The following is a 141,281-nucleotide window of genomic DNA, read 5'->3' as shown; positions in this document are numbered from 1 at the left end:
TCTGTGACAAAACTTCTTTGAAATTCAAAAAGTATGAAAATAAAACAGTGCCAAAGTTCTGCTTACACAGACTGTTCTGAAATGCTCCACCAGAAATTCAGGTACTAAAGGAAAGTACCAAGAGGCATCAGACCTCAGCAGTGGGAGGGTGACGCAGGAGGGGAAAAAGTTCCTTTTCAATGCCCACATTTAATAAGACAACAGGAATATCAGAGAGGATTTCTGCTCATTGAAAGGATATTGTCCCACACTGCTACAGCTGTTGTGCGGTTAACCACAATTTCCCCGGAATATGAACCACAGCAGATCTGTGTTGTAAACGCATACGTGGCAGGGAAGAACCATGCAGCTGACTCCATCTTATCAGAAGGCAAATTTATTATTCTATTCCATTCCATTCCATTCCATTCCATTCCATTCTATTCCATTCCATTCTATTCCATTCTACTAAAGAATACAGAGGGGATACTCGTTGAATACTAAAAAGATAATAATGAAAACTCCTGACTCTCTCCAGAGTCCTGACACAGCTTGGCACCAATTGTCCAAAGAGTGAAAACAACTCACAGCAGAATCCAGTGAAACAATCTCCTGTGGGTGAACAATCCCCAAACACATTCTACATGAGCACAACACAGGAGAAGCAAATGAGGTAAGAATTGTTTTCCTTTTCTCTGAGGCCTCTCTTGCTGCTTTTCAGTCTCCCAGGAGAAAAACCCTGGGTGAAGGAATCATGTTCAGAGAATGTGAATGCCACAGATCTGTAAAGGAGGAGCAGAGCAAGCACAGGGGTGACAGGACAGAGTGACACTGCAGTCAGGTCACACAGCTGGTGCAAAGGGACACTTGTCCAGGTGCTACACAGTGCCCAAAGGCTCAAACCTCAGGGCCAGGAGGGGTTTGGATGGAAAGCCACAAGGTTAAATCTGTCACAGGATCAGTGTCTGAGTGCCTGATAGCATCAGGAGAAAAGAGGAGACATGGAGGGCAGAAGTGATTCTCAAAGAGCAGCATCAGCATGTGCAGCAGTAGACGACAAACACTGTAAATATTTGTGTTGGCAACACCAGTGAGAAGAACAAACCCACAAGAAATAACTGTTAGTGCCTCTCTCCAGTCAGTCAATGCTTCTAAAACAGAAAATCAAACTGCAAAGATGTAAAGGAGGAGAAGGATCAGGCCACAAGGTGACAACAGCCAGAAGGGCACCAGTTTTGGCTGGAGCTCTAGATTAACAACTCCTGGCCTCACTGGGTCTCAGCCACACCACTCCTCTCCCCGAGATAAACCCATTAGAGAAGGTGATTCCAGAGGTGATTTCCTGTACCCTGTGCACCAGGGAATTGATCCTGCAGTAGGTGAAGCACATTGATCACACACTGGTAAGGGCTTAGCCTTGTGTTTGCCTCACAAGAGTTCAATTTAATCTCAGCTCTGATATTTCTCTCAATGTTTCCAGTAGATGTGTCCCTCACTCACATCAGAGCAAAAAGCACCAATCAGGCTCACCCAGCTCCTCTCAAGATACCTTATTTTCCCCCTCCTCTGGTCTAATGCCATCCATTTGTCCTCCAGCACACTCTGTGCCAACTTGCATTTCCTACTTTAGGCCAGAAATATTTACACATACTCCTCCCAAAAGCCATTTTGAAGGTGTGTCTATCCAACAGTCAGAGCAAAAGCGTGACATCATCACATCAGCAGGATGAGGGACACTCCAGTCTTGAACAATTGCACAGAAAATGATCTTGTACATGAGAGCAAGGCCAAGAGCCAATCACTGATTACACAGAAAGCTGAGCTGGTGGCAGCCTGCATGCCATGTAAATAAGCACTCACATATGTATAAAGGATGAAGATTTCCCAGCTCAATTCCTTAATTCACCCCTATAAACTCCAGAGGGGAGCAATTTTATAGCAGTCGTGGGAAGAAGTAATCACACAAGCATCTGAGCCAGCTGGTTTTGTTACCCAAATGTAAAACCCAAGTACAGGCTCAAACATCAGGAAATCACTCATGAAAGGTCAGATTCCCTCTGGAGTGGGTCAGCACCCTGCTGTGTCCTTCCAGGGAGACTTTATTAACACCAGCTTTCTTACTTGTAACTTGGCAGCTCTTTCTTTAGGTGGGAATGCTAAGCAATGAAGAGCAAAGATGATAAAATAGAAGCTTTTTCCTCATGTTGCAGATATCCAGTGTAGGGAGACTGGACAGGGCAAACACAACATCCCAGCTGCCCAGATTTCAGCAGCCAGGTGAGAAGAACAAGCCAAGCCCTCCCCCTGCCCTCTTCAATATCATTGCAAAAATTATTTGCACGGCAAGGAGCAGATCCGTGCAAGGCGCCCTATCAGGCACCTTCAGGGCTCTTGTGCAGATTTAGGAGGCAACAGATCTGCTGGCAAAAAGTCACACCATCCTCTGAAGAGTGTGTGAGGCTACACATCACCCTCTGTGGTGGGAAAAACAGTGAAGGCAAGAAGGCTTTCAGAAAGCTGTGAGAGCAACCCTCAGAAACAGAAAGAGCAGAGAACTGAGCTAGCTGCAGAGTCTGGAGGCAGAAAAGTTACAATGGTACAGCAAGCAAGGACATGAAACTACAGTTTGTGTTTTAGGCTTGGCTAAGATGGACCCTAAGACTGCAGGAAAATATGCCTAACAAGAGAGCAGAAGGGTTTCAGCTTAATAATCAAGTATTGTGTATTGTTCATAGAGAGCAGGCAAGCAAGCATTGTGTGAAGCAGGTGTAGGTGTGCTTTTAGTAATTGGCTAAAACAATTGTCTGTAAGCTTTACAAATGTGCTGTTGGCTAGAAAGTTTTTAAAATGCTCTGTAACAAAGAAATCTCTGGCTGCTGCTGGCTGTACGTGAGCTGTTGCCATCTTTCAATTGTCTCAGCCATGTGACGAGGCTGGTGGCACAATAAAGCTCAGGGAATGTACCCCAGCAGTCCTGTCCCAGCTGTGCAAACCCCCAACACAACCCTCCACCCCTGTGTCATCATTTGGCTAAAAAACCTAAGCAGCTTTCCTGCACAGCTGAGATTTCAGCTTGCAATAGAACTTCGCATCTTGTGGAGTCTCCCTCTGCTGCTCCATCCAGCTCTGTGAGAGCCACAGACCCTGCAACTTGTGAGCAGCTTCTTGGTGGGAAAAAAAAAGGGGAACTGCACACCCATTTTCACTGTGATCCCAGCAGTCCAAGTGACAAGAAACAGCTCTGAGGGTGAAGAACTCCCGGAAGGTCCCTTCAGAGCAGGCAGTGGAGTCACACTTGGAACATGAGTGCAGGACTGATTGGGAAGGGCAAGTGCAAGCATCTCTGCACTGCAGACCTCCCCTGCTGCCTCAGGCACCTCTCAGCTTCCTGCAGGACAGTCCCCTGGGGAAAGGGGGACATAAAGGGGATTTGCAGGCAAATATTCGCTGATGAAAAGCGCGTCTTCGCACCTGTGCACAGGATCAGGCAGTGAAGGGTAGCTGGGGTAAGAAATCTCATTTACCTCATCCAGCAGGTGCTTTAGAAGGAATATCACTGTGAGGATACACCTTAATCCTCCTTTGGATCTCCTGAGCTAAAATAGCAAACTGTTATTATGCTTTTCCTAGCAGGAAATTATACATGGGAGATCCATTTCTTGGTGTTCTACAACACACTGAGGCAATGAAATCCCCAGGTCAACCCCAGGTTCCTGAGAGATCTTCAGCCCTTTTTTAGGAACCTTACACAACCACATGCCCACACTCTCCATAAGTCATAAATAATTAGCAGAACACTGGGTCTGCCTTCTGAGAGCAGAGGCAGGGTCTGAGGGGAAAGCTCGTGGGACCAAGAACACCCACCACACTTACAAAGGGCAGCTATTATCCCAAAGAGAAGGGGAGATAATGCAAACAAGGGAAATCTGGCTTCTCTTGTGGGTGAAAACCACAAAAAACTATGTGAAGCTTCTCCTTCCTTCCTCTTCCTTTCATTCTGCCCACACACATCCTATGCAATCCAAGCATGAGAGCAATGAGCACAGCACAGCTGAGCATTAGGGGGTCCTCTCAGAGTGACATCTCTGCAAGACAGCAGACTTTAGGGCAGTTACAGGCTGGTTAGCAGGTAATTGCCAAAGTTCTGGGGGTTTGCTCACAACACATGCTCAGCTCTCCTCAGTTACTCTCCTCCAGGATCCTCTGCATCTCAGGGTTTATGCTCCATGCCAAGAAGGAGAATGGGCAGCAGGCTGGAAAACCAACTCCTCTTTTCCCCTGGAGTCCTCAGGCTGATAAAGCACATGCAAGACTGTTGGCTTGATTTTCCCCTAACATTTCCACCTGCAACCTTTGCTAATGTTTCCCTGCTCACAGCACAAAGTGCCTGCAGAGGAAAGGGAGAACCAGGACACTGTGATTAAACACCTCCCAGCAAACCAAGACCTCCCTTCCAAGCTGTGCACACATGCCACTGACCACCACAGTGCTCTCAGCTCACACAAACACCCTCGTGGCCCTGAGCCAGGACAGCTGCTCCCTCTAACCCAGCAGCCTCTTTCTAACATTGCTAAAAAGGGGTTTGCAGAGAGTATAAAAAGGTGTGTGCATAGTGCAGGACCCTGCTTTATCCATCCCAGCATGCAGAATTTGCTGACTTCCCCAGCTGAGAAATAGAAGTCAGTCACAGACCTGCTTTCCACAAATGTAACTAACCCCAGTGACCAGGTACATTGCTGGCCTCAAAAACATCCTGCAGCAATTCCCTGCACTTGGATGGGGAGTTGGCAAAACCCCCCTTCCTCTGGCTCACCTGCAGCTGAGCCATTTCACCCTGTGCCTCTGCACTCGTGTCTCACCTGTGATTGCTTGGAGCACATTTCAATTCTCTGTGAATAAGTGCACCTCTCCCCAAAACTGCCTCTTTCTCAACAAAGAAGCTTTGTGAGGTTCCCTTGCACATGAAATCTCACCACCCCAGCCGAAATCTCTGCATTTCCTACCCCTCTGCACTGCAGTTTCTCAGGCTGGAACTGCCGCCAGCATTGCAGATGTCTGGGTTTCTGTTTCACTTCAAGTTGATATTTTGTGTTTATATTAAATATGGATTTATATTTCACTTTGCTCCAAGTTCTCCCTGTTTGCTCCCAAACTGCAGTGAGGTTTTCAGCAGGATATATGATTCCAGCTCCCTTCCAGAGAGGAAAGGAGCAATTGCAATGTCAATTTTTCTGTGCCTAAATCAAGCCCTTATTCCCCACACCCACCGCTTTTCAGTGATTGGTAACAAACTTCATTTACTATATTCTCATCTCCAGCACCCGCTCTGTTAATGGACAGACTGATGCAACTGACTTTGTTGTGCAAATATTTGTGGTGTTTTGTGTTTTGTTACTCATTTCCAAGGAACATGATGGGTTAGGAAAAACCCACATTTTTGTTAGTAGATAGCAGTGGTGGTAAATACTTTAAAGAGGCTAAACCCTCACAACCTTATTTCATAACTTCACTGTTACCAAATTCCTTTTCATTCCTATTTTCAGGCAGCCTCAAGAGGAGCAAAGGGTATCAATAGCTAATGAATAAACATAATTACAATCCAAATCACATAATTACAATCCAAGTCACAGCCAAATCAGAGCTGACTGTGAAAGATTTCCACCCTGTCCTGAACTGCCAGGGTGTGCCTGGGAAAAGCTTTCCACTCTTCCCTGGGGTGTGGCACCTGTGCTCCTCTAGCCAGATCCCCAGGATTTTAAGCATCACCCTCTGAATGTCACTCCATGACAAAAAATCAGCCATGGGAGCTGCAAAGTTCCATACCCACACTCAGGAATCCCGAGGGCTCCACCAGCCCCCCAAAACCACGACAGGAAAGGCCCCAAGGTAGGGCCAGCTATCACCAGCTGGGGGCTGGGTACAAATCTCAAACAGGACAGGACTGCCAGGTGTAAGAGCCGAAATGAGGGATGCAGGACTCCAGGCAGCTCTCCAAAATGCAGTCTGTTCCATCCAAGACCTTACAGCAGCCCAGGGTGGTGGGTGACAGAGCTGTGCCCACAGCTGTCAGCTCCAGCTGCAGGCAGGCCTGGAGACCCTTTGGTTTGGTTACAATGCATTACAGACTGTTCTTTGCTGAGCATCTTCATACAGTAGAACCAATCTATGCCTTGACTATTGTCTATAGCCCATCATAACTGCTCTCATTACCATATTCATGTCACTGCTCTCCAATCACTCACAGTCAGTACATTACAGTTTAAACCAGAAGTTGTTTTTCAGTTTTCTTGCAGTGGAAAATTCTGAGACATTTTTCTCCTTGCCACATTTGCTGACTTGTTTGCCTGTGCCATCTTTCTGCTTGGTTAAAACATCTTCTTGTTTGGGGTGGGTTTATCCTTTGCTCTAAGCCATAAAAACCCCTTCTAACTAACACACCCTTTGCCTCCTTGGTTATCCAGTAAGACTGGCTCAGCAATTCTTTTCTTCTATATCAAAACTTGCTTCCATCTCTATTCCTTCTTCATATTCTACGTCCAAAAATCTTTCTGCTAAGCACACATATCTGTGAGACTTTCCTGTCAAACTTCCTTATTTCCCAACATCTAGGAACATGCCTTCAGCTGTTTTATTTTCCAGCATCAGTCTCATTACATGTGTCCTGGTTTAGGGTAAATTTGGGAGGAAACCTCCAAAAGGGGCCCCTCCAGAGAGCAAACCCACACAGCCCCTCCCCACAACAGGTTCAGGAAGGATTCCTCAGAGAGAATTGAGAAGAACCTGTTTATTTAACAGGTAAAACACCCCCAGCACACAAAATGAACAATACCAATGACAACACTCTGAGCTGTGCCTGGAAGGAGTCTCCCAGCCCAGGGATGGAAATAGCAGGGACACCACAGTCTCTGCCATAGCCCTGGCAGAAACAAGGTCTAAAAACCCTGCCCAGCAGGAGCCTCCTGGCACTCCAGCATCCTGCATTCCTCCAGCCATTCCCCTGGTGCTGTTCATGAGCTTCTGCTGTGAAGGAGGACAAGGAGCAGCATTTCAGGCACTGAGCTCACCCTCCTGCCTGCCCTGGGGTGCCTTTATCAGTGCTCACAGTTGGCATCCTTGATCAGCCCCCGTGCCACTGGGCATCCCTGCTCCTGCAGAACCAGGTGTGACACCCAGCTCACTGGTGAGGCTTCTTGCTCACAGCCAAGCCACGTGGATAAGTGTGGCATTTACATCCTCTGAATAATCCCTTCGCCCAGGATTACCCCCCTGGGAAGCTGAGAAGCCTCAGAGAAAAGGAAAACAATTCTTATCTCATTTGTTTCTCCTGTGTTGTGCTCAGGTGGAATGTGTTTGGAGATTGTTCACCCACAGGTGATTGTTTCACTGGACTTTGCTGTGAGCTGTTTTCACTCATTGGCCAGTTGGTGCCAAGCTATGTCAGACACTGAAAACAGTCAGGAGTTTTCATTATTATCTTTTTAGCATTCAGTAAGTATCCTTTCTGTATTCTTTAGTATAGTTTAGTATAGCATTCTTTAATATATTATTATAAAGCAATAAATTAGCATTCTGAGAACGTGGAGTCAGGTGCATCCTTCCTCCCTGCCATGGGGGTGCCTGCAAATACAATAGCTAAGCACTGCCTGCAGCCCTCACCACTGACTGTTTTATTTTCCTGGAGTGGAAAATAAAATAAAGCTTCCTGGAGGCTGCCTGGAGTGCTCCCAGGGCTGGAGTGGCGTGGCCAGCCTGCTGGGGTGGGGGGCAGCACCAGAGTGTGCCCCTCATTGATGCCTCAGGATTTAGCTTTTTTAGTTTTTTAGATCCTGTACTGCTTTAGTGTATAACTCTAAATCCCCATAGTCTGTTAGTTACTGTCTTCCCATTTTATTTTATTCAATTCATTTTATTCAGACAAAACAGTTCCTCTCTCTGGGCCTGAAAATCAAGGATACCCTACTGTCTCAGGCCCTGAAATGGATTAAAAAAAAGTGAGTTGGAGGGGAACAAACTGGGGGAATATGACTTCATTACCTGAAGCTGTAATTGGAGGATTAACTCCTGATATGTTAAATGGACCAAACTCATAATTGTCTGAAAAACTCGTGACCATTGCCTATCCTGGCTGTAGCCTCTGGGAGGCTTTGACTGCCTGAGGTTTGCCTATAGAAAGCCTTCAATAAATACCTATTTTACTCTCTTAATCTTGTCTAACCTCTGTTCTGGGTGGCCACTCCAAGGCATCACCAGCAGCAGCAGACAGGGACCACACAACCCTCACAGTCCTGTTGGGCTGTGCTTTTTCACCTGCCAGTGCCAGCACCTTCCTGCCAAGGTCTCTGCAAATGAAAAGTGCAATCAGGAAGACCCAGGGGGTTTTCTCACCCACACAGAAAATATCTCTGCACTGAGATGCCACAGGAAGAAATCCAAGCAGGTAACACCAGTGAGGACTCTGATGTGTCAGAGTCCAGCATTTATTTCCCCATCAGGCTTGGCAAACAGCAAAGGTCATGTGTGTGTGTTTAGGATGGGGAACAGCTCAGTGAGCAGCACAGCACTGGTGCAGTAGAACTGGTCTCCAGAGCACTGGCAAACTAAAACAACAACAAGATTACTTTCTTCCGAGGAATTGCATGTGGGAAGAGAGTGCAGTATCCAAGTTGCTTAAAAAAATAAAAAACAACCCACAAAAAAAAAAAAAACCAACCAAAAAACAAACCCATTCCCTTTCCTGCTGAATCAGTTAAGAATTAGTCAGGAAATCCTACAGAGGCAGCAACATAGTTGTCACAGTTATTTTTGGTATCAGCAAGAAAACAAGAGGGTTGCAACCGTACGGAAGAAGATTAATGTGGTGCAGAAGGAAGTTAAAGCATAAATATTTAAACAAAGGCAATAAATCTGAAGGGAGCTTCCTGCTTTAAAAAGTGATTTGGCTCATCAGCTGATTTTGATTTAAAGGTGGTGTGTGCTGGTTTTTGGCAAAGCCATCAATGCTTCCCTTGTAGTTCCTAAGATATTTCAAGATGCTGCTTCTGGCTCGGCTCTGCCTGACTTGCAGCCCCAGATGGCCTCGGGGAGCAGTAACATAATCAAGCCCAACCACAGTGGCAGCCCCAGCATTTCTGCTGGGCTGCCACAGAACAGATCACTGCAGGAATATTTGTTCTTGCCACACAGGCCTTTGAAATCCAGCCCAAAGGTCCCGAAATGCTGAGCCACACCAGCACCTCAGTGTGACTGCCCCAGTCGCAGAGGGGAAGTGCTGCCTACACAGAGCACGTGTTTGGGACAGGAAGGTTGCCTCTGAGTGATCTGCAAAAACCCAGAGCAAAACCTGAGCAAGTGGAGAACTGAGGAGTGCTGCAACCCCTGTGGGCCAGAGCCAGAAGGGTCCCAGCAGCTCCAGCATCCTTCTCAGCTCCGCAGATTTCGGGAGGCAGCCGCCTGCCTCACCCAGGCAGATGTGTCCAGCTGTGCCTGAGCCCAGCTTGAGAGGAGGAAGAGGGATAAACCAGCCTCCTGTTGTACCAAGCACCAGTCTGCCCTTCTGCCAGGGGCACAAAGGGCCCTGCAAAGGACACGAGCAGCCCTTGGCATTTGTGGATAAATACATATTGGGAAGTAAAGATCCATCTCTATGGACAGAACATTTAATTTAATTTACAAACATGGAGTTAAAAGCACAGATAAATTGAAATAGCAGGTGGAGCTGCTCCCCAGCTGGAGGCAGAGCTGTCAGGTCTCACATCCCTCAAAGGGTGCGTAAGAAAGCAGTGCATCAGTGAGGAACAGCTTTCAGGAAGCAAGCCTTTCCCACAAAACGTTCCACAGCCTGGGAAACCAGAGTTAAGCTTCCCCTACGCTGACAGGCCCTTTGTGACCTCACCAAACAAAACTGATGAATGGCAGGAATTAACTGATAAGTCATCTATTACTTGGGAAAGAAGTCAGATCTGCATTTGGAGGCCAGATCCTCTTTCCACTGTGCAACAGCCAGAATCTCTGGTGCTGCCACTCCCAGTTTGGGTGTCAGTCTGTGTGTCCCACCCTCTGCAGACCCAGGCTGGTGGAGTTCTGGATGCTGGGAATTTTAGATTTTCTCTGCTGACAGGCACTGACCCCCAGGAGAACACTGCATTGACCTGAGGCTTCCAGGAGAAGGCTTCCAAAATGGAATGACAGAACTGGGATTGTGGGGGTGGAGTTTGAGTGGAAGTGTGCACTCTCATAGGGTGGAAAACTTAGAATTTAAGGGTTTAGAATATATTAATATATTACAATAATATATATTAGTATATATATTATTATATACTATATATTAGTATAGTATATATACTATACTATATAAAGTATGCTATATAAGTATATTATATATGTTATAGAAATATAAGTATATTATATTAGTATATAGTATTAGTATATAGTATATACTAATATATTCTATATATTAGTAACATATCTAGAACAAGATGGAGGTTTTGGGGTAGAGGCTGGTCCTTCTTCTCCATGGGTTTGGGTGGTTTTGTGCAATTGGATAAAAAAGTCCACATTGCAGGCCACGGGTGGTTGGTCATTGGGTTAAAAGTGAAAATAATTGAGGTGTAATTTCTTAATTGGACAGTTTATCCTTAAAAGGCCTTGTGGAGAAAGATGGTTAGCAATTTTGTAGCTTGTTAGTGGAATACTGCAGAACTCACTGCTGTGTGACTGTAACATAGATAAGTAATAATAAATACCTGAGTCTGAACACAAAATACCACCTCGAGTGCCTTCAATCCCGACCTGGACAGAGAAAAAAAGCCAAGAACAGACATTTCTCAGTCACTGTTTTTCCCCAAGTTCACTTTGTAGGAAGGTAAACTTTCCTGTCCCTGCCTCCTAGGTCACTGAGGGTATCGGATTCGTGCTGGATTTGCTGAGCTCCCACAAAACAGTGGAGGAGTTGATCTTCTCCCAGGAGCAGACACAAAGAGGTATCAATGCAGGGCACCCCCAGGCAGGGAATAATGTGCTCTGACTCCATGATTTCAGAAGGTTGAACAAATGCTTTATTAAGCTATTTTATATTACACTAATACTATACTATATTATAACTAAAGATATACTACAGAAAAACTGTCTCCAGACAGTCACAACACAGCTTTGACCCCATTAGTCAATCAATCCAAACAACCACCACCAGTGGCCAATTAACAAATCACTTTGGGTAAACAATCTCCATAACACACTCCACACGTGCCAAACAACAGGAGCAGTAAGCAGAGATAAGAATCGTTTCCTTCTTCTTTCTCTGAGCTCTCTCACTGCTTTTGCCAGGAAAAATCCTGGGAGAGAGAATTGTGTCTGTCTCTGTTCAGAGAATGTGAATACCACAAAGAGGCACCTGAGCTCAGGGCTACAGCTCTCAGCACAAGATTTAGGTTAAAATTGCTCCCAGTGCCAAGTCAGGCTAAGATGGCTGGGAGAGGTGGCAACCCTAAAAAGTGGGAACCCTAAAAATTGTCAACCCTAAAGAGTCTTGTAGTTAGGCTCATCTACCCAAACCCTCAGTATTGATGGCCCAAAACACCTCCAGAATCAGAATTCCCCAGCTGAAGCTTGCAATTATTTCCAGATAAATACCCATGTACATGAGCAAGTGCTGACAGTCTGTTTTCTTCCTTTTCGCCAGAAAAGAAAATAGAGAAGGCTTACAGTAAATAAAGATGACAGTTTAATTGTCTGCTGATAAAGTCCAAGTTTCAGTGTATTTCTGGGTTTTATATTAAAATCACACCCAGTTCAATTTCTTTAACTGTAATAAGATAGGCCACATCATTAATACGCATCAAGCCACAAGGAATTTATTAGTGGTGCTGTTTGAGCAGAGGTTTGGTTTCATACCACGACGGTTTATCATGCTGCATTGCCAGTTTATCTGTAATTTCTCACTGTTTGACTGGCAGCCATGAAAAAAGAGCCTCTGCTTTCCTAAGTGAAACCCTGAACAATTCATATTCTGCTGCTAAAGAAAGCTTGACCTGTTTAGACTTTACTGTAGAAAAATCGACCTTTTCTGACCCAAAGACTTTCCTGCACTCCATTTTCAGGAAGTTTCAACAACAAACTCTTACTAGAAAGTCAGTCTTGGTAATTTGGATGATTTCACTGCCTGGACCAGGAAAACAACAAGCTCCAACATGTACTTTGGCTTATAAACACAGTCCTGAAACAAAAACAAACACATGTGCCATTAACCATTTCACCTTGGAGTCCAAATTTCACAGGAATTTAAACAAACAGACTGCTTCTAAAAGGGGCTATCCCAGCACCTGCTGGCTCAAAACTGTACCAAAACAGGAGAGTCTTTCTGGTGTTCCCATAAAAAGAAAAACAGCCTTAGTCAAAGTGAAATCCTAAACTCTCCAGTGGTTCTTTTAAAACCAGTGGCTTTAGGAGTAAGCTTGATATTTGGCAGTTGCTACACACAGAGAGCTGCATTTCAAAATACAAGAGCTGCTCTTGATTTCACTCACATTGAGGGGGTTTAGAATAACTCAAATGAATTAATAAGCAAAGTTACACCTCAGAAAGGAGAATGCAAGTGGGAAAAGAACAAAGCCAACAAGGAGACTTCCCCAAATGAGAATTTCTGTTTAAAAGCCATTTCTGAGCGACCCATCCAGCACTGAGTCACTGATAGGTGCCTGTAGAGCTCCAGGCAAAATACACCTCTGGTGCTAAATCCCAAAGCCAGCTCCCTGCCCTCCAGCCCTGCCCAGGTCAGCCTTTTCCAGCCCCTCCAAATAACACAGAGAGAAGCCAGGGCTGGGTAGGCACTGCTTCACACTTCTGTTAACATCAAGGGCACAGATCAGGTGTTCCCATACTGCTCCAGCAGCTTCCCCTTTGTCTTGCCTAAGCAAAGCAAGGAAATGAGGCATGCAGAGCTGCCCAGAGCTCCATTAGCAGCAAACAGAAAGATGGGGACAGCAGTCCTGCTCCAGCAGGACCCCCTGGCTCTGAGCTGAGCTCTGGGCTGTTCCCAGAGGGCAGCCACAGGGGGCTGGAAAAGGCACCCATGGGAAATAAACTCAGCAGAAAGCAGCAATGTGAGAATGAGCCCCTGCCAGGGAGTTTGGAGCAATTCTCAGAACAAACAGAATTCACATGGAAAGATGATGATTTTAAAAAAATATTTAAAAGCTGGGTTTGCTAAGGTGTAAGAGCTGAAATGAGGGATGCTGGACTCCAGGCAGCTCTCCAAAATGCAGTTTGTTCCATCCAAGACCTTACAGCAGCCCAGGGTGGTGGGTGACAGAGCTGTGCCCACAGCTGTCAGCTCCAGCTGCAGGCAGGCCTGGAGACCCTTTGGTTTGGTTACAATGCATTATAGACTTTTCTTTGCTGAGCATCTTCATACAGTAGAACCAATCTATGCCTTGACTATTGTCTATAGCCCATCATAACTGCTCTCATTACCATATTCATGTCACTGCTCTCCAATCACTCAAAGTCAGTACATCACAGTTTAAGCCAGAAGTTGTTTTTCAGTTTCTTGCAGTGGAAATTTCTGAGACCTTTTTTCTACTTGCCACATTTGCTGACTTGTTTGCCTGTGCCATCTTTCTGCTTGGTAAAAACATCTTCTTGTTTGGGGTGGGTTTATCCTTTGCTCTAAGCCATAAAATCCCCTTCTAACTAACACACCCTTTGCCTCCTTGCTTATCCAGTAAGACTGGCTCAGCAATTCTTTTCTTCTATATGAAAACTTGCTTCCAATTCTATCCCTTCTTCATATTTTACATTCAAAAATCTTTCTGCTAAGCACACATATCTGTGAGACTTTCCTGTCAAACTTTCACCCTTCCCAACACTAAGGGCCAGCCTGCTAGACACCAGCTCTGGAACAAGTACATTGGGCTGCAAGATGAGTGTCCCCAGGGATGAGTGACCAGTGCCATGACCCCACAGGGCTGCAGATGCCAGCCTGGGCTGGCAGAGCAGGGGATGCCTGCTTTGTGTAAGTGCAGTCACCACAGCAGGGACACAGCTTTGGAGTGGGGCCGGAACAACGTCAGCTCACACTGGCTGTGACTTCACACCACTCCAGTTGCACGTGGATGTCTTCTCTAGGCTCATTTCCAATGTGGAAATAACATTTCCAACATTTCCTCTGTAATAAAGACCCAGACATCTCCAGCATCATTCCTCACCATGCAGGGGACCAGGGCTGGTCACAAGTCACCTGCTGGATCCTCACACTCAGTTTGCCTTTTTCACCAGAACATAATATGGATGGTTCCTAGTCATCCTGTGAGCAGCCACTGCCCTGACATCTTCTCTTCTTCTCAGTATTTTCTAACTGATCAGGCTCCTGCTAAAGAGCAGTTTTTCATTATTAGTCACTGCTGAGTTTCACCCATTTCTTCTGGTCTCAGCATTCCTGGTATACCAGGTTCTAGCTCCTTTCCATGATGAAGCTGTTTCCTAACTTCTATCCAAGGCATATTTTAATCAGCACCAGGGCAATTAAGGAAAACAGTGGCTGAGGTTGAGCCCTAAGGAGCACCCCTCACCTCCAGCCATGCCAGCACCCCATTTTGCTGTAGCTGGTTGTCTCCCAACGGAGCAACTCCTGCTGTACCTTTTAGCAATCCCTCTCTTCTCTCCCTGGGAGCTGTTTTCCTGTTTTCCCTCATGGAATGCTGCCCAGCTGGTGAAGGTGCTGGGGAAGTCTGAGCTGGGAGCTGCATCTGCTGAAGCTGGACAGGCACAAATGCTCTTGATGCTCATTCTCATTTGGGGAATTGTCCCTCTCCTGTCAGCTTTAAATGGCTCCTAATGGGCTGAAACCATCTCACAGCCACTGCCTGACAGGAAAACCTCTGGGGGTTTGCAAACCATCAGGGCACGAGCATGTCCATGCATCAGGGGGGAGAGGCATGGCCTGCCTGTGATGCCTTGAATTTGAGCCTTCATATTTTCCAGATTCTGCACTGCATTAGTTTATAACTCTGAACTTCTTATTAAGTGTCAGCAAGCTCTCCTCACAGCTCAGTCACACAGAACAATCCTTTTCCAGCCCCAGAACCAAGGGCACCACTGCAGCTTCAGGCCCAAAAAGTGCAAACAACATCAAATTGAGGAGAGCAAACTGGGAGGGTGGGACTGCATCACCTGGAGCTGGAATTGGACTATTGACCCCAAGATGGAAATGGACCAAAACTTATAAAAGTGTGAAACTCGTGACCCAGGGTCCATCTTGGGTGTAGCCCAGGCTGGGCTCTTGTGCTGCCCAAGGTGGATCCTGTGAAGGCCTTTAATAAATCCCTACTTCTTCCTTTAATAAATCCCTGGTTTATTCCTTTAATAAATCCCTACTTTATTCCTTTCACTCTGCCCAGCCTCTGCTCCAGGGAGCCTCTCAAGGCATCACCAGCACCCAGGTGCAGTTCCCACCTGGTCAAAGATGGCCAAACACACATTTCCTGCTGCTCAGCAAATCCTGAAGTCATCCTAAAAGCAACTGCATCCCCAAATCCTGAGGGTTCCTCTGCGGACTCTACCCCAGTTTGATGGGCAAAGATTTTAATCCCAGCTTTAATTCAATCCAGGGAGCTTTCTTCCTTGTTTACCTACTCATGGATCCCTGTTCCAACCCACAGAAGGCACAACACCTCCTCCCATCAGCTGGCCAACTCACAAGGATGAATCCATCCCTGAAGATGAATCCTCTGCCTTGGCAGTGGGAAAGACGTGACATGGAGCCAAGGAAACATCTGAATGCACATTCCAGACACCCAGGCCCCATCAGCCCTCCAAATAATGCAGGAATAATGTTCCTGAAGCTGAGACAGAAGGTACAGCTTCAAAGAGACTTCTCTGGATTTGCTTCAGAATTTAGGCTGCACTTCCTTCAGTCTTTGGAAGATATTGCCAGAGGCTCCCAAAGGCAGATTTTTATAGAGATCAGTTTTCTCCTCCCAGTTTCCCACTGGGGAAAAGCTGCACAAAAGGCAGGTGGAGTTCACTGCATTTAGACCAAATTCACCCCACCCCACTGAGCAGGTTGATTGGGCTATGTCAGGCTGGTGACCATCCCTGAGGGATTTTGTTTGAACCCTGGTAACTGAGAATTTTAGACAGGCACTGACTCCCATGAGAACACTGCATTTGACCTGATACAATAGAGAAAGCTTCCAAAATTGAATGACAGAACTAAGATTATAAGTATGTAATTTAAATAAAAGTGTGTCATATCACATACTGAAAAATTTAGGGTTTAATGTTTCAGAATATAATAATATAGATAAAACAAGATAAAAGTTTTAAAACAAAGACTAGTCCTTCTTCTTCGCAAGCTGAAGTGGTATTGTGTAATTAAATTAAAAAGTCCACATTACAAACCATGTAAGTCAGTCATCAGGTTAAAAGTAAAAATAATTTTAGTATTATTTCTTAATTAGACAGTTTAGGATTTTGCATCTGTTGATGGTGAAGTGACCCACATGCCTTAGGCAGCTCCCTTCCTTTTCCATGGCCACAGTGAGGCTCAGCAACTCCTGCCCACATTTGAGACTTTCTGTGCTGACAGACTGATCCCCAGGAGAACACTGCATTTGACCTGAGGCTGTGGAGAAGGCTCCCAAACCTGATGGATAGCACTGGGATTGTGGGGGTGGAGTTTGATTAAAAGTGTGCAATATCCCATGCTGGAAAGCTTACAGTTGGAGGTTTTAGGATATAGCAATATATATGGAGCAAGATGGAGGTTTTAGGGGGGAGGTTGGTCCTTCTTCTCCATGGATTTGGGTGGTGTTTTGTAACTGGACTTTTCTGTCCGCAGTGCAGACTTCGAGGGATCAGTTATTGGGTTAAAAGTGAAAATAACTGAGGTGTAATTTCTTGATTGGATAGTTTAGCCTTAAAAGACCTTGTAGAGAAAGATAGTTAGCTATTTTGTAGCTCGTTAGCGGAATACTGCAGAACTCACTGCTGCGTGACTGTAACATAGATAAGGAATAATAAACACCTGAGTCTGAACACAAACTATCCTCTCAAATGCCTTCAATCCCGACCTCGACAGAGGAAAAAGGAAGGCAAAACCCAGCACCCAAGCCCTTGAGGTGGCAGTGGCAAGGCAAGGGCTTTCTTTCCTTCTTTTCCTTCCACTGCTTTCGGTGGTGTCTGCAGAGCCAGCAGCCGCCACAGCTCCTGTGCTTGACAGGCTATTAATAGCACCCCAAAGCCACCTGAGACTGGGACTTCTTACCTCAAATATCACCCCTCCCCAAACATATCTACAGCATCAGAACCTCTTAATGCTCTCTGTTCTGCACTGGTGCCTTCCTGGTACCTCATCAGATATCACTGCTGGGTTACACACAGAAAAGATAAAATGAAATGAGAAAAGGATGCGGGGGCCAAACAAGCAGTGTGCTGCCTGGCACTGCAGCTGGGGGCCAGGAAATCCTTAAATTCAGGCCCCAAATTCTGCCACTCATACTGTGGCCACAGCTGTGAACTTCTAGGATCTTTATCTGTCAGTGGCAGGCAAGAAAAACTGGTGGGATGGCAAAAAAATCACAGAAGAGGCACCTCCTCAGCACCTGCATGGCTGGGGGGAAGGATTCTGGATAGGATCCCCAGAGCCCACATGGCAGCAGCAAGGGCAGGGGCTGTTAGCTGGTGACAGGAAATCTCACAGGATTAATTGCCACAGGAAATCTCAATCCATCCTCCAGCATCAAGCAAACTCTGTAGTGGAGTCCTTCCCCCCCGGGCCTGCCAAAACAAAGCCTCTTGCAAGTGAGTAAGAGATAAAGGTCACAGCAAAACCAGCGAGTTTCACAAAAAACAGATAATTCTAAAAGAAAGAGAGGAAAGAGTTTTGTTCATTTCAGTGAATCTGAGTCAACTTTTCATCTGTGTTTTTTGTGAAACTCCTCTGACTTTCGGTGACCTTTCTCAGAGAGCTGCAGAGCGCTGCCAGCCTCTGATATTGGAAGTTAAATGCAATTATTGCACAACACAACAAAAGGAAATGGGCCAGGCTCTGGGAGATGGAGCTGAACGTTGCTGAGGCCAGAGGTCTCAACAACCAAATCCACAGGGATGCAAACTCTCTGCACTTCCAAATCAAATTTGCCAATAGGAGTATAGGGCACATATCCACAAGGCAAAAAAGGCAAACACAAACAGACATTTCTATTTGTAAGGGTCTCATAAAGGTTTGACCTAAGCAAAACATAAGAAAACATTGCAGGAAAACCTTAGCAAACTGAGGAGCCCAGCCCCTAGTTATGCTACAGAGATTTGGCTAATTTGCTTCATATGTCTTTTTTTTTTTACTTCCTCTTTAAAGGAGGCTGCAGAGGAATATGAACTCGATGGCAGGAGGAAAGCACCATGGAAAAACACAATTTCCTTTCTGGAAGAGCCAAAGAGACCCTTCAGTTCAAGAGGATGCTCCCAGTATTCCCTGGTTAGATTCTCATCGGTCAGGGTGGGATCAGAAGCCAGGTTTTAATGCTGACATCACCTTTTCTCCAAGCCACAGTTTTATGGGAAATCTTTCAGGATCTTTACAAAGTAGAACATTCACCTTTCTAAAAAAAGCTTTAATTGTATTCCTGTTTTCATATGAAATCTCTTCTCAGACTGAGTCTCGATTCTGGGTGACTTCAACCACCAGTTTCTATTTCTCACCCCCAGCTGCACAAATTCCTTCTGTTTGTGCCTCTCACTGACCAATTTTTGTTTCATTGTGTGCTATTTTGGAGCAGAGCTGCAATCCCCTTCTCATCTAGGGCACCCTTTTTCCTATCATCCTCCCACTACCACTCAGACACTCTGCTCATCTACTGCCCTTGCCAAAATAACATAAAATAACATTGCCAAAACAACATCCTGTCCCTCTGGCTACTGTTCAGCAGAGGCAAGAGGAACTTCCATCACTGATTCATGGGGTCAGGCCTTGCTGGAGCCTCCTCTTGATGCTTGAGCTGGCTCTGCCAACTTGCTGCTGGAAACTCAGCGGGGTGAATGTGGTATTTTTGGGGTCCCGCATCGTGGGGAGGAAAGATGAATTTGACTTTATGTTTTTAGAAGGTTAATTTATTCTTATATTATTTATATTATTGATATATTATATTATATTATATTATATTATATTATATTATATTATATTATATTATATTATATTATATTATATTATATTATATTATATTATATTATATTATATTATATTATATTATATTATATTATATTATATTATATTATATTATATTATATTATATTATATTATATTATATTATATTATATTATATTATATTATATTATTATATTGAAAGGATACTTACAGAAGGCTTAACAAGATACTAATTAAAAACTCATTACTTTCTCCAGAGTCCTGACACAGCTGGCTGTGATTGGTCATTAAGTTAAAACAATTCACATTAAACCAATCAAGCAACCACTTGTTGGATAAACAATGTCCAAACTACATTCCAAAGCAGCAAAACACAGGAGAAGCAAATGAGATAATATTGTTTTCCTTTTTCCCTGAAGCTTCCCAGGAGAAGAATCCCAGACAAAAAGAAAATAAAAAATATGATAGTGACAGGTGAAGATGCAGATAAGAGCACAAGAGTCAGACAAACTACAAGCTGTTGTGCACCAGCTCCTGTTCTTAGGTACCTTCTTCTCTAATCAGCATCTTCCTTCATCAACTTATCCACATCACATTTTCATATCAAAGTGATTATGGCACATTTTTGATAAGCACCCTGCTAAGCCTGTGTGATTCATGGTCCTTCTCTGCAGATGCACCTCGTGGTGTCCATCTCCAGTACATCAGGGCACAGCATTTCTGAGTGAGACACCCCAGGGTTTGGGCCAGCAGCAGTGTGGCAGCTCCAGACTGGAGCCAGGCTCTGACACAGCTGTGCCTGACCTGCAGATTCAGAGAAACCAGGGCTCCCGCCAGGTTTGTGCCCACTGTTTGCTTTGCCAAGTTTCAGCAGAAAAGGCACGGATGTGGAAGGGGCTAACAGTGGGCCTGTTAGTTAAAGGAGTGGGAAGAAGCTGAGAAGCAAGAAGAAGTTGATAAGGAGCTCTCTCCAAGGCTGTAACCAAGGAGACCAAAAGAAGTGAGGAATTGAAGAAAGATAAGGAGAGAACTTTGCAGCTGGACAAAGTATTTTTAGAAAGTTAGCTGAAGTCGCTGTAACTTTTCACCAATGGTGTTATGTTGATTTATTGTGGCCAAGAGTTAGGGTGGAAGAAGTATAAACAATTAGAAAGTGTATAAAAGGTCAGCCATGTTCTGTAGTAAAGAGTTGCCATCTGAGACTGCTTGTGGTCTCTGCTTTGTGTTGGGACCGCTCGACAAAGATGCTCACAGCACATCCCATGGTGCCTGGCCCCTGTCACTGCTGTGCCACAGCTGGCTTGGCAGGGTGGGACACCAGTGCCTGCCTTTTAGTCACTTAAAGCCCACAGAAAGGCCACCAGCAGAGCAAACACCTTCAAAGCTCCCTGTCACTGTGATATTTTATGAAAAATCCCTTCGCCGGGATTTTTCTCCGAGAAGCTGAGAAGCCTCAGAAAAGAAATGTAAACAAAAATTATCTGATTGCTTGGAATGTGCTCTGGAGATCGTTTACCAACAGCTACATCTTTGAATGGTTCCATGTGAATTGTTTTTAATTAATGACCAATCCCAGTCCAGCTGTGTTGGGACTCTGGTCAGTCACGGGTTTTTATTATTCATTCTTGTCTAGCCTTCTGATGTCCCCTTTCTCTTTCTTTAGTTTCAGTGTATCATTTTCTTTTAATGTAATATAATATCATAACATAACAAATCAGCCTTCTGAGAACTTGGAGTCAATTCTCATCTCTCACCTTGTCCTGGGGACCCTCACAACACCACCGCAACAACTGGTGACCACAGCTCCCATCCTGTGGCAGGTCAACACCAGAACTCTTTGAATCTGTCAAAATTCAAGCTTTGCAGCAACTTGGCAATGAAGAGGTAGGGATTTGGCAAGTGGGGAATGAGATTGGCTACCACCTGACCCTGGGGAGCTCCATCCCACCCTGGAGGGTGGCTGGAGTCCCCAGCAGCTCAGGATGTCCCTAGGGCTGTAGCAGCCACACATCCACACCTGCTGTGGGCACAGGGACCCCTCAGGTGGGACTGGGAGATGCTGAGGCTCTCAGAGTCTCCCCAGGGTATTCACACACATCATCTGAGCAGGGCTCACACCTGCCTGTGAAAGTGCGCTCACTGGTGATTCAGAAAATCAAAAGCACAGGAGGGCCACATGAGCAATGTTCCACGTAACCACAAACCACATCAGAGCCAGCCAACCAGCTCAGCTGCTGGGACAAGCTACAGCTCTCAGCTTGCCTGAGGCATGCTCAGAGGAATTTAAGCATCTTTAGCACTGAAAGAACTCTCTGAAGAGCAAGAGTGAATCCACCAGAGTGGCCAAGAAATGGCTACAGTGGTTGGTTCATGGGGGATTTCAGCTGGTTCTCCCTTGGAATTTTACAGGATGAAGTTTCCAAGCTTGCCAATTGAAAGATGTGAGAGCTGCATTCAGATGGGAGCCATCCAGACTTGCTCAGCACCACATTTCAGGAATGCCAGAGGCACTCAGTGCAGCGCACTGGGTGTGGAAGGGTTTGGCTCATTCCCCTGGCACAGTTTGGGTTTGCCCACTCTTGGCTAGCTCCAACCCTGCATCCCCAGTGCTGTGAAACAAGCCTAGGCAAGGCTGGGGGTTACCCCAGGCTCAGGGGGCAGTGACACAGCTGGGAAGGGCTCACAAGATCTGGTGAGTGCAAATCTCCCACCTCCAGCTCCTGACCTCACCTTAAACCCTGTGGAAGGATTTTCCCTTGTCATCAACATCTCTGAACAGAGCAGACTAAACACCTCAGCCACACGTGGCAGAGCAAGGCTGGGCTTACAGCAGGTCTCTGTGGTCTGGGGTGGCCTCAAGTCCTCTCCCAATACCTCCAAAAGAGAATGCCAGCCCAGCAGTGATGGGCAGACCAGAAGAACAGGTCCCACCTGGCTACAACCATGCCCAGATTTGCTTGTTGGGGACCAACAGGCAGCAGCCAAAATGACAGAACAAATACAATAAAACAGGGGGGGTACTGAGATGGAACCTCCAACCCAGAGATGGGAAATTAACCCATGAATTTGAAACCCAGCAGAAACCACAGCTGCAAACATTGCTCAAGGATTGCAGCCCAGACCCTGCTGCTGTCAAACCTGTGCCCCATCCCCATGGTACCAGCTTGCTCATTCAGGAGTTACTGAAAACCCTCCTCAGCTGGGGGTTGAGAAATGCAGCTCTGAGCACTCACAAAACGGATTTCTCTGTCCTCCTGGTGCTCTTGGCTGCCCCTGTTTCCTCTCTGGGCTCTCTCTGCTCCTTCACAAGCTGGCAGTGCAGCCAGACAAGGCACAGGGAGCACAACAGAGGCTAAGGTGCTGGGCAAAGAGGTTTCTGCAAGAAGAAAGCTCAAAAGGCAAATGGGAAAAATGAGATGGCACCTAGCAAAGGATTTCAGGTTCTGAACTCCTCTGGTGTTATGTGACGCTGCTCAGCAAGAAACAAATCACAGCTTGCCCAGCACTGGGGCACCCCCTGATTCCAGTGGTGGAAGAGGTGGGTCCTGTCCCAGAGCACCCTCAAAACCAAAGTATTTTTCTGCCTCAGCTGCCCTGAGGAGGCCTCTCCTGCTCACACAATTCTTCTGCATCCAGCTGTAATCTATTCCTGCCCCTTAGGAGACTGCAGCAAAAGGTGCCATTTTCCTGGTGCTTGGTTTGGGATACAGAAGGTATCTGAATACTGGAGGATACTGGACCACCAGTACTCCCAGAAAGCACAAACAGTGTTAGCAATGCATCTGCTTGGCTTGGGAGCAAAGCCAGGGCTTGGAGAGTTAAAAACCTGATGATTATACAGCCAAATACCTCAACCTGGAGAGCTTTAAAGTTATAAAAAACACCTCTGTGTCATAAAAAACATGTCTGTGTGGTCAGCGTGCCTGAGGATGGATACACATACCCATGCTGAGGGCACAGGATGCAAAGTTCCAGTTTGGCCCAGCCCAGCTGAACCTCAGCCCTGCCTCCACAGGCTCCATGTCACAAAGGCAAGTGCTCAAAATGTATTTCCCAGGAAAGAAATACAGTCCCTTCCCTTACACTTTCCCACAGCAGCTGGAAAGTGTATTTTCTGGATCCAAAATTAGGTGCAGCAGTGATAGGCACACAGGAGCAAGCAATGGATTATTTGGTTTCCTCAGAGGGTACATCAGAGGCTGTCCAATACCCTGATTTAAACAATTCATTTGGAAGCTATCTGTCCAAAGTTTTGAGACAATGCCTTGCTAACTGGAATTAAAACAAAAAACAAGAGAGCATCCCAGGAGACACAGGGCCTGCTCCACACTTCACAAACACTGGCCCTGACAAACCCCATTGAGCAATACCCTAATGGGGCACAGACATCTGTGGGTAGGATCTTCCTGAAAGCCATTCCCCAGCAGCCAGACAAATGAGCTTTTTGGGAAGGGCAGGAGATGGGGTCAGCTTTGTCCAGGAACCCCTTTCCTCATCTGCCCCCTGCAAGTCCCCAGCTCCTTGGGGCTCGCCCTCCAGCTGCAGCCCCTGCCCAAGCTGCCTCTCCCCGGGCTCTGCCAGCTCCAGGGAGCATGGAGCACCAGAGATCCCTGCTCAGAGGCTGCTGGTCCCCTCTCCTGCTCTGCACAGCGCAGTGCTCCAGCCCGGGCTGTGGGGGGATGGAACCGGGATGGGGGCACCAGGAACACGGGGAACAGGAGATGGGAACATCGGGAACACGGGGAACAGGAGATTGGGAGCCCCGGGAACACGGGGAACAGGAGCATCGAAACAGGGAGATAGGAGCACCGGGATGGGAGGGAGCATCGGGAACACGGGGATGGGGGCAGGATGGAGCAGAACAGGAAAAGTCTAGGTGGATGAGTGGTGGTGGCAGCGGAGCAGAGAGGGAGAAGATGGAATTTGGGAGGGATTGCTCCTGCCCCAGCCCAGGCTGCAGCACAAGGAGCTCAGCCCAGGAGGGCTCGGGGGGCAGGATCCTCCGCAGGTACGGATGTCTCCCCGCAGGGATGGCCGGGCTCGCTCACCCCCGCTCCTCCGCGGAGCGTCCCTGCCCTCTAGTGGGTCCGGAAGAATTGTGCAGGAGGATGTGAAAAACACCAATCACTTTTTATTTTAAAAGTTTAATAGTAATAAAATGGTTATAAAAATAGCGATATAGTTAGAATTTGGACAATTTTGATTAGAACCATATGAGACAATAAAAACAAAGAGTTACAGACAGTCCAGGTACCTTTTCTGGGCAAAATAAGCCCAAAAAAGGATCCACATTAACAGAGGATTAACCCTTAAAAGCAACAGCCTGTTGCATATCCATACATCCTGTGCATGATGCATCAATTCCATTCAAACACAGGATTCTGTCTGGGCAGTGTCAGCTTCTTCCTCTGAATCCTGATGGCATCCTCAGGGCTGAGCGAGGTGGGAAGAAGTTGGCTTCTTCTGATAAGAGAGAAATAAATTATTTTTCTCTGGAAGACTTAGGTGTGACTGCTACCAGCCCGAGGTGGCACTGGGAGGCATCCTGCACAGTGTGGACCATAAGCAGGCAGCTGGCCACGCCAGCCCACAGGCCCCTGAACTCCAACCCCAGCCCTTTTCCCTGGGAAGGAAAACTCACCAGCCCAGGTTCCCAATTGTTAATATATCGTGAAGGTTCTGTCATTGCAAAGGTTCCATAGGGTTGCTAGAGTTTTGTACCTCCTTGATGTTTCTCATAGGCAGCTCCTCTAAGCATTGACTCTTCTTTCTTCTCACAGTAGCCAGCTGACTCCAGCTCCCCCTCAACTACCCAATCCACTCTTTTATAACAATCTTCTTCTTATTGGCTACAGCTGAGGCCTGTTAAAGGCCTGTTTGTAGTCTTAAATAATTGGCTCAGCTGAAACCCCTTAGGGGTAAGATTGCTTTCTATACTACCTTTAATTTCTTATCCAACAATTCCCCCTTTTTTCTTTTAATTACAGAGTTGCAGCATTTCTAGAAGTACATGTTGAAATAAATTAACATTATGACACATTCATATATTTCATTTAGAACTAATAGTTATAAAAGTGTTCAGACAACACATTACAGTACAAATATATATATTTTTAAGTATTGGTTCAGTTTTGCAGCTTTTCTCAGTTTACAAAGTACTTAGCTTCAAAATCTTTTATACTGATGCTTAACAGACATTAATAGCTCCACTAATCAGAAAACACATCAAACTAAATAATAGAACTATTCTTTTTCCAGTTCTTACAGTTACTTTAGTAAATTCTCCCCTGGTCCTTTTTCCCAAATCTATGGGGTTATATAGTTTAGTATTTGAGTCCTTTTTCTCCCGAAGTCACGTCAGGGTCACCATTTGTCATCATTATATCACGAAGGTTCTATTGTCATTATATTGCAAAGGTTCCACGTTGTAGAGTTTTGTACCTCCTTGACATTTCTCATAGGCAGCTCCTCTAAGCATTGACTCTCCCTTTTTCTCGCAGTAGCCAACTGACTCCAGTTCCCCTTCAACTACCCAATCCATTCTTTTATAACACTCTTCTTCTTATTGGCTACAGCTGAGGACTGTTAAAGTCAGGCCTGTTCCTAATCTCAATAATTGGCTCAGCTGAAACTCCTTAAGGGTAAGATTGCTTTCTATACTACCTTTAATTTCTCACATTGTATCCTCCTACACCTGCTGGCAGATTGCAGGAGGCACTTGGCACTGTAAAACCAGCCCAAGTTGGCAATGGCACCATCTTACATCCGAGAGGCACCCAGCGCAATGCGGAATTCTAGCAGTCAGCTGGATATTTTTGGCTTTAGTTCCCTGAAAAAGGGTTCAGGCCTTTTCCCTGGGAAACAAAACTAACCATTCCAGGTTCCTGATGTCAGTTTACAGGAGGCACTTGGCACTGTCAAACCAGCCCAGGTTGGCAGTGGTGCCATCTTGGGTCTAGGAGGCATCCTGCGCAATGTGGAATTTCAGCAGCCAGACGGCCACTCCAGACCACAGGCCCCTGAGCACCACAGCCAGCCCTTTTCCCAAGGGAAACAAAACTCACCAGGCCAGGTTCCTGGTGTCAGTTTACAGGAGGCACTTGGCACTGTCAAACCAGCCTGGTTGGCAGTGGTGCCATCTTATGTCTGAGAGGCGCCCAGCGCAATGCGGAATTCTGACAGTCAGCCAGATATTTTTGGCTTTAGTTCCCTGAAAAAGGGTTCAGGCCTTTTCCCTGGGAAACAAAACTCACCAGTCCAGGTTCCTGATGGCAGATGGCAGTGGTGCCAGCTTGGCTCTGGGAGGCATCCTGCGCAATGCAGTATTTCAGCAGGCAGCCGGCCACTCAGTCTAAGGCTGGTTCCAAGGAAAAAGCTGTGGTGGAAGCCACGTTGTGGCAGGTTTGTGTTCCCCTTGGGGTGCCTTTTGCAGCTGCAGCGTGCCTGGAGCTCTGGGCTTTGTGGTTTTCAGTATCCTAGCAGATGACTGGCCACTCAGGGCCACAGGCCCCTGAAAAACAACACCGGCCCTTTTCCCTGGGAAACAAAACTCACCAGCCCACATTCCTGATGCCACTTTACATGTGGCAAACTCGTGGGGTGGTGAGTTTTACTGTCCTGGTTTTCCCCCCTGCAAAGCTGCCAGCATCTGACCCTAGCCACAATGACTCCACTGGTTTTAGAACTCACAGCCCTTGGACCAGCAATGTCTTACCCAATCCGCTCTGTCACCGCTCACCCCTGTCAAATGCATTCCACTGCAGTCCTGAAACTGTGTATTTCCATCAAGCATCCCCTCTGATCCTGATCCTGACCACAACAATACTCCAAAATATCCTGAAATAGCCTTTAAAAAACCCTTCCATACACTGAAAAGCCAAAATTGCCCTAGGAAACCTTGAAGAATCCCCTATATATCCTTAGAAGTTGGGGGAAAATCCTGAAAAAAACCTGCTGAGCCTCCAAGCCCCACCTGTTGCTCCCTAACCCTCAGATGTTTTCCCTACCTTTTTTGCAGTGGATCTTGTGTCCTCTCAGGGCTCTCTCATTGTCCTGGTGTGAGCCTTGCTGTCTAGTCCCACCTTGAGGCTTCCACTCTGGTCTCGCTGTCAGGGTTGCTGTGTTGGGCTGCTGTTTGGGGGAAAAGGCTGTTTTTAGGGTGGCTGCTTAGGCTGAGCTTAGGGCTGGGCTGAGGGGTGGCACCTGTACCCTAACTTGCCCCCTAAGCTGTACCCTGCAGCCCTGATCTCCTCTGGACTGTCCAGCCCAGTTCCTGCAGCTCCCAGCCTCTGCCACCCTCAAGCCCCCAGAGTGCTCTTCAAGCTGCCCCAAAGCCTCTGTCATGCTCTGAAAGGACCCTAAAAATCCTATCAATTCCCTAAAAAATACCTAGTTTTCAAAGTGCCCTAAAAACCCCATAACAAACATAAAATGGCCTCAAAATACTCTCAAAATATACTAAAAATACCCTACTTTTGGAAAACCCCTAAAAGACCCCTAAAAATCCCCAAAGCATTTTTTTAAAACCCCAAAAGTTCCTTAAAGAACTCTAAAAATACCCAAAAAATCCTTAAAATACCTTGATAAGACTCCTAAAAAATTCCTTCAAAATGCCTAGAAATACCCTAGTCCTAAAAAAAAAAGTCCTCCACATGCCCTCAAAAGTCCTAAAAAAGCCATAAAGCCCCAAGAATACCAAAAAAAAAACCCCTAAAAATTCTAATTAATTGTAAGAAAGCCCTTAAAACACCCTTAAAAAACTCATTTAAAAGTCCTGAAAAAGCTCTAAAGGTATCCTAAACATTCACAGAAAATTCCTAAAAAAAAAAAAAACAAACAAACAAACAAACAAAAAAACCAAAAAACCCAAAAAAATTCCTGCAAAAAACCCCTAAAATATCCTTTAAAAGTCTTAAAAAATAAGCCTAGAGGAAAAAAAAAAATTTATATTTTTTTAAATTATATATATATATATATATATACACCTGCTCAGCCCCACCCAACCTGTAACTCCCTAACCCTCAACCATCTTCCCTACCTTTTAAAGAGGGAAAATACCTGCAGCTGCTGGGAGGGTTGTGGGGCTGTCCCAGCATTAGGGACATTGCCTGCAGCTGCTGGGAGGGTTGCCATGTGCATCTGGAGCTTGCTATCCAGCTGCTCACAGCTGGCCAGGAAGCTGAGAAGGCCCTGAGGTGCCTGAGCAAGGAGATTGCCAATGTTTTTGCCTCGTCCCAGAATGCCACCACAATCAGCATTGACGGGGTGATCAAGGCTGTGCTGGACATTGTGACATTGTCAAGCTGCAGGTGGACACAGAGCTCAGCTCTGGGTTCAGTGGAGGCAACAAGGTGGCAGTGGTGCACCGATTTGATGGTTGTTTCTCCCAAAGTAACTGGGACTTCTCTAAGTAAACTACAGAGTGTAAGCAAGGAACTTGTTGGTTGTTGGTAAATTGTGTTCAGTGATGCTTTCAGCCTTGGTGTCCTGGAGCTGAACATTGCTGTGCCTCAGTTCAGAGTCACTCATCTGAACCTGTGTTGAAGCACTGTTGGCTTTGCTGTGAGGATCCTCCTCTGGTGGTGCATAAAGCTGGTATCACATTTGACAAGGTAACAGAATGTAAAACCATCACCTTCATCTCCCAGAATTGCTTACTTTACTTCTAACATAAGAAATAAACTGAAAATGACGATAAAGTGATGTGAGTCTAAGCACAAGCTTCTTCCTGATCCACTGGATCACAACATCAGTGTCAGCTATCTCTGGCCACTTGCAGAAGTAACAAAATTGCTTGAAAGATCTGTGACCTGTAGAGAACTTTTCAGCAAGCATTTCTTCCTTAAATGAGCCTGCCCCAAACAGTTCTGGAGGAAAAGGTAAGGTATAAAGGTTGCTTAAAGTCAGTAGTAATGTCAGTTAAATAACTCCTCAGTACCTCTTGCCGGGCTGCTTGCAGGAGTTCTCTACTCTTTTTCAAAGTTTTGCAAGTTGTAAAATTTGGATGGAAATCATAGTATGTACACGGGGATGACATTTTATCTCCTTTCCAAACAAAACTTTAGGAATATATAGGTTATTTCTCCTTTTACTAAGATTATTATTTTTGCATTGAGAGAATCTATTTATTTGTGATACTTGATATCCTAAAAAAATAACTTTTCTTCTTGTATCTGTGTATAGCTGGCTGCTTGCTATAAATTTCTAGCAAAGAACAGATTTGCAGAGCATGCTTTTAAAATGTTTTTTAGTCTCTCATGTCAAGAGTTCCTCACAACAAGTACCTGTTTCTATTGTTAAATATTTTGGGTAAAAAAAAAAAAAAGATAATAGCAGCACTTCCATTTCATTGCTACTTCATGCTCTGAGCTATTGGTCCATGTCCATTTGGTTTTATTGAGTATAAAGGAATGTGTGAAGATGCTCTCAAATTAATAGGATGTTTTCTTGTAGACGCTGAGAAATTTGGCCCATCCTTCATTCACAAGCCCTTTAAACTGTCCAGTTGAAAAAAAAAAAAAACAAATCCAAAAAAAAAAAAAAATCACTTTCAACCAGGAAAACCTGTTGAGGAGCTGGAGCTTCTGGCTTCTTTCTGCTAGGCAAGGTTGGGGGTGTTAAGTAGAATTGACCAAAATCACCTCAAGCATCTAGAAGAGCAGAATTTGGGACACAGAGCTGTGGTGGCTTAAACCAGAGGTGGATTTGTTCTAACTACTGAGAGCCAGCGATGGATAATGCTTCCTGTTTTGAGGGGTAGAAATAAAAACAGTAAGAAGACATGGAAGTGCTGTTGTTCTGGATGTTGAATAGCTCAGGAAGGAAAAGATGGCATTTACATTTTGAACATTTCACTGGACAAATGCTTTTTATTTAAAAAAAACCCAACAGTGACTTATTTTCAAATTTTTCCTCATAGCATATTTGTTTGTATACTATGTAAACTGTTTCAGTAATGATTGAAAATAAACATAATTGTTTTATAAAGCTGTTTTAAGTCTTGCCCACTGAATTTTAAGTGGTCAGACTCTCTTTTCCCCCATGTTTAAATTGCTCACTTCACCTTTGACCAACTACGGATGCCTAAAATAGAACCTTTTGCAAAATTCAGAACTTTCAAGAAACTTGAGTGGAGTGGTAGACACTGGGATGCAGATGCCTGCATTTCATAATATCAGGGCTTTTGTCTGACAGGGAACATGTCAGGAAATGGCTGTGAATTGTCTTTTACTGGGTGTTCTTGTACTAATTCCCCAGTTCTGATTTCAGCTGGAACTAATGATAAGATATGGTTCACTTGTTTCATTAGCCCAATGCAAGAGTCAGCAGCTGACAAAAGGGATGACTTCATCCTTGTTCCACTCCTAGCTGCATGTTCTGTACTTTTGGTGTACAAACCAGTGCACTGGGAACTGATTGGAGAGACAGTCTTACTGAAAAGTAACTTTAAAAAAATTTATCAGAACTGGCCACCACAAAAAAGAAGACAAAATTGCAATATGAAGACAGGAGAGTGCACACATATACAATTAAAACATATTTAATGCAGGTTATTTTCTGCTTATAAAACTTCTCTTCCTTGTTGGTATTAAAGAGCTGTATTCCTGGTTCAAGAGAAAATAGGAAGGTGTCTGGAGATTGAAGACATAATGTTGTGCTAGCCAAAGGAAAATGTTGTTGTTGTGGACTGTGGGAAAAGCCTACAAAGCTGTACTTCCAAATATGTTGTGCTGCTTAGCCTGAAAAAAAATTAAAAACAAGATTATACAGTCAATTGCCCCTCCCATAGGAGGGGGAAAGGCTCAGGATTAGAAGACTCTCCCTGCTCTTGAAGCAGCAGATCCTTTTGTAGCTGTTTGTGGCTTTGTCCTTAAAAGGCTCTCATTAAATATCCACAGGTACTTAATGCAGATCTCATTAAGCAACTCCTACTCAGACAGAGGTGAAGAGTAATGTCTGTCTGTGTTCCTCACAGGCAGCTGATTACTATCCTCCTTGTGTAATTATTTCGTTGCCTGGGGCAAACGGAGCCATTTGATGTTTTCCAAGCTGCAAAATAGTTTGGCTCCTTCTAGAGAAATCTCACTTGTGAAATTGAAGTGACCCTGACTGTCAGCAGATCAGGAAATTAGTTTGTGACCAAAAAAATGTGATTTTACAGAGCAATGACACCAGATCTGGCCTTGAGACCAAGAAGGGGATTTTCCTTCTACAGTGGCCTTTAGGAAAAAAAACTTTTGGGTAGAACATGATCTTTTGGCGGACGGCTGAAGCAGCTACACACCAAGCTGCAGACAAGATTTCCAGCACTCTGCAAACTGGACTGGAAATGGTCAAAGTGCTCCTTGGGCTGTGAGCAGATGGAGCTGCAGTTGGTGAGAGCCCCTTGCAGGTGGAAGGGGGAGTGTGGCTGTCACCCGTGGGCACCTGCAGGATGGAAATACCTTACTGCCTTCAGCAGTGGCTGTTGTGGAAGGGACCCAGAACAAAGCACTGCCCAGCTGGTGTTACCTTGTCTCTCACACCCTGCTCTGAGTCATGCTGCGCTGAGTGTGGAGCATGCTAAGCAGGTTTGGAAAAATTTCCCCCCCTCCTTTTTTTTTTTCCACATCAACAAAATCATACTCTTTCTGCAAATTAAAAAAGTTGTGCTTTCATATCCTTGTTTTTGAAAATTATATTTGTTTTGAATGAAAAGTCCAGCTCGAACTGAATGCAAAAGGTAAGGTGAGAGCTCCATTATTTGCTGTACAGGACACAGCTATATGCACCACCTGCAGCGCAATGGCCAGCATGCTGTATTTAGGGAAAAGAATCTGGTTTTGGAGGGGTGTAATGAAACATGAACAACTTGCCAGATTCTGTGTTAGGACCCTGTGGTACAGTTGGAAAACTGTGGGAAGAAATCTGAAGCGATGCCTTTATTTCATAAAAGAACGATTTTTCATGCATTGTTTCTGCTGTCAGATGGATGGCAAAGTCGTAGGGGTACAGAGCAGGGATTGGGGGGGTGTCCTGTAGTCCTCACAGCTGTCCTGTGTCCTGTTTTATTGTCGGCTCCTGACAGCTGGATTTATAATTGTGTGCCTGGAAAATCTCATTCCATGTCCAACAGGTGGAAGCACCCTTCCCCAAATTCCTCCACGGCTCTCGGGAGCCCCGTCAATCAGGGAAAGGGGGGAGGGAGTCTGGGGGCTCTCGGCTGCAGGAGCCAGCTGCCCCTTTCTAATTTTAGAAGGGGTGTGCAAGAACAGAGCAGAGTGGAAAACTTTCCAAACCTCTTTCTTGGAGCTGCATTAAGCGAGGGAGTGAAAGATGAGAATCTTCGCGTTTCCCTCGCCCAGCGTGTCCGTCCAGCGCCGGGGCAGCGCTCGCTGCCGCTCCCGGCCGCGCTCTGCCCCGTAGGGAGCTCGTCCGGCTGCGGGGGGTTCCGCTCCTCCTGTCCTCTCACCCGGGGCTCTTTGCAGGTAAACGCTTATTTATTTATTTGTTTTATTTCTGAATTTCACGAGGTGACTGCGTGTTCCACGAAAATGCCATTTTCCTTTCTCTCCTCGTGCAGGGTGTTTGCCCACCAGAGCTTTCCGCTTCACTGCAAGGGAATCTTTGAAAGTGACAAAAATTCACTTTCAAACCAATTCCGCTGTTAGGTGCAGAGAGCAAACAGGAGAAAAAACCAGAATGCAAACACTGCCTGGTAATTCCATTTAAACCAAATGATTTCCATGTTTGAGAAAAACCTAATGCGATGCCTAGTTTGCCTGGAGATGAGAAGGAGGACCGTGAAACTAGACTAACTGCTTCCAAGCAGAAAAGAGAAACTATGTTTAAAAGCATAATTAAAGAGGCAGTACGTTACGAAAGTGCTGAATAATTTAAATAGGCTGCCAGTCCAGCAATATTAAGCAGCAAATTTAAGCAAACACTATGTGATGATGGGGAATATAATAATTTCATTTGCCCTAGTCTGCAATCAGGGCTCCCATACTTTGCAGTAATATTGTTTTCGTTGATTGAAATTGCCATTATTATTATTATTACTTTCAGTCTCCTGCTTTTGGGAGCAGCAAGTTTGCTCTTTGAGGACTCAGGAGGGAATTTGGCACTACTTGCCACTCTTTCCCACTGGACCTGTGCTTGTCTTTCCACGTTCAGGCATTTTTTCCCCTCATCTGGCAAAATCCAAGTAATCATAAAATAAAGATGAATTTTAGAAGTGCCCAAGGAGCACTTTGACCATTTCCAGTCCAATTTGCAGAGTGCTGGAAGTAAAAATAATTTCCAAACGTTTAACCACTGACATCTCGAGCTTACCTCTTCTTTCAAAGGAGGTATGCTTATGCAGGAAAATGCACTCTGTAATTAGTTTGTATATGCAAAAGACCCAGATTAAGGCTAAATGAGAATCCTGTAATTGTGATGTGATTAAATTCTGCATTGCCTAAACTTCATAGCTGTAATCTCTTAGTATTTAGTGTGTTTTCCTATGATGTTCCCACACTGGAATAACTTACATGCAAAATGATGACCATTTAGTAGAGGAGAGGCTATGTACAAATAGGTTCATCCTTTCTAGTGAAGTAAAAAAAAAAAAAAAATTTAAAAAAGTGAAACAAAAAAAGTTATCATGGTAGTTACCATGATCCTTTAGTGTTTGGGGTTGACAACTCTCCACCCCCGTGCATCCCCCAAGAAATTTGGCACCAAACAATCACACTAATGACTGAAAACCAGACTGGGGAAGTTGTAGACAGGCCCTGAAGGGAACATTCCCAAAATAACTGTAGGAAGAAATTCTTTTTTCCTATTCTAATAACTTTCTTTCTTCAGTGGAAATAATTTGCTATAGCTGGATAATATCTTAGACCTATTTTTGAAGCGTGGGTGGTTTTAATGCATCTTCAGGGTGGAATCTATGCATTAGAAGTCAGTATACTAACAAATTCTTCATTCGTGTTTATAATGAGTGATAAAAGTGAAATGAAGCCCATGGAACTCGGTCGTGTCTCTGAAGTTCTGCAAATGTTTATTTAAATTTAAATTTGGGAGAGTGAAATTGGAGACTCTTTCATTTGAACAACAACAACAAAAAATAATCTTTTTCTAAAGATGAAGGCTATGAACACAAATGACTAAAAAGCGGTGCCCTAGTTTTGGCTGGAGCCGCTTCAGGAATGCCAACTGGGTTTAATTAGCATTGCCAAGTCCTGGCCTTGCACCAACACCCAGGGCTCTGCATAACAAACGCAAGGGGACTGCCCCGGCAGGTCAAGCCTGCAGAGCTGCGAGGGAAAAAGACAAGCTCGGGGGGAAATCCTGGAGAACGAGCCGAGCCGAGCCGAGCCAGGCCAGGCCCGGGCGGCCGCGCCGCACCCAAGATGGCGGCGGGCGCCGAGGGGGCCCGGCGGGCTGGCGCCATGCTGGGAAGGTCGGCGGCGGGCCGGTTCTCGCGAGAGTTCCCGATGCGCCGCCGCCGCCGCCGCTCCGTGTCAGTTGCGGGCCGGTAATGGCGGCGCTGAGCGGCCGCTGACGGGCCGCGCACCGGGCTCGGGCCGCCCTCGCTCCGCCCGCCCTCCGCGGGATGTGCCGCGACCTGCCGCCGGCGCAGCGGGCGTCCACCAGGTGAGGAGGCGGCGGGAGCGGCCCGCGCCGCCGCCCCAGGCCGCGCTCGGCCGGCGGTGCCGCCCCGCCGGGGCGTCGGGCGAGGTGGGGCCGGGGCGGGCCCGGCCCGAGGAGCTGCCGGCTGTCACTTGGCTCGGCCGCTCCGCCCGGCTCCGGCGTCTCCGCGGCATCCGCTTCACCCGTTAAGTGTCTTTCTTTTTCTAGTTTTAATTTGTTTTCCGCTGCTTGTCCTACCGCGGGGTGGCGGGTGAACGGAGAGGGTTGGGGTGCTCCGTTTCGCTGTTGTCTTTTCGCGTTGTGAGGGAAGCCGCCGATCCCGGCTGTTTCTGCGGACAAACAGAAACACAGCCCGGGGTGGCCGCGCTGCCCTCGGAGCCGCCCCGAGCACCGGGCCTGCGCTTTTAAAGTTTAAATGTGCGCTTTGCTAAATGTGTGCCTGTGCTGTGCCAGGGCGTCCTGCCCCGGCATTGCGGCAGAGCTCGGTGTCTGCCCGCTCAAAGTCCTCCTGACAGCCCCGGCTGCATCTGCCCCGAGCGCTCTCTGACTTCTTCGCTGCCATTCTCTGTGCCTGCTGGAGCCATAAAGGCTTCTATACGGGTATGGCTGGGTTGGTTTGTTGGGTTTTGTGTCATTCCTGAGGATGCAGTTTTGTGTGGTATATTGCCTGCTGTCGGTGTAGGTTTTGTGGAATAGGTTGCCCAGGAAGGTGGTGGAGTTACCATCCTCAGAGCTGCCGAGGATGTTTGATGATCTTAAAGGTCTCTTCCAACCTTGACGATTTTCCGATTCTCTGATTGTTTCTGTCTCTGGGTATAAGCTGTAGCTCAGCAGCTGAGCATCTCCTGGCATATTGTGTAAGTTTACAGGTAGAGGTTTGTCTGTCAAATAGCTTCATTGTGTAGATGAACAATCCACTGTCTTGAAATTGAAAATATCACACTTGACTGGTCGGTTCTGGAGGGAGGGGGGGTTTGTCATCTTAAGCTGCTTCAACTGTTCTGCTGATTTGAAAACTCAAAGTACAGTGACCAAAGTGTTTGTGGGACAAACGTGTGGAGCTGTAAGTGATTCACTGCTTTGCATGTAAGTTCTCAGTGTTCTGTCCGGCTGTCTGCACCGACGGGCTAAGTTTTGCTGCCTCTTTGCTATAGTTCTGGTTGCTGCAACAGTTTCATTAGGTAATGCTTGAGATAATTAGATACAACTGAGGGTGTGGCCACGTGAACACTGTAAACTGTCGAAGGCTTCAGTTTCTGAGAGTGACGCTGCTTTAAACAGAAGGTGTCCTGCTCCCACTAAGCAGAACAACTTAATTTATGGAGTAATGGAACATTTCTGCAAGGGGCCATGGTACCGTGGAAATTACCTGCATGCAAAGGAGTGTGGGCAGCATCTTGAGAGAGGTGATTGTGCCCCTCTGGTCCTCTCTTGTGAAACCTCACCTGGGTGCTGTGTACAGTTCAGATGTCCCCAGCATAAAAAGGACATGGAGCTGTTGGAGCAGGTCCAGAGGAGGCCACAAAGTTGGTAAGAGAACTGGAGCCCCTCTCCTGTGAAGACAGGCTGAGAACGTTGGGGCTGTTCAGAGAAGATTGCATGGAAACCTCTCAGCATGTTCAGTATCTGAAGGGACCTACGAGGAAACCAGAGGGGGACTCTTTGTTGGGAACTATAGAGGTAGGACGAGAAGGAATGGCTTCAAACTGAGAGACTGGGTTTAGCTTAGGCACTGGGAAGAAATTCTTCACTGTGAGGGCAGTGAGGCTCTGGCACAGAGCTCGCAGAGCTGTGGCTGCCCCTTCTCTGGAAGTGTTCAAGACTGGATTGGATGGGGCTCGGAGGAACCTGGGATAGTGGAAAGTGTCCATGGCCAGGAGTTGATCTTTTAAGTCCCTTCCATTGCAGGATTCTGTGCTGCTGATCAGCGTGGATCATCTTGCAGGCTGCCCAGGCTGGGTGTGGTGGTGACTGAGAGAAAGTGATTTTAGAATTACGAACATCTTGTCTGCGTGGGTTTGTTTTACTAAGCTTTGGTGCATAGCTCAGGTTTGAACACTGTCCTGATAAACCAGTCCCAATGTGGATCATGTCTTTTATGTCTTGAAATAACTTTATTGGCAATTTCTGTCACCACAGCAAAAGCGTCCCTCAAATGAGTAAGAATCTAATCTTGGAGTTGCTACATCTGTACTGAAGGTTTTGTTCACTTGGATGTGATGAACTTTGTGTCTCCTTTCACCCCTCTGCCAGACATACAGCTACTTTCTGCTATAAAGGTTTCCTTGTATGAAGCAGACTTGTGGATAAAGTCATTAATGGGTTTAGTCCCATTGACTTTAGAGTGCTCAGATGAGGCTGCAGTCCTATTGATGTGTTTCCAGTTAGGTTTGAAATCAGGAGTGTCAGTGCACATGGCTCAGGATCTATTCTGCATTACCATCTCTGGGAGGTGGGTGAAGCTGCACAACATAACGTGAACGGTGTGATGTGCTGCTGCTGCTTCTTTCCTCCCACTTTGACTGTCCTGGCAGCAACCTGATAAACTGAAAGAAAAGTCCCATAAAAGAAAAATTATTGATTTACTGCCAGATTAGTGAGCTGAACTGGCTTGTGATGCCATCAGGTGAGCATTGCATCTATGATGGAGTGACATGATTGCTAGAGGAGGTAGCAAAGAATATTTGGATTCCTTCATCACGGTGGAGCTGCTAAATCTGCTCAACTCCACCTTGAAAACTTCCATCAGAGAGCTACCTTTTTATCAGTACAGCAAAACTGTTTAACTCTGCTATTGATGTACTTAAACTAATTTGTGCTATTCAAATCAGTATGAGTGTTAATAGAAGATCAGGTGTAGTGATGCAGTAATGATAACAGAAGGACTTTGATAGTTGAGTGTAGAAAGAAAACTTTCCCAGTGCAGTCAATATATTAGACATGTGGCTGGATTACACCAGAAGTGTAAAATTTATCCATAGATGTAAGTGCTTGGAAGATAGATGTGTATCATTGTGCTAATGATATAATAGGCTTTAATGGACTGCTCCATTGAGAATAAAATTACTTGTATGCCTAAGTCTGAAACCTTTGTCGATATGCTAGAGAAAGAATAGAGCAAATAAATGAACTAATCAATTATACCAGGTCAATTGAAACTTAGTGAATGCTAACAGAAATTCTGGCTGGTTTAGCTTCCTAATAGCACTTCTCACTGATGGCAAAATTTCTCACTAAGTCCCATCCATGGCAATGCACCAGGTGGAGTTCTCAAACTGAAACAGAAAAACTGGTGTTATTTAAATATGAGAAAATATCTTATTGCTACATTTAGCTAGATCAAGAAAAAGTCTTTTAGCAGAGTCCTGGTATCTGCCTTTGTAATGCCAGGTCAGAAACAGAACTGGTGGTCACTGTTGAGCTTGCTGTGTGGTTTTTGTGTTTGGGATGTTTTGGCATCTTGTGTTGTTATTGAGACACTTCTTAGTCACTTCTCCTTCTGAATGCAGTTCTGAGCAGAGGGATCAAAGGTGACAAAGTGGCATTTGGAACATTTTCCCTGAAATTTTCATGCACTTTAGTCTGCTTTGAAAGAAAATAGCAATCATCCTGCAGTTGACACAACTGCAGGTGACGTGGCTTTTGTGCTCATGGTTCTGTTGAGATGTTGAAAGCTGCTGTCCTCAAAATTGACCGATCTGATTCTTGTACCTGGCTGAGGGCACTGCCTGTAAGTTCTAAGAAGGCTCCTTCGCAGTGGAGTGTTCCTTGTGAGATGAGACAGACATTGACGAATTTGAGCATATTCTGCTGAATGGATTTATTATGGGCTGCAAGAATTGAAATCTAATGTGCAGTTTCTGGTAACTGCAGGTGGAATGAGTGAACAAAGTCTTGTTTTGAAGGCTGAGGAAAGAAAATGCAGGAGTGCTTTATTGGTTCTAGGAACTGGGGTATTTTCTTCTCTGTCATAAATGCTAAGATCTTTGAAGTCAAAGAAAATACAGAACTTGTGAATGGATAGGCAAAGCCTTGTGTGCATCTCCTTAATAAATGGATGCATTCTCTGTGCCTCGGTACTCTGATTTCTTCATGAACAATGAATCAAGTTACACTAGCTGTCACAACATTCATTTCAATAGATTTCCTCAGAGTACCTCCTGGCACGTGATGCAGCAGAGGAAGACATTCAATTTCAGTGGAACCACTAGTCCCTTTTTAGGGCCAGTTTTATTTTTTTATCACTTCTTCATCAGTTGTGATGAAGCAGAGACACTTTTGCAAGTTGTCATGTCTTTTCATAGCAAAAGAATGTGGTAAGTGTCCATTCTCAGCATACAGTTGGAAAAAATCAGATCCAGAAATGTTTCATTTATAGAGAAATCTTCACTATAGTTTGGATGCAAATTTAGTAGCTGGCTAGTGCCAATGATTTAATCATAGAACTCAGGAAACATATTTGTATTTTCTACAGGGGTTTTTTTGACATTTGATGGATGTGTGTTTATATCATTTATCTTCCTGGTTAAAAGCTAGAGGTAGTGACACATGCTTTGAAATTTTTAAGTGCTCTTCTCTCTGCAAGTGTGTGGTGTATCTTGATTGCTCTTTTTTTGTACTGCCTTGGTAACCTTAAAGTTTTCTTATCTAGCTTAAGACAGATCAAATTTTATTTAATTTATTTTACTTATGAAGCTTTTGTTTTGTTTTAATTATTTTCCAAAGTAATGATATTTGGAATGTGAGTTCTTCTGGTATATATACTGCTTGTATTATAAGACAAAATATTGGATATTATCTAAAATTAGATCACTCAGAGCAGCTAACATTCAAGAGCTCCTTGGGCATTGCTGGTGTTCACTTCCTTTACATTTCATTTGAAAGCTTATTGTATAAATGAGCATTGGAAGAAGGTGGGTGGAGGACCTGCCTTATTCTGCGGTGTCAGCTGTAGATTCTGGAGATGTGGAGCTTTTTGGACAAACATGTCATGTATTTGTTTGTTGTGCTGGAATTTGTTCTCAGTTCTGAGGAAGGTCAGTACATTGCCTGCATCTGATAGTGTCGAAAGGCAAAGTTTGCTCAACATACACTCTGGCCAAAGAAAGGATATGTCACTTTTGTATCAAAAAACATTTTTAAATCCCATATACATAACCAAAACAAGTCTTAGAACAATGTATTATGGATATTTTTAACTCTCATTTAAGTGAGGTAATGCAATATGGTAAGGGCTTGGATTCCGGAAAAACGAGTAGGTTAACGTTATTTTAGACTCAAGCATATCATAATAAATTGTATTTTGTGGTTTTGAGAAGACATAGAAAGTGTTTCTGGCATCTTTAAATATAATTTCCATCACTTTCAGTGGACTGGCTCAGCAAAACAATTTGCTTCACTGGGTCTGCCTGTGCCTGTCCACCTTTGTCTGTTACTGCCAGCAGTGCAGAGTTTTAGCTGCACAGACAGGAGCTCCAGAGGGTCTTTTAAAATTCAAAAGTCACCTTTGTATTTATACATGGAAACTTAAAACGTTTTTGCAAACAGGAAAAAATAATTATTTATGTCTGTGTCCATTTCTTCCACAGACAAGTGTGCACTGTGTGAGATGTGGGTGCCCTGAGACACACTGACCAGGGTGCCCTTGACCTCCAGTGCTATCTACAGTAGGAAGAAGAAGGTGAATGGTTCTTGTTTTGCCCAGTCCCACTCTTCTCTTCGAGGCAAAGGCAAGAGCAGCTTCACACATTAGCTCCTGGGGAGCAGTAGCCAGTACAGGACTGAGACTGATCCCACTGCTCACCAGTGTTTCCATCCCTTCTCGTTCTGCTTGCAGGGAGGGTGTTACTTACAGTATGACATAGGTAAAACTAATAAAGCAAAAAAAAAAAGGCAGAATTCTTTTAGCCTGCACCAGACTCCCAGTTCACTTTGCTTTACCACATAAGCTCATTGACTTTCTGCCTGAATAAGGCAAAGAGACACCCAGGCATACAGAAAGGAAAAGATTGCTTCTTTTATTGACACTAGTGCATTATTTTTGCTTAAACTGCACAAAATGTTGTCCTTGTGCACTGTGTACCCAGTTTGTAGCAAAATCTGTCACTATGTGGATAAAACATTTGAGAATATCCCATAGAAGTCGATGTTAATAACTTGTTTCGTTCCATACCATTAGCAAACTTTCATATTTTCTTTTGTGGTATCCCTTTCATTTAGTATCCCTTGTGTTTTATAAGAAACAAAGTCTTGAGGAATACTGGTCCCTGTGCATGCTTGTGTTTTTTTCCCCCATAACCACAAAATGTTAGTGAAAATAGTAGTGGGTAATCTGTTGCTCACAGTCTTCCTTCTCTGAATCTGCACAATTCAGTTTCCTCTCTTGTTTCCTTGATTCAGTGCCATGACTTCTGAGTTTCCTTTTTCCTTTTCTTACCAAGTCTGTGCTACTAAGGAAAAAAAACCTTACCAAGGATCTTTGAAAAACTTCACAATTGGACCAATACACAAGCTTCTTTTCTTCGTTTTTGCTGCTCTCTGTGCCAGTTGTTTAGAAGTTCATTGCATTTTGCACACCTTCCTAGTTTTCTCATTCTCTTCCATTTTATATCCTTCTTTTCTCACAATTTTCTTTCTCTTTTCCCCAGTCCTGTGTTTAATCTCTTCTACATTTTTGTATATCATTGCTAACTAAGCATGTTCTGCTTTCACATCTCCCACTCTTTTCAAATGCTGTGCTCTTAACTATGTTGACCCCTTGATTTGCTGTCTGTTGCACCTTTCAGTGCCATCCTTGGTATGTTTAGTATTAAATGTGTGGGTTTCTCATGTTCCTTTTTTACATGGCAGTTGTTTTCTCTTTGTTTTCATTTCCTCCTTTCTGGTGCTTTCTCATGCATTTTCTGATCTGTCACTTCTCTTCAGTGTCTTCTTGTAGGAGCAGTGTTTGTAGAAGAGAGTGGTTGTCAGGTCCTGTATCCATCCCCCCATCCAGTTTCTTCCAGGAGTTTGGAGTATATTGTTTCCTGCTGTGTTTCCTCTTAGGTCCTCATCTGTAGCAGTTCTGCTGTGCCTTCTCTTGTGTACTTTTTTTTTTTTTTGGACATGTGAATAAAGAATGAGATGGGCACTTGATGTGGGATTGAAACATCAGAACACAATGGTGTTTGTATCTTAATCACTCACCCAAGGAGGGGCTTGGCAAGCCAGCCTTGAATGGACCTGTGTGGGATGTCTGTGTCTCCCAGGGAGCAATCCAATAACCATGAGATTAGTTCTGTTGATTCTGCAGTCTTCCACCTTTTTTCCAATAATCCTAAGATTCTCAAAGGCTTATCCAGCCTGCAGATAACCTTGTGCCATCAGTGATGTCTTCTCAGAAGTTCTTTGGCATTTCATCTTTTGAACTCAGTCTCTTTGTTTAAGGTCAATATTAGATAGAGATGGTGATTTAGTTTAGCAGAACGAGGTCTCTTTGAAGCAATCATTTCAGAATGATTTTAGTTTTTAATGTATTTTATTGAAAAGTTATTCATGGGACTTTGATGGAAAATGTATTTTAAAAATAATTTAAATTTCCGTCATATAATTTTTTCCTTAGTATTATTTTCTGATCAATATTCATTTCAATGTATTTTAGTGTTTAACTGGTCTATTTCCCTGCATGCAAGTACTATAAACAGACATGGTAACTGTCTGGATTTATTTCTTTTTTATTCCCCATCCCTTTTTGCACTCTTGGTAACATTAAAGAATCTTCTCTGTCTGGTTGAACTTTATGCAGAGGCAGGGTATTGCATTGTACAAGTATTTGGGTTTTTTTTTAATAGAGTGCTGCTTATTCGTGTCAGCTGTAGCAATAGAGAGAAGTTATTTTAGAAATACGTAGGAATTCAAAGTTTATGGGAATCAACATAATTGATTTGTATGTAGGTTTTGAAAAGCTCATCAATTTCTCCCACCATTCCAAAGGCTTGGGAGGGCAACACCTAAACCCTAAACCCTCAGAATTATGATTACATCAGGTCTGAAAATTACTGCACTGTTGCCTTCCTGAAACTGTAGACAGCTCCAGGGTGCTTGGTTCTGACGTGGCTTTTGTTTCAATCGGCAGCAGCCCGAGTTAAGCAGAACCGCTCAGTGAATCCCGGGGGCTGCTCTGAAGCCAGTGAGGCTCAAACTTTACACTTGGAGCTGGCACTGCAGGTGTGCCTTAGGATAAGTACAGCAGGATGCTTTCTGATTTCTTCCCAGCTTGGAGGAGAGCTTGAATGGCCTTTTCCTGAGGGACATTGGAGATTGAAGGAGTTGAGATAGAATTATTGACCACTGGTGATCATCAGCACACACCTGTGGGAATAACTCCGTGTCTCTTACACTGTGTATAGAGTGCACTATATAAGGTGTTCTCTAAAGTGTTTCACTGTCTGAATGAGTTCTTTTCAGTTCAGGTAAAGCACTGGCAGTTTTTAGTGTCAGGATGAAAGCTATTAACAAGCAATTTCAGATTGTTTAATCTGGTACTTTTCATATAGGTACATGGAGTGTGTTACAATTCCACATTTGCATGGCTTCCTAAAATAAACTGTATGTATTTGTACATGTAAAATAAAAAGAACAATTCTAGTCCCTGATTAACTTTTCTTATCTGTACTAATAATTCTAATGATAAGAATAAATCCCAAGCAATTACATGAAGATGGATACTTAATCCTCTAATAGATGTTTGCTTGTCCAGAAGTTATCCAATGCTAAATTTACATATTGAGTAGGTTTTGTTACATGAGTGTTTGGGCAAGAAACTGATACTGGTATGATACAGCATTTTCAGCAGTTCTCTATGGAAAATTCCCTCATTTTTATTAATATTTATTTTCTACATTTCTAGCCCAACAGCTCTTTTCCCCAGTGATGGAGAGGATCAGCTGGATGATTTCCAGGGCAGGGCAGTGCTGTGATTTACAGCATGAATGATGTGAGGCACAAAGTGCTGTTCTGCATGAATGAGCTCTTCAGCACCTGTCCTAGAAGCAGAATTTTCTAACTACACTTGGCTTAATGCCCATAACTATTGGATACTTAAAAACACACCCACCCTTCCTTTCTAGAATTTCTGGATTATTGTGAACTTGTGTTTCTGTACCTACATATATAAGCTTACATGCCTTTTCCTTACTCTTTCAAACACTTACTTGAACTCATCAAAAAAAAGTCACAACTAAAGGTCTTTTAAAGACCTGTGTTCTTATTACTGATAGCTTTTCCTGGGGCATAAGAACAGTTTTTTGGGATAACTTACTGCTATAAATACAGGATATATGACTGCATGTGAAACATTACTGCTGTCACTGTAGTATCTTTAAAACCATATATGATAAAAATCCTTGTCACAAAATATATGGGCAAAAATCTGTTTCAGGAAGTAGTAGATAGTGTTCATTTTGGTCTGCTTTTACCAGAAGATCTTTATATTTGATTGCTTTTTTATGTGGCACACAGTGTAGAGAAGTAAGGACAAAAGAAATTTTCAGTAAATAAAAAAATAAGGAAAATTACATCTGGGAGTTTGTGAAAGAAGAGAGAGGAAAATGTGCTCTTATGACTCCTTCAGTGGTCTAGAACTTCCTGTTGGAATTCTGTGGTCACCTGATTGTTTCTTTCCTTAGCAGAAGTGTTGTCAGTGTGTTATGAAGACAGCTCAGAAAGCATGTACTAGATAATTTTTTGTTACTTGGTTTGTTTGGTTTTTGCATGTTTGTTTGTTTTTTCTTTTTCTCCTTTATAAAAACTGCTTTGGTGATAGCGGCTGGGAGTTTACGCTAATTTTAGATTCACTGAGAGTCTTAACTTCAAAGTTCACAGGAGAACAATGGTGGCACCAGCCTTATATTTTTTCCTGGCTGTGGTGTCCTGCCATGCAGTTCTGCTGTGCCTTTTCCTTTTCCAGAGCTTGGTGGCACATTTATTCTGTCACTGGTGGAGTTGGGTATTTTCCCCAAGCATTTATAGGTTCAAGCCATGTGGTGCTATCTCTGTTAGGCCTGTGTGTACAGTGTTCCAGCGTGGGCTTCTTCAGACTTGCTGCAATACTTGTTACTCTGATCTAAATTGCATCGACCTCTGGGCCTCCTTTTATCAAGTTAATGTTTCTTGATGACAGAGGACAAAATCAAACCCTTCTTTATCCATGGAATTACGTGGCTTCTGCAGGAAGCTGTGACCACATCTGTGATTTCATGCTGATTATCTGACCTTGTTCATGATGAAGGTTTGAAGTCATCAGATGAGGTAGACATTCATTGTAATGATCAAGGTTATGTTCTCTTTAGACCAAGACAGATTTGCTTTTACTTTATACCTCTTTGATTCTTACAGGACTCTTTTTTTTTTCTTTTTTTTTTTTAGGTAAATTGACATGATGTGGAGCAGCAAGTCTAATGAGGTGCCTCTACAAAATCCAAGGCATAACCAAAGCAAGGATTCTACCAGAGGTGAGGGTTTTCTCTGTTCTGCTGCCTTGTTTTGGGAGATAGTTTGTCATGAGTTGTTTGAAACTTTGGGGAATTGTTCCAGAAAGCATTCTCCTGCCTCAGTTTGGGAGCTAAGAGCATGTGTTCTGTGGCTTTCTTTTTGCAGATAGCAGTTTTGTACTCTGATCTCTGGAGTATTTGCTGATCTGCATTAGCAGTTGCCAGCCTGGGATATGGTTGCCAAGATGGCACAGAGACAGATTTTTTGTAAGTGCTGTAGAGGAGGAACAGTGCAGGAGCAGAAATTGTGAACTGCTGGCTCTTGAAGGAAGTGAGGAAGAGCCTCTGACAGTTGCTCAGTTCCAGAGTGGTGAAGACACTTGAATAGCAACAGTGCATCTGTGCTAGGATGACTTTTACAGCACTTTTGTCTCCATTAGCTGGAGAACTTATTTAGCTTTTTACTGTTATGATTACTCTAATTTAGGAAAGGAGAGGGCAGAAAAATTTTTAAATGACAGTACTTCCCTGAAAATATCTTCCCTGTAAGAAAGGTTTCATCTGTAGAGCAACTGAGTCACGTGCTAAGCCTGTGGTTCGAGATGGATCATATGATCTCCAGTGTGACAAAACTGGACTCCAGAAGTTGTTTTGAAAGCAGAGAAAGATTATTATTTTATCTGTAAGAGAACATTATTGCTGAGAATTTCCTGTGACACGGCCAGTTCCTTTAAAATTGCCTACTTTTTGAAGCTGTAGTGTTCTGTGGGCAAGAAGCACCATCTCTAGAAGTCAAAGCAAAGTTGCTTCTGTGCTGCTTCCCTAACCCTTTTCCTTTGTGTTGTTGTATTTTGCCTGAAATGAAATTGGCAGGTTTTTTACTATGAGGAAGAGATTATTTCTTTCAGCTGTTACTACTACTCTCCATGGTTCTGACATAAGGATGTTTAAACCATTAGATTGTAAGAACCATTAGAAAACAAAAGAGGGGAACTGAGGAAGTAAATATTTATAGAGGAAAACTCTACTACATCCTCCTGAGCTCAATTGCTTACAGAGTAGGTGCTGTCTGTTTATATTAAAAGGCTTGGGTCAGTACCCCCTGCTTGTTCATAAACATTATTTCTCTTTTGTTTGTAGGGTGTACAGTTCAGAAAGATTACTGTTCCTAATTCTGCCATTCGAAGCTTGGGTTTTGAGTAGAGTCTTTCAGTGACCATGTGTTCATGCTTAGTTTACTGAAGAAGAAAATTGAAGGGGGAAAAAAAGGTAGTTAAACTGTAGTATAATAGAAAAATATCAAGTATTTATGTTGGGGTAGATAACCAGCTTAATTTATCTTCTAAACATCTATTATATGTGGTGGATTTGATTTCAGGTGTCATCATGCATTCAACCTAACTTAGTAAACTCAAAATATGTTACATTAAATGCTTTGTAGCTTTGCTATGATGAGCCTTGACTGATAGCAGTCTTTCATAGAGGAGATTTACAGGCGGGAACTGTTGTGAAAATAACTTGATTAGCAAGAGAATGAAAATTATTTTGGAGCAACATTTTATTTCATTGTTTTTCATGTGCTGATGAGAAATTAATGTCTTTGTTTCTGCTCTGGAAGATATAACTGCAGCATGGGCTTCTATTTCTCAGACTAAGGCTGCTGTAAGTACTTTTTTTACTCTCTTTTTTGTTCCTTTGGGACTGTTTGGTTTGGGTTTTTTTACTCATCTTCAAATCAGTTAGTGGCTACAAAAGCTTTTACCGAAATATTTTACTCAGTGATTGTCTCTTCAACAAGTTGTGAATAGCACAAAGCCATTGGAGTATGCAAATGTTGAACATTGTTTTATCATGGAAAAAGTTTTCTGCACACAAGGAGAAGTTTTTGCCACAGCAAGCTTAATACCTTTTTATTTAACAAAGTGGTGATGTCACAATTTTCTGAATACTTGGAAAAATAGCTCTCCCCTGCTTATTCAAACCAATCAGATACTAGGGCAACACCAGTGTATTTAATAATTTTCTGTTCTGAGCATTGGGGTTGCTGTATTTCTGTGGGAATTAACTTAAGTGCATAAGGTGATGTAGTAGTGTCTAAAACCTGGCTTCAGTGAGGCCAAGCAATTTGGGTTTGCACGGAATTCAGCTCTTTCCCATTGCCTTGTCCCTCTTTTTTCTCCATAGCTGAGTGTCAGTGTGGGGTTTTACATGTGGAATTTGTATCATGCTCCATTTGTAAGGGAGTATTACAGAATTTTTTCCAAGGGGAATTAATATTTCATTCAGGCCAAGCATTAAGTCTCTGAATGGCATGTTATTAATTTTTTCAAAACAGCCTATTTAAGGGAACAAAACTATGCAACAAAACCTAATTAAATAAAACTTAATAGTAGTTTCTGGCCATAAGACCATAGAGTTTTGCAATGTCAGCCTTGGGAAGTTGCTCTTGCCTGCAGTTTGATTCATTGTAAAAAAGGAAAAATTTGTCATGTTTGGGGGGAAATAAAAATATAGCTTCAAAAAGTTCTCTTATGCATTATCTTCCAATTCTAGCTACGTCATATAGAGAACAAATTGGAAATAGCTCCCACCAGCACGGCTGTGTTCGATTCAGTCATGGATGCCAAGAAGCCCTCTGCTAGTGCCAGCAGGAAGAGCAGCAGGAAGGGTATGTATTATTGAGGAGAGAACGTGTAAGGCAGTGTAAAGCCACTGCATTCTGGGAAAGCTTGGGTTCTCCCTGCCCCCAGCTGGTCTCCTGCCTGTGGTCTTTATTCCTGAAACTCTAATTGCCCAGAAAAAACTGATGTTTCCTTCCCTGAGCTTAGGAAGGAGAGTGTTCTTTCCCAGTCTCTTGGTTAGAGGGGGTGGCAGGACTTGCCCCACGCTGTGAGTGAGCAGTGATATCCCACTCTGACAGGAAATTTGCTAAATCTGATGCTTCTGTTGTCTGACTGAAGGGGAGAGCATTTGCTTATAGGAAATAAGCCCTCATTTTATACACTAAGAGCATTCTGGTAGTGCGCTGCTGAAGAACAGCCGACCTCTAGTGGCAACACTGCCAACTTCACAGATTTAATTACTTACAATTAATCTTTAAACATTATTGTCTCTCTTTAACTACAGTCATTGTTTCAAGCACTTACTGCCTTGCTCCTAGTTGTTGAAATCAGGTTGTTGAAAGAGAGAGCTGCTCAAACCCAAGAAAGACTATTCAGCCCCAAGAGCTTTCTCTTTCTGGAGAGGTAGAGACATAGAGCATTCTTTGTTTTCTGCTTCAGGTTCCCGGTCCTCCAGCCAAAATAAATCCAGCAAGGAGAAGTCCTCACGCAGCCCTCTTCGAGCAACCACTCTGGAAAGCAATGTGAAAAAATGCAGTCGTGTGGAATTTCGTGAGCCATTGGCTTCATACAGGTCAGTGCTGGGATAGCTGACTATTGAAGAAAAACATGCTAAGATTAGAGTTAAGCTAACAGTGATGTTTTTGACACCTCCTCAAAAATTGGTTTGCTTCCTCCCATCACCTACCCACGTGACAGCATGTGTTGATGGACTTCTTAGTAAAGATTACAAATTTCTTTTTTATTTAGTGAATATGAGTTTAAAGTCAACTGTTTTGAAATGGGACTGGATCATCAAGTGGCATGTCTGTGGCATTAGTGACCTGATGGGTTTGATAGGTATTTAGTTTCAGTAATAAGAAGGAAAAAGACTGTTTCCTTATGCTTTTCCAGCTGTTTCATTAGTTCTTCAGTATATGTTACCAAGACAGTATGGATTAAGAGTAGTACTAGTAGTAGCAGAGCTAGTACTAAAGTCACATTTTTGTGAATGTGAGAAAATCCTATATGAACAGCTTCTCATGGAACAGAAGTGGTACAGAACACAGAAGGGGGCCATAGAACATGATTATTAATTATCCTGACACCTAAGTTTTGGTCTCTTTTTCCATTACTTAAGACAGCTCTGAGGTGGTCCTCCTTGTTGCATGTGATAGGGGTCAATTGACCCCTGATTTGGGTCAATATTGTTAATTGAGTAGCTCATGTACTAATTATGCTTCTTGTAAGTACTATGCTTGTTATTTAAGCATGTTATTTCTCTTTTAAATTGAAGGATGACATTACTGCTTGCTGATTTTCTAGTCTTCAGCGTTATATATAGTTCTTTTCAGACAGAGACTGCAACAAATGAAATTTTGAACAGAAGTCTCTTTGTTTGATCAGGCTTGCACTATTAAATATAAGGTGGTCAGACTTTAAAAGAACTCACCTTTAAGTGGAGCAGGGTAGAGGAAGTAATTCATTTAGTTGATGAATGTGCTGATTGCTGAGTTTGAAGGTCCTACGTTTGTGTTTCTGATGGTGAATTTTTTCCCCCTTCTGTTACATCAGGGATTTATATATTTTCTCTGTCTTCTCACAGTTCTAGCCAGCTTGAGGCCAAGCAGCTGCTGTCTAGTTTGGAGCTGAGTGAAGCAGAAGGGAAGAGTGAACTCCCAGCCTGTCTGGCACACGAGCAGGATCGGCAGGGCAGAGCCTTTGACAGCCCCTTCCCTTCTGCTGCAGACGAGACCATCGTGAGGTACCTGAATGACCGACCCACAATCAACGCCTTGCACAGTAACGAGGCATTTCCTAGGCTTGCAGCACTTTCAAGACTGGAAGAAGAAAAAAACAGTGGCTCCAGGGGAGATGAAAGTAGCACTCGAGCTTCTCAGAGTATCACATCCCAGGACAGTGAACTGAAAGTGTCTTCCCCTTCTGCCGCCAGTATTTGCAGTGCTCACAGGCTGGAAATCCTCAAGCAGCGGCAGCACGATGCCAAGTTGGAGAAGCTGAAGGAGAGGATCCGAAAGCAGTGGGAGCATTCTGAGGAGCTCAGTGGCAGAGGGCAGCACTTGGGGTATGCTGAGCAACCCGTCGTGGTCACTAACGTGGAGAACACGGTGACCCCCAAGGTCAGGAAGGTGACAGCTGTGCCTGCTGCTCCATCTTACAGAGGTATGGAGGTGCAGATCCCCTTGCTGCTGGGTGTACAGGGTGAGGGAGCAGAGCTCAATCCGCTGAGCAGCATTTCAAAGCATGGAACAGGCTCATAGCTCTCTTTGGGCAATATGGTGGTGCATGGTTTGATAACAGATCACATTGTTGCTAAATTACAGAAGTGTGAATTTCTTTGAAATTTTTCCTGTCTCTTATTCGAATTACTATGAAAAGAAGCTTGCTGTATTGGTGTTTGGGTTGATTGCAATAATTTTTTTATGGTCTCAGATCTTATTGAAAAAGCCTTTCAGATTTTTAATAATCTTTTCCTCATCCATTCTGCTGTTTTTCAATTGCAAGCAAGTGGCAGACTGGTATATTGCTTTCTTCTAATTTAGCATTAGAAATTCACATAGGTACTTTTTTACTCGGCAGTTTCTCCCTTCCACTCTAACAAAGCTGTATTTACATTTTAGGGAGTTATTTTCAGCTCTTGAATCGTTTACTTTCAGGTTTCAATCCTGCTGAAACAAGGATTCGCACTCCAGATGGAAAGATCTGGCATGCAGACGAGTTTCGTATTAGTCAGGAGCTTTACAGAGATATTGCACTCCAGTTAAAAGGTGAGCCACAAGTAGAATTGATTAATCCACAAAACTTTCTCTAAAAGGCAGAGAAATATATTTTGTACAAGTCTACAAAGTCATGGGAACAAAAACTTGAAGGAATGGGTGTTGAATATATTGTAATACTCTCCATGGGAGGAATAATTTACTGAACACTAAAAGAACAACAAAATTAGTCCTTCTCCCAGTTTTCTCATTCAAATACTTCTAACAAAAAACCAGTGCTGAAAAGAATGCCAACTAATGGCATTTCTTCAAAACAGGAAAAAAGGAAAGTCTCCATTAGAATAACTTTTGTTTAATTTTATGGCTTTTTTATACATGTTTGCATGAATGAGTACAGTTTCCTGGTTGAAAGGACAAAACCAACTTTTAGTTTCTGTTTTCAAATGTACTGCTCCAAGACACACTCTTTATTCATCTTTCACTCTGAAAAACTGCAGTACCATTGGCAGCTCTTTTCTCTGGGTGAGCAGAGTAGGATGCCCAAGTGTGCTTTTTAAATTTGCTAGGCTGGTTCCAGTGAAGTGCTGTAAGCTTGAATTGCCTCTGACTGACTGAGTTAGGAGAGGGGGAAGAGATCAGGTGAACAAAATGGAAGGGAATGGAAAATAAAAACCCCAGAGAACCTCTAGTTGTGCAGTAAGAGCTTACTTATGAAGAATAACTTTTCTCTTTGCTCAAAACAGTTAAGACTGAAGGAAAATGCATTGGGATTTAAATCTGTAGGTATCTGTGTAGCAATAAACCAATTTGTCTTATTTCTTTGTGCAACTCAGTAAGTTACTGAGGACTTTTTATGGAATCACTCATAAAAAATAGTTCAAAAAGAAGAGGTACTCCTTTCCAGTAAAATTATTTTGCAAATATTTTTGTACTGTTCAGATCAGTCTGTGAAATTAATGCCAAATTTCCACAGATTTTTGATCTACACTAGCATTTTTTTTTATTTTAGCAAGCATAACAAGCTGTTTATAGAAATTCAATTTTTTTAAAAAGCTTTGTTGAAGAGATCCAATTAAAAGGCATTTGGATCATGTGTCCAGTGCCTACAAAAGGAAGGAGCTGTGTGTGTGTGTTGATCCACACTTCTGTCCTGTTGCCATGCGTAGAACAGCTGTTGTGGAACGTGTCTCCTTTCTGAGCTGAAAAGATTATACTGAATAGCTGATTGCCAGTAAACAAATGCTGGTGCTGCACATAATATGTACTGTAAATGTATTTTTAGGTTGTCAGATTATCTATCCATGTGTTACTTCTGTATTAAATTAGCACCATGTGGTGTTTTGGGTGTGTACAGTCAGTTATATCAGAACTGTTCTTTGCTCTCTAGTGCTGAAATAATCTGTTACATCTCTAATATCTACAGCAGCACTGTTCTTTCAAACAAAAAGATTGTTATCTATAAGCATAGACCATACAGGATGTCTTCATCTTTTTATAGCAGTTAGGCTTGTACAGACCCCAAGTTTCCAGTAATTTTGTCTTAAAGTTGTTCAGGATTTGCCATACTAGAACAAAATTGCCTGTACTTTCCTGGAGTCAGGAAATGGCTGTTTGTTGCTAAAAGAGGTGAGTAGGATGTTAACTTTCTGCAAATGTATTCACTGAGGCTTGTGGTACTCAGTGCATTGATTGTATTACATGCTCTTGTTGTCTGCCTTAAAGGCAGCTAGAAAATTTGTAAGGAAAGGGTGCTAAGGGTGAGAAAGACTCCAAAAATTCCATTCTTACATCTTTGTAATATGACCTCCTGTTCTGCCTCTGATGCTTCCTATGGACATCCATCAGAGAGTCGATTCACATCAAATTAGGGGCTGTAAATGTTTCCATTGGCATCTAAATAAAGCTTCAGATCTCTCCATAGAGGGGGTTGAACAAGATCTTGGTTGTTTTGGGTTATCTGATCCCGTTCTTTAAGGAGGAGGAACCAAAAACCAGTGGTAACAGTAGCCACAGAGTTCCTGATGTGCTGAATGTGCTGTCATGCTTTAATGTGGAAGCAGCAGCCCTCATGTTCAGGAACTACATGTCCTTGTGGAGCATTAGAGCAGTAAAATGTAGCATCTGTAGCAGAAGAGAACCAACAATTGTTTAACATAAACTGGCAACATTTCTTTTAGAATTGAAAACTAACTTTGTAAATATCTGTTACGGCCTTGCTGTGGCGTCACTGCCTTCCAGTTCATAGGAAAACAGGCCTTGATTCAAAATTCTGTGAGGATTTTAAAGTACTGGACTGGAAGTCATTGATCTGGGTGTATAATCTGGGAAAGTCAGTGAATTCTATTGTGTTTCTCTGAGTTCTGGTTTTTCAAATGCTGAAGCAAGCTTGTTATTCTATGTTCTCCCCTGTGGGATATCACTTAACAACTTTTGTTTGTTTTTAGAGGATTCAACAGTGAAAGGAAAATCTAGTGAGAGAAACAAAGAGAAGAAATCTACAAGACCAGTGCGGAAAGTGCAAAAACTGACACGATTGTCAAGTCCAGAGTCCAAACAAGGTGACTGTTTCTGCTGTGGAGGGAGGATTGTTAATGTCCTTCAGAGATGAGTTTTGTCTCAAGAAGGAAAAACAGAAGTGCAGTCTTTTAAAAGCCTTCTTAGATGTGCCACAGTGCTGTTGTAGTGAGTTTGTACACAATGCTGCATTGGGGGTTGTGTGTGGTTTTATTGTTGGTTGGTGGCTTTGTGCACTTTTTTTGTGGTTTATTTTAATTTTTTGCCGTTTCACTTGCTGTGTGCACCTTGAGGAAACTGCTGCAGAGTGTGAGTTTCTTGTGGGGAGAGGTATCCTCAGGTATCTGTCAGGGTAATGTAGACAAAAAGAAGCAGTAGCTCTGCTCTGGATCCTGTCTCTGTTTGGGCTGTGATGAAGCTGGTTACAGCCTGACCCATGGTTCACTCAGCAATGTTGAGACATGATATTAAAATCAGTGCCAGTGGGACTTGCTGAGTTGCTTTCCCATCAGGTGAGGAAGGGCTGCTGTCAGAGGTGTTCTCTGGGATGGTTCTCAGTGGCGAAGCAGAGAATGCTCCAGGACGCTCCTGGTTTTTTTCTGGTTGTTGTTCTTCCACATTTCAAGTTGTTGCTATTCTGCACCTTCAGTTCTGGCTTAACTCCCTCCTGGCTTTTTCAGTTGGTGAAAGAATGTAAACACACATTCCCTGAGTAGTCTTCCAAATCTTGGTATTTTTAAATAAATGTTTATTTCTTTTACCAACTGATAACTTTTTTCCCCACTGTTGTCTGACAATTCCACTGATTGTTAAATACAATTTAAATTTAATTATTTAGAGAAGATGATGCAAGCAGGTTTCTGTAGAGCAGTGCCTTGTAGAAGAAAATAAAATTAAACGCATGTGGAATTCTGACAGTGCTTCTTAGTTTTCCAGCAGTGTGAATCTTTGATATTGGCAGCAAAAGAATTAGGAAGACTTCCAGATATGCTTCATATTTGGTTTTAGTTTTCATGCAAAGTGAGTAGCTATGGCTGCAGTGACACACAGAGCAATTTCTTTTCTTTAAATATATGCAAGTTTAGGCACCTTTTGAACCCCTCTTAAGGTATTCTATTTTTGCTTATGTACAGTGACCCATAATCTGTAAACCTTTTGTAGAAATAGAAAGCAGTTCTAAAAATTACTACAAAGGATTTTTAGGGAGTGAATATGTGCTTCTGCATGCTGTAAATCCTGCTTGTGAATATTTTGTGGAAAGGAATACTAATACTTCAAGTGGTAAGCATGGATTTACTCCCTCCTATGCTGATCAATCCCTAACTAAGGAATCACACTCAGCTGTCTTACATATTTATGACAGTTCCAAGTGAGGGAGGAGCTCAGTGCACGACACAATCCCAACAATCCCACCCTGTGCCTGAGAGTGTTGTCCAAACCCTTCTTGAGCTCCATCAGTCTTGGTGCTGTGATCGGTTCCCTGGGGAGCCTGTTCAGCACCCAAACACCCTCTGAATGAAGAATCTTTTCCTAATATCCAACCTAACCCTCCCCTGACAACTTCAGGCCATTCCCTCGGGTCCTGTCACTCATTACCATGGAGAGAAGATCAGTTCCCACTCCTCTGCTTTCCCTTGTGAGGATGTTCTCTCTGCCTTCAAGGGAGTCAACAGCTCTAAGCTCCAGCCCCTCCATGTACAAAGCCACCCCCTGTTATAATGGATTAAATCCATGGAAAATGATGGCCTGAAATCCCTGGAAGACAAGAACCAGCTCTGAGTGTCATGTCCATGCTAGTCCATCCTCCTCCAGTCGTTGCAGTAGGAAACTGCTTACCATGGCCAAGGCTATTAATAGCCATGGCTCGTGTTCTGCCCCGTTGGCGTGTTGGAGTTAAACAGCTGACTGGAGATGGAAGGTGACACTTTACACTGCCTCTCTAAACACACACAGAACTAATGTGAGAACAGTGAATTCTGCAGGAGAACCCCTTTGGCTGATGCCTCTGTTTCAGAGAGACTTGTAGTGACATGTTTCAAGTGACAGCTCTTTTATAAAATACTTGGATGATTTACATGCAGGCAAGGAGTTCTGCTAGCAAAGGGTTGAGTAGAGGGCTGCAGACTTCTAGGTTAAAATAACAACAAGAAAGGGAGTTGGAAACTGAGGACTGGGATTGCCAAAACAATTATTCTGCTGTGCTAGATTTCACTTGACATTGTTGGTATCCTGTCTTCAAAGTGCTCTTGGGCCCAGTACAGTGCCTTTTTTGTTTGGCTGTGGTGAGATCATGCTGCAGTGGCTGGGTTTCTTTAGGCAAAGTACTCAGAGATAGAGCCTGAAATGGAATTGTTAAAAATCAACTGCAGATTATATATTCCAGTTAGGTGCTTTTCTGGCAATTAAATACCCCTGAAAGGTCTGATTAATTTACAGATCATTAGTTATCGGAATTACCTAATTACATTTTCTTTGTGTTTTTCTCCAAAGCACTTTTAAGGTCATTATTTAAAAAAAAATATTAGTATTGGAAGTTAGTGTGTGTGAGTTGAATAAACCTATCATTTAATCTACCCAATATGAGGTTAAGATGCCACCATAACTAGTTGCTATCATTTAATTGTATGTAGGATGATAAAATAATCCTAGAATATTTTGATTGGGTTTCTGTCACCTGCAAGGTATTTTGTCCTTGAATTAAGTATCAGCTAATAGGGTTTATTCTTAACTGTTTTCAGTGCTGGAACAGAAGTCCCAGCTAAGGGACAGTGAGTTAGCATTAGTATAAAACATCTGGTGCCTGATATTTTTTAACCTCCTCACAAGACATGTATCTCACCAAGTAATTACTTGTAAAAGCCTTTAAAGTAGTTTTGGGTTTTTTTTTTCCTAGAGTTTTAGCTAATATTATTTTGATAGGAGGCTTAAGGGGTTTTTCTAACTCACCTTTATTTTTGTTCCTCTCATTACAACAATTCAGTTGTTTTTATGTTTTTATTTCTTGTTTTCCATATTTGAGTGGTGGTGAACAGCTCTAGAAATATTACCCCTGTCCCTAGTAAGGCTTGTTTGTATATTTTAGACCTGCAGAACCTGTTCTTCTTTTTTAAATCAGTGTTTATAGGGCTTTAATGTGCTGCAGTGTGTTTTGGGAGTTACACTGGGACATCAGTGTTCTGGCTGTTTGTGTAACTGCAGCTGTACCACTAATGCAGAATTAAATGGTACAGAAATGATGAATGGCTGCAATGATACTTCTTTCTGATACCATGGCAAATCCTCTAGAGCTTGACTTTGATTTTTTTCTTTATTTTGAAGGTGGAAACTATGTGATAAGTGCATCCTCCTGGCGGGAGGGACAAAAGCTGGTAAAAAAGATCCTGGGTCCAGCTCCCAGAATAGAACAGGACAGAAGAGCTGTATCCAGTGACAGAACAGGCCGAGAGAGAGCTGCCAAGTCTGGTAAGTTGTTCTTTTATCACTGGACTTACTTCATCTTACTTTATTATATAACACTGCATGTCTGCAGACTAGAGCACACTTCTGAGATAGAAACAATTTTGATGAGAAGCTCCTATCTCAGAACATTCTATTTTTAACCTGGAATTTGAGGGAGGTGGAGGAAAATTTTGTTCACAACCATGGCTGGCTTGCATAACCTCTGTTCCTGGGTGCATTATGGACTTTTTTTTGGTGTCATGGTCCCCACACATGGGACTTGAGGGGTGGTATGTGCTGCAAGGGTGCTTGGGGTATCTGGAAAAGATGAGATATAGGCTGCAACTAAAAAAATGGACCACCTGCAATCTGTCTTTCCCTCTTGAAGCCAGTGGGGAAAGGAATGGCTAGCAGTGGTCCACAGGCCAGATGAATTTTGTAAGTGTGCTGTGCATAATCCATAAGCTGTGATTGAGCATCCCAGTTTAAAAGGAGTTGTGGTTCTTCCAGATATAGTATAATGTCATCTGTGTGCATCATAATTATTCATTGATTCCTCCACCAGCCTTTTTCAGAGTTTATCCAGAATCTCAGACAGGGCAAATAAGGCATGCTGGGAGCTGCTGTGCTTCTTATGCCTGTGAGGTGGTGAGGCTGGTGAGAGTAGAAGGGGTGTGGGCTCAGTCTGTGCAAGGCTGCCACATTCAGACTGTGATACCAGATGAAGCAAAGATATGTTTACAGCAAGATCGGCACTCCTCCCTCATCCTTCTTTTTGCAGCTGTTTCCCAAATTTGAATGTTACCTGACATATTTGACATCTCATTCTTTAGCAGGCTGCATTGGAAGGACAGGTTCTGATTCTAGATTGGATGTTACCCGTAAAAGCTCTTCAAGAAGTTCCGAAAGGTCGAGAAGTAAAGTAAGATCTGAGACCAATCTGAGAAAACTGGAAGCTGCTCTTCCAGGTGATAACCAAGGAGATCATGCCTCAGTAAACAAGGATTTCCTGCCTGTGGAGATACGTGGAATTCTGGATGACCTGCAGTTGGATTCCATGAGTACAAAGCAAGAGACAGATGTGGAAAAGCAGAATCAAAAATCTGTTTTGCCAACTCAAACTCTGAGGAGCCACAGTCCAACCAAAAGGAAACCGGACAAGGTAGCGGCCAGTGAGGAGCCTCAGGTGATCTCTAAGAAACGCCACTATGACAGTGATGAGGTTCGGCAGTACATCATCAGGCAGCAGGAGGAGAGGAAGAAGAAGCAGAATGAAGAGAAGAAAGCACAAAAGGAGGCAACAGAACAGAAGAACAAAAGGCTCCAAGAGCTCTACAGAAAGCAGAAAGAGGCTGTTACTAAAGTGAAGAATGTGCCTCCTCCTGAGCCTCCAGCAGCCAAACGGTTACAGGAAACCTATTCCAAACTCTTGCTGGAACGAACACTTTTAGAAGAGCCACCTCAGCTGCCTACAGTGCAGGAAACACAGGTACAGCTGATTCACTAACTTAAAGTCTTGCAGTTGTTTGCAGGAATTAGAGCTCAGATGTTTAGGGAGGTTGCGACTTGTGCTGTTCTGGTGGTTATCAGTTAAGAAAAAAGAACAAATCAAAATGTGTAGCTTTGCTTAAACAGAGTGATTTCAATGCACAGCCTCTTTGCTAGTGGCTGCTTTTTGGCCCAGCAAGGCCTACTAGGAAGTTGACTGAGAAATCATTTTTCTACTTTAAAGAGAAGCTGAATTCTGGATATTAGCTTTTTCAATTGTAATGAGGCAAGAGCTCCTAAACACTGACACACTTTTGAAAATGCATTTTTCTGGTTGTCTTCATCTCTAGCCCAGACCTGGTTATCAGCCATCTGGGGAATCTGACAAAGAAAACAAGGCTCAAGAGCGTCCTCCGAGCGCATCTTCCAGCAGTGACATGTCCCTTTCAGAACCACAGCTGCCGCTACTGAGGTGAGCAGATGGGGCCTTGGGGGAGAGAGGAAAGTGCTCCTGCTTTCATCTCTGAGAGGAGAAATAGCCTTGGCTCCAGAGTTCCTGTTCCAGTGAGAGTAATTGTCTTTATGTCAATTACAGCATTTGCCTTACAGTAAAGAGGAAGCTGATGCAGGAAACCATATGAAAATGTTGGCTATGGCTGATTTGCCGGTGTGTAAATGAAGTGAATAGTGGTTGCTGATAATGTTGACATCAGTGGGATATGTATTTCATATTGGGACTCTCATTTCCTCTGCCATTGCCATTGTACAAGGTCATATGAATGTATTTGTTGATTTTTCTTACTTGATTTGCTCAGTGTTGCTGTTTGATCTATTGTCTCAGATTCAGCCATTAGTTACTCTCTACGAAGTACCAAACACCTCTGCTTCTGCTTGAAACTAGCCTTTCCCTATTTCTCTTCATGCAGCTTTCCCAATTTTGAATTGTTCAGTGTATTATCAAAATTTTCTTACTGCAAGTCAAGGTGCCTGACCAAACACTTAGATGTAAGGAAGTAAAAATCCTGAAGTTTCTTGAATAGCCTTAATATCCTGTTGTGCAAGTGTCTTCATTTTTAACTACATAATTAATGTCTGCTTCTTAAATGTGTACTTACTTCAGGATCTGTACTCTTGACTTAATAAGTGCAATGACACCTGTTTCCCTTCTGGAAAAGTTCAAGGAATGTCATGTACTACCATGTGTAGAATAAAATAAACAATATGGTGAATACTGTTAATGTAACATCATAAAGAAAAATGTAATTACTACTAGTAGAGGAGAGATGAGACTCACAGGACTGCGTAAGGTATTCAGAGACCTTCATAGTCATCAGAGAAGAAATTTTTTGGGGGGACTTTAGAGGTGTTCTAGTGTTCTGGACATGGGCAGGTGATAAGGAAAAAAAATATTTTCTCCCTTTTGGAGTCAGGAGGTTTTTGGAAAAGACTGCTGACAGTGAAAAAATTCAGCTTGTCAAAACCCTGAAACAAAAAGTACACCACGCCATCAATGGCATTTCAGATTTAGGAGGTGCTGGTTGTTTGGTTTGTTGGTTTTTTTTACTGAATAACATTGTGTTTACTGTCCCATTCCCCGCCCCTCTGATTCCACCAAAAAGTGTTTTGTCCTGAAATTAAATCTGTGGCAACAGTGCTTTAACCTAAGACATCAATACTTGTGCAAATCATCAACTGAATGTTGACTTTTCATTTCAGGAGCGATCTGATGGAGCCTCCATGGGTACAGCCAGACAGGTTGAGCCCAAGAGTCCAGCTCCCCCACCCACAAGCTCTCATGGGCTCAAGTGGAGGCCCTTGTTCCCAGCACTGGAGTCTGGAGCAGATGGACCTTCTGTCAAAGGAGTGTGACGCAATGTTGGCAAGCAGGAGGAGCCATTCTGCCCCTGTGGGGTCCCTGGTGCCTCAGTTGTACATGAATTCATCTGCTGCACAGGAAAACCTCTTGGTAAAACCTTCTGCCAGCCAGTATAAGAGCAAATTAGATCGCCTTGAAGCTTTGAAAGCTACAGCTGCTTCCCTTTCTAGCAGGATTGAAACTGAAGCCAAAAAGTTGGCTGGTGCTGGCATCAACTATGGTACCACGTGGAACTCAGAGTTTATCCAAGAAAACCAGGATGAGGGACGGTGGGCAAAGGCTGTGAGTCCTCCTGTGAGGGAGGAAAATGAAAATACTTTTTCAGCCAGAATTCAGAGGATGTTGGGTGCCTGCGTGTCTCATACAACCTTTGATGACAGCCTTCCTGGGGTAGGCAATTTAAGCGAGTTTAAAAAGCTGCCTGAGACCATCAGACCTCTTAGTGATGTAATCAGCCTTGGATTGAGGTCTCCTGCTGCTAACAGGCATGAAGGGATCCTGGGACATTTATCCAAGAGGCAGATGGACTCTCCAGGGCGTGAGAACCAGGCATATCCTCTGAGCAAAGCCGTTACTCCTCACGAGTCCAGCATTGACTCCATCAGTGAAGGGCCTCTCCTGAGTGATGAAAACCTCTCAGAAGAGGAAGGAGGCCAGCACAAGCAGCTGCCACTGAGGATGTTGGAGACATTAAAAGAGAAGGATTTTTGCATTCGGGAGAGGAATGGTTTTGAGCCTATAAAGGAGTTTCAGAAAGCAGCTGAGAGGTACTCCCCGCTTTTCACTCAGACAAGTGACACACACAGCAAGGGGCCCTGGGAGGAACTGGCAAAGGGAAGTCCCCACAGTGTCATCAACATCTTTGCAAAGAACTACCAACTTCATGGAAAAGGTAAAAATGGAAGCAGTTCTCAAAGCTCTTGTGAATGGCTCTTTTCCCTGTCCTATTGCTCCATGCACTTCATACTTCATCGTTAAGGAATGTGCTTTCAGAGGTCTCAAATATGAATCTGTGTAAGGCATGATTTACAACTGTCTCATGCAGGATGTTTTGTTTTCGTTTTTTGTACAAATTTATTCCTCTTTTTATGAGTACTTTGTCTCTGCCCTGGAGGTCCTCATTCTGAAGAGGAGTGTTTTCTGAGAAGTTGATTTTTGTCTTGTGTTTTTTCTCAATTTGTTTTTACCTTCATATTTTTTTCTTTAAAGATGATTACATGAAATTTTCTACAGATGACTCTACTCTAAAGCACTGTGCTCTTAAAGAATGTTTTGGTTGGAGTACGTTAATGAAGTGAAGAATTCAGTAATTTACAAAAAGAGGAAGACTCTGCTTGTTATGTTGCGTTAAAACTGCCACTGTGTTAAAACAGCTGTGTTTGTGTTTGAAAGGAAGTCATTGTAACTCACGCTTGAGAGCATTTAAATTCCTATTACCTACTTGATGTATGTTTGTATTTATTATAATTTTTGTCCTCTCCCCTCTCTCTCCACACCTCAGTGTTTGAAGAAAGGCTGAACGGAGGCTCTGCCCTTCTGCGCCCTCTGCTCCCTGCCATGAGCCCTCCAGAGAGCGTGGCTTCTTACGAGGATGACTTTGCCTCCTCACAGGGAAGCAGCACTTTAACAGACAAAAAGATTTCACGTGACCTCAGGTAACTGTGTTAGACTTCCTAGAAAAGTAAAAATGTAGAATTCAAGGGAAAATAGTTAATACAAGATTTGGTTCATAATATGCTGGATATCTTTTCTGCTGTGCTGTACTATGCTAGTCAAAGTGATGAAGTACTTTTTTAGGACCTTGCAGTTAATAGAGCAGCCAACTGAACACTGGACTAGAGCAGTCCAGGACACTGGATTCTGGAATAGTATTCCTGTTCCAGAGTCCAGTGTTCCTGTTCCATGTCTAGTTTTTGCTGTTCTTTAGCCTGGATAGGTAGCTTTAGACAAGAATCTTATCCTTTGTAGTCTGGTGAAAATTAGTTCTCTGACTTGTGTGGCTGCAATAATGCTCTGTTGGGTAGTCCTGTAAATCAGAAAAAAGAGAAAAGCTATTTTAAGTCTGAAAATGCCTTCAATACTTCAAAACTTCATGGTAAATCTGTAATTGCTTTCAGTAAGCATTTGTCAGTGCTTACTTAGTAATGGATACATAAACTGTCTGTAAGAATTTTTAAAAGCTTTTTTCAGATATTTGAAGACTGTAGATCCTAGTCTCTCCATGTTCTACTACGTGGCTTCCTGAATTTTCCAAGACCCTCTTTTCTGTAATGAGCTATATTTATACCTTTTGGGCAGCTTGGGGGAGGCCATAAGTGTGTTTGCACCAGTGATACTTCAGAAGAAAAGAAATTAAATGGCACTTTGCACTCTGAAAATTATTCTTTCTGATTAAAACTTCTTTCTTCTGCTGGTATTATTTAGTGTATGATGCATTGGCATCTCTTTTTTGCAAGTCTTTTGTAATCCTTTATTGAAAATCGCTCTTATTTCTGGCAGCTGATATTTGTATGCCCAGAGATTATCTGAAATGCAGTCTCATTTTGAGTCATCCTTATATTGTTCAGATATGGAGTCAATTAGCTCTTAAGAGTTAAAATTGGAGAGGACAGTTGTTATCCATCTTTTAGTGTTCCATATTATTGGAAGCATGTTTCAGTATGTTCAATATCATATCAAACTTCCCAATGCCTTACCTGTCATAACTTTTAATCTCAAAACCAATGCTTTTCTAGTTGGGCTGAGTAGTGCAGTTTAGTCATGTGTCTCTAATTCAAAATGTGGTAGTTTCCTTGTGTAACATGGGAGCCCTGAGTCCTTAATCACCATCAATGGGCTTCTTTCTAGTGTTGGTGGCAGCAGTAATTCAAGCATTCAGGAAGAAATTCCCAGTAGGAAGTCTCCCCTTGAGCTTCCCCTTGGTTCTCAGCACTCACCTGGACCCCGATCTGCAGCGTCTTCCCGCTCATCTGCTTCCTCCAAAAAGAGGGGGAAGAAGGAAAGTAAGTGCAACACTTGGCTGTGGGGTATCCTTTTTTATTAAGGCTGTTCTTGATAGGAAAATTGCAGTACTACATATCTGGAAACTGTAATCTAATACTGATAGAATGATTGATTTATTCCTCCAGTGATTTCTTCTTAGATTCTTTTCGACTCTGGTTATTCTCTAACATTAAAATACAGTAATTTAAAGTTAAGTAAGCAAGAGGTTGTTAACAGCATCGAAAAGTTTCCTTTCCTAAACCAGCCTTCTGATAAATAAGTTAATTTTAATATTGTGTGGGAGCTATCCTTAGATTCTGTACTGAGAAAATGCAAGTAGGCTTCTGAGTTAGGGTTATGTTTGTGAAGGTGACAACAAATTTGCCTGAATGCCTTGTCTTTGGATCACAGTTACTTTTCATCAGTGCACAAATTAATAAATACATTGGTTTCTATGGTGACCTGTACATCACAAAGGCATGAAGAAACTTGAGGCTTGGTGCAGCCATAGTATATAAGCAATGGATAAAAAACCCCTAGATTTTAGGCCAATAGAAACATGACAAAACTAGGATTAGGCATTCTAAATTCTCTCTCTTCCTATTTTTTTCAATATTCTTTACCTTTCCCCCAAAATGCTAGGCTGTATTCTGATTAGTAGTAGTAAAGAATCAAATATATAGTTTCCTTATTTAAACTAATAGTGTGCTGAAATGAAAGCTGAGTGACAGTTTTGGCAGTGAACACAATATACAGAAGAGAATTCATTGCTAATTCTACATTTCCTGCTTGTCTGATCTATAGACTTCTAAATCAAAGGTTGCTTTTATCAGGGAAAAACTTCTCTGTTCATTGTTTTGGTGCTTGTGATGGCAAGGTATTCAAATGTAGAACCAAACAAACTTTTGACACTATTGTTGCTTCTTAGGGTTGGATGCTTTCAATGCAAGCTCTCACCACTTTTCTGTGGAAGAAGATAAAATACTGTCTGAATTAGAGAGGGGATCCCAACAGGCTAAGAAATCCCTATTGAGCAGCAGAATTTCCAATAAAGAGCATGAGCAGAACCCAGATACAGACAGCACACTGGAAAACTTGTCTGGACACTCCCTGATGAGGTAACAGGAATGTTATGAGACTTTATGCAAATATAATGATGCTTGGTAATGGCTGTGTGTTTGGATATGCAAAAAGGAAGTAACAGAAATGACCAAATGTTACTAGGATGTGCATGCAGAAAACATTTCTTCCCTGGATTTTAAATATGAAACCTGGTGTCCTGTCATGTTCAGTACCTTAAGCATTGAAATACAGTTTTTGTTTCCCTCTTCTAGAAAAGGTCAGTTAGGAATGTGTCAAGGTTTATTCAACCTGTGCAGTCACCTTTCTTTTTTCAGTAGATACACAGACAATTTTGGCTGTACTTGTGTTCAGCTAATACTCACAAAGCCTATCCAGCTCTGTGAGTCGATGCCTTTTGAGAGATGAATCCATCTTTGGAAAAGAGTGTATTAAAAAAAGAAGGCAACATGTTTTCTCTTGCAACCTCTTTTTGCATAGCTAAAAATGCAGTTTTTCTGCTAATTGTCCAATGAAGATGGTTATGAAACAATCAGTTTTCACTGCACTTTTTTCTAAAATGCATCAAACAATATGAGTGATCTCTCATTCTGTGTTGGTTTAGAGTAGTTCTGAAGTATTGGCTTCTATTGGTGACTGTTGCTGGCATCCAGGATTGGGTTTGAAAGGTCCTTTGACCTCCTAAGATGTGCCAAGTAAATCAGAATGTCTCGCCAAAGGATTTATACGGCCACTGTTAATTATCTTCAGCCTAATAAAACTGAAATAGTAAATTTAAGAAGCCTCTGTATAATTTTCTCTGTTTAAAAAAGAAATATCTTTTCTCAAAAAGTGTTACCATAGTATCTTAAGAATTGTTCAAGTCAAGTTTTGGTCTCCATTGCATCTTAGGAGAGAGATCAAGACTCAGGGCAGTGGCTTGTCACAATCAGTTGCATCCATGTGCTGATAATAAATTGTTCACTTTTTAAAATGAGCGTGCAGATGATTGCATCCTGACTTTCTCATGCCAGCTGAAACTCCTTGTCTGGTCATGTACAACATGAAGATACTGTTTTGGTTTGGTTTTTTTTTTTTTAATTTTTATATGTGTGTTTGTATATGTGCTAACTAGGCTTAATAATTGGGGAAAAATAGGGTGCTCTAGAAAAACTTAACTCTGAACTGGGATTTAGGGACAAAACCCTTCTCATGAGGCGTTTCTTGAAAATAGACTGGGCCTGTGCAGACTGAACAGGCTGCGCCCTTTGCATGGATCTGTATGTCTTGGTTTGGAAAGACAGGTGCCTGCTAAGGTAGGCAGGAGCCTCTCCTGAAATGGAGAATGCAAACCCTCCCCACCCTGAATTGCTACAAATTGTAAATTAAGGGGGTGTCAGGCAAAAAATATGGGAGCAGGAAATAACAGTTCTTTAATAGGGAAGAAAATAAAAGGATAAAATAAACAATGCAATACACTAGAACAACTCTGACAGAGTCAGAACTCAACCTGACACTCTGTTGGTCAGGGTGCTGGTGCTGGCAGCAGTCCAATTGGAATTGTGGCTGCAGCCCTCCTGGAGTGTCTGGCTTGGCTCTGCTGGAGCAGGGATCCTGCAGAAAAGGGTGCAGTCTTCATCCAAAGATCCAGTGGAAGAAGAGGCAGCTGCTGTTTCTTTGGGAAATCCAGTGGGAAGCTGTGTTGGTGTGTCAGAACATCCAGATTCTATCTGGGTAGGAATGCTTGGCTCCTCCCTCTGGCCTCACATCTCACAGTGGGATGCTGTGGTTCTTATCAGCCATGCAGTGACATTCAATAACTGTTATCAGCAGATGCTCCCTGCCGAGGGAGGAGTGGTTGTGATCACTCAGAGAGAGAGAATAAGGCAAATTGCCCACTTGACAAAAGACAACTGCCGTACAGATGGTGATGGATACCTCTTGCCTTTCGATCTGGAACAGTGTGGGAATGGAAAAACAAGGTTATTCCTTTATTTTATCAAATGGCTGGACTAGGGCATTTGTTAACTCCTTTTGGTTTTTGTTTCACTGTCAGTTTCTCAGACAAGGGAAGACCCCAGAAGACACCGACTTCTTCCCCATCTTCTGGCTCCCAAAAAATGTTGCAGTTGGATTCTGCAGGCAATACAGCAGAAAGAGTCAAGTCACCTGCTGGCTTTTCTGGAGGTTCAGCCCCAGGGCTGAAGCCAAACGTGGCCTTCCCCGATGGGGGCCTGGGAACCAGCAGGTCTGCAGCAGGAGCAGCCTCAGCGAGCGGTGAGTATTTGTAAAAACCGTGCTGGTGCCAGAGCAGCTACAGCATTTTTCCAGGAGTTTTTGGTGTGGGACCCTGAGGTGTGTGAGGGTGAGCAGTGTTTGTTGCCCTGCAGGGTGCATGCGCTTCTCCCCCGCGGGGCTGCAGCACCGTCTGTCAGCAGAGCTGAACTACCTGAGCGCTATCGAGGAGTCCGTGCGGCAGCTCTCGGACCTGGAACGGGTACGAGGCATTTCCCTTGCCCAGCAGGAGAGTGTTTCTTTGGCTCAGATTCTCAAGGTAATGGGGAAATATGTCTTTGTCTTAACCTTTCTCTTTTTTTCTTTATTTCTTGTTTGCAAAAAAAATTAATCAAGCTAGAGCAAGTTAAGCTTTTGTTAGCAGTTCAGAGAAATCATAATGGGCGTGATGAGGCACCTCTGATAATGGCCATTTTTTAGGATGAATGTCTTTTATCTTTCTTAAGTTGACACCAAGGAAAAAGCTACTCTGGAATATGTGTCATTAATATGCTCTTAGCTGGAATCACTGTTTTGGTTGTGTTTCTTGTTTTGGTTGTGTTCATCAATCCCAGTCTTCAATCAGACTGGGATTGATGTTGAGTTCCAGTGCCATGCAGTGTAGTTGTTTGGGCTGGATGATTTGTTTTATTCCACAAGAACAATATTTTTGGCTGAAGTTTCCTTATGCTGACAAGATTGTTTATCATAGTTTGTTGAATTAATTGATCTCCTAAACTCCTTTCTGCACTGTGGTGGAAGAGTATGGGGAATGTGCATTGCCTCAGAAAGGAAGAGGGTCAGTGGGTTAAAAATTCTGGTTCAGCAGAAGAGACACCCCCAGCAGAGTAGATCCAGATCTTTAAGAAGGTATTTACAACCAATGGCTGAGGCAAATCACAGCTTTATGTTTAACTTGCATGGTTAAAACTTGTTTTCCTCATCTGTAGGCACAACAGCAGCGCCATGAACGGGACTTGGCCCTTTGGAAAATCAAGGCTGAACAAGAAGCTCTGGAAAGTCAGAGACAACTGGAAGAAGCCAGGCAGAAGGCAGCTCAGGTAAGGCTGCCCTTCAAAAATATGGAGTGTGTAAGAGGCAAAATGTTGTAAGTAAATCCATGCCTACAGGTATTCTTAATTTGAACCTGTGAAGTGAACCCATGAAGTTCCAAAAGGGTTTAATACAGTTAAAAGAAACTCTCAAGGGCCTGTTTGAAACTTCTTTCTGCCAGATTTTGAGAAATAAATCTGTAGTTACTATGGCCAGACCATTTTGAAGAGCTGAACTGTCTGTGTTTTCTGCCTAGGTCCATGCAGAGTCGCTGCAGCAGCTGGTGCAGTCACGGCAGGAGGCTGGGCAGGAGCCCCCGTGCAAGGCTTCAGCCAAACAGGCAGAACCTGCTCTGCTCTCTACAGATGCAACTCTCCAGCTCCGTGAGGTGAGGCCCCAGGGAGAGAAAAAAGCTATTTTACTACTGGGAATACTTTTTTGTCTTTTAAGTTATTTTTTGTTTGGTGTCATTCTTGGTACAACTTCTTCACTTTCATAAGGTGACAGATGATAGGACTTCAAAGGAGCTGTTCTGGCATCGTTACTTAGAAGTCAACCAGCAGCCCTAAATTCCTATGCCATGTTCTTATAATCTTCCAGTTAATGAACTGTTAAGAAGTTTGTTCTTCCAGGATAGATTGATGACAGTGAACATAGCATCTTCAGTTTGTAAGAGTTGCTCTCCATCAGGAATTGATCCTATATCTGTTTCATGGGCAAATTAAATTAGAAAAGCAGAGAATTGCAATTTTGCTTACTGCTGAAGGTAGAACACGAACAAATAAAATTTTAAAGAAAAGGAGAAGGGAGAATCTTCAGCAAAAGCTCTTGACTTGGTATGGAGTTTGAAGTTTCCTTGTTTTGAATCTCTTTGTTCTTCTTGTGCTATACAGAATATTTATTAGTTTTCAGGTTTTTATCAGTTTATCAGTTTTTATACTTCTTGTTTCCAGTATGTAGCAGCTGCTTCAAACATGGATAAAGAACACAGTAACCAAGAAATGCTTTAGGTCCATCACAGTTTAGAAATCATTGTGACTGTGGGTCAGTATTATGGGATGGAGTGCAAAAGGCTGATGAGTGTGAACAGTACTGTTTCTTCACAGCTCGTGCACATGTTGGTGCTCACCAAGGCTGGTTTTATGATGAGTAATGGAATTGTAGAATAATACTAATGTACTTGTTCTGGGCTCTGCCAAATATGTGAAGTTTAAATATTTTTTGAGTAGACAAGAATGGGTTAAAGGAGCAGAAACGCTTAGACACCTCAAATAGATGTAGCGTATTGGTCATTGAGAGTAGGTACTGAAGTCTTGGATAAAGACAAGGAGCATTTGTAGTTTTTAGAGTTGTAGTGGGTAGAAACCAGTTAAGAAACCATGGAGAAGAAACAGAGAAGACAGCTTTTATTTAGTGTAGGGTTTTAATCTCTTCAAGTTTTAATTGAAGTTTGAAGTCTGAGCATAAGAGGTGCTGGTGGAGAGGCTGATGGGGATGACCTGGTCACTGATGCTGGGTCAGCAGAGAAGCTTTTCCATCTCTGTTCACAAGTGACTTCAGGTACTCCGTTGAACAGACATTTGTTTTAACTGGAATGCAGCCATGGAAACACCTGTCACCAATGTGCTGGGAATATTTTTGAATGTACACTGTAATTTATTATGTGTAAAGGAATGGAGTATGTGCATTCACAGAGCAGTATGCACCTTTACCACCAGAAGTGACGTGTTATTACAAACCATTGTAACCCCATGTCTTACAGAGTTGTTATAAATCACTAAATTGCCTGCCAGAATGATTATTCTCTCTTCCAGAAGCATTTTGATGCTGATAAGCTGACTGTATTGCCATGTTTTTGTTGTACTCAGATGACAGAGTCAGCACGGGACACTGTCAGTGCCCCAGCTGCTCCCGGCTCCACCCTGTTTGAGCACCAGCGGCAGCACCACTCAGAGTTCATGAGGCAGCTGAGGGCCAGAGCTGATACAAACAGGTTTGGCTTTTGTTTCACATCTTGGGAGTGGGGAAGTAAGATTTGTTAGGTTTTGCTTCACCTATTCTTGCAGAAAATGTTAAGATATAGTGAGTGAGCATTTAAGATGAACTTTGATTCCATCTTTATGCCCTTAATAGTGTACACCAAAGGTGACATTAACTGGTTCTGTGAAACTACATAAAAAGAGTAGAAGAAAGATTATCTTCATGTTTTGTGGGATGATTTAACCTAGTTTAAGCTTTAGAAAATCTTTTAGCAGAAATCTAGTAAACTGATGAAAACTGTATTACTCCTGTGTTTAAGACAATGCAGGTTGACCCCAAATGCTTCTCATTTCCAGGAAATGTGAATCTGGTGCCATATCACAAGGTAAAGAGACAGGTGACTCAAAGCAGACATACTCACCAATGTTTGATAGTTACTCTGAGTCCTCAAGATCAAAGGTTCATGATCAGAGGTAAGAAGCTCTTTGTGTCCTTTTCACTTACCTGATCTAGTTAGATCCCATGAAGTTTCTAACAGCCCTTCTCTGATCTTGAACTGGAAGAATGTTGTCCTCTGTAGTTCTCCTAACTTCTAAAACAGAATTTCTAACTTAGTAATTTTTCTAAAATATGAAAGAAAATTTGTTTGCATTTGTTTATCCTCACTACTCGCTGCCAGGTAAAGGATGTGCAGACCACATGGATTTTAAGCTAGAATAAAACCAACAATCAGTAGTTTCATCAAACTTGGAATTTTAAAATAGCCAAACTGCATTTTAAAACCAAACCCTCTACATGTAGTTTATTATTGTGATGTTAAACATGGTGCATACAGTAGTAATGTACCATAAGTATTTTGAAATGTGCCAAGTTTTTTTTAAAAACATAATCTCTGGATAACACAGTAGCACCAGCAGCCGCCAGGAGAGCCCTTCAGTTCCATCTTCTAAGGAGAATGAAAAAAAGCTTTCCCGTCGTGAGAAGACAGCCAGCACTATTGAGGAGCAGGCTCAGACTGCTGCAGATGATTCCTTGCCCAGTGACAGTGTTTTGTCCCTGCCAGATGAAAAAGGTTGGCTCTGCTGCTGGTGTGTGATGGGTCTGAAGGTGGTGAGGGGGGAGGGAGGGAAGGTGGTGCTGTTTCAGAATGAATTTCTGAAATAAATGCGGGAAAGTGTGTGAAGAAAGCTGAGCCCCAGGTGAATTGAAGTCTCTTAAGAGGTAACAGAGAATGGCACAGTGAGATGGGGACCCCTGAGATTCTGCTGTGTTAGCTTACGTGCTGAACCTGCAGGCACAACACCAACTGTTTCAGCAACTCCAGATGTGTTTATACCTGTGTACACAAATCTGTTAGGTCTGTCAAAGCTGGATAATAGATGTCTTCTAACTCAAAATCACTCTTTCCTAAACACCCATTTTTCTACATTAGTTATCTCCCTATCTGTCTTTCTGACCCCCCCAACAGTAGTTAGATGACTAAAATTGCATTTGTGGTGCAAAACTGAGTGGAAAGCAGCTTCCCTGATTTCTCCCTCAGATTCCGCTTCTGTTGCAACAGAGTATTCCCTGAAATTTGATGAGTCCATGACAGAGGATGAGATTGAAGAAAAATCTTTTCGGTCTTTGCTGCCCTCTGAGAGTCATCGCAGAAATAATCTGGAGAAGAAGCGGGGCACTCGTGATGATTCTGATGAGGAAGTGTCCCCAGACAAAACAGCTCTGTCGTCTATCAAGGTAGATGTTTTAAGTTAAATTAAATTAACTGAGCTGACATGGTTAAGTTGATAATCTTCAAATGAGCTGGTCTTAGCTGTGTTTGCAGGGTTGAGGGTTCTTTTCCTCCCTGTGGTTCCCTGAGCATCTCAAAACAGAGAGATGTGTGAATCATGCTGTATGTCACTTTGTACAAGTGTGATGACTTATGAAACAATCCATCCAGGCCTCTACCTTGTGGCTTAGGAGGAGTGACTTTTTGAGGTAGGTTTTAAAAGTGGATTAAGTCCTCCAACTATACTAACACTGAGCTAGGAAATACAAGAGGATGTTTCATCTCTCTGGCCAAAGTGGGAACCTCCCAAAACTATCACACAGGGCAAAAATAGCTGGTCTGCACAAAGCTCAGATTAAAAACAGGTTCCCTTCCTGCATCTATTTTTGTGTGCACTTTGTAATTGGTAAAAAAAGCCATGGCATTTCTGTGGTTTTGTGCCAACTTTATCTTTCCTTGTAGGAGCTAAGCATGCCATTCTCAGGGGGACAAGACAGTTTCTCTAAGTTTACCATGGAGATGGTAAGGCAGTACATGAAAGAGGAAGAAATGCGAGCAGCTCATCAGTCCTCACTCCTCCGGCTCCGGGAGAAGGCTCTCAAAGAGAAGACCAAGGCTGAGCTGGCATGGCTGGAACACCAGAAAAAGTAAGGCAGCTCTGAATATACATAACTGCTGATTGACCTTTTCCTTCTACTTTTCAAGGTTTTGTTTCCACCTTACTGCTCCCTTATTAAATATTAATGGTTGAACTAATCTTCTGACATCAGTATTCTGTACAGCTGTTACTGGGACTTGGGAAGAACAGGACCAAATTTATAAATGTGCTTTGGTATTTACATTGAATGGGGTTTGATTAAGAATTTCACTGAAACAGTAGAAGAGCAGATGTTTGTTGTCAGTTGGAAGAGGTAATTGCCAACCATTCCTCTACACATCTTAATTCAGGAAGGTACAAAACTGTCAAACAGTTTCATCTTTCTTTGCTTGATGTATACCTGAAGTCATTTTAGTTGACTCGGGCCACATTTCATGAATCTGGATACATGTTGTACTTAGTGATTTGTTTCCATCTAAGATATGCTTTGTCCTGAAGTCCACTTGAAGTACTCACTGGTACTTGTAAACAGCAGTGGCCAGATGTAATCAGTAATTTTCTCTGCGTGACAGTACCATTGTTCAGCAGACATTTTCTTACAATTTCTTGTTATTGTGGATTTGACAAAGGATTGTTAGGTAGTGAGCCAAGTGTCCTTCCTTTTGTGTTTCTCAAATGGTGAGTGTGCTACCTCTGCAGAGCTTCTGCCCATTCTTGTGTGATCTCCTATTACCTGCACTGGCCTTTTACTGTGCCTATCTGACCAAGCCATGCAAAATATTCCACCACAGAGCATGCCAAGGGTTAAGGTATATACCCTTCTGCAGAATAGGAAAAGTAAACTTTTTTTTTTCACTTTAAAGATTAAAAGGCCTGTTGTGCACTTTTTAAATACCACTTTATTATTATAAAGTAATCTTATTACTTTATTTATACTTCTTTCTTTCAATCTATTTGCAGGCATTTGAGAGACAAGGGAGAGGATGATAAGATGCCTCCTATTCGAAAGAGGCAGCGTGGTCTGCTGCTGAGATTACAGCAGGAAAAGGTAATGGATGCCCTCTAGGAAAGTCCTGTTGAAAGCCATGTGTACCCATTAAAGGTATCAGACACTGTAAATGTAGGAATGGAGAACCAGCAGTATTTCTCACCTGTAAGTTTTAATTTGCATTTCAGTCATATTCAGTACGTTGTTCTCAAGGGTCCTTCTCTTTCTGTAACGATAGAGACTCATGGTTGAGACTCTGATTAATTGATCTCCAGTTCTTTGCTACTGAAGTTCAGCCTAGTTCCTTCCTCACATAATTGCAGTCATGTCAGTCCCATTGCAAGGGCACTGTGGCAGCTTTGAGTGTGTTCTTGGGAGAGAGATCTGTCAGTGTTCTCATGCTGAATCTTTTACACCTAAAAGGCAGAAATTAAACGTCTCCAGGAGGCAAACAAGGCTGCTCGCAAGGAGAGGCAGCTCATCCTTAAACAGCAGGCGGAAATCGAGCGAATCCGTCAGACTACGATGAAGCTGCAGGAAAAACTGAAGTCTGCAGGAGAGAACAAGCTGGTGAGTGTTCAGCACAGAAACTGGAGCCTTCCCTCTTCACCATGCAGCTTCAGTTTTATAGGAATGCAAGGATACTAGGTTGGACATATCACTTGGAAGTTTTGTCTGCCTGAAGTGATCTCACCCCTTTATCTCAGCAATTTATGCTTAATTTCCATAGAACATCATTTAAGGAAATACCTTTGGAGAAGTTATAAAATGCTTTAAATGTGCAGTAGATGTGTTCATTCTCAAGCTGAACAAATTACTTTGGGAATGTGAGTTTTTGGATGCTTAGATCTTTCGGGCTTTGATTTTTGTTTGATTATTTGTCAGGCCCAAAGTACTAAATATAAGCACTAACCCCAAAACTTCCTGCTGTGTGTTAGGGTAATTATGCTAAGTTTCTTGCTTCTACTTTCCTTCTTACAAAATTTTGAGAGGACATAAGTTTAATAGTAATACTGTACAAAAGGTTGATTTCCTGTTTGGGTAGCTGAATTCTGATTTGTTGCTTTGGGGGGATTTTTGTTTTGGTGGTGTTTTTTTTGTTGTTGTTGTTGTTTTGGGGTGTTTTTTTGTTGTTGTTGTTGTTCTGGATACAGTTAGGGGAAAACTTAAATTATGGAGAGAAAGGGTGTGCTAAAAGCTATGTGTCAAATAAAAATGAGGTTATGAAGTTAAATCTGCAAGTGGACAGAAGCAGTATTTCATGTAATCTAGAGATTACAAGTTAAATTAACACTAACACAATTGATAAAGGATTTTGGAATAGTCTTTTAATAGTTCTTTTTTATTTTAACCCTTTAATTGCAGGAGCTTCCCAGTGAGGATGACATCAAGCAGAGCAATGGTTCCAGCCCACTTCCAACTGATGCAGAAACACGCAGCCCTTCCCCAATCTCTATCTCCAGCAGTGAGACTAGCAGCATTATGCAGAAACTTAAAAAAATGCGCAGCAGAATGGATGAAAAGTAACTATATCTTTTTATTTTTCTTTTAAAAAATACTGCTATTTCAATGGAACAAGTTGTTTTGGCCCAAATCTGCACTAAAAATGGCTATCAGAAATATTGGTGGTGTTAATATCACACGTTGATCTGAATTGCCCGAAAAACAGCTGATTGGAAGCATGAATGAAACTATATTAATCTTTGAACGTAATCATTTAAAGTTCTTGCATGATTCAAACATTATGACAGACCATGTGGTCAAGATTCTATTGAAGAAAATTTTGTTTAATATTCTTTGTACTTGATAGAGTTGGTAAAAGCACATCAGGTTAAGAGATGTCGATGTTTGTAGGTACAAGGAATATGGGACAGGTTGTGGTTTCACAGCACATCCTGTCAGTTTCTCTTGCAATGAGAGACCTGAAGTCAAATGGTCAAAATAGTGCCTGTGTTTTGTATGTCCTCTTTAACCTTAAAGAGTGAAAAAATACGGGGAGTGAGACTGTGGAATTACAGTGCAAATTTTTCCATTGAAATGTAATTTTTAACAGCAATTATCTTATGCAAAAACTAGTAACTGAGTTTCAGATCTGGCTCACAGAAAGACACTGAGGTTGTCAGGTATGTGATTTCTATCTAATTATCCAGCTGCTGAATTTTAATTCTGATTGCATTAAAATCAGCTAGGATGAAGTCTTTAAATATTTTCTTTATTAATGGAGGTGATGTGTGTATGACTGAGAATATATGTGGTTTACAGGTTGGAAGAATGTTGAAAATCTTTTTTAGGCTGTAGAGGAAATAACAAAATCTGTGTGCAGTTCCTGTGTCTGAAAACCTAAAATGAATCTCCTGATTTTGCCTATGAAGTTGTTTTAGATAATTGTTTCTGCATCCTTTTGGTATAGGAATTACTTTGTGTGCATGGAACATCCCAAACACTTTACCTACTTGTGCTCATTAGTTTGAAGCCCTAAATTCTTATTTGATACTAATTCATTGAAAGTCTGGCTTCTGCCAGTTGCCACAAGAAGTAGTCCTTGCTTAAACAATTCTTTTGAGCTTAGAACCAAGAGAGTCACTGCACTTCAGTCTGTGTGGGTGATCTTTGGAATCTCTTTTCTCTTGAGACTCCAAACACAGCTGGATAAAACATCCCAAAGCAAGCAGTGCCATGTAAAGACCAGCTTTCCTTGTCACATTTAGCAGCCTGTTTGCTTGCAATCATTTGAGAAGCACATTCCCCACCCATGCATGGATTTGAGTATGATGAAAATAAAACCCAGCAGCAGTAAGGGAGGCTTTGGTGGGAGTAGGGAAAACTCAAAACCTGTTGTAGTTTCATGGCCTTTGTGTCTAGCCTGAGTTGATTGCTGTTTTATTCTGACTCCTCTGGTGGCATCTGATAAACTGAACAGCCAAAATAAATGATAATTAAAACTTTCTGAGGTGTCCTATTTCTAAAACTAAACTCCTGGGATTCCAAATTGTATGAAAACCAGCCCACATCAACATAGTGGCAAATTCTCAAAATATCTTTTGAGACTTAAGATAGGGTCTTGAAAAGCATGTGTGTTGTAGGCCATGCTGATTTCTAGGGTTTCAAGAAAGTAATGTTTTTCTTCTGATCTTATTTTTCTGTTAAAAGAGGGTCTTTATCTTATTTTTTCCCTACAAACAAATTCAACAAATTACAAATGGCAGTAAAAAACAATTTGTAGGTTATGAATTTTGAGATACAGTATTAATACTAAAAGAGATGACAAATATACTGGTAAATTCAAGACTTCCTTTGCTATTTTTTTATCAGCTAGTGGCTTTGTCAATGTTGTTCTTGAAATCTTATTTTTTCAAAGTACATTCATTTCTAAGCCACACTTACAATTGCATAAAGACTTATATCTGCTACTATCCCTTGTAATATATCAAGTATGTTCTACTTTTAAAGATATTTTAGTCATGATTTGATTCTTATTTTATGTAGTTGGAAATATTACTCACCTGGAGAATACTTTTCAAAAGCTGGAGACCAAGATTTGAGATGGAACAATTACTTTTAGGCAGAGCAAAGTGCAAATTGTGTGTGATCTATGTGGTCATGTGGTTTTGGTTTTAAAAGTCTTGGATTGGTGTATATGTTCAAAGGGGGAAGTATCTTGTGTAAGCATAAATGATTCTCTAAAACTTGATTTCCCTCTTGTACAGTTTTTGCACACCTTTGGCAGGTGTTTTGGTAGTGATAGCAGTGCTTATTGATTGAAAAACAGTGCTGACTTGGCATCTTTTTTTTAATGCCTTGATTTGTAAAGCACATAAAAATAGCAGTAAGATGTTTGGTTTGGGGTTTAATGGTAGCAAGCTGCCATTTCAGGGGAATCAGGGTGGGAAATAGGGCTCAAGGGAAGAAGCTGGATGATAAATACAAAGGAACTTGAGGAAGGAATTGGGAAAGCCTGCTATGCTGGATTTGCTGTACTCCACAGCAAGGTGGAAATCCTTTGGCTTCCTTACTTAGGAGGCAGCTTTAATATTTGTCTTGTGCTAAAAGGGGAATGAATGAATAGTTCTGTTTTCATTTTAACTGATGAGTCTGTGTAGCCTGCATGTGAACAGGAGCATGCTCTGTCAAAGAGAATTAACCACTTTCCCCTGGCTTCCCTTGCATATGCAGCATTAATGATAATCTGTGCAATAACAAAGTAAATGCTTATTTTCATTTGCTTTTCCTTAGTGTGCTTCTTAGCTTGCATTGTAGTTGATAGAGCTAAATGGAGCATGGTATTTTTCTATAAATTTGATAATTCATTAGGAATTAGCTTAAAATGGTAATACTTTTAAGAAATACCATTTTAAGCAAAGCTGACAGATTTTAAAAAAACAATAGGTGTTATCTTTCTGCAGTTAATACTTCAAATGAAATATATGAGTATTCTGAGATCAAGTCTGTACTTTGTTGCAAAAAATCCCAGTTAGCAGCTATAATATGAATGGCAGGTATATCTGGAACTGTCCATGTTTTAAAAGTAAACTATTTAATCTCTTTTTTCTTTGCTCTTTCACTGGTGCTTACCTTACTGTAGAAATAATTTTACTGAGGTTTCGCCAGGTGAAGAAAGTGTGTTTAAAGTTTCAGACTAGGAAATTGTTGATATTGCAAAACCAGCATGCTCTTTAATACCAATAACACACTCTTTTGAGAGAATAGCACGAGAAGGGTCAGGCTGAGATATGTTAACTGGTGCCTGTGGTAATCTGCATCAAAGTAATAAAACTCCCCAAAATTTAAAGAAAAATACAGCAGTGTGAAAGTAGCTTGTCTTTCATTAACAGAAAACCAAGTGTTGCAAGTGTATGTTCTATAACCTTCTGCATAACAGTGTATAGTTTTTGTACTGCAGATGTTGGGTATTAACTATACAATGTTAAATGCAATTAATTTTAAAGTTCTTTGCCAGATGCTATCCTTTTCTCATTCTTTCTGCCTTAATTGCTATCTTAGTTTTAAACTCTTCCTCCTTATTTTGTAGACACTGCTCTCCTGTTCACTACTTCTTCTCTGTCTTTACGTCTCACCACTGGGCCTCTCTCAGTGTCTGTTTTCCCAACCTCCACCCCAAATTCCAGCTGTATATCTACAACCAATTGGTCAGGTAACTGTATATTTCTCCAGTGATAGACTCTTTGATAGAGCATGCTCTGTTCAGTCCTGGAAAGTCCAGAGGTTCTTCAGCAGTGGACATGGTTGACACTTGCCTCACTGTTTGCAGATCTTTATCAATTACACAGGCAGGGGGATCACTGCACCCTCAGCACCAGGCTGGGATTTGCTGGCAGGAAGGAGTGCCATCCACAGGGACCTCAACAAGCTTGAGGAATGGGCCAGTGTGACCCTCATGAAGGTCCACAAGGCCAAGTGCAAGGCCCTGCCCCTGGGTCAGGACAATCCCCACTATCAGTTCAGTCTGGGGAGTGACTGGATTGAGAGCAGTTCTTCAGAGAAGGACTTCTGGACCAAAAAATGGGGTGTGACTGCAGTGTGCACTTGCAGCCCAGAAAAACAACTCTGTTTTGGGCTGCCTGGAAAAACAGCAGGTGAAGGGAGGTGGTTCTACCCCTCTACTCCACTCTGGTGAGACTCCACCTTTAGTGAAGTGTCCAGCTCTGCAGTCCCCAGTGTGAGAAGGACATGAACTCGTTGGAGCAGGTCCAGAGGAATCCACAAAAAAAATTAAAGAAAGGGAACACCTTTCCTGTGAAGAAAGGCTGAGAAAGTTGGGCTTGTTCAGTCTGGAGAAGAGAAGGCTCCATGGAGACCTTATTGTGCCTCTTCAGCATTTACAGTGAGGTTATAAGAAAAATGGAGAGAGACTTACCAGGGCCTGTAGTGATAGGGCAAGGGGTAATGGTTTTAGGCAGAGAGAAGGTAGATCTAGATTAAATATAAGGAAGAAGTTCTTTGCTGTGAGGTTGGTGAAGCACTGGCACAACGACCTGTCCCACCCCTAGAAGTGTTCAGGTCAGCTGGAGCTTTGAGCAGCCTGGTCTAGCAAAAGGAGTCCCTGCCTATGGCAGAGGAGTGAAACTAGATGATCTTTAATGTCCCTTCCAACCCAAACCATCCCAGGATTCTAATTTCTTATTCCTGCTATGTTCTGAGTGGCAAACAGACAGTTCTCTCTGGTTCCACTGTCTGGTTGCTACTTCAGAATAGCTGCTGAAACCTCATCGTTTGGGCTTGTAGTCAATAAACCTTAAAATGTGCAAATACAGTTTAGAGCAGCAGGTTAATACTAATATTTGAAATGCATGGATAAAATGTGTAATGTTAGCATCAGAGAAATAGACTTTGAAGTCATGCTGCTGTAATCTGAGTGCTGCTGCTTCCTCATTGCTCCCCCACATTTCCAGCTGCATAGATGCCAGATGTGCTTTTGCAATTTTTTTTTTCTGCTTTTGAGGATAAATGTGTATGCTTGGTGTTGCAACTGGAACCCTCTAGACTGCAGTAAATATTAAGGCAATGCATCTGCTATTTTGTGGCTCTGGCCTTTAAAACCCCAGGGTTATGAAAGGGTCTGCATCTTTGGCCATGCTGCTTTGATCCTCCTCTTCTTGTGGGTTTTTTGTTGGAATCTTCTTTCTCTCCCATCACTTCTGTTGAATTATCTTTCTTATTAAGTAGTTCTTCTGTGGTAATTATTTTCATGGCAATTTCATTAATTCTCCTCCTGTTTGTGGTCTTTTGGGTTAATTCATTTGACATCTGCTTTTAAGGAGTCCTGCTCTTTTGAATCCATTTATTTCAGCCTTTCTCTGCATTTTATTTCAACTTGATGTGCCTCTCTCAGGACCCAGTAAGCTGCAAAACTTCCTGATGAAATCAAACAGTAGGTGAAGAAAGAAGAAAAAGTTGCTTTTTGCATTGAGGTCATTGTAATAATGACCTCTAAAACAAGTTCCACATGCATGATCTGCTGGACTAATTGGAACTGATGTGTGTGTGAGAGTAAGAGTGGATAGATCTGATAGTGCTGGTGAAAGACACAACATTATCATGACTGTCCCTGTCATGTTTGTAATGCAATTGCTGTTGGTAGTTTGCTCTGTTAATGATACCAGCCTGTCAGTTTTGCATAAGTGCAGATGATGTTTGATGTCTATAGAAAGTGTTGAAATTATGCACAAAATCATGGAATCTGTCAGCTTGAAAGTGGCAGATGTTCTAGAGATTCTGAGGTGCTTCTGTTTTTCACCTCCTCTTGTTTTGACCATCAGAAAGAAGATTGTGAGCGTCTCTAACTGGCTTCTGAAACTCTTCTCTTCATGTCATAACTTGCTTCCTTTGTCTGAATCTGTCTTAGAGAAGGACTTATCTGAATCTCAACTTTTCTGATCAACTGCCAGCTCACTTTTACAGGGAACAGAACAAACACTGAGTGAGCAAATGAGAAATATCCCTTAGCAGGCAAGACCTGCTCATTAGTCACTTGGCCATTCCAGACTCTGCAAATAAAAGGGGTTTTTGAAACAGTAGAGATTAAAAAGCACAAATGAGATTATTATCTGCTTTGCAGCTTAAAAACTTTGATGCTGAGTGCTTGGGATGGCTTGAAAATTATAAGGACTTTTACAGAAACAAAGTATCACAAGTCTTTGAAGTCTGCCTTCTATAGCACCACAACTTCTGTACCGCTGGCAAACTATTGGCTTCCTACAGAGTGATTCTGTAACATCTTAAAGATTTCAGTGTAGGAGATTAATAGATTGATAGACACTCTTCTGTAGACTTGGCATGCCAGAGGAAGTGTGTGCAATTGATGTTGAACTTGCTTCCAATTTACTGCCTGAAAGGTTAAGTGCTATGGTTACTTCAGTGCTCAGAAATGAGACAGGAGCTGGCAAAGAGAACAAGTGTGTGCACATACCTACCAAATCCTGTGAGAGTTTTGTCAATTCTAAGGTTTCGTGGATCACTTAAGAGCTCTTTGTCAGAAAAAAAAAATCTACGAATTTTCAGCATGAGCTTTAATTTTTATTTCTTCTTAAACTACCAGCCAGATACATTAGTAGATGGGAAGAAACATACTGGTATCATTATTCTCTTGATGCTGTCAGCTCACAATTAACATTCCAAGTGTACCAGTCCATAGAGATGATGCTTAAAGGAAGAAGGATTAAAGCTTCAGGAGGACTATTAATATAGAATCATCTTCTCTTAAAATAACATATATGGAAAAAAACCATGAGGCATCTGAGGTTGCAATTTTTCTGTCACTGGGGTTAGCAAAAAAGGAGAGTTTATTTTTCAAACGGTCACAGCTTTCTAGAAGGTTCCAGTTTAATACCACAGGTACATTTCATGTCCTGAAATTGGGAACTTTTTTCTGTTTAGTTTAGTGCATATGATTTTAATGATTTTGAAGATTTTTTGTATATAAACAGCCTCTTTACAGTGTGATGTAGAGATTACTTCCTGCAGAGAAAAGAACCCTTGTCTACTTGTGGGGTTTTTGCAGCAGCACATCAGAAGTCTGGGAGATAGCAGTTACTATGGCTATTATCCTGGAAAACAAACTGAACAACTGCAATTCTGGGAGCGATGGCAGTGGAGCATCTGGGTACTGGGAGCTCAGAGTGGGGCTGGCAGGTTTGGCATTGTCCTGTGCTCTGCCTGTCAGGTTCCTGACGAAGCGGGAGCAGAAGCTGATGCAGCGCCGGCAGCACGCGGAGGAGCTGCTGGAGTGGAAACGGCGCCTGGATGCCGAGGAGGCAGAAATCCGCAGGATGGAAAAGCAGGCTCTGGCTGCCTGGGACAAAGAGCTGCTCAAAACCAAGATAGCCAAGAAAGAGCTGGGGGATCAGAGAGCTGAGCCCAAAGGTAATGGGGACTGGGGGGAAGTAACACATATGATGAGAGTCAAGGATTGCTTAGGTTTGCAGTTGTTTCCTTTTCTGGTATTTTGGTTGCTTTCTGGACACTCTTGGAATCTCAATTTCTGCACTTTGTTGCCTGTTCTACACCATAGTTAAATGTGTATTTCTCCTTTGCTGTGTATCCTCCCAAGTGAACAGTGCAGCATAAGCCCATCAGTCACGTATATGTACAATTTTTAAACTGTATTTCTGTCTTTTAAAGCAGAAATAATGGAGTATGGCATGATTGTAGCAACATATCTGAACAACTTAGACTACAAGGTGCACCAGCCATTTCTCATGTTACTGTTCTTACCAGGATTTTCTCAGGGCTCTCTGGAATTCATCAAGGTTACTAAGACATAAACTGTGCTAAAATAAGAAAGAAGAAGCTGAGAAACCAAATTCCAAAACCACAAAAACTCGATAACGGGGGGCAGCAAAGCACCTGGACTGTAACCAATCAGATATTTTGAGAAGTGCATGCAAAACACGTGAACAAGCAAAGGCACCAATAAGAAATACATGATCAGCCTGTGCAGTAGAGTTAGAATGTATAAATAAGTGCATAATGGAGACAATAAATAGCTTCTACTTAATCATATTAGTTAGTTGTCCAGGAGTCCTGAATTTCCCACACATGATCTTTTGCTGGTAGTCTTTTGAACTTATTCTGTTAAAACCATTTTCCCCAGTGGGGAGCAAAGTGTCCCTGCTTGTTAGCTTTAGTGCTGTTGGTGAGAATGGCTCCTGTCAGGGGCTGCTTTACCATTGTCTGTTTTCAAAAAATTGAAAGAATTTTTTTCTCCCCTCAGTTGTTAATGCCACCTGTTTGAAATGTGTAGCTGTGGTAAAGTATGCTAGGATGTAATTAATATAAATTATGCTAATGTGAGAGAAAATTGAATTCCCAGATGTTGAAAGCTACAACTTTGCAGTTCTGTTTTATGTGGATCATGCTGAAGCACAGGCAACAGAATTGGAGTGAGGGAAAGTGATTTAGGGATTGTTCTAAAAACATGTCTATTTTTCTTTTTTTCCCCACTTTACTGAAAGTAGGCAGCACATCCTTTGAATGTGCAAAGGGAATTCAGAGTAATGCCCTATTACATTTGTTACTGAAAGCAGTCATGTGGATTTTAGGCACTGTAAGACATTTTAAAAAATATATGTGTTTGGGTCAGTAAGTTCCAATTAACAAAAATTCAGCACAAATGCCGAATTCTTATCAATAAGTGAGAATTGATTGTATCTACCAGTAAACATTGGAGCACAGCCCTGCTTCAGAAGGAAAAATCTTTCTCCCAGTCTTTATTCAAACACTGAATAGTTCTCCATGGCTGCCTCAGTTATGCCATGACTCCTGCAGAATTTAGTAAACAGGAATATTGACAACCCAAATTATTATTTTGTTTGTTGCCATTTGAGAGACTCATGATGAAATCATAACATTAAAATGTTTTCTGCAACTACTGTAAAGGAAGCAATCAATTCTAAATTCAAGATCTGGCCTGCAGATTATATGCTCCTCCATGACTTCTTCAGACTAATAGTGACTCTTGCTTCTGTATGGTCAACTGGAAGGACAGGTTTCCCTAATAATCTTTTTGGGGTGTGCTGTCTGGAAAATGTTACAATATCCTGAAAACCTCTTTATTTTAGATATTCAGCAATCACTAAGAATGTTGGGCAGTTCTCACAGATGCACAGAATCATTTGGATTTTAAAAAGCCGTGTGAGATCCTAAAGTCCAACCTCTTACTGATACCACCTTGTCAACTAGACCAGGGCACAGCCACATGCAGTTGTTTCTTGAACACAGAAATTATGCTATAAATCATACTTCTCTGTTAAACAGGCTTGTTCTTGCTAAATATTTCACCACCAGTTGTCTAGGTGAGTGAAATAATGCTTGTTTGACATGTACTGCTAGCAGTTACTACTTTATCTGCAGACAGCATAGAAAGTTTGCCTTTCAGCCTTATATGCCTTTCAGCCTTATATGCCTTTCAGCCTTATATGCCTTCAGCTTCTGCATGTAAGATGGTTCTGATGTGCTTTGTTTTTTCTCTCATTGAATCTCAGAAACAGCTAGTGAGGAAGAGTCTCCAGCGCCTTCTTGCTCTCATCTGAATAGTGAAAGCTCTATCCCAGAAGATCTTGGCAGTCTGGCTGCTGAGTCTGTCCCATCAGAGTCCATGGGCCATGGACAGCCAGAAAGCCCAGATCAGAGTACAATTAATGAAGAAATGGCTTATTCTGAAGATTTCAAGTCCTCTACATCACCTGGCAAACTGGTGAGTGAGCTGTTCTGCCTTATGTACTCTTAGACACTATCAGAGAAGGGGCAAGTACTGCCATCCCAGTTGTCTAAGTTGAGATTACACTATTAACTAGATCTGTTTTGTGTGTTTATGATACCATTTCACATTACTGGAATCATTGTCGTCAGACATGTGCTTTGAAGTCTTGAGGAAATACTGTTTCCGCACAGAGTTTAGATATTTTTAAAATTGTGGGTAGTCTTGCAAAACGTTTTGCGTATGTCACGTAGGTATGCAGTGCTAAGTGGTGGAATACTGACCCACTTTAGCAGTGTGAATTAGCTGTAGGCTAGCTTGTTGCCATTGTATGAATTCTTTGAGGCCATGGAAGCTATGCTCTGTTTTTCCACTTTGCCTTATTTGCAAGTAATGTATCCCAAAGTGTAGCTATAGGATAAAGAAGCAGACCTGTAACCTCATGCACAGTCCTTTGGGTTTCAGATTGTGTCTGCTTGCTGCTTAATTCTGCCTTATTGTTCTATTCCAATTGTTATTTCTAGTTGGATGATAATTTTAATGAGTTTCATCCTGATAACTTTGCCCTGTGCTCAATAAGACAGAAAATTCAGTGTCTGGGGGGTAAAAGAACTGCTTATCTAGACTTATTACAAATACTTTCTTGGCAAATTTGCTGAGGAGATAACCTCTGGCATGCATTAGACATTTTATTATTATGTCCAAGGCGTGTTAAAGGTTTGCAGGGTAATGCTGAAGCATTAAGCAGCATTTTAGAAGAAGATTTGCTCTTTGAGTTTTTGCCTGGCCTCAGAAGAATAGTGCTCTGTTGTTTCACTGATTCAGAATGTTGTCTTGCACCCTTTCCATGAAGTGGTTAATTTTATTAGTTTATTTACTAGGAGTTCCTATTGCTGCAGATGACACAAATGTATTGAACACATGTGAGTCAGAGCCATGTCAGTTCACTTAGGTGGTAGCAGAGTAGTCTAAGCAGGTTTATTGAAATCTAGGCTCAAAGTAAGCAGTCAGCTGTTGCTGCTCTTCATATTACTGTTTTATTTTCTAGCAAAGATTGAATTCTTAAGATTGTTGTGTAGGTACCACTGTTTGAGATGTCCTCTTGTCATGCTGTTCTTTCCTTTTAAGTGGCTCCTGATGACAGTGATCTTTTACTTTCAAACTGCAATTACTTATTTATCCTTTTCTTCTCTCAGTCTCCTCCCAAAAGCAGCATATCCGTATCAAAGCAAGACTCCAGCAAAGGCAGCCACAGGACTGGAGGACAGCTACATTCACCTGTGAAGTCCCACCAGACATCTCACAACTGGTCTGATGAATCTTTATCTATGACACAGTCAGGTAAGTGTAATACTCACTTGGGTTTATATTGCTTTTTCAAAACTTTTGCTTTTAATAAACTTGAAATGCAGACATAGGTGTGGAGAGGCAGACAAATTCCTGGAAATTGCCAAGGCTTTGGGTTGGTGGGTGTGTTTTCCCATTATGTAATTTGATCTCTTCAGCTGAAGAAGATCTTAATGTAAGAAGGCTTATACTTTATATCCTCTTGTAGAAAGTGGTGCAGGTTCTGCAAACACATGTGAAGAAGATTATAGTCAATAGTTAAGGTGGTCCTAGGATGTAAAAATCCTTCCTTCTGCACCCAGCTCCAGAAGCAGAACAGCTCTGTTACATGGCAATATGGGAGAGACCTTTGGGGCTGCTCTGCCATGTGCAGAATCAGTGGATGCTTCAGGACATGGGGTTTATTTGTGGAGGAGGGTTTGGTCTGTGTGCAGTAAAATAGGGCCTAAGGTGGCATTTTGAGCTATAAAACCTCCTGCATGAACTCATTGTACCCTTTATCCAGTACCCAAGCTGCCTGCCAGTAAATGCTGAGGGGAGGAATACTGGAAGTGAAGTGGTTCAGAGCAGCCCTTTCCCTGCTGTGCTCTCAGTCATGTGGAGTGCAGGGGTTCCTGAGCTCCCTCCAGTGGGTCACCATCATCCACTCTGTTCACCTGGGAAGTCTGTTTTGACTCTTTCCACACTCTTAGTCTCTAGAACATCTTGTTTTCCACAGTGCAACTGATAGAGCACCATAAAATATTTATTAGCAAATGAGATACCATTAAAAATCCCAAGAAGAAAAATGCTGAGTCTTCAAAAAAGAAGAATTAGCAGTGTGTACTGGCTGTTGTTTGTGATGGTTGGTAACTTACTGTGGGAAACACCTACGTATTTGCACTGAGTAATCTGTGTTGGGATTCTGTTTGGAGAGCAGTTTCCAACACAGGGAAGCTTTCAGCACCTTGATAAAAGTTATTTTAAAGCTCTGACTCAACAGTCATATAAGGAAGCTATTATGAAATGTAGAGCAGTCAACAGTGATCATAAAAATAAGCTTGTATAAAACAAAATATTGACAGTCTTTGATTTCAAATTCTAAAGAAAGGTATACGAGGTGGGAAGCTGATCAGGATGGTGCTGGTTTCACAATAAATCATTCCATTGTAAAGAGACAAATGTTCTGGCCTGCTGAGTAACAATGAAGTCACTGCCCTGTCAGTCTGATGCACGCGTAGACAAGGTCGTCAAAGATGAAAGCATGTGCAGCTCTTTCCCTTATGAGTTGATCAAGAAACGCTGTAATTACATAGTGGTTACTTACTGTCAGGGAGGAGCTGTTAATTACAGTGGCATCACAAAGCACTCCTGATTAGCAAGTGAGATTCCATTCTTTTTGTTTGAGTTTTGGGTTTTTCAAAATTCTTTAAATGGTTAACGACAGTTGTTAATGCAAAAAGAATACAGTAGTTTGATTGCATTTACTGGCTGTTGTTAAGAATGGAATCCTTCATTATATGTTCAGAAAGGAGATGGATTAGGGAAATGTCAGCTGTACCTGCTAGCTGACCAAAGCATATTGGTAACTGACTTTCTAAACTACCAAGTAAAGTAATGGGCATTTATGAGCATCCAGAAAACAGGACAGGTGATACTGAGCATTAGAAAAACAAACCAGCCAAAATCCTCCTCTTGGGAGCTGCAGCTGAAGAAGAGGAAGGGACACATGAGCTCAGGGAGGAGCCCTAGTAAGGCTATGTCAGGTAATACTTTGAAGAGTTTTTGATAGTTAATTGTGGTAGCAGCAATCTGGGACAAGGATCTTTTTTTGTACTCTGTTGGTATATACCTTTAAAGCAAGAAACAAATGGACATGGTCAGGTGGGTGGAAAAAAACTAATGAGAAACTGAGGCAGTCTCTCTGTAGAGTCTGAGAGACTAAGAGGAAATAAGGAAAGCTGTTACAGCAGAGTTGTTGGTAGAATTGGGTTACCATGCAGAGAATAGATCTCAGTGCCTGGTGGCAGTGACAATCTCTGCATTGTTCATATTGATTTCCCTTCCAGCTGTTGGCCAGTCAGATCTGTATTTCATAGATGTATTTAGTCTAGGTGACAGAAAATCTGCATGGGCCAGAAACTTATACTTGGTTGGAAGTCTGTTGTCCCAAGTGACATTCCCATCAATGAAGTGTTCTCTGCAACTTGAAACTCTGTATTATAATTGTAAGCCTGTGTTTCAGATATATTTTTGGTGTGCATTTCCGAGTTGTATTTTTAAATATAAAAATTAATTTCTGCAATACCCAACATGACAAGCAGCTAATGTTGAAGAGCATAAATGTGTGGTTGGTGTGAATAAACTTGGTAACAAGTTATTGTATCACAGCCCAACTATGTATTTCAAATTAAACAAGGTGCAACACCTTTTTATATCTTTCACACATAGTAGTGTTTAGAACCTGAAATCCCACCTTAGAGTCTTGCTATGTTAAATAATATGTTGGCATTGCATTCTTTGACATTTTTCTTGGACTGTATTTTGTAATTACTGACTGACTGTTTATTGCTTTGCTCAGAATCGTATTGTGAGGTGCAAGTTTGTAAAGACTAAAAATAACTTTTTCAGAAACCACCTCTGATCAAAGTGACATCGAAGGACGCATCAGGGCCCTGAAGGATGAGCTGCGGAAAAGGAAATCTGTGGTTTACCAGCTGAAAAAGGAGCAGAAAAAGAGACAGAAGGAGAGACTGAAGGCCCAGGAAGCCAGTTTGATCAAACAACTGGAGGTCAGGAAGAAAAGAAAGAAGGGCAAAGTAACAGATCGTTAGCCTTAGATAAATCTTGATAGTGTGGATGTTGTTGGCAAAATATTGTATCAATAGCTGTGAAAGACACATTGTTGTGATCAAAGTGTGACTATTACACACAATCACAGAACAGTTTGGGTTGGAAAGGACCTTGAAAATCCTTTAGTTCCAACCCCCCTGCCATGAGCAGGGACACCTTCCCTTAGACCAGGCTGCTCAAAGCCCCATCCAACCTGGCTATTTAACCATTTCCAATTATGAGCCAGAGCCTTGAGGCAAAAACACCATTCCCTTTTAAAATGTCTATCTGTAATGGGTTGCTAGCAGCGTTCTGGGGGTTATGTGTGTTTATACACATTACTGTCTTAGCTGGGATTAAATATTAGTGCTCATGTAATTTGGTTTTGGGAGTAAAGTATTGAAATTTCTAGGATTGCAGCTGTAGATTTTGGGAAAGTTAAATAGATTGGTTTATAGAGAAACTGAGTGTATTCTTTATTCACTTAGTAGGTTTTGATTGTTGAATTGTAGTTGTGGTTTAGTGTATTAACAGCTGGAATTGTTTTCCATGTACAGTCATACGATGAGTTTATCAAGAAGACTGAAGCAGAGCTGAGCCAAGATCTGGAGGCATCACCAACAGCCAAACCTCAGATCAAAACTCCATCCTCAGCTGCTGCTGAAAAACCTAAGATCAAGGCACCACCACTCCATAGGTAGCTGGGATTTCTCCTTCCTTTTTTTTTTTTTTTTTGAGATTATTTTGATTGCTGTTTTAACCCAAACCATGGATGCAAGAAAAGCTGCTGACTTCTGTGCCTTAAAGCACTTGACACTAGCAGTATCCAATTGCTGCTGTCACCAGACCCAAAACAGATAAGATTTATCATGTCTGTAATCTTATGCACCTCACTGTTCTCCTGCCCAGTCTTTCAGGCTCTATTTTCAATTTTTTTTAAAATAATAATTTTCTGTTGTGCAAGAATTCTGCCAGATACTGTGTGTGAATTATTAGCCTGAAGGCTTTTTTTTTTTTCCATTTTGGTCACTCATTATATCCGCTGCACTGTGTGAGGCAACCTGTTCATCTTTGCAACTTAAATCTGGTTTAGGTCTTAGGTTTTAAAGGGTAGAGAATTCAGCTGATCTTCTGCACTTCCCACTGTATTTTTAAGCGTTCGTTTTCTCCAGCAGATGGTGCAATTTTAGTGCATTCAAATTAAAAAAAAAAAAAAAACAAAACAGAAACAACCCAACTTTTTTCTCTCCCTTTTTTTCTTTTTTTTTTTTTTTTTTCTGGAAAGAGATAAAGTTTGATTCTTTTTAAAAAATTCGTTTCTAGGACTCTCCAGACCCTCCTCTGTCCCCATTCCCATGGGGAATGTCCCCAGTTGCCAGAGCAAACTACTTATGTTATAATTATAATGCCACATTGGTGTGGTGTTACAATTATACATGCCTGTCTTTCCATTTTTATCTATTAAAAAAACCAACCAAACATCACCCTCTGTTGTAACTGTAATTCATACAATTTGATTTTTCCAATTTAGGCCTGAGACAGCTAAAAACTGGAAATCACTGACTGAGTCAGAGAGATCCAGAGCATCTTTGGAATCTGTTTCAGAACACGCAGGTAGGTAACTGGTAGAATCTATACTGCAGATTAAGATCTTGAAGACTCACTGTTTGAAAATCCTTGAACCTTTTCCTTCTTGACTCACTAAGAGGTTTTAAGAGAGGATGGAGACTTCATAAAAGGGTGGTGATGGAGCTGTATTTTTGCAGGTTTATTTAGCAGGAGTCTGCTTTTGCAGGATACCCTGTGTACTCAGTATTTCCTTTACTCTTTCTGAGGTGTAGATGAAACCATAATTAAGTGACAACCTTTTTATTTTCTTTTGTTTCTTGTTCCTTTACCACTTGAGTTCAGACACTTTTCACTGTTTTGCAGCTGATGATTATCTCATTATCTCCCGTTCTAATCTTCATTGTATTTGTGGCTTGCAAACAAATAACTGAGTCCTTAGCTTGGGATGCTGGTTAAAGGAACAGAGGTAGATAGAAAGCTTTTCTAACCCTGGAACTGATTGGAAGTTGCTCATGTTCATAGGACAGGCAGCCAGAACTATATGTTTCCAAGGCACCAGTTTGTATCTTCTTTTTACACAGAAACCTTGATATTAATTTAGTTCCCTGTGATTGCAGTTTGCAGTAAAACAACGTGGGTTATACAGTCTACTGAAATTCAGTTTTTATTTTCCTTCAAGATGCTGTGTCATCAAGAACCGAGAGATCTGTGTCTGTGCACACCAAGAAGGTGGCTGTGACAGCTATCCATGCAGGAGAACCTTCTGGAACAGCTTCCTTGGCTTCAGTGTTACCAAAGAGTTCCAGAACAGGATCTGGCGATTCCTCGGATAGCTCTTCAGCTCATCTCAAAGATATGAAAGACATTAGCAGGAGTCTTGAGTCAGTGAACAAAGTGGTAAATGCATCCAGTGTTGGTCCTCCCATGAGCCATAAATCTGAGATTACAGAAGACCTGGAATACATAAAGTCAGAGGAATATGAGAGCGGAGGTTCCGATGTTAAGCCTGTGGAGAGTTCTGACGTCTTGCTGATGTTAGATGAAGGACAGGAGAGTTCACTGGATCACTGCTCTGAAAACAAACTCTCTCAGAAGGAACTGTTAGATGTAGCTGTGGAAGGTCTTCATGATACAGAAGAAATCTTAGAACAGAGACAGTCCAATAAAGATGCTGGAAGTGGCCCAAGCATAGAGGAGACTTCTCACAAACTCAGCAAATCCGCAGAGGAAAAAGGTGATCTGCTTTCTGAGCAGCTCTTGAGCCAAAAAGAGCCATTGTACCCTGATGATTTTGAAGGATCCTCTTCCAGAAAACAAACTTCAGCTGAAGAAACGCTGCCTGGGGACCGCTACAGAGATGACTTTGAGGGATCCCTGCTCTCTGCTAACGGGAAGTCCCTGAGGGAGCAGTCCCAGCACAGCCAGGCCAGCCGGAGCAGATCCACCAGCCTGGGCAGCGATGGCGAAATCAGCGAGTGCCTCAGTGACAGGTCTCTCTCCGGCAGCATGCACTCAGAGAGGCTGCTGGAACTTAAGTCCCCAACAGAACTTATGAAAAATGCTGAACGCAGAGACGTGGAGCAAGAACAGGCTCCTGCTTGTTCACCGCTGTGGGCCTCGGCTTCAATCACAGAAGAAGCAGATAATTTGTCCAATTTCAACATTGGAGACAGAGTACTTGTGAGTAAAGTCCAGCCTGGAACACTGCGGTTCAAAGGGCTTACTAAATTTGCCAAAGGGTTTTGGGCTGGTGTGGAGTTGGATAAACCTGAAGGGAACAACAACGGAACTTATGATGATGTTAAATATTTTGATTGCAGAGAAAAGCATGGTATTTTTGCTCCTCCTCAGAAAATCTCTCACATTACAGAAAGTATTGATAGCCACTTATACATGAATAAGGATGATGAAGATTCATTCTTTGATGATAGACTGGAGAAACAACACAAAGGTGAGCAGAAAGATAGAGAAAGTTCTAAACCTGGCAAAGAAACTGAAAGCCAGAGCAGAAATGCAACAGAAAACTATTCCCAGGATAAAGCTCCTGTGGACACAGCTGTTTCAGAAGCCTTAGCTGAGGAAAGGGTTGAAGAGGAGTTGTCATCTAAAGCAAACAGCATAAAAGAGATTTCTGTAGCTACTGGTTCATTTGCCCAAGAACAGTCAGTGGTGGATTACCTGAAGGATGCTGTAAAAGAGGAGGCTGGCCACACTCCTCTCACTTCTAGTGTTGTGGACGAGATTTCTGCTATTCAGTTGGATGACGTGTCGGATTTCCTTTCTGAAAAACTGGAGAGGCAGAAGACACTGGGAGAGGAATGTGCTGAAAGGTTAGATGATCTCTCTCCTGGTGTCGCAGAGAAGCCTGAAACTCCACTGCTGGATTTGCTGACAAAAGAAAAGAACCAGTTAGAAGCACAACTCAGCCTGCCTCTTAGAGAAGAAGAAAAGTCAAAAGACCAGCTGGAAAAGGTCAGTTTGCTGACAGACAGTCTACTAAGAGATTTTGTGAAAGACACTGTCAATCAGTTACAGCAAATAAAGAAGATCAAAAATGAGAAAATCCAGCTCAGCAACCAGGAGCTCTGTGATGTGAAGGAGGAAGCCACTACTCCAGCCCAGCAGGTGGAAAAGCAGATTCCAGACGGACTGAATAACTTCTTCCTAAGTTCTGATTTGGAAGATGACAGAGAAGAGCTTTCCTCTCCAGACATGTGCCCCAGACCAGTGAGTAGCAGACATCTTGCACTGATTTTAAGAGTTGATTGTGCCTTTGACTGGGCATGATTGAATCAGGAATGTGGTGTGGCCCAGTTTTTCTCCCAGGTTCTGTTGGATGATGTGGAGATTACCTGTATGTTCTGTATGTGTCTCCTACATTTTTGTGTATCCCAGTGCATGGCTTGTTTTGGTAGCCTTTTCTTGCCGACTACATCAGTAAAACATTTTAAAATGTAAGCTGAGGGACACAAGGGTGTGATACCACTTTGATGTTTACTCTGTGTCTCTTGATTCGCAGGAGAGTCCCGTGTTTGGTGCCAGTGGCCAGGAGGAGCTTGCCAAGAGACTGGCAGAGCTGGAGCTCAGCCGGGAGTTCCTGAGTGTGCTGGGAGATGATCAGGACTGGTTTGATGAGGACTATGGCCTGAGTTCCCGTAAGCTGCAGCAGAAGCAAGCTGAGGAAGCAGCAGTGCTGCCCCAGGCAGAGCCGCAGAAAGTGCCGACCAAGGCGAGCGAGGAGCCCCTGGCGGTCCCTCACACTGCAGTGGAGGTGGAAGGGATGGTGCATGCAGCAGCTGAGGAACTCTGGAAACTGAAAGAGCTGGGTCACGATCTTCAAAGCTGCAGCCTTAAAACAGATCTTAGTGGTACCCTCCAAGAGCAGGACACGGACACCATAAACAAGCAGGTTTATAGAAAGGTACGGTCTTCAGGCATTTTGGTCTTGCCCTCCAAAATTTTACCATGGACAAAAAAAGCCATAACCTTTACTTTTTCCTTTGTTCAGGTGGTATTTGATTTAACAAGAGAGATCTTTGGGGAAATCTTTGCTGAGGATCCTAATCTGAATCAGCCCATTTGGATGAAACCGTGTAGGATTGCATCTGCTTATTTTCGCCGAGTCAAAGATCCAAATGATCTGGATGAAATCAAGGTAGGATGAAATCTTTGTTGAGCAGGGAAAATAAGATGAAAAACACTGAACTGGCATTTACCTGAGTGTTAAAAGATCATAAGAGGTGTATCCAGCAAGAGATGAGTTGAGAAAGGAAGATTACCAACCTGAAAGAAAATTTGTCCAGAATGGTCCTTTTTTACTCAACAGATTGGCCTCCCTGTCTTTATGACCTCTGCTGGTTGTTTTTAAACCTCAGTCCTCTGTGCAGAACTGCCAGGATGACCTTGATCTTATAAAATTGGTATACTGACAGCCTGCTGCTGTAGCAGATTTCTGTATGGCTAAATTGGAATGGATCCAACAGTAGGATTGGGCCAAATGGGATGAGCTAGATTTTTCACTCAGACACACACCCCTATACCAGCCTCTCTGAGGACAGCAGGAGTCGCTCAGAGGAACCCAAAATTTGACTAGTGAGGGCATTGTCATATTTGACAAGCCAGAGGGGGCCTCCATGTTGTTGGTGGTAGTGCTCAAGGAAGGACAAAGTCACAGAGCCTGGGGGACAAATGAGAGCCTGACTGGACCTGGGTTAAACGTGCAGGGCTGACATTGGGAAAAAACCTGTCTCCCTTAAAGCCCTCCACAAAGAACCTTCCATATGGCTCATCAGGACACAAAGGAAAACTTCCACCTGCACTGTTTCTTCTGAAATTGAGGGAAGAAATTTTGATTAACCTGCTGAAGATACAGCATGTTAACTGTCTAGGAAAGCAAAGAAAAGAAAGAACTAGTATTGAAATGTCTCTCTTAGTTGAGAAGACTTTCAAAAGCATGTGCCTGGGGACAGCAGGGGACAAGGACACCAAATTCCCACCCTGCTTTTCTTGAATGTGTTCCCATAAAATAAATTGTCAGAATCCTCTGTGTAGTGTTGAAAGTGGGTTGAGACAGCAGTAGGTGTCTTGTTTTCCCCCCCACTTCTGGGTTAAATAATTGTCCTGCCAAGCTGATGTGAATTCTATAGTGTGACTTTTTTATGGGAGCTGCTTTGTGTGTACCTTTAATTTCTTAGCTCAATTGTGATAAATCTCACCTTTACTGTTCTGTAGAACTTCATTGCAGCTGAAGTACTGAAGTTGTTCAGCCTTAGGAAGGAGCCTAACCACAAAACAGACTGGCAGAAGATGATGAAATTTGGGCGGAAGAAACGAGACCGGGTGGATCACATACTGGTAAGTGGATGAAAACAAACAATCTTGTCAGGTACCTTCCCCCAGACTGAAGTGTGGCATATGAATGTATTTTCAGTATTCAGTCATGCTGTTTAAAAAATACAAAGCGTATATGAGGTGTCAGAAGTCCAGTGCCAGTGAGGGAAGGTGACTTGAGTTAGTTCTGCCTACTCATTTCATTGCAGTATAAATTCTTTCACTCCCAAAAAGTTTAAAGCATGAATTTCCAGAAGGAAACAATGAAATATTTGACTGAGAATAAACTTTTTCTTTGAGATGGAAAGATGTTTTTCCTCTTACTTTAATATAAAATGTTTTTATTTTGAAGTAATATTATTTAATTTGAGACAGTAATAAACAGAATATAATTTAACTAGTGAATGCAACTGCCACAGGGGCAGAGACAGTTCAGGGTTAAAACTGCCTGAGATGGAGCATGTCTGGCTGTGTACAGTTTTTGAAAGTTTTTTTATTGTCTTGTATTGCCAGGTTAACATCTTTATTGGCTATAATGATAGTGAAGGTTCTGCTTGGGAATATGAGTCGTCATTAACACTATGCTTCACTTAATTACACCTGGAATTGATTCCACACAAGGAGCACATATGAGTAATCTGGAGCTGTGGGTCGTGTGGTCTTTTAATTGCCCATCAGTGGAGGGTTTCCAACACAGGGGTTTAATTGTATGTAAATAGAATATTTATTTACAGATCCCAATGCATCCTGATACACTTGATTCTGGGATGTAGAGGTTGTTAAAGTGTGCACAAAGAAGTTCTCTGTTTAGATCCCCAAGGGATCTAATATTACAGCTATTATGCATCTCTACTCTACCAACTTCCTAATTTTTTTGCAACATAGCTAGAAAGAAAAATTCCTTCTAGTTGAAGGCATCCAGAGTGCTTCAGGTGAGGTTTGAAGTTCAGACAATCCAGTCTGTGATTTACATGCAGAGCCAGACATCAAAGATTAATGGAGCTTTGACAAGTTTGGCCTAATAAATAATGTGTTTAATTTTATTTTGTTCTCACAAGAATATGGTAATGAAACTTCAGCTGAAGACTGGGATGACTCTGTGAAGGTTGCAGCATGCCATGCTTTAGGAATAAGGCAGTCCCAGGGGCATTTCTTACAAATATTATAGTGTGATGTGAGGCACTATCAGAGGAACCTTTAATGTTCATAAGGAGATGTAATATAATGTAACATAAGGAGATAAGGCAAGAGAAACTGAACTCTATTTTATTAAAATCTCTGTGAAATATGAAGTACTGGACAGCTTTCTCTCTCTGTCTCCTAGTCAACCCCAGCTTAAGGTCATGAGTTCTGTGGTAACACAGATCCAAGACCAGAAGAGGATATACAGGTGCAAGAACTGCTGCTTATCCCCAGTAGCTCATGGGGTAGTCCTAAACTGAGAGATCAGGTTTAGGATTCTCCACATTTTGTTGAAAGTGTATTCAGGTAGTACAAGAGAGCAATTTCCTGAAAGAGAAAGTAAGATTGTTTTTGTAGGTTTAGGTGCTGTAGAGCCATCTTTGAAAATTACAATTCAAAATACTTAGTTCCAGTTTTTGTGAAGATGTAGCCAGCATACACCACTGCGGTGTGTAGGGGATGTCATATGAATACACACATGAGCTCATTGATTCTCCACATTCTTTTCATGCTTGTAAAGACAATGACTATTAAAATAAACCTTGTTCTCTTTAAAACAGAGATTAATATTCTTAGGCTTCTGTTACTTGCATTTAAACTTAGAGCACAGTTTCATCACAGTTTCTTTGTTTCCATTTTAAGTCTAATTAACCTTAAAATGAAAACATCCCTTCACAGTTTTCTGTTGAGACAACTGTGTATTTTAGTGATATTGAGAAAATTGAACACACCTGACTGTCCAATTCTGTCTGACCCAGGAGCTGGGCATGACTTTTATTTCTTCTGTGGGCACAGAAACAAATGCCAGGCTGTTTGACTGAACTTATTCTCTCCCTGATTTTGCCTGAATACACTTTTCTGGGTTTATCATATTGAATTTAATTCCCTGTGGGAAGGGGCACAGGAAACAGCAGGAGAAGCAGCACTGGTGATCTCTGTGCCACTGGGACGTCTAGGTTGGCCATCACACCTCCTGGGAAGAAAAGGGAGAACAGGATGGATTAATCTGTTGCCTCCTTGCTCTGCCTTGAGCTTTGCAGCTTCCTCCAATTGCTGCACTTTTAATTGCATTTTCACTTTGGTCTGTGCTTTCCCAGCGTTTACACCAATGTGTGAGTCATGTTTTAGTGCCAGTGACAAAAGAACATCTTCCTCTTCTCCTTTTTGCAGCATTCTTTTTGTCTTCAATCAGGCATCTCTGTCCTCAGACAAGAATTTATATTGGGATTCTTTAGGGATCCCTCTGATATGCTGGATATTTGCTCCAGTTACCAACATTTACAGCAAATCTTGGCTTTCAATAAACAAGTACAGGAGTTCATGTTTATGAAAAGCTACTTTGTTTAAAATCAAGTTAAAGGAATGTCTAAGTATTTGCTTTCTTCCCTTTTTGTCCCTTCATATTATTCCTTTATCACATGTGTGCTGTCAGGTCTTTGTGGAGAATGTCAAATGTACATTTTGGTACATCAGGGCTGCCAGCATCTCTCAAAACCTGTTTTTAAACTACAGCAAGAACCCTCATCTCTCCTTATTTAAGTTCAGGTGCTGACAATCAGGTTGTTTCCACTCCTTTTTTTTTTCCATTTGGGTCTTCAGCCAAAACTCACTGTGCTGATCTGTTTGCATGGGGTTAGAACAAACTCTGCCATTGCTTTCCCTGCCAGCCCCCCTTCTCTTTTATGTGGAGCTTGAGAAAGCAGAGCTCACATGATACTGCCAAACCTATGTGTTTGGTTTTCACACCTGAGGAGCCTGCCAGCAGAGTGCTGCAAAGTGCTTGATCTTCTGACCTGTTGATTTAACAGCCAAAACGTTTTTCTCTGTGCAGAAGCTCTGCAACAAAGCAGGATTGTTCCTACCAAACTGGTTTAATTGGAAAGCTTGAGGTGCCACTGTTGCAGCACCCCAGATCTAAACCCAAGGGGAGTGTACAGTAAGAAGGGAGTGAAAGGCTGTTTGTATGCTGTGTCTAAAGGTTTCCAGGCACTCTGAGAGCAAAGGGCTGTGAGAATGCACCTGCCTGCCTTCCTCCTGCTGGCCATCATCCAAGACACTGTATCTGGATGCGTATTCTTTTCACTCTCCCAAATAGTCTATTTACTCCTTAAATGTAGTTTATTTTAGAGATATTCTTGCTTTTGAACAGGAAACTTTAGAAATCAAAACATGCTAAGTCACTCTCTAAATTTCCTTCTGATTCTATTACTTTAGTGGTGCTTTTTAGGTGCTGTGACATTTAGTAGAGGGCCAGCAGGATCATGTGACCATGATATCGCTTAGTTTTTCTTTTGTGTGCATGCCCCCCTTCTTTAAATGTTTTTTTTTAAATAAAAAGTGTGCATACAAAAAAAAAAGAACACAGAGAAAAAAATACCACACAGCCTTCTACATTTCATCGCTCCTTATGTTTTTGTGTAGGGTGGAATTCAGTTTCATTAAAACCGTACTTTTCCTGACTTCACCCAAATGCAGTTTCTTTCTGGTATAGAGATCTTGCTTCCTGGTATCAAATATGTGAAGTTTCACTTTAGTCATGAGAAAGTGCAAAGCCCACTTCCATGCAAGCCATGGTAGTTGTCAGATATTAAAGAAACTGTCTCAATTACTTAGGAGCAGTTTGTGGTAACACAACAAATGGATCACACCTTTCCCAGACAAAGGAGTCACAACTGCCTTGGCTCAGATGTTGCAGCCAGGGCTGCAAAGCAGCACAGCAGTTTCCACACTTGTTCTGAATACACTACAGACAGGACTTGCCTGCAGCTGCAGATTCTCACAGTTCTCCAAAAGCATGCTCGAGGAAGTCCTCCTAATGCCAAAGGAAATTGTGCACTCTGCCTCTGAGAGAGGGGGAAATGATACCGGCAAGAGAAAATTAATCATTGATACTGTTTTTCTTTCTGGGGGCTGTTAAACATCCAGCCTTTCTCTGCCTGGATCAAGTACCTTCTCCTCTCTCATGTACTTTTACTTCTTTATCCCATGTATCTCTTTTCACTGCTTGAGCCCAGTAAAGAAATTGTCTCATCACACAGTTGCCAGGGAGACAGAATAAACAGCACCTTAGCGTGGATCTGGACATTGGGGTTTGTTCAAGGCCAGTGAGATCAGAGCTTTTAACCTGCTTGATTATTTTACTCACTAGCTTCCCCCACCCTCAGTGTTACCTTTACAAAGTCTTGAGTTCACTTTTTGGCTGTGGAGTGGCTGCTGGCCTGGGAGAGCCAGGCAGAAAATCTGTCAGTCACTGTCATGCAGCTGCTCCAGGTTACCAGCCTTGGATGTCGTCAGTCAAGGTCCCTGGGCATCCCCTGGCATTTGTCTCCACCCACCTCCTTCATCTTCAGGATCTTCCCCCATGTCCAGGATCTTTTCATGCAGCAGCCATCTTCACCCTCTCCCTTTGAGCCCCCTGTTGTTTTTTACCAAATCACTTCTGCTTTTAGGGAATACTTTTTCAGCATCATCTCTTCTTTTCATTACTCCTGTCTCTTCCTTATCCAAATAGTCTATGAAGCAGACACACAACACATGATCAGTCTGCAATTTGCTGCTTCTGTCTTATGCCTCTTTATTGATGGGAGGACTTGGGACATGCTGCTGTTTATCAGACTTTACAACCAGCACATACAGGTTGCAGGCAGCACATTTCTGTGGGAGAGTTCAGGAGTCTCTTCCAGACATTTCATCCTGACACAAACCCACACCAAATTATCCACCACTTGTTAGCCTTCCATTTAAATTATCTTTCACCTACAGCACTCCTTCAAAGTTTGATTGCAAATATTGTTGCTTCTTCCTTAGTAGTAACAAGCCTAATGAAGCCATTAATGCCTCTTCCTTGACAGCTGTGTGGGAAAGAGGCACTTGCTGTAGCACAGATTTGTAAGCAGGCAGTGTGACTCTTCCAAAGCTGTTTGCAGGATGAGATCCCTGCCCCTCTCCCCAAGCTCTCTCAAGAGAGGGAGAAAGGAGCTGTCAGCCTGAAGCCCTGTGTCTAACCAGGACCTTATGAATGGCTGCAAACCCTGCAGCAGTGCCAGTTCCCTGGGGTTCCCATAGCACTTGAGCTTCACACTCTGCTGGCGTTATTGAATCAGCATTGTGCCACAGCAGCTGTCAGCTTCAAAACACACCAGTTTCTGGGAGGTTTAGCTTCAGGCAAAAGGAAGAGAGTGTCTTTGGGCTATAGTTCATGTTCTGTCTCAGAAAACAACACTATTACATTCTGATCCTGCGTTAGTGGGGTTTTCAATATGTTTAACCTTAGTTTGGCAGCTTGTAGGTGTCTGCCTCACTTGTACACTGTAAATGTATTTTGAGTTCAGAGTGTAAGGTTTATGGGCAAAGGAGGTTTCTGCTGAAGCTGAGCAGAGACAAAGCTTTTAATAGGTTTTTGTTGTCATTTTAAATACAAGTGACATTTGCATTTGTTCCTTCTTTTCTAAAATGTTTGCGTGTGTTTAGGTTTGTCTGTAATACTGAAATGGTCCGTAAGACAAATTTTTAAGAAGTTTAATTGAAGATGTCCAGTTTGGAGAGACTCTCAATAAGACTTGATATGCTGAATGAAATTATATATTTCATTCTGATACTAAACCACCTATTTGTCAGTGAGCTGTCAAAGGGGATTTTCTTTGTCAACAGTTTAGTAATAGAAGGAAGTAAGTACTCTTTTAATGTACTGGTGCCAAATTCTATTTGTAGTAATGCTGTCAAATCCAACAAAGCATGGAGTATTCTGTGCAAATGAGTTGTAATGCTGTCTTATAACACATGCAAGCATTTTCTCTTCCTATATGCAGAAGCATTGGAAGTTAGTTGTTTCCCTAAAATTTTCTTATTGCATTATAAACTGAACTGCAATGAAATCTTTTCTTTCTCTCTTGCCCTATTCAAGGCCTTTCCATTACTTCTTACCAGTTTAAGCCACAAGGAATCAGCTTCTTGCAAAAACATAATTAGGGACTAATTAATTAATAGAGCTTCTGCTGTTGGCCAAGACTGTCCCATTAGCTGAGTCCTTTCGAGTGAAAAACTTGTGCAGGAATATGAAAGCCTTTAAAATGGATGCTACAGTGAAAAGTAGAAAACATTCATAGTGAAATAGCCTGGTTCAAACAGATCTGTGTTCGTTTTGCTATTCCAAGCGTTTCCTGTAATCTCTTACTAAGACAGATATGTTGTTGACAGACAGACTCTGCTTTGGACTCTTTCTGGAACTTTGCAGGCAATATTATTTTAAAGCAACAGAATTGTAATGTTTCTATTGCCTTTCTCCCCTCCAAGGTGCAGGAACTCCACGAGGAAGAAGCGCAGTGGGTGAACTACGACGAGGATGAGCTGTGTGTCAAGATGCAGTTGGCAGATGGGATCTTCGAGGCCTTAATCAGAGACACTGTTGATGTACTGAACCAGATAAACGAGAAACAGAGGAGGCTGCTGCTTGTCTGACAGTGCTGAAGTGAGCTCACACTGCCAACCATGGAGTCACAGGCCTCTCTGACTCCTGACCTGCTCTCCTCCCTGCACATGCCGCGGCTGGACTTCCACGCGTGGGGTTCCCAGGCAGTTCAGATGGGATGAAAAGAACCTGAACTGGCTGCCAAGACCTCACACCAGATTTATTGTTTGGAACAAGCTGATCCCTCACTTGAGGCTGCTTTGAGGAGTGCTCAAGACTGTTCATGTGCCAATGCAGTTATGTCACATAACTGTCAGCAGCTGCCCGGGGCCCCGGCCTGGGGCTTTGATATGTTTGGCTTGTTCCCTGAAAGGGTTGGGTTAAGTTGGGATATCGGCTGTTTTGCTGGAATGGTGGTCAGCCATCAGTACTCAGCTTGTCTTTAGAAATGTGAGCAATTTGGAGAAGCAACAGTTTGGTCAGGTTTTGGTCATAAACAGACTTACCTTACTGAACAGTGTTATAATCTTAACACGTCTTCTCCTGCAGTCCTAACAATGTGCATCAGTTCCTTCTGCTTCAGAGCCTATTTAATTCACTTCTCCGTGAAGCTGTTTTCATCTTTCTTCTGTGATGTGGTACCAAGCATGGTGCCAGCCCAGTCCAGGGAAATTACATGATGTTTCTTCCTGCCTACAAGTAAAGAATTCTTGCTGCTTTGCTCTGAGGCAGAGCAAGATAAAGCCTGCCTAATGTCAAGCACGAAAGACGAGCCCGTGGACAACTTTTCTCCTACCGTGTAGCACTTCTCTTCCTGGAGCACCAGCTGCTCCCAGATAATGGATACTCAGGATTTTCTCAGGCACGAGACATGCAGGAGTGGAAAATATTTCCTCACAAAAATTTGGCCTTCAATCCCTCAGCTTTCTCCCTTACTGTCACCTACTGGAGAAGCTGTTACTTGAACAATTTAGAGAACAGAGTGTATTCACCAAAGAAAGCGGTGTCTGGTGCTTGACTGTCTGCATGTTTTGTGCTTGTGGGTTTTTTATTTATTTTCAGATAATTTATTAAGTGAATTACAAGAGAGTGTCCTGTGCAGTTGGCTGCACTGTCTTGTGTTTTGAGACAGACAAACTTGAGAGAGCATCTGGTTTGGAAATTTCCAGAGCCCCATATTCTTCACACAAAACCTCCAGCTTCATGAAGCAGATACGAGGGGGTGAAGGTAGGAACAACCGAACCTCAGTGACCAAGGGTGGGACACAAAGACAGGTCTAGGAGTGGAGCTTGAAAACCGAAGCGCCTGGTTCAGAGACAATGGAGAGTTGAGGGGGCTGAGCTGAAAAATTGTGTGAAAATTCCCAGCTCTTTCTATTCCCTTCCTTTCCCAGAACTTCTGCACCATATTATGTGGTTGATTTTGGTTGATTTGGCAGGATTCATCTGCAGTGTCATTCTGCTGAGTGCTGGTTCCTGACCTGTTCTTCCTGTTCTTGTGTTTTTCTTGGAGGAACACAGACAATCTAGGGTCAAACGTTGATGCCTTAATAGTGGATGTCCCTGTTTGCTACCCTGGGACAAGACCCAGAGGGAAGTCAGATTCTCCAGGCACTGGAGTGTAGACAGACACTTTGAAGCCCTCAGAGGTGCCCCAAAGATGCTGCAGCCCACAACAGGCATGGCAGGGGCATCTCAACTGTTTCATTCATCTGCTTGGTTCTTGGGCTTCCTGCTGTGCATACCTCTGATCCAGTTTGGTTTCTCTTTTCCACCTTTTTTTTTTTTTGGTTGGGTTGTTTATTGTTTGGGCTTTTTTGAAAGCTATCATTGGAATATTTGCATTTTGCACAATGACACACAGCTGGTAATTCTTCAGGGACAGCACTGGGAAATGTTGGATTTGCCAGAGGTCCATACAGATTCTCAGATGTAGTGTTGCCAGCACCTCACTTGTGAGTTAGTGGTGAGCCATATCCATGGGAGCTCTGTGAGTGCAAGAACAAGGAGGAGGTAATGGTGGACAGGGACACCTCCAGTGGGCATATGTATGTCTGTCCCTCAGTAGTGGGCCTTTTGGCTGGCTGCAAGTCAAATGGTCTTGGTGGAGCATTGCTCAGCTTTTTTTCTCAAGTGATTCATTTGCTCATGTAAAATGTCATGATGCTGAACCAGGAAACGCTTGGATGCTCAAGACAGAAGCAAACTAAAGCTGCTAGATTTAACCAGCATGGTGTCACTGATTGGGTCACCACCTCAGATTCCCTTTCCTGGGTGTATCTCTTTCAATAGCAAGGATTGCTATTTTTATAGGTGGCAATTATGGAAAGAGGACAGAAACCTGCAGAGTCGGTTTGTACCTGGAGCATCAGGTCAGGTTCTGTTCTGTACATTCTGTGGCCAGTGTTGAGAAAGTTGTCCTGCATCCCCAGGGCTTTCTCCTCTTCTGAGGGGCTCATGGGGTGTTTCTGGTCTGTCCAGCAGGAGTGGGGAGGTTGTGCAGCCAGGCCTGACAGGGCGTGGGGGCCTGTTGGAGATCATGTGCCTGTTGTCTTTTGGCTGTAATACCCTCCACAGAAGCACTAACTGTTTTTAACAGGTATTGGACAGAAGGGAGCTGTGTCTAAATAATTGCTTTGTTCCTTTGCAGACATCACTGATTTATTTATGGTAGCAATCCTTGCTAGGAGCAACCCTAAAATGACTTGAACGTACGTGAATTACCTTCTCAGTACCTCGTGTGTTGAGTTGCTTTGAGTCGAGTGTATGTTCAAAACCTCAAGTGGGTTGAGTACTTGTGGACTGATGATTACTGCGATGAAGCAAGGGTCAGGCTGGGTCAGGCTGCTAGTGAGGAGATATGGGGAAGCCTGGGGTCCCACAAACAGGCTGAATTCTCTGCTTCTCTCCCAACTTTCCCTTTGTAAGAACAAGATGATATTTCTGCATCCTGGTTATCTCGGTGTAACCACATAAGAAGATCCAAGGCTGGGACATTTTGCTGAGACCTGTGAGCTGTTTGGGGCAGCAGCAGCAGCTGTCATCACTGGGAACATGCTGCTCCATCTTTGGAAGGATCTCAGAGCCAGGTGGGAAAGCCCAGGCTTGTGGGAACACAGAGTGTGGGTACCTCTGTAACAGCAGGATGCTCTGTGAGCCGAGCCCTGGAATATCAATGCTTCTGCCTTTCAGAGAAGGCTTGTTGCTCACAAGGTGGAATGAGGGATTGAAAAATCCCATCTTGTTCCTTTTCCTTTCTTGAAAAAGTGGCCTTAGCTTTTTGCAATACTTGAATAAGTGTGTACCTGCAGAAGTAGCACAGTGACAGAGACCTTTTAAGTGACTATTCTGCGAGGAACTGTGTGCAGTTCCAACTTTCATATCTCTTTGCTACCTTAAGAATATTAGGAAAACAAAGTACTTTTCAGCAGACAAACAGTTGAATCTTACAAGGTATTTAGTGCATCTGAAGTGTTTACAAACCAACTAAAATGGAGAAAAGCAAACTATTGAACTTATTTGTAATTTAAGTGTTAAATGCAAAATTATATACAGATGAAAAAGGAATACTGTAATTAACCTGCATATACTAGGGGTTTTTTTTCCTTGATTTTGCAGAGCCTTTTGATACACATTTGCAAAGCCACCTTTTGGGAGGCTTGGTCTCCCCCATGTACTGTGTTGTGGAGATGCTGAAAAGAAACCCATTTACTGTGTATGTGTAAATAACCTGGTAACTTGGGGTTTGGGCCAGTTTCAGCTCATGTTCACATCCACAGCAGCTTTGCACAGTAGACAGATCCTAGGATGTGGAGGGGTTGGGAAGATTTTTTTGTAATTAAGAACTGTAAAATAACCAGGATGGTCCCTGTGTACACCAGTGTAAATATCTTTGGTAACTGAAATGTACTTTAAGAGAACAAAATCTGTAAATAAACTGATTTATAAATTAATCTTGTTTCCTGGATTTTATAAAATGGAGCTTCCTAATTACCCAAGCAGTTGCTAATTCTGACAGTGTCCTGGAGATTTGTCCCTTGTACATTCCCCTTTCTGTCTGATTCTGTACTTGGGATGCCAATCACAGTCTACAAAATCCCATTAGAGTTGCCCTAATTATAATCGTAACTTTTTTAGAATTTCCTTATTGTTAAAGCTGACTGTTGATAACACCAGAAAATAGCATTGAGCAATCATTGCAGGAGTTCACAGTAGGAGAAAAACTACTCCTTGCACATATTTATTTAAAATATGTTTTAAAAACTCATGGTTTAAAACATTTTAATGTTAAAAAGCAGTTTTGGAATTAAATCAGAACCTCAGTCTTGTTTTCTATTCCTGAATTGGTACATCTCTGTAGAGCTGCTGTTTGCAGCACCAATCCCTTCCTCACCAAGGGGCAAATATTGCTCCCTGGAAACTTTATGTGTTGGTGGAACTTTTCTAAATCTTTGCTCTTTTCTTTCCAGGACAAGAAAAAAACCAAGTCACTTTTAATACATGAAAGGTCCTGGAGCTCTATAAGCGGGCAGCCAGGCACTTGCAGTGCCAAACCGCAGGTGTGGGCATGTGGTGATGGAGTGGCAGCATGAAGGTGTGAGCCAGGGAGCACAGGTGTTTATTGAGCCTCCTCAGTGCCTGTGGCCACCCCTGCTCCGGTACCTCTGCTGAGTTTTGGTGCCTTTTATTGATGTACAGCCCAACAAAGGCTTTGCTTTCCATCTACTGCAGACCCTGTACAAAACCCAGCGCTGGTCTTTCCAGCTTGGAGTACACTGTGTGACCATCAGCTCCTCACCTGCCTGGGAGGGCTGTTTGCATTAAATGGGAGGGGACCCATATGAGCTAAACCATTGCAATTATTTCTTCTTTGCTTTTCTTTAGCAGAGGTACCTCATCCTGGAGGAGGATTTGCTGCATTCAGGCTTCTATTGTGGAAGCAGCTTTGCTGCAGTCCTGCAATGCCAGTGTGCCGTAGGGCTGGTCCTCAGTGGAGCATGCTGGGGACACAGCCCTCAGACAGGACAACATCACAGCCCTCAGACAGGAGGATGTCACAGCCCTCTGAGCTCAGTGGCTGAACTGGCCAAACGCTCCTGGGATGTCCAAAGGTCTGAGGCCAAGTGGTGCTGCAGCCTCTGTGTCCTCACTATTGAGCAGCAGGAGAGCACCTGTGCTGTGCCTTTCCTCACCCCACAAGTCATGTATTTTTGGACAATTTTCTGTTTGCATCCATCCCTGGAAGGGGCTCAGAGTGCATTTAATGTTGGAAAAAAAGCTGATCTGTGCTTCTCTTGCTGAGGTTTCCTTTAAGAACAGCTCAAGCTGTGGGAGTGCTGCCAAGGTGCTCTGGCGGGTGACGCAGCAAACTGCTGCATTGCTCCTGCTATCCTTGCCCAGGATGCCCAGCAATCAGCATGATGAAGGCTCTCATTTCCTCATTTGCAAGTCTACGTTACTTCACATTGTCACTGACTTTCTACCCGTGGTGTTTATGCAACTCCTCCCAGAACCCTTGGAGCATGGTTACCTTTAACAGCTGTTTCACCTGTGGACCTGGTGAAACTCCTGGGTTGGGCAATGGCCAGCAGCCACCTTCCTGAAGGCACTGTGGGACTGTTTGGTGCCTCCCTTCTCAGGTACAGCCCACTCCCAGGTGCCTCCCTGGGGACGTGGTGCCAGCTGCAGCCATCCCACGTGCTACAATGCCTGGCAGTGCACTGGAGCACTTGAAATGTTGACTCTGCTCCAGACGTGCTGTGCCCTGCCTAGCACAAGGGCTTCTGCAATGTCCAGGCTCTCATTAACACAGACCTGAGAAGAAAAGGAGTTGGTGGGGAGCTGCTGAACACCAGCAGCTCTTCAGACTGGAGGAAGGAGAGGAGGGGGAGTGCCCAGCGGCTGGCACCCAGCCCAGAGCATGGGCCATTGCCTGGCAGGAATGTAGATGAGATGTAATGGAGTTTGAAAGTGTAGGGCACTCCGGGATGCCGGTCCTGTGGAGGAGGGGAAAGGCACCCTGTGAGACCTGGAAACTGGAGCAAACAAAACCCCTAGCCCCAGCTCTGTACCTTCCTGCCTCCTCATGAATAAGGTCCTGCAGAGATTTGGGGAAAAGAATAGAGTAGCTCTGCTCAGGAGGGTGATGGTTGGGCAGGTTAAGGGGCATAGAGGAGTACAGGTACCTTCTTTTGCCTGCCAAGAGTGCTGATGGCCTGGAGCAGGTGGTTAGTTCCTGCTCTGAATGTTTCTCTTGGCCCCAGTTTTCCAGCCCTTTGCTCCACCTGTACAAGACCTGCTGTGTCCCTTGGGCTGTGTTCCCTCCCTGATATGGGTTTCCAGTGGCTTCCTCTTGCATGAAGTCTAGACTGATTCAAACTCAGATTTTGTCTGAGAATTTGCTGGAGGTGGAAATAACACCACTTCTGGGGGATGTCACAGCTACGATTTGATTTTATTCCAGCAAAATAAAGGAGGCTGCAGGGGATCTCACTGCTCACGTGGCTTGGCTTGGGGAGCTCAGCAAGGAGTCTGCTCCAATGTCTGTGTCTGCTGCATTGCTCCAAAGGCTAATGGAGCCAGCACTGCTCAGTGAACCTGTGATTTGGCACAGCAGTCCTTGGAAGGTGAGACCTTGCTTACGTTGCAGGACTACTGTCAGAGCAAAAGAGGAGTGCTCCGTTGTCATCCCTGTGGTATTCTCAGTTTCATGCACTGCAATTAAACCACCTGCCAAATAATGATGTGGCAAATCTGGGCGGTGTGGCCTCCTCCAATCTGCTCCTTAAAGCTGGGAACGTGAGCTGGACTGGAAAACATGTGCTCTGTGCAGCCTGGCTCATGGTAATCATTTATGACTGTTAGTAGATCTGAAATTTGCAGGTAAAACGTTTCCTACCCAGACATACCAATGACAGTGCCAGTTCCTCCTGGTCTCCCTGGGTTCTTCTGAAAAGAGCAAGGCCAGCATGGCTGCTGTCCTTTGGAGCAGGGATGAATCAGCAGAGGGTGAATAGCAGGAGGCTGGTACTGCTGTATTCTCTCTGCAGATGCAAACTACGTGAACACATTCATCACATCCTGAGAATGCACCCCAGATTTGCTTTTGTGCCTCTTGTTATTACAGGCTGCTTGGGCTTGAAAGGTAAAAATCAACGATTTCTGACCAAGCCTGTCTCGTGGAGTCAGCAATTTTCAGCTGCCAGTGGGGACTTTGAGGGGCCATCCTGGTCTTCACAGGTGTCAGCCTGGCAGAGCCAATGCAGAGTGTGGGAAGCAGTCAGGATTCAAATCTCCTCCAGGAATCTCAGCAAAGCTGGCATGTTTGCGGCACAGGTGCTGCCAAAGGTCTTGTCTGAAGCCATGTCTCAGCTGAGGTGTGACTTGTGCCACCAAGGAAGAAGTACCACCTGGACTGGAATATCAGGAAAGTGGCAGGTGGCACAATTTCCTTTGCTCTTTAAGGGAAGTGAGGCTTTTTCTTTTTATTCACAGAAGGACTACACTTTAAGCAGTGCTGTGCTACAGATCAAAGAGGACTTCCTTGAGTTCATCATCTTGTGAAGTCTGGAGAAAGGAAAACTGCTGAGCTTCCTCTGCAGCTGGTATTTCCAAGGTACTTGCAGGGGTGTTGGATGCAAACCTCTCAGAGCAGGCTCCAAAATGCCAGTGACGGGGTTGCCGTGATTGTATCATGAGTCTTGCATTGGTTGCGTGTTTTCCTTGGAGTCAGTTCCTGGAATCACACAATTAGGTAGGAACGTGTTCTATAATTTTCAAGGAAGAAAGTCCATTTCAGGATCTCCCTGTGGCCCTGAACCTTCACAACTAAAGGAGAATGAGGAGGTTCTGGGTCTGCTCACCTGGCCATTCGGAACATTTTACAGACAGATTCATGCTTTTAAAAACAGACAATCAAAGCCTTTCTCCATCTTCTGAAATGTAGTCTTTTCTATCACTTCAAGGGCTGAACACATAAAATCCAACCACTCATTCCTTGTCTCCTCTCTAACCCAGCACAGAGGTGATCTGAGTAGTTTTCTGTCTGAAAATGATCCATTTTAGGTGCACAAAACAAGTTCTGCAGGGCTTAAATTATTTTGGTGAGATTGTGGCCGCCTTTTGAGGTTCTCAGCCTGTTGATGTTGCCCACGCCTCACTGACTTCAAGGAGATTCCTGCTGGGTGTTAGTCTGGGAAATGAGATTTCAGAGCTTAATGAACTAAAGCCACTGCTCAGCTGCTGCACAGAGATTGTGCAGCACAGGAATCTCTGTGGCCATCCCATGGCCTTGCTACAGAGTGAAGCACAACTCTCCCCAAAGTTAAGGATGCTGAGGTAGGCGCTGAAGGCTTTGCTGTGAAAACCAAGCACATTCCTAAATGTGCAGTGGGAGCCTAAAGCTGACCTTTTTGGGCTGGCTGGGGCTCAGCAGGTGGGCATCCAGCATCACCCACCACCTGTGTCCTGGTTTTGCTACCTGCAGGTTCCATTGGCAGCCAGGGAGGACAAAAAGGCAGAGAGCACTGGGAGGGCGTTTCTAAAACTGCCCCAGAGTTCTGCTGGTTCTTGACTGCTATTATTTCATCTTAGTTGCTTTCAAATTCAATTCTGCTTCATCTTTGGCTTCCCATGTCCTGTGTCAGGGTGCTCTGCAATGAAAATATGTCTCTTCCCAGTCTGAGGTGCAAGAAAAGCCTCATCTCTTACTTTGCAACAGCATTCAAAGGGGAAAAAAGGATTTTTGGGCAAGTCTGTGCCTGGAAAACTCCACACCCTGCTGCTGAAGGAGGCTGTTACCTGGGGAGCCTTGGGGATGGGACGTGCCAGCTGGGCAGTAGGGTCGTGGGGAGCAGCCCAGCTGTTCCTGGGGCAGCAGGAAGCAGGAGCATCCCCACCCCAGGGCTCCGGGGGATGAGCAATGGCATGGCTCACCTCCAAAGGAGCCGGAGCCCCGGGCTGGGCTGTGGGCTCTTGCCCCTCCGCCTTGCTTTTGCATCTAAAAAAAGGATTCAAGGAATTTGGGCTGCCTGGGAGGAAGGGGTGAGCTGGATGGGGAGGATGCTGGCAATTACGCTGGCACTAAGCACCTCTCCTTTGCCTTGATAACCTAATCAAGATGATGAGCCCTTAAAATAAGGCTTTAACCTAGGGGGAAGATAACGGTGGTGATCTCCCTGAACATGGGGATTTTTGCATTTTAATCACCAGCTGCATGAGGACAAGTCTTGGCAAAGTCTCTGTCAGTAGTGGAGTACCACCTTTCAGAGCAGCCCTGCACAGGCTAGGCTGTCTCTCTGCCTCCTGCTTAGACAATGAGGCATGATAATCCCTTAAGGACTTAATTACAGCTGCCAGGGCTGGAGCACACCATCTTCAGCCCCATTCCCATCAGCCTGGACCCACAGAAGATGGGTTGGAGCAATCCCCTGGGTTGTGTCTACCACGGTCTGTTCCCCCAGGCCAGGCAGTGTCAGGGAGCCCTGTGGCTTCCTGGAGCTGTGCCCCGTGTGGAGCCCCTGCCCTCCACTGCCTCGGCGAGCCTGGGCTCTGGCAGGCTTGTTTTTCTAGCATGGCAAGTCCGCCTGAAATGCCTAGGTGGGGCCCGGCATGGATAATGGCCTTCCTGGGGACAGAGCCAGCAACGAGCCCTCAGCAGTCACGGGCACCCCTATTGCATTGCCAGAGGTTCCCTGGCCTCAGGGGCTGGGGAAGGAGCCGAGGGCTGGATTTCGGGGCTGTGTCCACCCTGGCAGTGCCTGGCTCTGCCCCGGGGCACTGAGCAACGGGCACCTTCCGTCTGGGGCTGGGTGCCAGTGACGTGTGTGCGTGCGTGAGCGAGGGCACGGCTTGGCCTGGCCGGGAGCAGGGAATCACAGAACCCTGGAATGGCCTGGGTTGGAAAGGAACTTAAAGAACATCTAGCTCCGGGATCCTGCCAACCCTTCCACTACCGCAGGTTCCTCCAAGTTCCATCCAGCCTGGCCCTGAACACTTCCAGGGATGGGGCATCCACAGCTTCTCTGGGCAACCTGTGCCAGGGCCTCACTGCCCTCAAGGGAAGGTTTTTTTTTTCCTAATATCTAATCTAATTCTCAGTTTGAAGACATTCCATTGAAGGGGCTACTGGGGGCAGAAGGCTGCTTTTTTTAGATGTAGAGCTGGATTTTGTGGGCGTCACTGGATATCCTTGGTGAGTCTTGCTGGTAGGTTTGGGGAGAGAGCAGGGATGTCTGCAGGCTGCCCATTCCACAGGGTGTCCAGGTGGTGCCCAGTGACGCTGGCTGATGTCAGGGCATCCGACCAGGCCGCCGCCCTCGGGGTGCTCCTGTTGGTGACAAAATGCATTTTGGGGCTGAATCAGCTGCCTTCGCCACTGCAGCATCACAGATTCATTTAGGTTGGAAAAGACCTAAATCACCGAGTCCAGCCTGTGCCTCAACACCACCCTGCCAACCAAACCTTGGCACTCAGGGCCACATCCGCTCTTTCCTTAAACACCTCCAGGGACCCTGACTCCGCCACCTCCCTGCGCAGTCCTCACTTTATCAGAATCGTGCCATTTCGTGCCACTTGTCCCCTCACGGAAGGGTAACACCGCAGCACAGGGCGGGGGTGCGGAGGGCAGTACCGGGCTCGCCCCGGTGACATGAGGGCGCCGAAGGGTAACACCGCAGCACAGGGCGGGGGTGAGGAGGGCAGTACCGGGCTCCTCCCGGTGACATGAGGGCGCCGACCGGGGGCTGCGGGCCTACCGCGGGCCGCTGACGGGGCCGCGGCTGTGGGGCTTCCCCGCGCCGGCCCCGCCCCGGCCCGGCCCAGGCCGCGGCCCCGCCCCGGGGGCGGCGCTACGGGCGGCTCCGGGCGCTAAAGGCGGCTCCGGGCGGTGCCGGCCGGCCTGGCGGGCGATGTGGCGGCGGCGGGCGCGGGCCGGGGGCCGCGGGGGGCCGGCGGCTCTCCCGCCGCTCCTGCTGCTTTTCCTGCTGCTCCGGGTGCCCGCGGCGCGGCCCGGCCGCCTCTACTCGGCCTCTGACCCCCTGGAGCTGCTGGGGCCGGGGGCGGAGGGGCGGCTGCTGGGCTCCAGCAGCGCCTGGGCCGTCGAGTTCTTCGCCTCCTGGTGCGGGCACTGCATCCACTTCGCGCCCACATGGCGGGCCCTGGCCCACGACATCCGCGGTGAGTCCCCGGCCGCGCTGGCCCCCCTTGCCCTCATCCCCGCCTGCCTGCCCCGTCGGCTCCGCGATCCCTCGCGTGCCCTTGACCTTGTTACCCCCCTCCCCTTATCCCTGTCTCTGTCCTCTTCCGTCAGCACCCGGTGTCTCTGCCCCTGCACTCTCAAATTCCCCCGGCACCTCTGTTCATCTCAGCACCCCTAAATCCTCCTCTCTGTGTCCCTGCGCAGGGGGTCCCGCTTCCCCCAAGACCGGGAGCATCCTACAATCCCTCCTGCGTCCTTGCCCCGTTGTCCTCCTCCTCTCCGCCCGCACTCTTAAATCCTCCCTGCATCCTGGGCTCTGCATCCTCGTTCCCGTGAGCATCCCTACATCCCGTGTCCTTCCCACCGCCGTCCCCCAGTCCGCTCTGCCCTACCCTCTGTCAGCTCCCCAAGATCCCCCTGCGGCCCAGCTCCGGCCTCCCTGGCACGTCAGCCGGGTGGGAAGGCCCTGCGCCCTCTCGGTGTCCAGGTCTCCCCCCCACGATGCCCAGGTCTGGCTTAGCAGCACCCCCTTTGGCAGGGAAAAGCTCAGGGGCTGAGCCTGCCCGCTCATGGGAGGTCCCGCTGCCCCCCAGACTTTCCCTGAGCCCCGGTGCCTTCAGAGGTAGGGACGTCAGGTTGCTGGGCGCTGATCCCGGCTGGTTTGTTCCCGGCTTTGACCTTGATGCCCGGCCTGGCCGGTGCCAGCCCCGCCTGGGGACCCGCACACCCCGCTGCTGGGCCCCTCGTCCTGCCGGGACTCATCCTGCCTCTCCCGGCATCCCGGGGTGCGCGCGGCTTCTCCCTGTTATTGCACTAATTGATACAGCGCGCTGGCTGCCGCATGAGTCAGGGGCCGGCCGGGCATCCCGTCCCTCCGAGGGGATGCCGTCCCTCCCTGGGGATGCCGTCAGAGCTCCCCAACGGGCAGGATGTGAGGAATGGGGTGCGTGCCCGGGCCCCGCGGGGCAATGCCGGCTCTCCTGGCCCCTCTCCAAAAGAGGGCTCCCCCAGGGCTCCCTGCTCTGGAGGCCGAGCTCGGATGGTGTGCCCATGGAGGCGGGGCGGGGAAGCCACCCCCGTGCTGCTCAGCATCGTCGCTGCCATTCCCACGGGTGGATTTTCGTAGGAGTGGGCTGGACGGGGAGGATGCTAGGGTGACCTGTGGACACCACGTGCAGATGAGTATAGGAACATGCCTGGCTCCCTGCAGCAGGGCTCGTCACCAGCTCTCCTGTGCCATGAGTGCAAGGGCAGTGGGAAGCAGCTCACCTGTCCCGTCACCTGTGACACGGGACAGTGTTTCCCTGTGTATGCCTCCAGCATGCTCCTGCCTAGGGCAGCATGGGCTCCATCTGCGTGCCAGCGCCATGTCCCTCCCTGTCCTACTCTAAGGATGAGGCAGGGCATTCTCCAGCTTGTGTCCTTTACACTGAAAATAAGCCATTTTAGAGCTTTTTTCTCTGTTTTCCTGCTGGTTTTCAGAGGCTGCTGCTTAAAATACCTCCATGCCCCTTTTTGTTCATGTGTTTTACTCCAGGGGCATGCTGGTCCTCACTGGGGAGTCACAAATGGGGAGTAGATGCAGAGAACCTGGGCAGGCTCTGCTGCAGTGCCCTGGCCTGGCTGCTGGTTTAGGGTTGTTCCCTCTTGGTTATCGGTTGTGCCCTTGGTCTGGGGTGAGACAAACTGGAGCCTGTGTTCCTTGCTCTCCCCAAGCTGTGGCTAGCCATCCCTCCCCTTCTCCTGGTGTCCTCTTCTCGGGAGCTGGGGCAGAGGCTGGACAGGCAGAACCAGCTGGGCAGGCAGTGTTGGGTAGAGCTGCCTGTGCTCCGACACTGGCAGAGCAGGGTGTGCAAAGCCAGCTCCCGCCTCACACGGCTTTCCCTGTGTTCCTGCTGCCTAGAAAGTAGGGCACCACACACCAGTACAGAGCACAGCCCTGGTGTTTGGGCTTGGAAACCATCAGTCACTGTCCTGTGAGGGGCAAGCAGTGGTTTTGGGACAGGAGGATCCCTCCTGCTGGAGATCCCTTCTGCATCTGCAAGCACTCATGAGAAGGAGGGCGGTTTTTGGGGCTGTGGGGGTGCTGAGCTGTGCTGACCTCATCCTCTGTCCCCGCAGAGTGGAGGCCTGCAGTGATCCTGGCAGCCATCGACTGTGCCGACGAGGACAACCAGCAAGTGTGCTCCGATTTCGGGATAACCGGCTTCCCCACCATGAAGGTGAGGCTGTGTGTGCCGGCTACTGGCTGGGCTTCGCTGTGCTTTGCCTTCTGGCCTGTCCCTGTCTTGCTCAATCGGATTGACAGGGGTATTGCACCAAAATGCTCCCCTTGGGGCTTTGCAGGCTGAAGCTGTTTCACCCTTCCCCAAAGCAATGCTGTGTCCTGGCTGCAGCCGGTGCAACTGCTGAGCGATGGAGCAACAAAGTGGGGGGGGAAAGCCAAAACAGTGTTTTGTGGTGAAACACAGGGGCTGGATCTCTGTTAGGATGAGGGGGACTCTGAATCCTGAGTTGGAAACACTTAAGAAAGGCTGCTTGAGGGCACAGTGAGGTTGCAAGCACGGGTTTTGGAGGAGGGCACAGGGATGCTGCAGGAGGAACTCCTGGGAGCCTCCTGTGCTGGCTGGCAAGGAGCCAGCCCTCCTCCTGGGCCTGTGCCCAGCCCTTTAGCTGTGTCAATACAGCTTCTGCAGAGCTTCCCGCTGCAAACAGAGCCTTGCTCCAACACAAGCAGTGAAGCCAAAGCACTCCAGGTTCCACAACCAGCAGTTAAAACCAGGATTACCTTGAGATGGAAAGGGCAGGGGATGAGGGTTCTATCAGACATGCCCTCAGTCCCAGTTTACAGGCCTAGCTCCAGGTGGGGTCAGATTTGGGGTTTTTCAGGCAGGTTGGCTTGGCCCCAGTCCTGCTCTGGGGTCTCACCGAGTGCCCCCTGCCCTGGGACACTGATGGAAACGTCTCCTGGGGCAGGGACATTGTGCTGATGTGGCCGTGCCAAGATGTCACTTGCTTCACATCCTGTGTCCCTGCTGAGCACCTTTTGCAAACAGTCCCGGCTCCCAGCCCAGCCTGCAAAGCAAACACCTGGCTGATGCAACCTGGTGTTGCTGTTCTGGCTCTGCCCTGGGTACTGCAGCCACTGTGGGAGGCCAGGAGTGGGACAACCCTCTTTTTCCTACTTTGTCAGAGCTCTGGAGCAAGGAGATGGGTTTGCAGGACCAGGAAGGTTCCAGCTGCCTCCCTGGGACCCATGGAGACACCTGTTCCACTGCCTGCCGTTGCTCAGCCCTTGGCTGGATATGGCTCCTAGCCAGCCCATGCCTGCACCCCTCCTCTCTGGGGGGATGCCCTAAAAGAGGGGGACGTGGCTGGGAGCTCCCTCTGTGCTGGCTGATGTCAGTTAGCATGCTGTGGGGAAACTGGGGCAGAGCTGGTCTACAGGGAGCCTCAGCCTGCTGGGTTGCACTGCCTCCTGTCCCACTCCAAACACGCACTCCAGTTTCCCCTTGTGTTTTTTTTTTCCCTTTCAGTTCTTCAGAGCTTTTAGCAAGAAGCCAGAGGATGGGATAAGGATTACCAGTGAGTATTCAGAGCCATGGGGTTTTCTACCCTGGGTGTGAATGGCCCTGCTGCCCACACCTCCCATACACGGCAATATCAGGGAGATCTGGGGGGCAGCTCCAGGCAGTTTTCCTTGGCTCAGCCCCTGGGACTGGCTGACCCCTTGGTGTCCTCTCCCCCTGCAGATCCCAGTGCCACTGTCGAGGACCTGCGCCATGCCATCATCACCAACCTTGAGCAGAGCCAGGATGCCTGGCCACCCGCCTGTCCTCCGCTGGAGCCAGCAAGGTAGGAGCAGCAGGGGGCCAGAATGGCCTCTGTCCCATGGGGAACAGGTTTCTGGGGAAATCCTGAACCCAGAATGAGCAAGGAGCAGCTACTGCATCACCCACGTCCCAGGGAGATGACCTGGCCAGTGTAGAGGTGTTTCCATGGCTCAGATGAGATGGGCTATGTTGTCACATCTCCTAACAAACCTGCTCATCAGCCTTACTTAGAGCAAGCAATTCTTGGGCCCCAAATTCTTTGGGACATGGCAGTGTCATACCATGCTGAGTGAGGCTGTGTTGGAAGCTTTTTCCTGTCCTGAAAAGGGATTATGTTGGTATCTGGGTTGTCCTTGCTGGATGCAGGCAGTTGCTGCATTGTCCCGAGAAGGAGCCTTTGGATTTCCCAGAGCAATGGTCGAGCCAGGCACCTGCCTCAGGTACTCTGGTGGCTCTGAATTTGAGACAAAAAAAACAAACAGCCCTGGTTCAAGTTCATTGCTGGTTTTTTTCCCCTGGGTGAGCTTGCAGCTCCCTCCTGCCCTGCCCGGGCTTTGTTTTTTACCTCCTTGGCCAAGCCCACTGGGTTTTCTCAAAGCCTGTGAACCAGAGCAGAAAACTAGGCTGGAAACTTCAGCAGGAGGAGCTGCCTGCTTAGTGGGGCTGATCCTGCAGCAGCATTCCCTGCCAAATCCCAGTGAGCAAGGCTGGAGCTCCTTGTGAGGGGGAGGGCAGAGCATCCTGCTGATGCTGAGGCACCTGCTGCCGCCCTCCCGTCTCTTGCAGCGCCGAGGAGGTTCGCACTTTCTTCCAGAGGAACAAGGACCAGTACTTGGCACTCATCTTTGAGAAGAGCAACTCCTTTGTGGGCAGAGAGGTGGGTACAGCTCCATTTATCCCCCACTTCTCTTGGGGCCTGTGTGCCTGCTGCCTGATAACTCCTGGGTGCCTGTGGCATGACAGCTCTCACCAGGAAGCCTCCCTGCCCAGCTTGCACACAGCTTAGCCAGGGCCAAATGTTACACAGGGCACTGAACAGCTCTGCTGCCTCCCTGGTGGGGCTGGGGAATCCCTCTGCCCCCCCATCTGACCCTGGGGCTTGCAGGTGGCCCTGGACATGCTGCAGTATGAGAACATTGCGGTGAGGAGGGTGCTGAGCAGCGAGGAGGAGCTCGTGCAGAAGTTTGGTGTCACCTCCTTCCCCTCTGGATACCTGCTCCTCCGCAACGGCTCCTTCTCCCGCCTGCCTGTGTGAGTGTGGGGCACAACGGGGTGGCTCTGGGGGTGCTGGTGGGGTGCCAGCCTTGTGCCCCCTCTCTTTGTGCTCCTTTGTACTTGTGGGAAGGTGCATTAGGAATGAGACTGGCTGAGTAGGGGAGGCTGGTGGGAGGTTGCTGGTGGGCACTGAACTGCACTGCCAGCCTTGGCTGGAGCTGAAACAACGGAACATCCTTGAGGTGTCATGATATGGCTACCTGGGGCTCAGCTCTGCTCAAGGATGTGTGTAAGTCTGCCCACTGCTGGGGCAGGTGGAGAGTATGGAGCACACCACGCTCCCTCCCCAGGCTTGAACTGTCCAAATGGCAAAACCTTTGTCTCCTTGGCTTTCTTCACTGGGTGGGCAGGTTTTTGGGAGGGACGAGGGACTTAGGGCTTCTCCTTCCTGGCAGGCACATAGAGGCGCGCTCCTTCTACACCTACTACCTGCGCACGCTCACGGGCATCACCCGTGGCTCCTACAAGCTGAACGCCACGGCCAGCACCCTCAACGACAGCGACCGCGTGTCCCATCCTCTGCGGGCAGACCGGTCAGACCCCTCCCCCTGCTGGGCAAACCGGGCCGGGCGGGCGAGGGGCTGGGACCTGGAAAAGCCCCGGGGTGAGGATTAGCTCCGTGGCTGATGGAGCCTCGTGTTGCTCTGCCCTCCGCAGCTCCAAGCTGTACATGGCCGACCTGGAGTCCGCGCTGCACTACTCGCTGCGGGTGGAGGCTGCCCGTCCCTCCTCGCTGTCAGGAGCACAGCTGGCTGCCTTCAAGTGCTACGTGGCCACGCTGGTGAAGGTGAGGAGCTCTGGGTGTTGGGAGGGGAGCGGCCTGTGCCTCCATTTGTCTGTTTATGAAATGCAAACAGCACGGGCCACCGTGTCCCAGCACTCACGGGTAGTGAAGCGTGGCAGTCTGATGTGGGCTCTGTGTCCTGGTGCTCAGTGTATCCCATGGCAGTCCTCATCCATGTGGATCTCCAAACTCAGCCCAGAGTCCCAGTGGGAGCTCAGAGGGGGTGCTGGAGTGTTTCAAACAAGCTGTCTGTTGCCAGCTTTGGTGGCAGTGGGATCATCACTTGTAGGAGGTGTTGAGGCAGGAGGTCTTTTCAGAAGAGAGGCTGTCACCTGCTGGGGGGTCAGAGATGGTCACAGGGGTTTGTCGCTCTGATCTGGATGCTCAGCTCAAGGAGCCAGTCTCTGCAGGCTCCTTTGATAATAGTCCAGGAAAGGAACTCCCACTCTGAGTCAGGCTCCAGACAAGTCTAATTTAAGGTCTCCTTTTTTCTTCTATGTTGGGCCTGGCACAGCTGAAGTGACTGAGAGCTTTGAGCCAGCACAAGCAGGGCAGTTTAATTTCCTGCTGTGATGGAGTCCTGCTGCATTTGGCTGGTTCCTCCACTGGGCCTGCAGGAGCCCTGTCCCCATCCCATTCTCTGTCACAGCTCAGGCTGCTTGGCAGGCTGGGGCTATGCCCTCCTTCTTTGCTCCCTCCTTTGTCACCCAAGGTCTTACTCTCAGTTTGGACTTTGCATGGCCCTCACTGATGTGCAAGACACCCCCTGGTCCCACCCCCATCTGCTCTCCCCCAGGAAAGAGCTCCAGGCACGTGCTTTAAGTCCTCAGACCTTCATGTGGCTCCCCTGCCTGTGTCCAGCCATTGCCCTCACTCTTTTTCCTTTCAATGTGAACTACAGAAATAGGGAAATAAATCCCCGTGACACCAGCTTCCTGCCCATGGGTGTAAGTGTGCTGGAGTGGTGAGGAGCAGCAATGGTTTTATTTGACCCATTTTTAATTCTTCCAGTAAAGCTTCCCCTCAATGAGCTTGGCAGTGGGTGGTGGGTGCTGGTGCTTCCCCGGGGACGCTGAGCCAGCACTGCCATTGCCCTGCTCATCCACAGGACGGAGCAGCATCCCCAGGATTGCAGCCCAGGGCTCAGCCTGGGGGAGCTCAGCCAGCAGGTCCCAGCCTTAACTCTTGCACTCCCAAGAGGTATTAAAGGAAAGGAGAAGGGAAGTAGTCCTCATGGGGGGAAAAGTCATTCCCGAAGGCAGGGAATCACACAGCAAAGCCTTCTGTCCAAGGAGTCAGGGGCCACTGTTTGCAGCAAAACTGTCAGGTCACAGATAATTCCCCTGCAAATTTGGGTCTTTTCATGTGATTCCCCATGAGCCTAGGAGGAAGAACAACTCAAACTCAGCAAACTCCTCCTTCTTTTCACTTCTCCATGACTTCTCCTGTGTGCTGATGTCCCCTCTTCCCCACAGGTCAGTCTGTCTGTTGGTGGCACAGGCTGCCAGGCTGCTCCTCTCCCATGAGTGGTTTTAAAGTGCAGCTGCTAATCGGCTTTGCCAGACTTATGGACAGAGTGGCTTTTTGCCTCCCTCAGTTGGGGCTGGGGCTTGGAGCCTGAACATGCACACAGGGGACTTGCCATCTGGGGTGGGGGGACAAGCTGCAGACCCCAGCCCCTCAGAGATAGGCACCAAAACCTTGCCAGGACCATGCTGCTCTCCAGCAGAGAGGATGCTAGTGCTTCCCAGCCCCTGTGGGCTTCCCCGTTGCTCCCAGGATGAAATCTGTGTTTTCTCAGCCCTCTCCCCACTCTGCAGTACTTCCCAGGGCGCCCCTGCGTGCAGACCTACCTGCAGACTCTGGATGCCTGGCTGAAGAACTGGACAGAGCCCGAGCTGCCCCGCACAGTTTTGAAGGAGGCCATGAAGAATAACAGAGATGTAAGATGCCCATGGGGACCCCCAGCCCCTGCTCTCCTTACCCCTGCCCCCACTGCCTGCCAGCCCCATCACACCATGTCCATCTGTCCACCAGGCCTCCCACCCCTCGGTGCTCCCCACCAACGTGACCTGGGTGGGCTGCCAGGGCAGTGAACGCCACTTCCGTGGCTACCCCTGTGGGCTCTGGACCATCTTCCACCTGCTGACTGTCCAGGCTGCCCAGAACGGCCCTGACAAAGGTACTGCTGTCCCTGGGGGCATCAGGGGCTCGGAGAGGGAGTGTCCAGCTGAGCTCTGGCATGGGTAGGGATGCTGCATGTGGACAAAGGCTTGTTCCCCCTCCCTTCTTCATCTCAGCCAGCAGCAGTTTCCATGGGGGGACAAGAGACAGAGTTGGGGCGTGGGGTTGCTTCCTCAGCTGTGGGACTGTGGTGGTGGCACGGGGGGGTCCAGACTCACCCCCCTGCTCTGCCTCTCAGAGTTACCCCTGGAGGTGCTGAGCACCATGCGCTGCTACGTCCGGCACTTCTTCGGCTGCCAGGAGTGCGCCGAGCACTTCGAGGCCATGGCGGCCAAGTCCATGGACAAGGTGGCCAGCAGGGAGGAGGCCATCCTCTGGCTCTGGTCCCACCACAACGAGGTCAACGCTCGCCTGGCGGGTAAGGGCGGGCTGCCACCAGGGGCGCTGAGGTGGAGGAACATCCCTCCTCCTGGATGGGTCTGGCAAATGGCTGCAGGGTGAGCAGTGGGGACATCCTGGTGTTATTGTCCCCCATCGCAGGGGACAGCAGCTGGTCATGCAACATCAGACTGCCCTGGAGATAGAGTTGGATCTTACATTCTCCTTACAGGGAGCTTCCCAAAGCTGCTGTTTGCCCTTGGAGGACCCCTCCTCACGAGGAGGCTCCTCCAAATGTCCCCATCCCCAGCTGCTGGATCCTCTGGGAGGGGCAGGGTGCATCACATGTCCCCTCTAACCCCCTCGCTGGCTCCGGTCCCTGCAGGAGGTGACACGGAGGACCCCAAGTTCCCCAAGCTGCAGTGGCCTCCGCCAGACTTGTGTCCCCAGTGCCACAAGGAGGAGCGGGGGGTCCATGCCTGGGAGGAGCCGGCCGTGGTCACGTTCCTCAAGGCACACTTCTCCCCGGCCAACATCTACATGGACCATGCCGAGCCCGACCCCATCCCCGTGGCCAGGGAGGGGATCGGCGCCAGGCTGGGCACGGAGGTCCCACGAGAGGAGAGGGGGAGAGGAGAAGAGGAGGAAAAGGAGACGGAGGGAGAGGCGAGAGTGCTGGGGCGCCCGGGCTCCCCCGAGCCGCGGCGCCCCAGCATCGTGCGGCTGAACCCCAAGCTGCGCGAGGGGAGCGACGACATCGTGGACCTGGATTCCTTCAGCGAGCAGCACTTCAAGAGCCAGGCGCTGCGGGCGGCCGCGGGCCGGCGCCGCCGCATCAGCAAGCGGGACACCATCGCCCTGCCCCGCGGTGCCGCGACGGGCAGGGAGCGCCGGCGGGCCCCCGGCGTCCTGCTCCGGGATGAGGAGGAGGCTGGGGAGGGCCTGCGGAGGAGCCCCTGGCTGCGGGTGCTTGGATTGGGCTTCTCCCGCCTGGACATCAGCCTGTGCGTGGCCCTCTACTTCCTCTCCTCCATGTGCCTCCTGGGCATGTACACCTTCTTCCGCCTCCGCACCCGCGCCCGGAAAGGCCGCCCTGGCTTCCCCATGGCCTGAGAGGGGCTGGGGGACCCGGGGGGCTTCCTGGGGGGGGGTGAGCTGCTGAGGCAGGACACCCCTGGGACAGCGTTTTGTCTCACAGTGGGCAGGGGTCTGGCACGTTCCCCTCAGGAGCTGTCCTCCTCAAGGCAGTTGCCTCACCCGGGGTAGGGGTGGAAGGCTCTTTGGGAGGAAGGAGGTGTCAGAGCATGCCCCTTTCAAGTCATAGTGCCATGTTTTTGGGCGTGTGGGAGCTGGGACACGAACAGTGGTTTGTGTTTTGGCACCCAGCTGCCCTCAGACGCTCTCTGGCACTGGGCTGGTTTCACACTGGGAAGCCCAGTCCTGTGCTGCAGAGCAGCCCATTGGGGTCCAACCACTAGTGGGGCCAGGAGGGTGCAGCCCCCCAAAAAGGGGACACTGCTGGGTGGGGGCAGCAGTCATGGGTTCAGATGCAATTTGTGTCCCCTCTCTTTGAGATGTGGCCCGGGGCCTCCCCATCTTTGCTCGCCCCCTCCCCACGCTGTTGTTCGTTCTCTGCTTGTCTTAGTGGAATAAATTATTTTTGCCGATGCCTGCCCTGCCCTGCTGTGTCGGCTGGTCCCTGCCACGTGGGCATGCTGGACTACCCCGCCCCATTCCTGATGTCCCTGTTCCTGCCTCCACCCCGCCCCGGGAAGCGCCCTTGGTTTAAAAATCCTTTCAATGTTTTTAATTACTATTAAATGTTTCCTCTTGCCTTTTGCTTGGGGATGATGCTCCTCCGGGCAGCTGCCCCCTGTACATCCCCAAGGCTGGGATAGCTCCTGATTTGTCCTCAAGCAGGGGCAGGCAGAGGAAGTATGTGAACGCCAGGAAGCTGCTGGAAAAAAAGTTGGCAGGAGCTGTGGAGCTGCAGTTCAGTGCTGACCATGCTCGTGGTCCGGAGCAGGGAGACACACGGCAGCATCCCTGGGGCCCAGGACTTCCGTGGGTGTGGGCCCTCTGTGCCTGTCCCCGATTCTCTGCCCTTTTATCCTTGTTAGGAATCATTAAGGAAAATGGTTGTTTTCCAGAGCCGGGGCCGGGGCCATCTGCTCTCCCAGCGCTGTCTAAATCCCCCTGTAACAAATTCATTGGGATTACGCTGCCCTCCCCTAATCCTGGCCCATCCCCCTGCATGGGGGATTTAAAAGGATTAGAGCCCGGCCGATAATAAACTTTATTAAGGGGGAGGGGGGGTGTCAATCCGATTTGGAGCCTTTTTCTTGATATCTTTACTTTGCCCAGGTGGGAGGCGAGGGCTGGCGGGATGGGGAGGAGGGTGCCCGGCTCTGCCGCTGCCCTGGCTCCGGGAGCTCTGGCTCCTCCAGCCCTTCCTCCCTCACCTGCCCGTGAAATAAATTGTCTCTCTCCATCTTTCCTTTAGTCTTGGTGCGTGGTCACGCCTCCAGGCGTTGTGGGGCTGCTCCCCCTGTTCTGCCAGCTCTGCCCCACTCGGCCTTGGCCGTGTCCCTTGAGCCGAGCTCAGCGGGCTGGTCCCGGCCCGGAGCGGGGCTGGCTCCCCCGAGCCGGGTGCCGGCCCTGCCCACCGCCGGGTGATGGATGGGCAAGGTCTCAGCGCTGCAGCCCGGCTGCCTCTTTCTCCTTGATTTCCCTGGGGCGTTCACCCCCAGCGTCAATATCCCCCCCCCCGCCAGCTGCTCCCCTGTGCGGGACCGAGGGGTTGCGGTGTGGGGCTGCCCGTGGTCACCTCAGCCCCCAAATAACCCTGTGGGGTGGGCAGGGGCTGCAGCAGGTGCAGGGAGTCGGGGATTAGGGCCGGGGAGGTGGGCGCTGCCGGAAGGGGGTTAGCGGGATGCCCAGATTAGCATCCCCGCCAGGCCCGCAGCCTAAAGCTGCTGTGCACGCAGGAAAAAGAGAGTCTAGTAAATAGACTTTCCGTAATCCTGTTTGGTGAAGTCCCAATCCTCCCGGCCCCGGCTCTCCCGACCTGTGGCACCGGAGTGTCCCCCTCCAACACCGGGGAGCCCCGGTGCAGGGCACAAAGGGGCTGCTGCAGGGCTCGGAGTGTCCCGCGCACTGTGTCCCCTCTCGGGATGAATTGGGGACGGTCCCCCCTCAGCCCTGCACGGCGGGAGCTGCTATGGCCACACTCACAGGTGGCACGGGCTGTCCTGGAGAGCCCAGCCCGAGCCCCCGAGGTGCCCTCCCTGGTGGGGTCACCCCTTCCCGGCACTGCCACGAGCCCGGGGGTCCCCGGGGCTAATTACCCAAATGGCCGCGGGCTGCCGCGGGGCGGCCGCTGTTCCCTAATAGAATTTACCCTCAAGTGCAATTTAATTTTCCGCGAGGCCGGTGGCCAGCCCCCCGCACACCCAGGCACCTTCCCACCCCTTCAGCGCTCGCTCCCTCCAGCCTTGCCCGTCTTCCCTCTCCCTCCTCGGCACAGGGAAGAGCCTTTCTCCGCCGGCATCCCCTCTCCACCCGCGCTGCAGCCATAAAACCACCGGGGGTTCTCTGAGCGCCGATTAATTTTCAATTACAATTAGCAACGCCCCTGCCTGCGAGGGAAGAGGCTTTCCCTGGCTGCTGGTGAGTACCCGGCTCTCGGTGTGCTTGTCCCGCAGCAGGGATGGAAGTGGGAGCGGGGAATTCTTGGGGTAATTCAGACGTGGGGGGCGATGGGGCTCGGGGTGCTACGGCCAATGCTGCCCAGAGGGGAGGTGGCTTCATGCCAAGAGGTGGCTGTGGCAGCTTTGGACTTGCAAGGATGTCTCCACCTTCTTCTGGAGGAGCTGGTTTTGTCACACGAGGGGACTCTGGGAGCCGGGCTGCCACCTGGGAAACTCGCTGCCTGAGTGGCACAAAGCTCAGCTCCCTGGCACCTCCAAACCCGTTTGGGGTTTGCTGACTCAGACAGAGCCGCACTGTCAGGACCTTATCATTTCCAGATTTCCTTATATTGCCTTCTATTCCTTTACATCTCCCCCAGTTGTGCCTAGAAACCCCCTTGTTGCACCAGGGGACGATGCACCCATGTCCCCCTCGGTGCCACAGTGTCCAAGCCAACCCTAATTCCAATGTGCCCAGCGCTGGGGCACACAAGGGGAGGCTGGCTCTGTCTCTTGTCACAGGCTCTGGGATTTACCTGCATTGTATTAACGATGAACCCCAGCAGGGAAGGTGTGGGAGCAGCATCATCCTCGTGCTGCTCGTGTCTTCCTCGGGCTGCCGGGCCACAGGGCTCCAGGCAACGCCAAGGAAGGAGCAGGGCATCTGTGCGGGGCCAGAGCCCCCCAAAAGTGCCCCAGAAATGCACCCTGATGAAAATCACCCTTCTGCAGGCTCGTCACCATCGAGCCTTAGCTCTGATTTAGCTCTGGGAGGTGGAGAAAGCCCGGAGGGGGAATATTTCACACCCACCACATATAACCCCCCCCCTCCGTGGGCACCCCCAGGACCCAGCAGCATTTTGGGTGGCACAGAGAGGATTTGCTGGGCAAGCACCTCATGCCCATCTCAACCACCCTCTCCTTCCTGGGAAATGGGGAAAACAAATTCAAAAGAGACCAAAAAAGCCCAAAGTGATCTAAAAAATCCCTAAAGAGACCAAAAGATCCCCACCAACATAAGGAACAGATGGACAGCAGGAAGGATGGAGGGGAACAAAGCCGTGCTACCAGGAGAGGAAGGGATGAAGGCTCTGCTGGGAAGATGTGTGAGCCAGCAGTAGGAAGATGCTGGTAGGGTGGTTTTTTGGTGGTGGCAGCCCCCCGACTCCCTCCCTCCCCCCCAGCAGCACGATGCTTCCCCAAGGTGAAGGCTCGGTGCTGTGCGGCTCCCTTTGCCCGCTCACCACTTCCAGGAGTGATCCAGAGCAGGGGAGAGGGGGCCGGATCAATCTGGCGAAGCAGAAAAATGAATGAAAATTGAATTCCCCGAGGAGAAGGGGGTGGAGGGAGCTCTTATCCCGGCTGAGAGATAAATCAGAGCGTGCCAGAGAGCTGGGAGACCGCGGTGACTCCCGGCAGCGGTGGAATAATTAGGGAAATAGGCTGGAAAAGCAAAGCAGCAGGACCAGGGCCGCGATGGGGCAGTGTCCGTCTGTCCGTCTGTCCGCGAGTCCGGCTAAGCTTCTCCCGTCAATCTGCCTGAGGGACCTGCCTTTCTGCGTGTTGGCAGCCACGCTCTGGCTGGCCGGGCACTGGGGGGACCCGGTGGCCCCTGCCCCGGGGGGCTGCGGAGCGCAGGTGGCCGGGGACGGCCGGGGTCTGGCGGCGCTTAATGCACTTAGGAGCTGCAGCGTGATTTAGGGGATGGGACGGGAGGGGCTGGGATCCACCTCCCTGGGGTGGGAAGCAGATTTTGGCGTTCGGTGAACGGCAGGGTTGAGTGCACACCGGTGTGCACAGTGCTGGTAAAAATGGAACTTTGAGGGGGTCAAACCCCAGCATCTCATAGAAAAACTTCAAATTTTTCCCAAGGAACCATCAGGCTTAATACATTCCTTAGGTTTTATTACTTTTATTTTTAAACTTTTTTTTTTCCCCAGTTGCTGGCTTGTTTCATCCGCACATTTCTTGACAGGGCGGGGTTTCAGGTTTTTTCAGGTGGGAAAATCCTCTTCCTAAAGGTGTGGAAACGAATGCTTGGCATGGGCACACCTGAGCTGAGGGTGGCCGTGCCCTGGGCTGGGTGAGCATCCTCCCTCACTTGCCAGAAGCTGCCGTGTGCCGCCTCTCTGAGCAGAGCGGGATAGCCCAGCACATTTGACACCATTGTCCCCGAGCCGGTGACACGGCGAGCATCGGGAAGGGTGATGCTGGGGCCACCCACCCTAACTCCAGCTCCATTTCGGTGACTTTCCTCGCTCAGCCCTTGGCTGCCAGGTACCGCCGCATCCGTGGCGGGGGCTGCGTCGTCTCAGGGTTCTCCCTCAGTCCCACGGGGATCCTCACGGAAGCCGCAGCCACACCGAGCCCTCCGGCACTGCCACCCTAGTGCCACCACGGCCGGCGGGCTGCCAGGCTGGGCACGCTGCGGCGCCGAGCTGGGCCGCCTCTGTCCATGCCCAGCGTGTCCCCTGGGGAGGCACCATCGGCATGGCCCCAGGGCTGTGTCACAGCGCCCTGTGGAAGCAGAGCTGGCCATGGCGGGGTGACAGCCGCTGGGCAACAGCTCACGGTGCCGCGGGACGTGCCGCCGTCCGCCGGGGCCACGGAAGAGCCCCTTGGCCGAGCCTCCATTCCCAGCGGCAGGAGGGACAGGGCTGGGGCTGTGCCCGAGGCGGGGACTCGCCGACGCCTTCCACGGAGCGGGAGCAGGTCCTGGAGCCCCGGGAGCGGAGCCCGCCCGCGGCCTTGGGCTCGTCCCTCTCTGTCCCTCTCTGTCCCCAAAGGCACCGCCGGCCCCGCCCCGCCCCTTCCCCGCAGGCCCCGCCCCCGCCGCACAAGCCCCGCCTCCCCGCCCCAGGTCCCGCCCCCGGCGGCGCGGAGCGGGCGCTGATTGGCTGCGGGGGGCCCGTCCCGCCCCCGCCCCCCTGCGGGCGGTGACGTCAGGCGCGCTCCCCGCAGGGGAATGAATGGGAGGCGGGCGGCACCGGCGGGCACCGGCACCGGGACACGGCACCGGGACACGGCACCGGGACGCGGCACCTCCCGCCGCCGGGCTCCGCCGGCCCGGCCCGCGGCTCTCCCGCCCCTCTTCTCTCCCCTCCGCCGCCCCCCGGGCCAATAAAATGATGCAAAGCTCTGCGCTCGCTGCCGAAGGGGCTGTCAAGGGGCTTCCCGAGATCCTCGGTGTGCCGGTGCAACGTAAGGACGCTTTTCTCTTCTCCCTCCTTCGCTCCCTGCCGCAAAGGCGGCCCCGGGCCGGCGGGGCAGCGCCCTGCGGGCGGGCAGGTGCCTCGGCTCCCAGTCGCTCCCGGTTCTGCACTTTCCGTTCATTTTCCCCAGCGCCTAGCGCCGTTCACGGACGCGAAAATGCGGAGGGTGCGGGAGGGAGAGCGGTGCCCGGGGCGGGCGGGCAGCGGAGCGATGCGGGCCCGGCCCCGACGGGGAGGACGGCGCGGCTCCGGCTGTGCGTGTGTGAGCCTGAATTCGAGTGTGAGTGTGAGTGTGAGTGTGAGCGTGCGTGAGTGTGAGTGTGTGTGTGTGTGTGCGCGGCCCCGGCCCCCGCCCGCTCCCGCTCATCGCCGACACACCGCGCACGACACCCCGCTGATATCGTTTATCGCGACAGGCGGCGGTGGGAAGGGACCGAGGGCCGTTCGTGCGCGGTACCGGGATGGTACCGGGATGGTACCGGGAGGGCGAGCCCGGCTGGGCGCCGCGGGGCCCCCGGAGCGATACCGCCGCACCCGCGTCTGTCCAAAAATCACCCGCGTGTCTCTGTGGGTGCCTGCAGCCCTGCAGCCACAGGCAGCGCGTCCGTGGGGTGCGCACAGGCACGCGTGGGGCGCACGCACGGCCGATGGAGCCCGGTGGGGACGGTGCACCCCGAGGGGGGATGCTGAGCCGAGCTGTGGTGAGCCACGGGGGCTGTCAGCCCTGTCGCCCTTACAGGGCCGAGCCCCGCGCGGGGGCATCCCGCGGGCACTGTGGATGCCCCGCTGCGGATCCCGGTGGGGTTCGGCCGTGCCCCGGTGCGCCCTGGGGCTGCGGGCCGGGGGGACCTCCGCGGGCGGCCACCTGCGCGGGTATTGCTGCTGTTGTTGTTATTGTGATTTTTGTTATTATTATTATTATTTCTCCCCGTTCGCAAACCGTTCCGAGAGGGGGGCGTCGCCGCGCTCCCGGAGTGGGGGGACCCCGCCGGGGCGATGCTCGGCCCCCCCACAGCGGCGCCGAGAAAGTTGAGGGGAGGGACCGGGGGCGGCGGTGGAGGAGAAACGGGACGGGCCCGAGGCGCGGGGCAGCCCGGCCGGGATCCGGGAGCCCGGGGGCACGGGGGGCACGGGGGTGCCCGCTCCGGGACAGCTCCCCCGCCTTCGGCCGCTCCCCGCGGAGCCCCCGCGCCGCTCCCTGCCCCGCACCGGGCCCGACCCCCCCGGGTGGCTGGAATTCGTTTCCGTGGGTTTTTCGGGGCTGCCTCTTGCCGTGGCTCTTCGGGGGACCTGTCGCCGTTGTGCCCCGGTTCGGTTCGGTCCCTTTGCCGAGCTGCGGGAGGGTTAAACAGGAGGGCCCGTTTAACCAATTTCACCGCAGCAGAGGGGAAGAAAAATCGCGGTCAGGAGCACAGAGATGGTGCAGGGATAGGGACAGGGACACGCAGGGTCTGTCCCACCACCGTATCCCGAGTCAGGCCGGTTCCGAGTAGCTGGGTCACTTTTATGGCCTCGCAATCCCTTGATTTAAAAGAAAAATGAGGTGCCCAAACCACCGTGGAGATGCATTGCCCCAGAATAGCTCCCAGATCTGGCCCTTCCCGGAGCCACCAAACTCCCTTGCCCATGACATTGTCATTCCTGTACTGACAAATGGATATAAAGAATTAGCAGAAAATAATACAACGATATATTATTATTATTATTATTATTATTATTATTATTATTATTATTATTATTATTATTATTATTATTATTATTATTATTATTATTATTATTCAAATGTTGCTATTTGTATCTCTAGTAATGCCCTTATTAACAATAATTATAATTAATATTATACTTATTTATGCGGGGAAAAAAATGGCAGAAAGGAAATGGATGAGGCTGGGCTGCTGGAAATCATCCTCCTGTGGTTTTCCCGCTGCCCCAGCTTGAGCCCTGCGGCCGCTGCCAGCTCCCAGCCACCTGCTTTCATGTCGTGACAGATTTGGGGCCTGATCCTGCCTCAGTGACACAGTGGCCCCCTCCGAGCCAAAGGAAATTGTCCCTGGTCAGGGAACCCCTTCCCAAGAGGCCGCCAGCAGCACCTCGATATTTCATGGCGTGTGAGAGGAAAATCCGTGACATTTTCATTTTTAATCGCTATTAAATCACGGTTTTTCCCCTCTCCTTAGCCACCAGTTTCTTTATTTTCTTTATTCTTTATTTTAGCATCTCTTTCTGCGGGATTTTGGGGAGCCGAGCAGCCTCTCCCCCCACCACCCCCCACCCCCCCCCGACAGGCCTCGCTTAGCCTTGCAGACGGGATTGTTAAAAATAAAATTCCCAATATTATTTATGAATATTGTTTTGCAAATCTCACCGGAGTCAAAACCTGTGCCAGAGGCTGCGGGAACAGTGCCCGGCTGCCGGCAGGCTCCGGCCAAGGGGCTGGAGCGGGGGAGTGATTAATCGCCGCCGAGAAAGTCGTTTGCCCGCAGCAGAGAAATGAATTGGAAGGTTTTTGCATGTGAAGGAATGATGTTTCCTCCCTTCAGAAAGACTTTTGAAGGAATCCCCGGACCGGCGCTTTCCTTGGGCTCCCTGCGGGCTCCGGTACCGGCGGCCCGGGCCCCTTTGGGCTCCGCTTTCCCCCCGCGCTCCCGGCCACCCATTCCGCAGCATCCGTGGGTTCCGTCCCTTCCCCCGAGCGGAGATTGCTGCCCCAGAGCCGGGATTTGTTAGTCCGGAGCAGGAGGCTGCCCCAGAGCCGGGATTTGTTAGTCCGGAGCAGGAGGCTGCCCCAGAGCCGGGATTTGTTAGTCCGGAGCAGGAGGCTGCCCCAGAGCCGGGATTTGTTAGCCCGGAGCAGGAGGCTGCCCCAGAGCCGGGATTTGTTAGTCCGGGGCAGGAGGCTGCCCCAGAGCCGGGATTTGTTAGTCCGGGGCAGGAGGCTGCCCCAGAGCCGGGGTTTGTTAGTCCGGAGCAGGAGGCTGCCCCAGAGCCGGGGTTTGTTAGTCCGGAGCAGGAGGCTGCCCCAGGGCCGGGGTTTGTTAGTCCGGGGCAGGAGGCTGCCCCAGAGCCGGGGTTTGTTAGTCCGGGGCAGGAGGCTGCCCCAGAGCCGGGGTTTGTTAGTCCGGAGCAGGGCGCTGCCCCAGAGCCGGGATTTGTTAGTCCGGGGCAGGAGGTTGCCCCAGAGTCGGGATTTGTTAGTCCGGGGCAGGAGGTTGCCCCAGAGCCGGGGTTTGTTAGTCCGGGGCAGGAGGCTGCCCCAGAGCCGGGATTTGTTAGTTCGGAGCAGGAGGCTGCCCCAGGGCCGATCGCGGTGCCCGGCGGGGAGCGCATCCCCCCGCGCTGCCCCCGCGTCTCCCCCGCTCCCTTCCGGAGGGGCTCCTGCGCTCTGGGGGATTACTGCGGCCACCGGCCGGTTTGTTTCGTTTCGATCGATATTTCTCTAATTTTTCCCGTCGGGGAGAGGGGCGGGGAGGGGGCAATGGGAAGACGGACCCGGCGCTAATAAATCACGGCGGCGGAGGGGCCAGGCCGTGGCTCGGGTGCCCGTGCGTGGGAGGGAACGCGGGGAGGAGGCGGGGGATTGCGGATCTGCCCACGGGCTTCCGTGGGATACGGCCAAATCCTGGCGGGATGCACGTGTGCTGTCCCCTCCCGGGGCAGAGGGGACCCCCAGATTTCCCCCCTCCCCCGGGAGAGGTTGGCACCGCTGCTGCTGCATCGCCCGGGGACCCCGCGGCCGTGTCCCTTCCCCCCCGAGGAGCATCCAAACCCCCCTGGGTGCCCAAACAGGGAATGCCGGTGGGCAAAGACAGCCTGGGAGAGCCTCGTTCCTGACGTACCAACTGTACCCATTAACTTTATTCCTGTTCTATAAAATAATCCAGGTAAAACGAGCGCAATAAACGCGAGGTAGGGAGGCAGCTGCCTCTGTGGCAAAGCACAAAGCAGGGTGCAGGGCTTGAATTTGAGATATTTTCTCTCTGCAAAGCGGAGGGACATCTCCTGGTTCCCCTGGCGGTTCCCCCTTTTGTTATTGTTGATATTACTATTATTATTATTATTATCATCATCATCATCCCGTGTGTGCACACAGGCATCATTGCACACAGAGGCACCTGTGCGTGGGGATGGTGCCCTGCATCTACAGCGAAATTGGAAGGAAAATCGTTCTCCTCTTAAAATAAATTAGTTTTCTTTGGAAATTTGAAGGGAGATATCCTATTCTCGGCTGCAGTTGTTTGCGTGTTGAAACTGAGCTGCGTCGCTGCTTTTAGGAAGGGAAAATCTCTTTGTTGGCTTGTGAGAGTGTGGGACGGGTGCACGCAAACGCACCCGTGTTTACACAAATAACCATTTAGACACCAAGCGTGTTTCCCGGAGATGCTCACGCCTTTAGGAAACGACCCAGAAGGATTTCCCGGGGCCGGTGCTGCGCTGGTGCCGGTGCCAGAGGAAAATCCCAAATGGGTTTCACAAAGCCAGCCTGGAAATCGTGGCTGGTGCTGGAGGGAGGGCAGCGAGGCGTCCCGGTGCTCCCAAACCGAGAAGGGAAAGAGGCACCTCTAGAAGCCGTAGAATCATTCATTTTTTGATTTATGGCGCGGTTACTGCGGCAGAAGCAGCAGCCGTGGTCTGAGGGGCGCTGGGGGTGTCACAGTCCAGCCTGGGCAGCGATGGGATCGGCTGCCCCCACGTGAGGTACGTGGCAGGACCCCAAAGGATTTTGAAATAATGTTGTTCGAGGCTGTAACAAGATGAGATTTTTCCTGTGCTCTTTTCCTCCTTCCCCCCCGCCTTTATTTCCTCCTTTGCCCGTTCCGTCCTCTTCCCCCCGCTCTTCTTTTCTTTTCCCCCTTTTTTTTTCTTCCTTTTCTTCCTCTTTTTTCCCCCTTTTTCTTTCCCATTCCCCTTTCTCTCCCTGCCCCCCCTTTTCCTTTTTTTCTTTTCCTCCCTTGTACCATTCCTTTCCTCTCTTCCCTCACGTTTTTTGTTTCCCCTCTTTTTGCTTTTTTTTTGTTTCTGCTTAATTTTCTCCTTTTTCCTGTTTCCTTTTTGAATCTTTCCTGCCTTTTCCTTTTTTAAAAAACATTTTTCCTTCTTGTGAATTTTTTTCCTTCTTAAATATTTTTCCCTTTTAAAAAATCTTTTCTTTTTATCTTCCTCTCTTTTTCTCTTTTTCTTATTTTTTTCCTTTCAAAAAACCTTTTTCATTCTATACCTCTTTTTTAAAAAAATCCTTTTTTCATATTTTTCTTTTTTTGTATTTCTCAATATATTTTTTCCTTTTAAAAATCTTTCTTCCTTTTAAAAATGTTCCTTTTTAAATTTTTTTTTTTGCTTCGTGGTTTTTTTTGCTTGTTTGTTTGTTTTAATATTGTTTTTCTTTTAAAACCTTTTTCTTTTTGCCTTTTTTACCCCCGAATCCATCCGCTTCCATGTGTGTGAGTCAGAGAGGGGCAACAAGCGGTGTCCCTGCTTGGTGCTTGTGCCATTCCAGAGGGAGGGGAGAGGCAGGCAGGGAAAACGCGGGGCAGAGAGCAGGACACGGCCTGAAAAACGGGAAGGGAAAGCACCGCGCGTGTGTCTGTGTGTCTGTCCGACCCGGCCGGGGCAAAGGTTTGCAGAGGGGGATGCGCCGCGACCCCGGGGATTTGAGGGGTGGCATCTCCAAAAACCCCAGGATGCGCCCGGGCAGGATTTTGGGAGCCCCGAGGGGTTGCGGTGGCTGACGCTGCTCTTCTCTCCATCCTCTCCGGGCAGAGATCCCCCAGTGCGCCGGCTGCAACCAGCACATCCTGGACAAGTTCATCCTCAAGGTCCTGGACCGCCACTGGCACAGCTCCTGCCTCAAGTGCGCCGACTGCCACATGCAGCTGGCCGAGCGCTGCTTCTCGCGGGCCGGCAGCGTCTACTGCAAGGAGGATTTCTTCAAGTGAGTAATTCCCCCCAAAGGCAGCGCCTCCCTGCCCGCCGAGCGAGAGAACAGCTGGATTTCGAGCGTCATTTCTCCCAAATCTTCCCGCAGCTGGTTGTGGTTGTGGCAGTAAAGGGGATGTCGGTGCTTTGCAGCCGCTGCCCGGTGGATGCTGCTTGTTGGGATGTAACCACGGGAAAGCCCCAAATCTCCCCGCGGCTCCTGTCCCTCCCCCGTGCTGCTGTTCATGCCCCCGGGGGTGACATCCTGCCCTGGTTCCGCTGGCCCCGGCTCCGCTCGGAGCTAGAGGGCAGGAGAAACCCGCGCAAGGCGCCCACAGCGCTGCCTCTTCCTCCCGAGTGCCTCCCTCGCCTCCTCGGGATTTGCTGATGCTGTTTCTCTCCCTTCACCTTTTACCCCTTTCTTTCTTTTTTTTTTTTTTTTTTTTTTTTTTTTTAATCCTTTCTTTGCTCCCATTAGCGTGAAAACCTCATTTGATTCCTTGGCAGCCGCCTCTGAGCTGCGCGATGCCCCACCCTTGGCATTTTCCCGATCCTACGAGACAGGACAACCCGTTCCCCATTAAAAATGGACTTTGCCTTTAGGATGCTCTGGTCTCTGGCTGCCGGTGAAATTTGGGGATTTCCCCGAGGGATAGAGAAGGTTTTTTGCTGGGGGTTGGATCCTGGCCGGAGGGTGCCTGTCACTGCTTGGATGCAGCAGCTGCTGCCCCTCGGGGACTAAAGCCACCTCCTGGTGCCATCATCTCCGCACGGGCTGTCCCCACCACCCCTGACCGCAATCCTAAAGCCATCAGGGTTAGTCCCTAGACGGGACTTCCCTGCCTTCCCGTCCCCAGGCTCTCCCAGATCCTCATCAGGCACCAGGACCAAAGATGCAGCTCGGATTTCTCCTTCCCGGAGGCGGTCAAAGCGGCCGCTCCAGCCTGGGTAATAACACTTCACTTCTGATGTTTTCCAGCCTATTAATCTCCGAGTCGTTTAAATAGTCGCCCAAAAGGTGCGGGTAATCAATGTTAATTGGAGTTGAAAGATCAGCGACTTTCTCAGATGAGGTCCTGCCTGGATTATTTGGTGCCAATCAATAGCAGCTCGGCGCTCGCACCTCACCTTTCCTTAACCGCTCATTGATCTCGGGGTAGGGAACCTGCAGGGGACGTGAGGGTTGCAGCCCAACTTCAGAGGCACTTGGCAATGCAGGAGCTGCTTTGGAAAGGATCAGATCGATTTTTGATCTTTTTTTTGTCTTTTTTTTTTTTCCTTCCCCCGAATTGCAGCTCTTGATCCTTGGCTCTGTCCTGGATCCTGTGTCCCCAGATGATGTGGAAGCACCCCGGGGTGTGGGGACAGTTGTTAAAATGGCTTTCACAGTGTTCTGTGAGAGGGGGTGAATGGGCAGGCGATGGGGGCTGCAGAGTGGGCACCAGCTCAGCCTTGGGAGCAGAAAAGCATCCTCTGTCCATTCCATCCCTCTCCCTCCTGCTTTCCTCCTCCCCCTCCTCCCTCCTTCCTCCTCCCCTCCATTCCCACCCTCCCTCCCTTTATCCTCCATTCTATCCTTTCCCACCTTTCCCTCCCTCTCTCTTGTCCATCTCCTCTCCACCCCTCTCCCTCTTTCCCCCTTCCCCTCCCACCTTCCCTCCCCTCTGACTCCAGGAGAGCTGAGGCGTCCCCAGCAGATGTCCAGGGACTCTCCCTTTAGGATACAAGTCCAGAAAATGGATACAAACCAGGTTTACCCTTCTCACTTTCTGCTTCCAGCACCCCAAAATCCCGCTGGCCCCACTCATGCCCAGTACCTGCCACCCATCCCTGGGTGACACCTGCGTGGCTCAGGGACAGTCTCAGAGACCCAGCTTTGGTGGCCTGGCCCTGGATTTCTGGAGGGGATGAGCAGTCACGGGGCTTGAGGGTGATTTTTGAGGCTGTTCAGGCCTCAGGGGACAGCCAGAGGTGCCTGGAGTGGCTGCGCTCCCCCGGCACCCAAATGCCACCCCTGTCCCTGCAGCCTCGGGCTGGGCCCAGAGGGATTGGGCGTTCCTGTTCCTGTTCCCGCTCCTTCACAGCAGACGGGGCAGATTTATCCCGACAGCTTTGTCACCTGGGCTGCTGCAGCACCAGGCCGGCTCTGCGGTGCTCTGTGGTGTTTAGGGCTGCTCTGGGGAGCAGGGGAGAGCTCGCAGAGCCCTGTGGAGCCAGTGGGAGGTGGGGATCTGCCCCAGCTGAGTGCCACAACATCTGTTCCCAAAATCACCAGTGGAACATCCGCTGCCTTTTGGTTTCCTGCTCACGGCACGAGTCACCCTTCGTTCAGTGAATTCTCCTCCTGCACACTTTCTGCTCCATTCCTGCACACTGCGTGAACCTTCCCCACTCCCTGCAGCCTCCCTGTACCATCCTCGCGCGTTTCTTCCGCGCTGCTCCCACACTCCTTGCGCCGTGCTCCTTCCACACTTCTTTTCCCACTCTCACCCCCGCCTTGCACGCCGCTGCCACACTTCTCCCGCGTCCCTTGCACGCTCCCTGCAGCCGCGCTGGCAGCTTTGCCGGTGCCCCACCCCACCCCACGCCCCTGTCAGGCCATCCTTACGGTGTAAGAGCCCCATCATTCTGCATTAATCTGGGATTCATCATGCCAGCGGGGCGGCGTAATTAATTTATTTGGTATTAATGTGGATGAAATATGTACTGTCCTTGCAGGGGAAAAATCAGGCAGCCTATAAGCATTAGTTAAAAGAATCATTAAAATCAAACCTTCCTCGGCTCCATTAGGCCGGTCTCTCACTCTGAGGAAGATAAACCCCCGCCGTGTGAAGTGTCATGCATAATAAGGTTGATCGCCGGTTTAAACTCTGCCCCGTCTCCCGCTCCCCATCCCGGCAAAGCCCACCTCGCCGGGGGGCTCAGGGTCGCCCGCTTCTCCCCGCAGGCGTTTCGGGACCAAATGCACGGCGTGCCAGCAGGGCATCCCCCCGACCCAGGTGGTCCGCAAAGCCCAGGACTTCGTGTACCACCTGCACTGCTTCGCCTGCATCATCTGCAGCCGGCAGCTGGCCACGGGCGACGAGTTCTACCTGATGGAGGACGGGCGGCTGGTCTGCAAGGAGGACTACGAGACGGCCAAGCAGAACGGTAGGCGCCCCGAAAGGGCTGCGAGGGTCCCGGCACGCTCGGGGGCGGCCGTGGCTCGGTACCCGCCGGGCTACCCGCGGGAAGCGGCGCTGCGGGCTCCGGGGCAGCGGCTTTTGGGGGGATGCTGCCCAGGGTGTGCTGCTGCTCGGGGCTGGTACCGGCTCCTTGGCTCGCAGATGACTCCGAGGCGGGCGCGAAGCGGCCCCGGACCACGATCACGGCCAAGCAGCTGGAAACGCTGAAGAACGCCTACAAAAACTCCCCCAAGCCCGCCCGCCACGTGCGGGAGCAGCTCTCCTCCGAGACGGGGCTGGACATGAGGGTCGTGCAGGTGAGGCCGCGGGCGCCCCTCTCACCCTGCCCCGACACGAGGGCGGTGCAGCCTCTGGGGGCTGCGTTTAGGGGATGCCGGGGTCGCGGGGGCATTGGGCTGCAGGGATGATGGGCTGCTGGCTCGCATGGGGGTGCGGGAGCGGGAGAGCAGGAGTGTTGGCGTGCAGGTTTGCAGGGATGCTGGCTTGCACGGGGGTGTAGGCGTTGGCGTAGCAGGGTGTTGGTGTGCCGGGGTGCTGGCACGCTGGCATGTAGGGGCGCTGGGGTGCATGTAGGGGTGCCGGCGTGTAAGGGGTGCCAGGATGCCGGAGCGCTGGGTTGCAGGCGTGCTGCCACGCAGGACTGCCAGGGCGGCGGGGTGCCGCGGTGCCACCGATGTCCCCGTTGCCCGCTCCAGGTGTGGTTCCAGAACCGACGGGCCAAGGAGAAGCGGCTGAAGAAGGACGCGGGGCGGCATCGCTGGGGGCAGTTCTACAAGAGCGTGAAGCGGAGCCGCGGGGGAGGGAAGCTGGAGAAGGAGAGCTCGGCCGAGGACTGCGGCGTCAGCGACAGCGAGCTCAGCTTCCGCGGTGAGCGCGGCGGCCGAGCGGGGCCGGGGGGCCGCGGGGCCGCCCCCGGCGCTGACCCCCCGCCTCCGCTCTCCCTCCTGTCCCCGGCAGACGACCAGATCCTCTCCGAGCTCGGCCACAACAACAGGGTTTACGGCTCCGTGGGGGACGCGGCGGGCGGACAGTTGCTGAACGGCGGCTTCTCCATGGAGGGCACGGGACAGACGTACCAGGACTTGCGGGACGGCAGCCCCTACGGCCTCCCGCAGTCGCCGTCCTCCATCTCGTCCCTGCCGGCCCACCCGCCCTTGCTCAACGGGCTGGACTACGCCATGGACGGCAGCCTGGGGCTGGTGGCCCACGGGGCGCAGGGGGTGAGTCAGACGCTGCGGGCCATGGCCGGGGGGGGCCCCACCTCCGACATCTCCACGGGGAGCAGCGTTGGGTACCCAGACTTTCCCACCAGCCCGGCCTCCTGGCTGGACGACATGGATCACCCCCCCTTCTAAGCGCTGCTCGCCCCCGCCCCGGCCCCCCGCGCTCCCCCCGGCCCGCAAGCGCAGCACTGAGGGCACCCGCCGGCGGCTGACCTTTCCAGGAGATCCCGTGGGAATCGGCCCTGGAGGGCTGCAGGGAGGGGGGACAGCGCCGGCCATGGCTGGGGTGGCCGCGCTCGGGCGGGGGGCACGGATGCCTTTGGGTGTAAGCACAAGAGAGGCGGCGGCGCACGGCGGGGACCCGGCCGCGGCGGGGCCGGCGGGAGGGGAAGAAGAACAATCGGGGGTGGCAGAGCCCATCCCGGCACCCGCGCCGGCCCCGCACCCCTGCCGAGCACCGCTGCTATTCTCAAGAGTTATTTTTCCATATGGTGTTGAAACGCAGCTCGGCGCTGCCCGGAGCCTCCGCAGAAAGAGAAGTCTATATTGTAGAAGGGTTTATTTTGCCGGGGCCGTTGCCCCGCTGCCCAGGGGCCATCCTGCCTGCTCCCGGCCTGGCGGCCGTGATTTATCCCCGGGCACGCAGGAGCGTCGCTGCTTTGTACCATGGTCACGCGAGGGGAAGGAATAAAATAAAAATTGCCTCCAGCCCGGGATGCCCGCTGGCCGAGCTGTGCCACGGCAGGGCCAGCCGGGATGCCAGGATGCAGAGCGGCCACTGGAGGGGTGGGTGAGAGAGGTGGGCAACGTTTGCTCTGAGAGCACTGCAAAAAAATTCCTCCCACGCAGGGGAACAGGAATTTCGTCAGCTGCAGCAGCACCTGCGTGGTGGTGGGAAGGGGAGGCGATTGGGCTGTGAGATGCTCCTGGTATGGGTCACCCTCCTCCTTTGGTGCCGTGGGTCTGGTGGCACCGAAGGGTGAGTGCAGGCAGCCAGGAGGGATCCCGGCGGCTTTGGCACATCCCACCAGCCCCACGGGGTCTGCTCCTGGCCAGGCTCACTCAGCACCAGCCCTTGCTCAAAAGCCACATGCCCATCTCCCCCAGCACAGCCACATCCCCTACCCTCAGACATTCAGCCCCAGGGATGAGATCCAGCCCCACACTCTCTGCCCAGGGTACCCAGCTCAACCCCAGCCCCACAGGGATGCCCCTGTCATGGGGTGCCTGCCACCCTCTCTGTCTCTGGGGTGATGCTGATGATCCCAGGCTGCCCTTTAGGGAGGGCTGGGGGTGGATCCAGTTAATCCAGGCTCCTTCCAGAGGTGTGGAGGCTCCAGAAGCAGAGGGGGAAAAAAGAATTAAAAAAAAAAAAAAAAAAAAAAAAGGAAAAAAAAAAAAAAAGAAAAGCCACACAAGAAAGCACATCACTGGTCTGTCCTTGTCCTTCCTTGCCCCCCCAACTGGGTGCCTTGGTGCTGCAGGAGCTGCCCCAGCTGCATCCATGTGCCTCCCCCTCCTCAGCCTTGGGTGCTGCTTCGTGCCAAGCTCCCGGCCTTGCCAGCCCTGGTGGAGAGGGGGACGGGGCAGAGCTGTGCCTGCTGCTCCCATCCCCCTTCAACAAGGCCAAAAGCCTCCTCCCCTCGCTGTGTAAATTTTGTACAGTTCCAGAAAGTGAGAGTCTTGTTTCCTGGGGGAATAAAAAGGAAAAAAAAATAAAACCCAACAAAAAGAAGAATAATAAAAAATTTTAAAGAATAAAACCTTATTTATTGCCATGTCTTGGGGGAGAAATGATGCCCCCAAATTGCCCCCGGATTCGGGCCCAGGGCGTTGCTTTTGTACCCTGCCTCTAGTGTGTTGGCATGAGATGTGTACAGTCACCCCCTCGCCGTGAGGGAAAGCGATGGCAAATAAACTCGGGATGCTTTTTAGCAGCTGCTGTCTTTGGGATTTTCTGTCTTTGGGATTTTCTTCCTCAGTGGGAGGGCAATGCTCACCACCGGCATCGCCTGCTCCGGCACCGCCGGCTCTTTGGGGTCAGGACTGCCAGGGTCGTGTCTGGATGGTGGCACTGACATCCCTGGGGGATGGAACAAGTGGCACTGGTCATTGTGAACTGGTTTTTGCTGGCACTGAGAGGTTTGGGGTGGGAGTGGCCCAGCCTTCCTGCCCCCTGGCAGCAGTGGCAGTGGGTGCCTGGCTGTGCCTCCAGGTGAGACGGAAGGGCCGTGCCAGGCAGGAGGGGCAGAGGGCTCCAAGCTCCTCCATGGGCACCGGTGTGTTGGCTTTCTATATTTTAATCATTTTAACATTTAATGCTCCTCAATTAAAGTGATTTCCTGGAGTAGATGCCAAGCTTAGGGTGAATGCACATTAACCACTTTCTGTATCGGTAGTTAAAGGCACCAAGGGATTTAACAGCAATCCGCAAGGCTGCTGGGGGAAAGGTTTGGCTGAATAAAGCAGATTATAAACAATAATATATGTCTTTCTCTCCTCCCCCCCACCCCCATCCCTGCTTTCTTTTTTTTTTTGGAAAGGCTCCAACCTCACAAACAGACCTAAAGTGCTATAAACATCTCCAGGGCTGAGCGCTCAGCCCCAAATGTGCTCTCTGAAAGCACCAGCACCGTGGCTGCTGCTTTTCATCCCGGCTTTAACAGAGATTTTTTATTACCCAGCGTGTCCATCAAGCCAGGCAGTGGCTGTGCATTACTGCCCTGCAGAGAGGTGGCCTTGCTTGTCCCCAACCTTGGTGCCACCAAAGTCAGTGTGACCCCACAATTGGGGTTGGCTTCATCTGCATCCGGGTGCAAAAGCGCCAGGCTGTGATGAGCCCGGCTGCTGCCAGCCTGCAGCTGCCCTGGGCAGGGGCAGGGGGAGCAGAAGCCATGGAGGGGTTTTGCTTAATATTAAGTTACTGGGAAATAACCTGCCCAAGCCATTTTGTCCCCACCAGGGAGCCTGGCCTGTGCTGGATGTGGTGTGGTGGAGCCAGCACAGTGATTTTGTCAGCGTCAGCAAACGCTGGCAGGAGCCACAGACACTGTGAGGGGCCAAATCCCACGTGTGCCTGCTGCCCAGCCACTCCTTAGCCAAGGGAATGCTCCCAGTTATGTTCCTGAGGCTGGATGTGCTGCAGAACCTGTCACAGCCATGGAGATTTCCTCTGCTCCCCCCAGGCTGTAAATCTTGCCTGGGAAAAGCAAACTCATGGCAATATCCCACAGGGAAGCCACGGGCTCCTCTTGCCACGCACCTA

The 141,281-nt window shown here is 46.7% G+C and overlaps 3 protein-coding genes across 6 annotated transcripts; all 3 read left to right on the top strand.

The window, feature by feature from the left end:
- The first annotated feature begins 34,612 nt into the window (after positions 1-34,612).
- CEP350 (centrosomal protein 350) lies at positions 34,613-105,084 on the top strand. Of its 4 annotated transcripts, none has more exons than XM_084211782.1 (39): positions 34,613-34,738; positions 45,140-45,225; positions 46,823-46,866; positions 47,758-47,872; positions 48,486-48,618; positions 49,630-50,207; positions 50,702-50,812; positions 53,206-53,319; positions 56,594-56,737; positions 57,547-58,202; positions 58,552-58,673; positions 59,918-60,969; positions 61,579-61,732; positions 62,925-63,079; positions 63,988-64,177; positions 66,175-66,395; positions 66,509-66,672; positions 67,343-67,453; positions 67,702-67,833; positions 69,314-69,438; positions 69,782-69,898; positions 70,331-70,497; positions 70,987-71,162; positions 71,659-71,843; positions 72,755-72,842; positions 73,206-73,352; positions 74,148-74,305; positions 77,812-77,934; positions 81,463-81,662; positions 83,783-83,994; positions 85,194-85,338; positions 87,955-88,115; positions 88,713-88,852; positions 89,687-89,769; positions 90,404-92,451; positions 92,744-93,145; positions 93,233-93,379; positions 94,456-94,578; positions 101,029-105,084. In XM_084211782.1, exons 2-39 carry the CDS (start codon positions 45,150-45,152, stop codon positions 101,191-101,193), a joined length of 9,384 nt encoding a protein of 3,127 aa, XP_084067908.1. In that variant the 5' UTR covers positions 34,613-34,738; positions 45,140-45,149; the 3' UTR covers positions 101,194-105,084. The 4 variants fall into 4 exon arrangements, with proteins under 4 accessions (XP_084067908.1, XP_084067907.1, XP_084067909.1 ...); XM_084211781.1 differs by having other exon boundaries at positions 70,966-71,162; XM_084211783.1 differs by lacking the exon at positions 77,812-77,934 and having other exon boundaries at positions 70,966-71,162.
- A 6,943-nt stretch (positions 105,085-112,027) lies between these two features.
- On the top strand, positions 112,028-122,461 carry QSOX1 (quiescin sulfhydryl oxidase 1). The gene is made up of 12 exons (XM_084211395.1): positions 112,028-112,318; positions 114,462-114,562; positions 115,877-115,925; positions 116,093-116,195; positions 116,960-117,050; positions 117,279-117,424; positions 117,844-117,981; positions 118,106-118,235; positions 120,053-120,175; positions 120,270-120,414; positions 120,655-120,834; positions 121,180-122,461. The coding sequence occupies exons 1-12, from the start codon at positions 112,051-112,053 to the stop codon at positions 121,905-121,907; spliced, it is 2,202 nt and encodes a 733-aa protein (XP_084067521.1). The 5' UTR covers positions 112,028-112,050; the 3' UTR covers positions 121,908-122,461.
- Positions 122,462-127,568: 5,107 nt separating this feature from the next.
- Positions 127,569-138,148, top strand: LHX4 (LIM homeobox 4; the record flags this gene model as incomplete). The annotated part of the gene is made up of 6 exons (XM_084211131.1): positions 127,569-127,684; positions 133,453-133,624; positions 136,556-136,758; positions 136,935-137,089; positions 137,489-137,660; positions 137,751-138,148. The coding sequence occupies exons 1-6, from the start codon at positions 127,609-127,611 to the stop codon at positions 138,146-138,148; spliced, it is 1,176 nt and encodes a 391-aa protein (XP_084067257.1). The 5' UTR covers positions 127,569-127,608.
- Positions 138,149-141,281: the final 3,133 nt, after the last annotated feature.

Source organism: Fringilla coelebs (assembly GCF_963513975.1).
Source record: "Fringilla coelebs genome assembly, chromosome: 9".
NCBI classification, from domain to species: Eukaryota; Metazoa; Chordata; class Aves; order Passeriformes; family Fringillidae; genus Fringilla; species Fringilla coelebs.
Note: the sequence above shows the minus strand (reverse complement) of the source record. Positions and strands in the feature narration are given on the sequence as shown.

Bases quoted from the DNA above. Each gene is read 5' to 3' on its own strand.
- CEP350 (XM_084211781.1), top strand. From the start codon at position 45,150: ATGATGTGGAGCAGCAAGTCTAATGAGGTGCCTCTACAAAATCCAAGG. The intron at 69,899-70,330 runs GTAAGAAGCTCT...TGGATAACACAG, and splicing joins TCAAAGGTTCATGATCAGAG to TAGCACCAGCAGCCGCCAGG. The intron at 94,579-101,028 runs GTAAGTGGATGA...CTCCCCTCCAAG, and splicing joins ACCGGGTGGATCACATACTG to GTGCAGGAACTCCACGAGGA.
- QSOX1 (XM_084211395.1), top strand. From the start codon at position 112,051: ATGTGGCGGCGGCGGGCGCGGGCCGGGGGCCGCGGGGGGCCGGCGGCT. The intron at 114,563-115,876 runs GTGAGGCTGTGT...TTTCCCTTTCAG, and splicing joins CCGGCTTCCCCACCATGAAG to TTCTTCAGAGCTTTTAGCAA. The intron at 117,425-117,843 runs GTGAGTGTGGGG...CCTTCCTGGCAG, and splicing joins TCCTTCTCCCGCCTGCCTGT to GCACATAGAGGCGCGCTCCT.